Source organism: Ranitomeya imitator, chromosome 4, assembly GCF_032444005.1.
Source record: "Ranitomeya imitator isolate aRanImi1 chromosome 4, aRanImi1.pri, whole genome shotgun sequence".
NCBI lineage: Eukaryota > Metazoa > Chordata > Amphibia > Anura > Dendrobatidae > Ranitomeya > Ranitomeya imitator.
In genome coordinates this window covers 684,511,195-684,655,373 of record NC_091285.1, presented here as the reverse complement: position 1 = coordinate 684,655,373, position 144,179 = coordinate 684,511,195, and the positions used below count along the sequence as shown (strand labels likewise).

At 44.6% G+C, this 144,179-nt stretch overlaps 1 protein-coding gene and 1 long non-coding RNA gene across 2 annotated transcripts; both read right to left on the bottom strand.

Moving 5' to 3' along the window:
• Window positions 1-28,390: 28,390 nt before the first annotated feature.
• On the bottom strand, window positions 28,391-29,498 carry LOC138677352 (uncharacterized). The gene is made up of 2 exons (XR_011320878.1): window positions 29,190-29,498; window positions 28,391-28,906 (listed from the first exon to the last, which is right to left on the bottom strand). It is a non-coding gene; the product is annotated as an uncharacterized lncRNA (long non-coding RNA).
• Window positions 29,499-45,585: 16,087 nt separating this feature from the next.
• Window positions 45,586-140,439, bottom strand: KCNAB3 (potassium voltage-gated channel subfamily A regulatory beta subunit 3). The gene is made up of 14 exons (XM_069767409.1): window positions 139,624-140,439; window positions 118,713-118,756; window positions 110,903-110,940; window positions 110,694-110,773; window positions 104,563-104,607; window positions 100,792-100,836; window positions 100,344-100,387; window positions 79,170-79,256; window positions 63,438-63,523; window positions 62,946-63,066; window positions 62,752-62,846; window positions 60,391-60,511; window positions 60,060-60,148; window positions 45,586-49,378 (listed from the first exon to the last, which is right to left on the bottom strand). Exons 1-14 carry the CDS (start codon window positions 139,842-139,844, stop codon window positions 49,289-49,291), a joined length of 1,206 nt encoding a protein of 401 aa, XP_069623510.1. The 5' UTR covers window positions 139,845-140,439; the 3' UTR covers window positions 45,586-49,288.
• Window positions 140,440-144,179: the final 3,740 nt, after the last annotated feature.

The window sequence follows — 144,179 nt, the reverse complement described above, 5'->3', positions numbered from 1 at the left end:
GTCGAGTTAGCCAACTCCAGGGTGCCTCCAGTTTAGGAGCTTCCTATGTGGGCTGCGTGAACTGGTAGTCAAGGCTGGTTCTGTAGTGCCAGTAGGCCCAGCTCCCCCTGTAGGACTGTTGGGGTTCGGTAACTGCGGCTGCCTCGCGGCCTAGCTGTTCTCTCCTCTCCTGTGGGCCTTCGGGTCCACCACCTGGTTCCAGCACCGTCAGCTGGTTCCGGGCCGAGCCTTTGGCTAAGGTGCCTCCTCCTGGGTATCCGAGTTCCGCCAACGCCAGGCGGTCCTTGGTAGTGCTTTTAAGCGCGGGCACCTACAGCTTAGTAACCGGGTTCCAGCACCGTCAGCTGGTCCTCGGTCGTGCCATTGGCTCTTGCACACTGGGGCAACGCATCCGGGTTCCAGCACCGCCAGCTGGTTCTCGGCAGTGTTCTTGTCACAGGTACTCCCTCGTGCCAAGCCTGGTTTCAGCACCGTCAGCTGTTTCCGGGTTGTGTCAACTTCACTGAGACGCCTATGCTTGCCCCGTCGTGGGGCGGTCGAGTTAGCCAACTCCAGGGTGCCTCCAGTTTAGGAGCTTCCTATGTGGGCTGCGTGAACTGGTAGTCAAGGCTGGTTCTGTAGTGCCAGTAGGCCCAGCTCCCCCTGTAGGACTGTTGGGGTTCGGTAACTGCGGCTGCCTCGCGGCCTAGCTGTTCTCTCCTCTCCTGTGGGCCTTGGGGTCCACCACCTGGTTCCAGCACCGTCAGCTGGTTCCGGGCCGAGCCTTTGGCTTAGGTGCCTCCTCCTGGGTATCCGAGTTCCGCCAACGCCAGGCGGTCCTTGGTAGTGCTTTTAAGCGCGGGCACCTACAGCTTAGTAACCGGGTTCCAGCACCGTCAGCTGGTCCTCGGTCGTGCCATTGGCTCTTGCACACTGGGGCAACGCATCCGGGTTCCAGCACCGCCAGCTGGTTCTCGGCAGTGTTCTTGTCACAGGTACTCCCTCGTGCCAAGCCTGGTTTCAGCACCGTCAGCTGTTTCCGGGTTGTGTCAACTTCACTGAGACGCCTATGCTTGCCCCGTCGTGGGGCGGTCGAGTTAGCCAACTCCAGGGTGCCTCCAGTTTAGGAGCTTCCTATGTGGGCTGCGTGAACTGGTAGTCAAGGCTGGTTCTGTAGTGCCAGTAGGCCCAGCTCCCCCTGTAGGACTGTTGGGGTTCGGTAACTGCGGCTGCCTCGCGGCCTAGCTGTTCTCTCCTCTCCTGTGGGCCTTCGGGTCCACCACCTGGTTCCAGCACCGTCAGCTGGTTCCGGGCCGAGCCTTTGGCTAAGGTGCCTCCTCCTGGGTATCCGAGTTCCGCCAACGCCAGGCGGTCCTTGGTAGTGCTTTTAAGCGCGGGCACCTACAGCTTAGTAACCGGGTTCCAGCACCGTCAGCTGGTCCTCGGTCGTGCCATTGGCTCTTGCACACTGGGGCAACGCATCCGGGTTCCAGCACCGCCAGCTGGTTCTCGGCAGTGTTCTTGTCACAGGTACTCCCTCGTGCCAAGCCTGGTTTCAGCACCGTCAGCTGTTTCCGGGTTGTGTCAACTTCACTGAGACGCCTATGCTTGCCCCGTCGTGGGGCGGTCGAGTTAGCCAACTCCAGGGTGCCTCCAGTTTAGGAGCTTCCTATGTGGGCTGCGTGAACTGGTAGTCAAGGCTGGTTCTGTAGTGCCAGTAGGCCCAGCTCCCCCTGTAGGACTGTTGGGGTTCGGTAACTGCGGCTGCCTCGCGGCCTAGCTGTTCTCTCCTCTCCTGTGGGCCTTCGGGTCCACCACCTGGTTCCAGCACCGTCAGCTGGTTCCGGGCCGAGCCTTTGGCTAAGGTGCCTCCTCCTGGGTATCCGAGTTCCGCCAACGCCAGGCGGTCCTTGGTAGTGCTTTTAAGCGCGGGCACCTACAGCTTAGTAACCGGGTTCCAGCACCGTCAGCTGGTCCTCGGTCGTGCCATTGGCTCTTGCACACTGGGGCAACGCATCCGGGTTCCAGCACCGCCAGCTGGTTCTCGGCAGTGTTCTTGTCACAGGTACTCCCTCGTGCCAAGCCTGGTTTCAGCACCGTCAGCTGTTTCCGGGTTGTGTCAACTTCACTGAGACGCCTATGCTTGCCCCGTCGTGGGGCGGTCGAGTTAGCCAACTCCAGGGTGCCTCCAGTTTAGGAGCTTCCTATGTGGGCTGCGTGAACTGGTAGTCAAGGCTGGTTCTGTAGTGCCAGTAGGCCCAGCTCCCCCTGTAGGACTGTTGGGGTTCGGTAACTGCGGCTGCCTCGCGGCCTAGCTGTTCTCTCCTCTCCTGTGGGCCTTCGGGTCCACCACCTGGTTCCAGCACCGTCAGCTGGTTCTCGGCAGTGTCTTTTGCTCTTGTACCTTCTGCTCCCCATCCTGGTTCCAGTACCGTCAGCTGGTTCCGGGCAGAGCCTTTGGCTTAGGTGCCTCCTTCTGGGTATCCAAGTTCCACCAATGTCAGGTGGTCCTTGGTAGTGCTTTCAGGCACGGGTACCTCCTGCTTAGTAACCGGGTTCCAGTAACGTCAGCTGGTCCTTGGTAGTTCCATTGGCTCTTGGACATTCGGCTACCCATCCGGGTTCCAGTACCGTCAGCTGGTTCTCGGCAGTGTCTTTTGCTCTTGTACCTTCTGCTCCCCATCCTGGTTCCAGTAACGTCATCTGGTTCCGGGCAGAGCCTTTGGCTTAGGTGCCTCCTTCTGGGTATCCGAGTTCCGCCAACGTCAGGCGGTCCTTGGTAGTGCTTTTTAGCACGGGTACCTCCTGCTTAGTAACCGGGTTCCAGTAACGTCAGCTGGTCCTCGGTAGTTCCATAGGCTCTTGAACCTTCGGGTAGCCATCCGAGTTCCAGTTCCATCAGCTGGTTCTTGGCATTTTCTCAGCCTTCTTGTACCTTCTGCTACATTTCCAAGTTGAAGACCCTAACGTCGACAACCCGGAAGACCACCCCGATGACGACGACCCGGAAGACCACCCCGATGACGACGACGACGACGACGGCGGAGACGACGACGGCTGAGACGACGACGGCGGAGATGACGACACTGGAGACGAAGACCCTGGAGACGACAACATGGAAGACCGAGAAGCAGAAGAACAAGAGGCTGCAGAACAAAGAGCAGAAGAACATTAAGCATAAGACTTAATATCAGAGCAAAAGATATTATCTAAATTATATGCAGAAGAAGACTAAGCAGTGTATGGGGGTGAGTCCGTTCCTCCTCGTGGTGCCCCTGGATAAAGCCTGATGCTGCAGGCCAAACTGAACGCGGACAAATGTAACTTTTGTGACTGGCAGAACGGAAGGTGTAATCTTCCAACTTTTATAGATAACAACTACGGGAATGCCTGTCACAAATGAGAATATGATGAAGAAGTAGAATAGGAAGAATAATAACAGTGGAATAAAAAGAATATGTAGAATAGGAAGAATAATAATAGTTGAAGAAAATGAATATGAAGAATGTAATAAAAAAAAAAATAGGTAGAAGATGAAGAAGAAGATGAATAAGGTGAAGAAGTTGATGTCAAGGATGCTGATGATGATGAAGATGAAAGTGTGGGAAAAGAAAAAAAAAAAAAAGAAAAAAAAGAAGGGGAAGGGCGTGGAATAGTGAAACATCAATATCTGACAAAATAAAAAAAATTTACATACTCAATATCTTTTTCAATCCGAACTTCTTTAAAAAAAAAAAAAAAACATGCTATTCTATTTGATTGGACTAATCCTCATTGCCTTTAATGTCTCCGCCACCTCCCACATACATCCTACATTATTCTTAGTTGTTTTCCTTCAGGTAGAATGAACCTACAAGGAAAGAAAGGGTTTATTTTAATTCCGATATTTTGGTCCCATTGACTTGCATTGGGATCGGGTATCGGTATCGGCGATATCCGATATTTTTTGAATATCGGCCGATCCAAACCGATACCGATACTTTCCGATATCGGAAGGTATCGCTCAACACTACTCATTAATCATCTCCCTTCCTAGTGTTGTTGACTGCTCGTGAATGGTGGATGCATGTTATCTAGCACCCGACAGTGCTATCTGCCCACTAAGCACACATTGCAGTGCCCGTCTCTACGGCACCGTGCGCCATCTGTGCGCTCTCCTGACAACCGTCAGTATAGGGTGGGAATTCCGGCTTGAACTGAGTATCTGACTCGGGGCGACCTCAGACGCGGGCTCAAAAGCCACCAAGGGTCAGAGCTTGTTCAATCACCAGATTAGTGAGGGTGATTCTTAGGGATCCCACTCGTGTCTTGTAGCTGCACCTTGTGACTGCTAACAGGGTGCAGCGTATTGTGTGTCTCTGTGAAGCAACAGAGCTCGCTACCATTTCACATGGGGTGAAGTCTAGCCCACATCTGAGCTAAGTGTCCATCCGCCATTACATAGGAGCAGCCATCCCTGTGGACCCTGGGCTGCGAACCCACCTCGTATCAATTCCTTTATTATTTGGTGCGCTCCGCTAGCCCTAACAGTAATTATATACTGTATGTAAAGCTGTTGTAACCTGAGTTTATTATGTATGTAATTATATACAGTGTGTACAGCTGTTGTAACCTGGGTATATTATGTATATAATTATACACAGTACTAGATGGTGGCCCTATTCTAACGCATCGGGTATTCTAAAATACGTATGCATGTATGTACGTCGCGCTGTGAGTGGGGGTTAAATTCCGTGCCAATATCGCTGATTGGTCGCGCCCGGCCGATCAGCAAAGCGTGGTTCAAATCCTGCGCCAATTCGCGAACGGACTGCGCCTGTCGCTGATTGGTCACAACCGGCCAGGCACGACCAATCACCGAAGCGGTGTTTAAATCCCGCGCCGATATCGCTGATTGGTCGCGGCCGGCCTTAGCGAGACCGCTAAGTCATCTGGGTAATTTCATAATGCATCACTGGGAACGGACGCTGCCGGCCGCATCGCGAAGAGCGGGACAGCTTCAGTGGACGCCGGAAGGTGAGAATAGCATGATTTATTTTTTTTATTATTATTTTTAACATTAGATCTTTTTACTATTGATGCTGCACAGGCAGCATCAATAGTAAAAAGTTGGTTACACAGGGCTAATAGCAGCGTTAACAGACTGCGTTTTCACCGCGTTATGCCGCAGTATAACGCAGTCCGTTTAACGAACTGCTAAACCGCTATGGGGGCACTGACTGGGGAGCAGGGAGAGGGCGCTGTCTGGACGGAATAGGGAAGGGCGAATTTGCAGGTGATCTGTGCCCGTCGCTGATTGGCCGCGACCAATCAATGACGCGGAATTTCCGTTACAAACAGACGAAGTGACCCTTAGACGATTATATAGATAGATGTACAGCTGTTGTAATCTGAGTATATTATGTAGGTAATAATATACAGTATGTACAGCTATTATAAACTGAGTATATTATATATATAATTATATATGTACAGCTGTTATAACCAGAGTATATTATGCATGTAATTATATACGGTATGTAGAGCTGTTGTAACCAGAGTATATTATGTATGTAATTATATACAGTCTGCAGCTGTTGTAGCCTGAGTATATTATGTATGTAATTATATACAGTCTGCAGCTGTTATAACCAGAGTATATTATGCATGTAATTATATACAGTATGTAGAGCTGTTGTAACCTGAGTATATTATGTATGTAATTATATACAGTATGTAGAGCTATTGTAACCTGAGTATATTATGTATGTAATTATATACAGTATGTAGAGCTGTTATAACCAGAGTATATTATGTATGTAATTATATACAGTCTGCAGCTGTTGTAGCCTGAGTATATTATGTATGTAATTATATACAGTATGTACAACTGTTATAACTAGAGTATATTATGTATGTAATTATATACAGTATGTAGAGCTGTTGTAGCCTGAGTATATTATGTATGTAATTATATACAGTATGTACAACTGTTATAACCTGAGTATATTATGTATGTAATTATATACAGTATGTAGAGCTGTTTTAGCCTGAGTATATTATGTATGTAATTATATACAGTATGTACAACTGTTATAACCTGAGTATATTATGTATGTAATTATATACAGTATGTAGAGCTGTTGTAGCCTGAGTATATTATGTATGTAATTATATACAGTATGTACAACTGTTATAACCTGAGTATATTATGTATGTAATTATATACAGTATGTAGAGCTGTTGTAACCTGAGTATATTATGTATGTAATTATATACAGTATGTAGAGCTGTTGTAACCTGAGTATATTATGTATGTAATTATATACAGTATGTACAACTGTTATAACCAGAGCATATTATGTATGTAATTATATACAGTATGTACAACTGTTATAACCTGAGTATATTATGTATGTAATTATATACAGTATGTAGAGCTGTTGTAGCCTGAGTATATTATGTATGTAATTATATACAGTATGTACAGCTGTTGTAACCTGAGTATATTATGTAATTATATAAAGTATGTAGAGCTGTTGTAACCTGAGTATATTATGTATGTAATTATATACAGTATGTAGAGCTGTTGTAGCCTGAGTATATTATGTATGTAATTATATACAGTATGTACAGCTGTTGTAACCTGAGTATATTATGTATGTAATTATATACAGTATGTAGAGCTGTTGTAACCTGAGTATTTTACCCTTCGCCACGACAGCACCCACTTTGAGAGAGGGACCCGCCCATAGGAACAGGAAACCTACAGAGATAAAAAGGGCGGTCCCCCTCTCCTCCTCTGTTGGTTTCCTGTTCCTATCGGAAATCCCTGGAATACCTACAGATGGAGGTGGTTGGAGCACCTCCGCTTTTTTTCCTACCTGAGCCTATGCACCCGCCTGTGTGGTTCTCTCGGTGACAGCAGGGGCTGCGGCATCAGAAGCAGCGGCGGGGGAGCCACTGCATGCAGCCTCCCCCCTCGTCTGGGTACTGGCCGGCAGGTTCCGGGCGTGGAAGTCCGGCCTACGGAGGGAGCGTGTGCATGGGGCGCCGGTTCCGGATGTTCTAGGAGCGGCGCCGACCCTGAACGCGCAAGTAAGTCTGCGCTGCTTCATTGAACCGGAAGTAGTTGGAGCACTTCCGGTTCGCGGTGGGCGGCGCGCTGCTGAGGACCGCGCGATTCAAATGTGAAGCCGGGACGCAGAGCCGATGCTCAGTATGTCGTTCCCGGCAGATAACGAGCTTCCACTAGTAGTGGAACGCGACAGCGCTGATAAAAGCAGCGCTAAGAGTTCTAAATCTTCAGCAAAAAAGAGTGGTCGTTCCATGGATGGATCTGACACCCACAGAAGTAAGCAGAGGAGTGCGGATACAGCGCTACTCAGACCCCGCACAGCGTCTCCTCCTCCAAGACCGGTATGATAATGGAAATGAGAGCTTCACTGGCTGAGTGTTACTTTCCTCTACCTATAAGCTGATCCCTTCCTTCTCTGATCTCCCCTAGGCTAAGAAGACCATTAAGTCTAAACATAAAGAGTGTGCTCTATGCACGCAGCCCTTACCCGACACATATCCTAAAAGGCTGTGTCAGTCCTGTGTAAACCAAACCTTACAGGATGAGGCAGCTGTTACGGCCACCAGTATTAGAGCCATAATGCGGCAAGAAATACAGTCTCTGGGATCAGAGTCTTTAACCCCTTAGCGACCGCCGATACGCCTTTTAACGGCAGCCGCTAAGGGTACTTAAACCACAGCGCCGTTAATTAACGGCGCTGTGGAAAAAGTCCATAGCGCCCCCCAGAGGCCGATTTTCTCCGGGGACTCGGCTGCCGAGGGTAGCCGAGACCCCAGAGAACATGATTCGGGGGTTTTTTAACCCACCCCGCATTTGCGATCGCCGGTAATTAACCGTTTACCGGCGATCGCAAAAAAAAAAAGCGATCTCTTTTTAATTTCTCTGTCCTCCGATGTGATCGCACATCGGAGGACAGAGAAAAGGGGTCCCAGGTGGCCCCCCAATACTCACCTAGCTCCCCCGATGCTCCTCGTGTCTCCCGGTGGGCGCCGCCATCTTCAAAATGGCGGGCGCATGCGCAGTGCCCCCGCCGGCTGGCACCGGGAGAATCTTTGGGGTCTCGGCTGCCGGGGGTAGCCGAGACCCCAAAGAGCATGATCGGGGTCGGTTTTACCGACCCCTGTTTTGCGATCACCGGTAATTAACTGTTTACCGGCCACCGCAAAAAAAAAAAAAAAAAGTAAAGTGTAATTCTCTGTCCTCTGATGTGATCGCACATCAGAGGACAGAGAAATAGGGGGATTTGGGGACCCTAGCATACTCACCTAGGTCCCTGGATCCTCTTGCTGCTCCTCCTGGCCGCCGGCAGAAGAACATGGCGGACGCATGCCCAGTGCGCCCACCATCTATCTCCATCTGCCGGCCGGCAGGAGAACAGCAGTTGGGGCTAAAATTAGGGTTAGGGGTAGGGTTAGGGTTAGGGGTAGGGTTAGGGGTAGGGTTAGGGGTAGAGTTAGGGGTAGGGTTAGGGGTAGGGTTAGGGTTAGAGGTAGGGTTAGGGTTAGGGCTAGGGGTAGGGCTAGGGGTAGGGTTAGGGGTAGGGTTAGGGGTAGGGTTAGGGGTAGGGGTAGGGTTAGGGGTAGGGCTAGGATTAGGGCTAGGGCTAGGGTTAGGGTTGGGGCTAAATTTAGGGTTAGGGTTGGGGCTAAATTTAGGGTTAGGGTTGGGGCTAAACTTAGGGTTAGGCTTCTTTCACACTTACGTCGGTACGGGGCCGTCGCAATGCGTCGGCCCGACATACCGACGCACGTTGTGAAAATTGTGCACAACGTGGGCAGCAGCTGTAGTTTTTCAACGCATCCGCTGCCCAATCTATGTCCTGGGGAGGAGGGGGCGGAGTTACGGCCACGCATGCGCGGTCAGAAATGGCGGATGCGACGTACAAAAAAACATTTCATTGAACTTTTTTTGTGCCGACGCTCCGCCAAAACACAACTGATCCAGTGCACGACGGACGCGACGTGTGGCCATCCATCACGATCCGTCGGCAATACAAGTCTATGGGCAAAAAACGCATCCTGCGGGCACATTTGCAGGATCCGTTTCTTGTCCAAAACGACGGATTGCGACGGAATGCCAAACGACGCAAGTGTGAAAGTAGCCTTAGGGCTAGGGTTAGGGTTGGGGCTAAAGTTAGGGCTAGGGTTTGGGCTAAAGTTAGGGTTAGAGCTGGGATTAGGGTTAGGGTTTGGATTAGGGTTGGTATTAGGGTTAGGGTTGGCATTAGGGTTACGCTTGGGATTAGGGTTAGGTTTGGGATTAGGGTTAAGGTCAGGGTTGTGATTAGGGGTGTATTGGGATTAGGGTTAGGTTTGAGGTTAGGGTTGAGATTAGGATTAGGGGTGTGTTGGATTTAGGGTTTTGATTAGGGTTATGGTTAGGGTTGACATTAGGGTTGTTTTGGGGTAAGGGTTGTGATTATGGTTAGGGTTAATGATTAGGATTATGGATCAGGTTGGGATTAGGGTTAGGGGTGTGTTGGGGTCAGGGTTGGAGCTAGAATTGGGGGGTTTCCACTGTTTAGGTACATCAGGGGGTCTCCAAACACGACAGCCAATTTTGCGCTCAAAAAGTCAAATGGTGCTCCCTCCCTTCTGAGCTCTGCCGTGCGCCCAAACAGTGGGTTACCCCCACATATGGGGCATCAGCGTACTCGGGATAAATTGGACAACAACTTCTGGGGTCCAATTTCTCTTGTTACCCTTGTGAAAATAAAAACTTGGGGGCTACAAAATCTTTTTTGTGAAAAAAAAAAATATTTTTTATTTTCACGACTCTGCATTCTAAACTTCTGTGAAGCACTTGGGCATTCAAAGTTCTCACCACACATCTAGATAAGTTCCTTGGGGGGTCTAGTTTCCAAAATGGGGTCACTTGTGGGGGGTTACTACAGTTTAGGTACATCAGGGGCACTGCAATCGCAACATAATGCCCACAGACCATTCTATCAAAGTCTGCATTCCAAAAAGGCGCTCCTTCCCTTCCGAGCTCTGCCGTGCGCCCAAACAGTGGTTTACCCCCACATATGGTGCATCAGCATACTAGGGATAAATTGGACAACAACTATTGCAGTCCAATTTCTCCTGTTACCCTTGTGAAAATAAAAACTTGGGGGCTACAATATCTTTTTTGTGGAAAAAAAAAAAATATTTTTTATTTTCACGACTCTGCATTCTAAACTTCTGTGAAGCACTTGGGCATTCAAAGTTCTCACCACACATCTAGATAAGTTCCTTGGGGGGTCTAGTTTCCAAAATGGGGTCAATTGTGGGGGATTTCTACTGTTTAGGCACATCAGGGGCTCTCCAAACGCGACATGGCGTCCGATCTCAATTCCAGCCAATTCTACATTGAAAAAGTAAAACGGCACTCTTTCTCTTCCAAGCTCTGCGGTGCGCCCAAACAGTGGTTTACCCCCACATATTTGGTATCGACGTACTCAGGAGAAATTGCACAACAACTTTTGTGGTCTAATTTCTCCTGTTACCCTTGTGAAAATAAAAATTTGTGGGCAAAAATATCATTTTTGTAGAAAAAATGCGATTTTTTTTTTCACGGCTCTACGTTATAAACTTCTGTGAAGCACATGAGGGTTCAAAGTGCTCACCACACATCTAGATAAGTTCCTTAAGGGGTCTAGTTTCCAAAATGGTGTCACTTGTGGGGGGATTCCACTGTTTAGGCACATCAGGGGCTCTCCAAACGCGACATGGCGTCCAATCTCAATTCCAGCCAATTCTACATTGAAAAAGTAAAACGGCGCTCCTTCACTTCCAAGCTTTGCGGTGCGCCCAAACAGTGGTTTACCCTCACATATGGGGTATCGACGTATTCAGGAGAAATCGCACAACAACTTTTGTGGTCTAATTTCTCCTGTTACCCTTGTGAAAATAAGAATTTGTGGGCGAAAAGATCATTTTTGTGTAAACAAAAGCGATTTTTTATTTTCACGGCTCTACGTTATAAACTTCTGTGAAGCACTTGGGGGTTCAAAGTGCTCACCACACATCTAGATAAGTTCCTTAAGGGGTCTAGTTTCCAAAATGGTGTCACTTGTGGGGGGTTTCCACTGTTTAGGCACATCAGGGGCTCTCTAAATGTGACATGGTGTCCGATCTCAATTCCAGCCAATTCTGCATTGAAAAAGTCAAACGGCGCTCCTTCACTTCTAAGTTCTGCGGTGCGCCCTAACAGTGGTTTACCCCCACATATGGGGTATTGGCGTATTCAGGAGAAATTGCATAACAAAATTTATGGTTACATTTCTGTTTTTACACTTGTGAAAATAAAAAAAATGGTTCTGAATTAAGATGTTTGCAAAAAAAAGTTAAATGTTCATTTTTTCCTTCCACATTGTTTCAGTTCCTGTGAAGCACGTAAAGGGTTAATAAACTTCTTGAATGTGGTTTTGAGAACCTTGAGGGGTGTAGTTTTTAGAATGGTGTCACACCTCATTATTTTCTATCATATAGACCCCTCAAAATGACTTCAAATGTGATGTGGTCCCTAAAAAAAAATGGTGTTGTAAAAATGAGAAATTGCTGGTCAACTTTTAACCCTTATAACTCCCTAACAAAAAAAAATTTTGTTTCCAAAATTGTGCTGATGTAAAGTAGACATGTGGGAAATGTTATTTATTAACTATTTTTTGTGACATATCTCTCTGATTTAAGGGCATAAAAATACAAAGTTTGAAAATTGCAAAATTTTAAAAATTTTCGCCATATTTCCGTTTTTTTCATAAATAATCGCAAGTAATATCGAAGAAATGTTACCACTAACATGAAGTACAATATGTCATGAAAAAACAATCTCAGAATCAGCGGGATCCGTTGAAGCGTTCCAGAGTTATAACCTCATAAAGTGACAGTGGTCAGAATTGCAAAAATTGGCCGGGTCATTAACCCCTTCATGACCCAGCCTATTTTGACCTTAAAGACACTGCCGTTTTTTGCAATTCTGACCAGTGTCCCTTTATGAGGTAATAACTCAGGAACGCTTCAACGGATCCTAGCGGTTCTGAGATTGTTTTTTCGTGACATATTGTGCTTCATGTTAGTGGTAAATTTAGGTCAATAAATTCTGCGTTTATTTGTGATAAAAACGGAAATTTGGCGAAAATTTTGAAAATTTCGCAATTTTCACATTTTGAATTTTTATTCTGTTAAACCAGAGAGTTATGTGACACAAAATAGTTAATAAATAACATTTCCCACACGTCTACTTTACATCAGAACAATTTTGGAAACAAAAATTTTTTTTGTTAGGAAGTTATAAGGGTTAAAATTTGACCAGCGATTTCTCATTTTTACAACGAAATTTACAAAACCATTTTTTTTAGGGACCACCTCACATTTGAAGTCAGTTTGAGAGGTTTATATGGCTGAAAATACCCAAAAGTGACACCATTCTAAAAACTGCACCCCTCAAGGTACTCAAAACCACATTCAAAAAGTTTATTAACCCTTCAGGTACTTCACAGCAGCAGAAGCAACATGGAAGGAAAAAATGAACATTTAACTTTTTAGTCACAAAAATTATCTTTTAGCAAAAATTTTTTTATTTTCCCAATGGTAAAAGGAGAAACTGAACGAAAGTTGTTGTCCAATTTGTCCTGAGTACGCTGATACCTCATATGTGGGGGTAAACCACTGTTTGGGCGCACGGCAGGGCTTGGAAGGGAAGGAGCGCCATTTGACTTTTTGAATCAAAAATTGGCTCCACTCTTTAGCGGACACCATGTCACGTTTGGAGAGCCCCCGTGTGCCTAAAAATTGGAGCTCCCCCACAAGTGACCCCATTTTGGAAACTAAACGCCCCAAGGAACTTATCTAGATGCATAGTGAGCACTTTGAACCCCCAGGTGCTTCACAAATTGATCCGTAAAAATGAAAAAGTACTTTTTTTTTTCACAAAAAAATTCTTTTAGCCTCAATTTTTTCATTTTCACATGGGCAACAGGATAAAATGGATCCTAAAATGTGTTGGGCAATTAATCCTGAGTACGCCGATACCTCATATGTGGGGGTAAACCACTGTTTGGGCACATGGTAAGGCTCGGAAGGGAAGGAGCGCCATTTGACTTTTTGAATGAAAAATTATTTCCATCGTTAGCGGACACCATGTCGCGTTTGGAGAGCTCCTGTGTGCCTAAACATTGGCGCTCCCCCGCAAGTGACCCCATTTTGGAAACTAGACCCCCCAAGGAACTTATTTAGATGCCTAGTGAGCACTTTAAACCCTCAGGTGCTTCACAAATTGATCTGTAAAAATGAAAAAGTACTTTTTTTTCACAAAAAAATTCTTTTCGCCTCAATTTTTTCATTTTCACATGGGCAGTAGGATAAAATGGATCATAAAATTTGTTGGGCAATTTCTCCCGAGTACGCCGATACCTCATATGTGGGGGTAAACCACTGTTTGGGCACACGGCAGGGCTCGGAAGGGAAGGCGCGCCATTTGACTTTTTGAATGGAAAATTAGCTCCAATTGTTAGCGGACACCATGTCGCGTTTGGAGAGCCCCTGTGTGCCTATGCATTGGGGCTCCCCCACAAGTGACCCCATTTTGGAAACTAGACCCCCCAAGGAACTTATCTAGATGCATATTGAGCACTTTAAACCCCCAGGTGCTTCACAGAAGTTTATAACGCAGAGCCATGAAAATAAAAAATAATTTTTCTTTCCTCAAAAATGATTTTTTAGCCTTGAATTTCCTATTTTGCCAAGGATAATAGGAGAAATTGGACCCCAAATATTGTTGTCCAGTTTGTCCTGAGTACGCTGATACCCCATATGTGGGGGTAAACCACTGTTTGGGCGCACGGCAGGGCTCGGAAGGGATGGCACGCCATTTGGCTTTTTAAATGGAAAATTAGCTCCAATCATTAGCGGACACCATGTCACGTTTGGAGAGCCCCTGTGTGCCTAAACATTGGAGATCCCCCTGAAATGACCCCATTTTGGAAACTAGACCCCCAAAGGAACTAATCTAGATGTGTGGTGAGGACTTTGAACCCCCAAGTGCTTCACAGAAGTTTATAACGCAGAGCCATGAAAATAAAAAAAAAAAATTATTTTCTCAAAAATGATCTTTTAGCCTGCAATTTTTTTATTTTACAAAGGGTAACAGGAGAAATTTGACCCCAAAAGTTGTTGTCCAGTTTCTCCTGAGTACGCTGATACCCCATATGTGGGGGTAAACCACTGTTTGGGCACATGCCGGGGCTCGGAAGTGAAGTAGTGACATTTTGAAATGCAGACTTTGATGGAATGCTCTGTGGGCGTCACGTTGCGTTTGCAGAGCCCCTGATGTGGCTTAACAGTAGAAACCCCCCACAAGTGACCCCATTTTGGAAACTAGACCCCGAAAGGAACTTATCTAGATGTGTGGTGAGCACTTTGAACCCCCAAGTGCTTCATAGAAGTTTATAATGCAGAGCCGTGAAAATAATAAATACGTTTTCTTTCCTCAAAAATAATTATTTAGCCCAGAATTTTTTAATTTTCCCAAGGGTAACAGGAGAAATTTGACCCCAAAAGTTGTTGTCCAGTTTCTCCTGAGTACGGTGATACCCCATATGTGGGGGTAAACTACTGTTTGGGCACATGCCGGGGCTCGGAATTGAAGTAGTGACGTTTTGAAATGCAGACTTTGATGGAATGCTCTGCGGGCGTCACGTTGCGTTTGCAGAGCCCCTGATGTGGCTTAACAGTAGAAACCCCCCACAAGTGACCCCATTTTGGAAACTAGACCCCGAAAGGAACTTATCTAGATGTGTGGTGAGCACTTTGAACCCCCAAGTGCTTCATAGAAGTTTATAATGCAGAGCCGTGAAAATAATAAATACGTTTTCTTTCCTCAAAAATAATTATTTAGCCCAGAATTTTTTATTTTCCCAAGGGTAACAGGAGAAATTGGATCCCAAAAGTTGTTGTCCAGTTTCTCCTGAGTACGTTGATACCCCATATGTGGGGGTAAACCACTGTTTGGGCACATGCCGAGGCTCGGAAGTGAAGTAGTGACGTTTTGAAATGCAGACTTTGATGGAATGCTCTGTGGGCGTCACGTTGCGTTTGCAGAGCCCCTGATGTGGCTTAACAGTAGAAACCCCCCACAAGTGACCCCATTTTGGAAACTAGACCCCGAAAGGAACTTATCTAGATGTGTGGTGAGCACTTTGAACCCCCAAGTGCTTCACAGAAGTTTATAATGCAGAGCCGTGAAAATAATAAATACGTTTTCTTTCCTCAAAAATAATTATTTAGCCCAGAATTTTTTAATTTTCCCAAGGGTAACAGGAGAAATTTGACCCCAATATTTGTTGTCCAGTTTCTCCTGAGTACGGTGATACCCCATATGTGGGGGTAAACTACTGTTTGGGCACATGCCGGGGCTCGGAATTGAAGTAGTGACGTTTTGAAATGCAGACTTTGATGGAATGCTCTGCGGGCGTCACGTTGCGTTTGCAGAGCCCCTGATGTGCCTAAACAGTAGAAATTTCCCACAAGTGACCCCATTTTGGAAACTAGACCCCGAAAGGAACTTATCTAGATGTGTGGTGAGCACTTTGAACCCCCAAGTGCTTCATAGAAGTTTATAATGCAGAGCCGTGAAAATAATAAATACGTTTTCTTTCCTCAAAAATAATTATTTAGCCCAGAATTTTTTATTTTCCCAAGGGTTACAGGAGAAATTGGACCCCAAACGTTGTTGTCCAGTTTCTCCTGAGTACGCTGATACCCCATGTGTGGGGGTAAACCACTGTTTGGGCACACGTCGGGGCTCAGAAGGGAAGTAGTGACTTTTGAAATGCAGACTTTGATGGAATGGTCTGCGGGCGTCACATTGCGTTTGCAGAGCCCCTGGTGTGCCTAAACAGTAGAAACCCCCCACAAGTGACCCCATTTTAGAAACTAGACCCCCCAAGGAACTTATCTAGATATGTGGTGAGCACTTTGAACCCCCAAGTGCTTCACAGACGTTTACAACGCAGAGCCGTGAAAATAAAAAATCATTTTTCTTTCCTCAAAAATGATGTTTTAGCAAGCATTTCTTTATTTTCACAAGGGTAACAGGAGAAATTGGACCCCAGTAATTGTTGCGCAGTTTGTCCTGAGTATGCTGGTACCCCATATGTGGGGGTAAACCACTGTTTGGGTGCACGTCGGGGCTCGGAAGTGAGGGAGCACCATTTGACTTTTTGAATACAAGATTGGCTGGAATCAATGGTGGCGCCATGTTGCGTTTGGAGACCCCCTGATGTGCCTAAACAGTGGAAACCCCTCAATTCTAACTCCAACACACCCCTAACCCTTATCCCAACTGTAGCCGTAACCCTAATCACAACCCTAACCCCAACACCCGTAACCCCAACACACCCCTAACCACAACCCTAACCCTAATTCCAACCCTAACCCTAAGGCTATGTGCCAACGTTGCGGATTCGTATGAGATTTTTCAGCACCATTTTTGAAAAATCCGCGGGTAAAAGGCACTGCGTTTTACCTGCGGATTTACCGCGGATTTCCAGTGTTTTTTGTCCGGATTTCACCTGCGGATTCCTATTGAGGAACAGGTGTAAAACGCTGCGGAATCCGCACAAAGAATTGACATGCTGCGGAAAATACAACGCAGCGTTCCCGCGCGGTATTTTCCGCACCATGGGCACAGCGGATTTGGCTTTCCATATGTTTACATGGTACTGTAAACCTGATGGAACTCTGCTGCGGATCCGCAGCCAAATCCGCACCGTGTGCACATAGCCTAATTCTAAGGTATGTGCACACGCTGCGGAAAACGCTGCGGATCCGCAGCAGTTTCCCATGAGTTTACAGTTCAATGTAAACCTATGGGAAACAAAAATCGCTGTACACATGCTGCAGAAAAACTGCACGGAAACGCAGCGGTTTACATTCCGCAGCATGTCACTTCTTTCTGCGGATTCCGCAGCGGTTTTACAACTGCTCAAATAGAAAATCGCTGTTGTAAAACCGCATTGAAATGCGCAGAAAAAACATGGTAAATCCGCCATAAATCCGCAGCGGTTTAGCACTGCGGATTTATCAAATCCGCAGCGGAAAAATCCGCAGAGGACCAGAATACGTGTGCACCGAAACCCTAACCCTAACCCTACCCCTAACCCTAACCCTACCCCTAACCCTACCCCTAACCCTAACCCTACCCCTAACCCTAACCCTAGTTCTTACCCCAACCTTAGTGGGAAAAAATTTTTTTTATTTTTTTTATTGTCCCTACCTATGGGGGTGACAAAGGGGGGGGGGTCATTTACTTTTTTTTTTATTTTGATCACTGAGATATAACCTATCTCAGTGATCAAAATTCACTCTGGAACGAATCTGCCGGCCGGCAGATTCGGCGGGCGCACTGCACATGCGCCCGCCATTTTGGAAGATGGCGGCGCCCAGGAACGAAGACGGACGGTCCCCGGGAGGCCAGGTAAGTATAAGGGGGGGGGAGATCAGGGCACGGGGGGGGGGCGTCGGAGCACGGGGGGGTGGATCGGAACACGGGGGGGTGGATTGGAGCACGGAGTGGGGGATCGCTGTGCGGGCGGGTGGATCGGAGCACGGGGGGGAATCGCTGTGCGGGGGGGGGATCGCTGTGTGTGGGGGGGATCGGAGTGCGGGGGGGTTTGATTGGAGCACGGGGGGTGTGATTGGAGCACGGGGGGAGCGGGCAGGAGGACGGGGGAGCGGAGCACAGGACCGAGGGGAGCAGACCACAGATCGGGGGGCTGGGGGGGCGATCGGAGGAGTGGGGTGGGTGCACATTAGTGTGTCCAGCCATGGCCGATGATATTGCAGCATCGGCCATGGCTGGATTGTAATATTTCACCATTTTTTTAGGTGAAATATTACAAATCGCTCTGATTGGCAGTTTCACTTTCAACAGCCAATCAGAGCGATCGTAGCCACGAGGGGGTGAAGCCACCCCCCCTGGGCTAAACTACCACTCCCCCTGTCCCTGCAGATCGGGTGAAATGGGAGTTAACCCTTTCACCCGATCTGCAGGGACGCGATCTTTCCATGACGCATATGCTGTGTCATGGGTCGGAATGGCACCGACTTTCATGACGCAGCATATGCGTCAAAGGTCGGGAAGGGGTTAAGTACCAAATTGGCTCTGTCACTAAGGGGTTAAGAAAGCATGATAATAAACACCTGTCTCCTGACCCCAGTTCAGAATCTGAAGAGGGCTTAATTCATTCATCCAACACCTCAGGATCATCTCATAGTTCCTCTGAAGATGAAGGTGGAGCATGTTTTCCCGTTGAAAGCATTGACAACCTTATAAAATCCATTAGAAATACTATGGGGTGCCCAGACACTAAAGGAGCCAAATCTGCTGAAGATATTATGTTCGCAGGTCTGGGTCATAAAAAGAGACGAGCGTTTCCAGTAGTCTCTGCCATCAAGGACCTGGTAAAGAAAGAATGGGACGAACAGGGGAAGGGGTTTCTCCCGTCCTCTTCTAAGAGGCGTTACCCCTTTAGTGATGAGGACTTAGCAGTATGGTCCAAAGTCCCAAAAGTTGATGCAGCTGTGGCATCCACCTCGAAACAGTCATCTCTTCCTGTGGAGGATGCAGGAATCTTACTAGATCCCTTAGACCGCAAAACAGAGGCTCTCCTGAAAAGATCCTGGGAGACGAATACAGGAGCTTTCAAACCGGCCATATCAGGCACGTGCACAGCCAGGTCCCTATTAGTCTGGGTAGACCAGCTGGAGCAACAAGTAAAGAGCAAGGTCTCAAGAGATAAAATTCTCCAAGCTTTGCCACTGATTAAAAGTGCCACGGCATTCTTAGCTGACGCTTCAGCGGACTCCCTCCGTTTAGCAGCGAGGTCAGCAGGTCTGGTCAATGCAGCTCGGCGTGCCCTTTGGCTCAAAGGGTGGAAGGGAGATGCACAATCAAAGACCAGATTATGTTCAATCCCATGCCAGGGTGAGTTCTTGTTTGGGAAGGTCCTAGATGACCTACTTAACAAAGCAGGAGAGAGAAGGAGAGGCTTCCCTAAACAGTTTCTTCCTTCTTACAGGAGAGCGTTTAGAAGACAGCCATTTAATAGGAGGAGGCCGTATGAGCCACAAAAAGATCACTGGGAATCAAAAGACACCAAGCCGAAAGGTGGCTTATATAGTAACCCCGAAACATCTAGGTGGGGGCGATACTATCAGTAATGAAATCCCAGTTGGTGGCAGACTGAAGTTTTTTTTATCATAAATGGGAAGATATAACATCAAATCAGTGGATTCGCCGTCTAATAAAATCTGGACTAAGATTAGATTTCTGTAAATTACCACAGGATAACTTTGTATTAACATCATTAAAAGCGCCGGAACAGCAAAAAGCGCTTCAGTTAGAAATTCTGAGCCTTTTGGCTAAGAATGTTCTCATCGAAGTACCATACAGTCAGAAAGGGAGGGGATTTTATTCCCATTTATTTCTGGTTCCGAAACCAGATGGTACTTTTCATACTATAATTAATCTAAAGAAACTAAATTCTTTTTTGCATGAGCACACCTTTAAGATGGAGTCAATAAGATCAACCATAAAACTTTTGTTTCCTAGGGGCTTTATGGCAGGTCTGGATTTAAAGGATGCATATTACCATCTTCCAATCCATGCAGATCACCAACAATATCTCAGAGTGGCGGTAAACCTACAAGGTCGGGTCCGTCACTTCCAGTTTACGTCCATGCCATTCGGCCTTTCCATGGCTCCTCGAATTTTCACGAAGGTCATGCTAGAGGTGATGGCCTATCTACGTCATCAGGACACGCTGATTGTGCCCTATTTAGACGATTTCCTTATAATTGGTAATTCAGCATCTCAGTGTGAAGAACACTTGTCTAATACCATTTCATCGTTACAGGCTCTAGGCTGGATTGTAAACTTCAAAAAAATCAAGGCTGCATCCAGAAACTCTTCAGTCCTTCCTACTACTCTTGGACTCTGTAAGTCAAAAATGTCTCTTACCAGAAGCCAAAAAATCAACCATAATTTCAAAAGTCATTACAGCAAGATCTATTCCTCGTATGTCCCTTCGAGAGGCCATGTCTCTCTTTGGTTCACTCTCCTCCTGCATTCCTGCGGTTCAATGGGCCCAATACCATACTAGGGCTTTACAACACCAGATACTCCATGCCCAGTCATATTGCCAGGAGCATCTAAATACAAAAATTACCTTATCTAATGACGTGCTTCAATCACTTCTTTGGTGGTTGAATAAAGACCATTTGTCCAGAGGAGTCTCATGAACAATTAGGTCCTCTAAATTACTCACTACTGACGCAGGCCCAGAGGGATGGGGAGCCCATCTGGATCAAAATATAGCCCAAGGTCGCTGGAATTCTTTTGAGATTCAGCAGTCTTCCAACTGGAAAGAACTAAATGCAGTATATTATGCTTTGAAATTTTTTCTTCCCCAGCTTCGTGGTTCTTATGTCAAGATCCGATCGGACAACACAACTGTCGTCGCATATTTAAATCGGCAACGCGGAACGCGATCGGGAAGTCTGATGTGTTCAGCGGCAGAAATATTCGATCTAGCAGAACCCAATTTCCTTTCTCTCATGGCTGTCCATATCAGAGGAATAGAAAACTCAAGGGCCGACTTCCTAAGTCGTCACATGCTCCACCAGGGAGAATGGACCCTCAATCCTCGCATATTCAAAAACATAGTGGACATATGGGGTCTTCCACAGATAGATTTGTTTGCAACCAGGAGCAAAAGGCAGGTACCAATGTTTGCATCCCTGAATCTGGCAGATCGTCCAGATATAGTAGACTCACTCCAGTATCCTTGGAATTACGATCTGGCCTACGCTTTCCCACCAATGATGCTAATTACATTGGTGGTCAAGAAGATAAGAGAAGAAAAATCGAGGGTGATTCTGATAGCCCCATTTTGGCCGAAGAGGCCCTGGTTCTCCTGTCTTCGAGTGATGTCAGTTTGCGATCCATGGATTCTGCCAATGACACCAGACCTACTGTCTCAAGGTCCATTCTACCATCCACAAGTGAAGGGCCTCCACCTCACGGCGTGGAACTTGAGAGGCAGATATTAACTTTGAGAGGGTTCTCTCAAGAGCTAATTAACACACTACTGTTAAGCAGAAAAAAAATCTACAACTATAATATATAGTAGAATATGGAGAAAATTCCTTGACTTCTATATAAAACCTTTTTCCAGTAAGGTTCCTATTAAAGCCATCCTTGAATTTTTACAAAGAGGCCATGAGCTGGGGTTATCAGTTACTACTTTGAGAGTTCAAGTATCTGCCTTGGGAGCCCTTTATAGCGCTAATATTGCTGGTAATAGATGGATAAAAAGATTTATTAGAGCCTGTGAAAGATGTACACCAGTACATGTCCCACGTTTACCTCCCTGGGACTTGAATTTAGTCCTAGATGACTTAACGGGACCTCCCTTTGAGCCCTTGCATTCTATCCCTCTAAAAAATATTACATACAAGGTAGCTTTATTGATAGCCTTGACCTCTGCCAGAAGAGTGGGAGATATCCAAGCTCTTTCCATAGATCCTCCGTTCCTAATGACATATCAGGACAGAGTGGTTCTCAAACCCGATCCTTTATATCTCCCTAAAGTAGCTACAAAATACCATAGATCCCAAGAAATTTTTCTACCTTCCTTTTATGATAATCCAACAAATTCAGAGGAGGAGAAGCTACATATGTTGGATGTAAAAAGAGCGGTCCTGAGCTACATAGAGAGAACCCAGTCCTACAGACAGAGTAGGGCTCTGTTTGTATCTTTTCAGGGTCACCGAAAAGGCTACGGGGTCACAAAAGCTACCTTGTCTCAATGGATCAAAGATGCCATCTGTCTTGCATACTTGTCAAAAGGCAAAGATCCTCCAGAGGGAGTAAAGGCGCATTCAGCTCGAGCCGTATCATCCTCGTGGGCGGAGAATAAAGACATCTCCATCGAGCTCATATGTAAGGCCGCAACCTGGTCGTCGCCTTCAACTTTCTATAGACATTATAGGCTTGATCTGTCTCCTACATCTGACTTGGCTTTCGGGAGAGCCGTCCTTAGTACGGTAATCCCACCCAGGTGAAGGTTCTCTGAAAGTCTCTCGTTGTGGGTGCTGTCGTGGCGAAGGGTAAAAAGCCGGATTACTTACCGGTAATGCCCTTTTAATGAGCCACGACAGCACCCTGTCACTTCCCACCCTTGTAGATATGTATGTTTATTAATACTAAAACATTTGCATGGGTGATTATAGATATGATAAGATATACTTGTAATTAAGGATGTATACTAATTTAACAACGGTGGTTCCTCTCGTACTCTGAAAAACAACTGAGGAGGAGAGGGGGACCGCCCTTTTTGTCTCTGTAGGTTTCCTGTTCCTATGGGCGGGTCCCTCTCTCAAAGTGGGTGCTGTCGTGGCTCATTAAAAGGGCATTACCGGTACGTAATCCGGCTTATTATGTATGTAATTATATACAGTATGTACAGCTGTTGTAACCTGAGTATATTATGTATGTAATTATATACAGTATGTAGAGCTGTTGTAGCCTGAGTATATTATGTATGTAATTATATACAGTATGTAGAGCTGTTGTAACCTGAGTATATTATGTATGTAATTATATACAGTATGTACAGCTGTTATAAACTGAGTATATTGTATATATAATTATATATGTACAGCTGTTGTAACCTGAGTATATTATGTATGTAATTATATACAGTATGTAGAGCTGTTGTAACCTGAGTACATTATGTATGTAATTATATACAGTATGTAGAGCTGTTGTAACCTGAGTATATTATGTATGTAATTATATACAGTATGTACAGCTGTTATAAACTGAGTATATTGTATATATAATTATATATGTACAGCTGTTGTAACCTGAGTACATTATGTATGTAATTATATACAGTATGTAGAGCTGTTGTAACCTGAGTACATTATGTAATTATATACAGTATGCAGAGCTGTTGTAACCTGAGTACATTATGTATGTAATTATATACAGTATGTACAGCTGTTGTAGCCTGAGTATATTATGTATGTAATTATATACAGTATGTAGAGCTGTTGTAGCCTGAGTATATTATGTATGTAATTATATACAGTATGTACAGCTGTTATAAACTGAGTATATTGTATATATAATTATATATGTACAGCTGTTGTAACCTGAGTATATTATGTATGTAATTATATACAGTATGTAGAGCTGTTGTAGCCTGAGTATATTATGTATGTAATTATATACAGTATGTAGAGCTGTTGTAACCTGAGTATATTATGTATGTAATTATATAGTGTATGTAGAGCTGTTGTAACCTGAGTAGATTATGTATGTAATTATATACAGTATGTACAGCTGTTATAACCAGAGTATATTATGTATGTAATTATATACAGTATGTACAGCTGTTATAACCAGAGTATATTATGTATGTAATTATATACAGTATGTAGAGCTGTTGTAACCTGAGTATATTATGTATGTAATTATATACAGTATGTACAGCTGTTATAAACTGAGTATATTGTATATATAATTATATATGTACAGCTGTTGTAACCTGAGTACATTATGTATGTAATTATATACAGTATGTAGAGCTGTTGTAACCTGAGTACATTATGTAATTATATACAGTATGCAGAGCTGTTGTAACCTGAGTACATTATGTATGTAATTATATACAGTATGTACAGCTGTTGTAGCCTGAGTATATTATGTATGTAATTATATACAGTATGTAGAGCTGTTGTAGCCTGAGTATATTATGTATGTAATTATATACAGTATGTACAGCTGTTATAAACTGAGTATATTGTATATATAATTATATATGTACAGCTGTTGTAACCTGAGTATATTATGTATGTAATTATATACAGTATGTAGAGCTGTTGTAGCCTGAGTATATTATGTATGTAATTATATACAGTATGTAGAGCTGTTGTAACCTGAGTATATTATGTATGTAATTATATAGTGTATGTAGAGCTGTTGTAACCTGAGTATATTATGTATGTAATTATATACAGTATGTACAGCTGTTATAACCAGAGTATATTATGTATGTAATTATATACAGTATGTACAGCTGTTATAACCAGAGTATATTATGTATGTAATTATATACAGTATGTACAGCTGTTATAACCAGAGTATATTATGTATGTAATTATATACAGTATGTACAGCTGTTATAACCAGAGTATATTATGTATGTAATTATATACAGTATGTACAGCTGTTATAACCAGAGTATATTATGTATGTAATTATATACAGTATGTACAGCTGTTATAAACGGAGTATATTGTATATATAATTATATATGTACAGCTGTTGTAACCTGAGTATATTATGTATGTAACTATATACAGTATGTAGAGCTGTTGTAACCTGGGTATATTATGTATGTAATTAGAGTTGCACTGCTGGAATAATTGTCTGTACATATTTATACATGAGCTTACAGTCTGCAGTAATATGGGACAAGCTGGGATAACCTCTGGCACTGTAGTTACATTATACATTTTCCTTTGGACATGCTCAGTCCTGTCCTAGGTTTCAGCTTCTTGATAACATCTTTGGATGAGTGGAGTGCGGTACAGCCGGAGGCTTTGGAATGATTTGCTGATAAGTTTCACTCGACAGATCAAGTAGTTTCCAGAGAACTGTGGTTTCTGAATTTATTCCTCTTAGTTCTCACAAGTTAATGTTTCGTCATGGTTGAAAGTGTTGGCACCCTTGAAATTGTTCCAGAAAACAAAATATTTCTCCCAGAAAATTATTGCAATCACACGTTTATTTTGTGTGTATTGGAACAACACAAAAAAAAAATTGAGAAAAAATGCAAGTTAACATACCGTATTTTTCAGACTATAAGACGCACTGGACCATAAGGCGCACCACAAATTTCCAGAAGGAAAATAGGGGAAAAAATTAATCTGTCAAATGGAGGTCCGTCTTACTGTCCAAATTCAGAGTACCAGGGGTAGAGCGAGGTCACAGTGGGTGTTCGGCTGTCCGGCGACATTTCTCTTATCCTAGACTGGTGCGGCAGCGCTCTGTGGTGCGAGGGCTGCATCGGCATTTTGTGAAAGCCCGGAGGCCCCCGCTGATCCATTACTGTGATCTGATGGCCTCTGGGAAAATGGGCGCCAAGGGCGGCGCATGGTCAGATTGAGATCTTAGCAACGAGATCTCGGGAGACGAGATCTCGTTGCCGAGATCTCAATCTGAGCATGCCCCGCCCCGGTGGCCATTTTCCCAGAGGCCATCACATCACAAAAAATGGATGTGCAGGAGGGCAGCAGCGCAAGAAGATGGGAGGCACCGGACCCGGGCCTGCGACACCCATCGGACCAGACCCCCTGGTGAGTATAACTTATTTTTCAGGTCAGATCGGGGTTTATCTACAGCATTATAGAATGCCTTAGATAAGCCCTGAAAGGCAGTGGCCACATCCTATATCGGCCAAAACAGCTGACAGGTTCCCTTTAATATGTTATATACACGTCACTGCCCAGGATTAGATCGCACCACCACCTAATGGCGCCATTCTCAATGTCACAGCCCATACCTATCTCTATACACCTCGAATGGTCCGGCATGTCAGAAGAAGTTCAAGGTGGGAGTACGAAACTAAGGGGGGGGATCGGAAAAGCATGGAAACAAGAGTGGTGGAGGATCAGAAAAGTACAGAAGCTCTCTTTTCTGGCACATAATGGTTCTCATCTGGAGACCTCTCCCCCTTTATTATGTTCTACTGGGGTTTGTGGATGATGGCTGGTTTTTTGGAACAACCCCTTTAACCCACCATTAGATCCTGTCACACATGAAGGAGCTGGTAGACCCATCCGTTGTCACAGTGATAAAATTACATGTGAAAAAAGCTTTAATGAAATGTGACCATTTGTCATAGCGAGGCAGCCCGTCTTCATGTGATGGGGAACTCGGGGACTAAAATAACCACAAATTTTAGTAGAAATCCCCTAGAAAGAGAATTATTTTCACATTCTTTCAAAATATCCCAAGAAAGGGCTTTCTGTGACTGCCGCGAAGGTCCAGATCCCGATCTACTCCCTGAGGTGCTGGGGCTACCTGGCATATGTGGTCTCAGAGATTAGGCCATATCCGTGAAGGCACACATGGACAATACAGCTGGGAATGACTCATGACATCGGCTTCCCTCAGGCGGCTGCTGTACGGCGGTGGTCAGGAGCTGATGACCACGACTGAGACCTCTGAAGTGGTCAGGAGCTGATGGCCATGACTAAGAGACCTCTGAAGTGGTCAGGAGCTGATGGCCATGACTAAGAGACCTCTGAAGTGGACATCACGTCTCTTCAATTAGTGACTCTCGGGAAAATCCCTTTTAAAATGATGTGGTAAATCTGGACTTTCCAGAGAACCCACAGTCTGTCAGTAAAGGTACCTTCACACATAACGATTTCGTTGCTTTTTGTGACGTAGCAACGATATCGTTAACTAAATCGTTATGCGTGACAGCAACCAACCATCAGGCCCCTGCTGGGAGATCGTTGGGAATGATCAGGACCTTTTTTTGGTCGCTTATCACCCGCTGTCATCGCTGAATCGGCGTGTGTGACGCCGATCCAGCGATGTGTTCACTGGTAACCAGGGTAAACATCGGGTTACTAAGCGCAGGGCCGCACACAGACAGCTCTCTCCAGCGACCAACGATCAGGGGAATGACTTCGGCATCGTTGAAACTGTCTTCAACGATGCCAAAGTCCCCGGGTAACCAGGGTAAATATCGGGTTGCTAAGCGCAGGGCTGCACTTAGTAACCCGATATTTACCCTGGTTACCATTGTAAAAGTAAAAAAAAAAAAAAAAACAGTACATACTCACATTCCGATGTCTGTCACGTCCCCTGGCGTCAGCTTCCCTGCACTGACTGTGTCAGCACCGGCCGTAAAGCAGAGCACAGCGGTGACGTCTGCCTTACGGCCGGCGCTGACAGTCAGTGCGGGAAGCTGACGCCGGAGGACGTGACAGACATCGGAATGTATTTATTTTTTTAACTTTTACAATGGTAACCAGGGTAAATATCATGTTACTAAGCGCGGCCCTGCACTTAGTAACCCGATGTTTACCCTGGTTACCCGGGGACTTCGGCATCGTTGAAGACAGTTTCAACGATGCCGAAGTCGTTCCCCTGATCGTTGGTCGCTGGAGGGAGCTGTCTGTGTGACAGCTCCCCAGCGACCACACAACGACTTACCAACGATCACGGCCAGGTCGTATCGCTGGTCGTGATCGTTGGTAAGTCGTTTAGTGTAACGGTACCTTAAGACCTCCAGATATACCGATGCTGGACTATCAGACTCCTGGATATTGGAGCCAGGACTACAGAAATGTTGACTGTGCCACTAGAGATGAGAGACCCTCATCACAGGACCACCAGACATTGGAGTGTACCACTGACCACCACAGAATACATCTTCTCAGGTTTCTGGTTTACCTCAGATTTAACACTGCCTTCAGTTTTTCAGCTCTTGGGCGTCTTTACGAGAGAAACTGACCAGGAACTTGCTGCGTAAAGGAAATGCCCTTATGGACGGGTCAATAGAGTCAAGGGAGATGGTGAAAGCTCCATATCTGCCATAGTACAGGACACTGTGGTTGGTATATAGGTACTAAGCCTAGCACCGGTGCATAATTTGGAACAGGCCACCCTCCCCCGCAATCCTGTAATATACATCCTTCATGGTTTATATGTCCCTCATCCTAATATATACAACACACACAATGTATTAGGATGAGGGACTCACATACCAGGACGGAGGACATATATCACTATACGAGGATGAGGGACCTATAAACCATGGAGGACATATTACAGGATGCCGGGGGTTTGGGGCGTTCCAGATCATGAGCTGACGGCCATTGGACTGCAGTCCGTGCTTCACAAATATACCAGGATATATAGATATTGCCCTCTATCCTGGCCTCTGCACCACCGTCCACTTCACCTGAACGTGGGACCGAGGACACCCATCCAGTGGAAGCTTGTGCCGGCGTCGGTGCACCCTCTCCTGGATGTAGGTGCCAAGTCTAGCCCTGTAACGGAGGCACAACTCTATGCCCATATGTTTCTCACTGCCAAGAGAGGAAGTTTCGCCTGCGGGAAAAAACGCATCAAAAATGCAGTGTGTGAACATAGCCTTACGGGGTACTGTATGTACAGATGGTGGTCTTGGAGATCTCATGATCTAGAGGTGGAGACATGGTAGAACCAAGGTCTCGTGTGTGGTGGGGGTGCACATACTATGGAAGGACACCGACAACAATCACAGGTTATAAATACATTTATAAAAATTATATTGTCACAGCTTAGTAATAAATAGATATAAATAGCAAAGTGCATCATGGGAGCAGGGGCCGTAACATCCAGTAATGACCCCCAAGGTCTCGCCCCACCCCTGGTTACAGTCATAGGGGAGGTCATGTGCGCTCCCTGGCCAGCAGCAGGGGGCGCTGCCCTTACAGGGACCAGTCAGGACCCCCAGGGTCAGAGATGGCGGCCGGCTGCTGCAGTCGCAGTAAGGACGCGCGTCGTGGCCTGTGCCTCTTGTACGAGCCCAGAACATGGCAGTGAGAGGAGGGGTCCGGGAGAGGCCAGTGTGCTCTTCAGGGTCAGACTTAATCCCATCTTTTCCAGACAGTCCTCAGTAGGTGAAACCATCGGGATGTCCGCAGACAGCGCCCTCCACAGGTCCAGGAGGGGAACTGCAAGTCCCAACACGACATCACATGAAGTACGAGCACATCATCGCCATGTCCCGCAGGTCCTCATTGGCCACACAGCCTATAGGGGGAGAATTAAAGGGATAATTAAAGGTAAATTCCTACTCATCCTGAAAACGCTGATGTGACCCTTCTATCAGCCGCAGAGCCGCAATATGCCGTCACATTCCACGACGCTCGTGCATAGGACTGTCTAATCCATCGGAACATTCGCTAATCCAGCACCTAGCAGAGCACCATGCTGCTAAATCAACCTCCTGTCAATCACAGCCGAAGCCCCGCCCACACACTACAAAAGCATAACAGCAACCTGTCAATCAAGCCCATAACCCCGCCCCACTCACCTCTGCGGCGGGACCCCGCCCTCGACTTTCTGCACAGTCTCTTCAACCACTTCAACGGTCCCGTGACGTCATGGTCGCTAGGCAACAACGGAGAAGGCGCCCGGCAGTAGGGGCAGGTCACCTCGCTGCCTCTTACCGCCAGGTGATCGAGGCAGCTGGAGCAGATCACGTGCCGGCAGGCCGCCAATGAACGCCGCCTCCTCTCCTGGTCGTAGTCAAGGTAACAGATGCCGCACTCCTCCTCCGCGACGTTAGAAAGCGTTGACGACATTGCGTTTACGGCAGCTGCGGTGCAATGAATGAAATGATGGAGATGGCTGGCGGAGCGCGGGCTTTTATAGGGAAGGAAACTCCGCCTCCGCCGGAAACGAGTGACGTCATGACCAATCAGGAGACGGAGGTGTGGCTAGCTGCTGCTACTATCGTGTCCGGAATTTCAGAGTATTTCCCGGCCGCCTGAGCGCGCCGGCTGTGACCGGTGACGTCAGTGTTTACCTTGGCAACCTGCCAGCGGCGTGTCACTAGGGAGTGTGATGCGACGGTGAGGAGGCCGCGCAGTGATCGCTCCGGACTATTTATCTTCTAGATTCCGATCTCGCGCACACTCTATTGTTTGTTTCATTTTTCGGCCGTTAAAGGCGCGAGGTGAGCGACCGGACGGCGGCAGAGTAGTGTTCTGTCCAATGTTCCGGCTGCTAATGCCCGAAGACCCTGGGTCACTCACCCCTCCTGGGCTGGGCCTCCCCCACACCGGCCTCCGCCATACAGGTCTCCCCCACACCAGCCTCCCCCGCATCGGTCTCCTCCGCAAGGTCTCCCCCGCACAGGTCTCCCCCACATCAGTCTCCCCCACACTGGCCTCCCCCTAACAGGTCTCCCCCACATCAGTCTCCCCCGCACCGGCCTCCCCCAACAGGTCTCCCCTGCACAGGTCTCCTCCGCAAGTTCTCCCCCACACTGGCCTCCCCTAACAGGTCTTCCCCGCACAGGTCTCCCCCGCACCGCCCTCCTCCGCAAGGGCTCCCCCGCCCCGGCCTCCCCTAACAGGTCTCCTCCGCAAGTTCTCCCCCGCACAGGTCTCCCCCACACCAGCCTCCCCCGCACCGCCCTTCTCCGCAAGGGCTCCCCCGCCCCGGCCTCCCCTAACAGGTCTCCCCCGCACCGATCTCCCCCGCACCGCACTCCCCCCAACAGGTCTCCCCCCTAACAGGTCTCCCTGCACCGCCCTCCCCTGCACAGGTCTCCCCCACACCGGCTTCCACCTCACCAGCCTCCCCCGCATCGATCTCCCCTAACAGGTCTGCCCCGCACCGCCCTCCCCCGCACAGGTCTCCCCCACACCGGCCTCCCCCGCATCGATCTCCCCTGCACTGGCCTCACCTAACAGGTCTGCCCCGCACCGCCCTCCCCCGCACAGGTCTCCCCCACACCGGCCTCCCCCGCATCGATCTCCCCTGCACTGGCCTCCCCTAACAGGTCTGCCCCACACCGCCCTCCCCCCTAACAGGTCTCCCCCGCACCGCCCTCCCCCCTAACAGGTCTCCCCCGCACCGCCCTCCCCCCTAACAGGTCTCCCCCGCACCGCCCTCCCCCCTAACAGGTCTCCCCCGCACCGCCCTCCCCCCTAACAGGTCTCCCCCGCACCGCCCTCCCCCCTAACAGGTCACCCCCACACCCGTCTCCCCCACACCGGCCTCCCCCTAACAGGTCTCCCCCACATCAGTCTCCCCCGCACCGGCCTCCCCCAACAGGTCTCCCCTGCACAGGTCTCCTCCGCAAGTTCTCCCCCACACTGGCCTCCCCTAACAGGTCTTCCCCGCACAGGTCTCCCCCGCACCGCCCTCCTCCGCAAGGGCTCCCCCGCCCCGGCCTCCCCTAACAGGTCTCCCCCGCACCGATCTCCCCCGCACCGCACTCCCCCCAACAGGTCTCCCCCCTAACAGGTCTCCCTGCACCGCCCTCCCCTGCACAGGTCTCCCCCACACCGGCTTCCACCTCACCAGCCTCCCCCGCATCGATCTCCCCTAACAGGTCTGCCCCGCACCGCCCTCCCCCGCACAGGTCTCCCCCACACCGGCCTCCCCCGCATCGATCTCCCCTGCACTGGCCTCCCCTAACAGGTCTGCCCCACACCGCCCTCCCCCCTAACAGGTCTCCCCCGCACCGCCCTCCCCCCTAACAGGTCTCCCCCGCACCGCCCTCCCCCCTAACAGGTCTCCCCCGCACCGCCCTCCCCCCTAACAGGTCACCCCCACACCCGTCTCCCCCACACCGGCCTCCCCCTAACAGGTCTCCCCCACATCAGTCTCCCCCGCACCGGCCTCCCCCAACAGGTCTCCCCCGCACCGATCTCCCCCGCACCGCACTCCCCCCAACAGGTCTCCCCCCTAACAGGTCTCCCTGCACCGCCCTCCCCTGCACAGGTCTCCCCCACACCGGCTTCCACCTCACCAGCCTCCCCCGCATCGATCTCCCCTAACAGGTCTGCCCCGCACCGCCCTCCCCCGCACAGGTCTCCCCCACACCGGCCTCCCCCGCATCGATCTCCCCTGCACTGGCCTCACCTAACAGGTCTGCCCCGCACCGCCCTCCCCCGCACAGGTCTCCCCCACACCGGCCTCCCCCGCATCGATCTCCCCTGCACTGGCCTCCCCTAACAGGTCTGCCCCGCACCGCCCTCCCCCGCACAGGTCTCCCCCACACCGGCCTCCCCCGCATCGATCTCCCCTGCACTGGCCTCCCCTAACAGGTCTGCCCCACACCGCCCTCCCCCCTAACAGGTCTCCCCCGCACCGCCCTCCCCCCTAACAGGTCTCCCCCGCACCGCCCTCCCCCCTAACAGGTCTCCCCCGCACCGCCCTCCCCCCTAACAGGTCTCCCCCGCACCGCCCTCCCCCCTAACAGGTCTCCCCCGCACCGCCCTCCCCCCTAACAGGTCACCCCCACACCCGTCTCCCCCACACCGGCCTCCCCCTAACAGGTCTCCCCCACATCAGTCTCCCCCGCACCGGCCTCCCCCAACAGGTCTCCCCTGCACAGGTCTCCTCCGCAAGTTCTCCCCCACACTGGCCTCCCCTAACAGGTCTTCCCCGCACAGGTCTCCCCCGCACCGCCCTCCTCCGCAAGGGCTCCCCCGCCCCGGCCTCCCCTAACAGGTCTCCCCCGCACCGATCTCCCCCGCACCGCACTCCCCCCAACAGGTCTCCCCCCTAACAGGTCTCCCTGCACCGCCCTCCCCTGCACAGGTCTCCCCCACACCGGCTTCCACCTCACCAGCCTCCCCCGCATCGATCTCCCCTAACAGGTCTGCCCCGCACCGCCCTCCCCCGCACAGGTCTCCCCCACACCGGCCTCCCCCGCATCGATCTCCCCTGCACTGGCCTCCCCTAACAGGTCTGCCCCACACCGCCCTCCCCCCTAACAGGTCTCCCCCGCACCGCCCTCCCCCCTAACAGGTCTCCCCCGCACCGCCCTCCCCCCTAACAGGTCTCCCCCGCACCGCCCTCCCCCCTAACAGGTCACCCCCACACCCGTCTCCCCCACACCGGCCTCCCCCTAACAGGTCTCCCCCACATCAGTCTCCCCCGCACCGGCCTCCCCCAACAGGTCTCCCCTGCACAGGTCTCCTCCGCAAGTTCTCCCCCACACTGGCCTCCCCTAACAGGTCTTCCCCGCACAGGTCTCCCCCGCACCGCCCTCCTCCGCAAGGGCTCCCCCGCCCCGGCCTCCCCTAACAGGTCTCCCCCGCACCGATCTCCCCCGCACCGCACTCCCCCCAACAGGTCTCCCCCCTAACAGGTCTCCCTGCACCGCCCTCCCCTGCACAGGTCTCCCCCACACCGGCTTCCACCTCACCAGCCTCCCCCGCATCGATCTCCCCTAACAGGTCTGCCCCGCACCGCCCTCCCCCGCACAGGTCTCCCCCACACCGGCCTCCCCCGCATCGATCTCCCCTGCACTGGCCTCCCCTAACAGGTCTGCCCCACACCGCCCTCCCCCCTAACAGGTCTCCCCCGCACCGCCCTCCCCCCTAACAGGTCTCCCCCGCACCGCCCTCCCCCCTAACAGGTCTCCCCCGCACCGCCCTCCCCCCTAACAGGTCACCCCCACACCCGTCTCCCCCACACCGGCCTCCCCCTAACAGGTCTCCCCCACATCAGTCTCCCCCGCACCGGCCTCCCCCAACAGGTCTCCCCTGCACAGGTCTCCTCCGCAAGTTCTCCCCCACACTGGCCTCCCCTAACAGGTCTTCCCCGCACAGGTCTCCCCCGCACCGCCCTCCTCCGCAAGGGCTCCCCCGCCCCGGCCTCCCCTAACAGGTCTCCCCCGCACCGATCTCCCCCGCACCGCACTCCCCCCAACAGGTCTCCCCCCTAACAGGTCTCCCTGCACCGCCCTCCCCTGCACAGGTCTCCCCCACACCGGCTTCCACCTCACCAGCCTCCCCCGCATCGATCTCCCCTAACAGGTCTGCCCCGCACCGCCCTCCCCCGCACAGGTCTCCCCCACACCGGCCTCCCCCGCATCGATCTCCCCTGCACTGGCCTCCCCTAACAGGTCTGCCCCACACCGCCCTCCCCCCTAACAGGTCTCCCCCGCACCGCCCTCCCCCCTAACAGGTCTCCCCCGCACCGCCCTCCCCCCTAACAGGTCTCCCCCGCACCGCCCTCCCCCCTAACAGGTCACCCCCACACCCGTGTCCCCCACACCGGCCTCCCCCTAACAGGTCTCCCCCACATCAGTCTCCCCCGCACCGGCCTCCCCCAACAGGTCTCCCCTGCACAGGTCTCCTCCGCAAGTTCTCCCCCACACTGGCCTCCCCTAACAGGTCTTCCCCGCACAGGTCTCCCCCGCACCGCCCTCCTCCGCAAGGGCTCCCCCGCCCCGGCCTCCCCTAACAGGTCTCCCCCGCACCGATCTCCCCCGCACCGCACTCCCCCCAACAGGTCTCCCCCCTAACAGGTCTCCCTGCACCGCCCTCCCCTGCACAGGTCTCCCCCACACCGGCTTCCACCTCACCAGCCTCCCCCGCATCGATCTCCCCTAACAGGTCTGCCCCGCACCGCCCTCCCCCGCACAGGTCTCCCCCACACCGGCCTCCCCCGCATCGATCTCCCCTGCACTGGCCTCCCCTAACAGGTCTGCCCCACACCGCCCTCCCCCCTAACAGGTCTCCCCCGCACCGCCCTCCCCCCTAACAGGTCTCCCCCGCACCGCCCTCCCCCCTAACAGGTCTCCCCCGCACCGCCCTCCCCCCTAACAGGTCACCCCCACACCGGCCTCCCCCTAACAGGTCTCCCCCACATCAGTCTCCCCCGCACCGGCCTCCCCCAACAGGTCTCCCCTGCACAGGTCTCCTCCGCAAGTTCTCCCCCACACTGGCCTCCAGTAACAGGTCTTCCCCGCACAGGTCTCCCCCGCACCGCCCTCCTCCGCAAGGGCTCCCCCGCCCCGGCCTCCCCTAACAGGTCTCCCCCGCACCGATCTCCCCCGCACCGCACTCCCCCCAACAGGTCTCCCCCCTAACAGGTCTCCCTGCACCGCCCTCCCCTGCACAGGTCTCCCCCACACCGGCTTCCACCTCACCAGCCTCCCCCGCATCGATCTCCCCTAACAGGTCTGCCCCGCACCGCCCTCCCCCGCACAGGTCTCCCCCACACCGGCCTCCCCCGCATCGATCTCCCCTGCACTGGCCTCCCCTAACAGGTCTGCCCCACACCGCCCTCCCCCCTAACAGGTCTCCCCCCTAACAGGTCTCCCCCGCACCGCCCTCCCCCCTAACAGGTCTCCCCCGCACCGCCCTCCCCCCTAACAGGTCACCCCCACACCCGTCTCCCCCACACCGGCCTCCCCCTAACAGGTCTCCCCCACATCAGTCTCCCCCGCACCGGCCTCCCCCAACAGGTCTCCCCTGCACAGGTCTCCTCCGCAAGTTCTCCCCCACACTGGCCTCCCCTAACAGGTCTTCCCCGCACAGGTCTCCCCCGCACCGCCCTCCTCCGCAAGGGCTCCCCCGCCCCGGCCTCCCCTAACAGGTCTCCCCCGCACCGATCTCCCCCGCACCGCACTCCCCCCAACAGGTCTCCCCCCTAACAGGTCTCCCTGCACCGCCCTCCCCTGCACAGGTCTCCCCCACACCGGCTTCCACCTCACCAGCCTCCCCCGCATCGATCTCCCCTAACAGGTCTGCCCCGCACCACCCTCCCCCGCACAGGTCTCCCCCACACCGGCCTCCCCCGCATCGATCTCCCCTGCACTGGCCTCCCCTAACAGGTCTGCCCCACACCGCCCTCCCCCCTAACAGGTCTCCCCCGCACCGCCCTCCCCCCTAACAGGTCTCCCCCGCACCGCCCTCCCCCCTAACAGGTCTCCCCCGCACCGCCCTCCCCCCTAACAGGTCACCCCCACACCCGTCTCCCCCACACCGGCCTCCCCCTAACAGGTCTCCCCCACATCAGTCTCCCCCGCACCGGCCTCCCCCAACAGGTCTCCCCTGCACAGGTCTCCTCCGCAAGTTCTCCCCCACACTGGCCTCCCCTAACAGGTCTTCCCCGCACAGGTCTCCCCCGCACCGCCCTCCTCCGCAAGGGCTCCCCCGCCCCGGCCTCCCCTAACAGGTCTCCCCCGCACCGATCTCCCCCGCACCGCACTCCCCCCAACAGGTCTCCCCCCTAACAGGTCTCCCTGCACCGCCCTCCCCTGCACAGGTCTCCCCCACACCGGCTTCCACCTCACCAGCCTCCCCCGCATCGATCTCCCCTAACAGGTCTGCCCCGCACCGCCCTCCCCCGCACAGGTCTCCCCCACACCGGCCTCCCCCGCATCGATCTCCCCTGCACTGGCCTCCCCTAACAGGTCTGCCCCACACCGCCCTCCCCCCTAACAGGTCTCCCCCGCACCGCCCTCCCCCCTAACAGGTCTCCCCCGCACCGCCCTCCCCCCTAACAGGTCTCCCCCGCACCGCCCTCCCCCCTAACAGGTCACCCCCACACCCGTCTCCCCCACACCGGCCTCCCCCTAACAGGTCTCCCCCACATCAGTCTCCCCCGCACCGGCCTCCCCCAACAGGTCTCCCCTGCACAGGTCTCCTCCGCAAGTTCTCCCCCACACTGGCCTCCCCTAACAGGTCTTCCCCGCACAGGTCTCCCCCGCACCGCCCTCCTCCGCAAGGGCTCCCCCGCCCCGGCCTCCCCTAACAGGTCTCCCCCGCACCGATCTCCCCCGCACCGCACTCCCCCCAACAGGTCTCCCCCCTAACAGGTCTCCCTGCACCGCCCTCCCCTGCACAGGTCTCCCCCACACCGGCTTCCACCTCACCAGCCTCCCCCGCATCGATCTCCCCTAACAGGTCTGCCCCGCACCGCCCTCCCCCGCACAGGTCTCCCCCACACCGGCCTCCCCCGCATCGATCTCCCCTGCACTGGCCTCCCCTAACAGGTCTGCCCCACACCGCCCTCCCCCCTAACAGGTCTCCCCCGCACCGCCCTCCCCCCTAACAGGTCTCCCCCGCACCGCCCTCCCCCCTAACAGGTCTCCCCCGCACCGCCCTCCCCCCTAACAGGTCACCCCCACACCCGTCTCCCCCACACCGGCCTCCCCCTAACAGGTCTCCCCCACATCAGTCTCCCCCGCACCGGCCTCCCCCAACAGGTCTCCCCTGCACAGGTCTCCTCCGCAAGTTCTCCCCCACACTGGCCTCCCCTAACAGGTCTTCCCCGCACAGGTCTCCCCCGCACCGCCCTCCTCCGCAAGGGCTCCCCCGCCCCGGCCTCCCCTAACAGGTCTCCCCCGCACCGATCTCCCCCGCACCGCACTCCCCCCAACAGGTCTCCCCCCTAACAGGTCTCCCTGCACCGCCCTCCCCTGCACAGGTCTCCCCCACACCGGCTTCCACCTCACCAGCCTCCCCCGCATCGATCTCCCCTAACAGGTCTGCCCCGCACCGCCCTCCCCCGCACAGGTCTCCCCCACACCGGCCTCCCCCGCATCGATCTCCCCTGCACTGGCCTCCCCTAACAGGTCTGCCCCACACCGCCCTCCCCCCTAACAGGTCTCCCCCGCACCGCCCTCCCCCCTAACAGGTCTCCCCCGCACCGCCCTCCCCCCTAACAGGTCTCCCCCGCACCGCCCTCCCCCCTAACAGGTCACCCCCACACCCGTCCCCCACACCGGCCTCCCCCTAACAGGTCTCCCCCACATCAGTCTCCCCCGCACCGGCCTCCCCCAACAGGTCTCCCCTGCACAGGTCTCCTCCGCAAGTTCTCCCCCACACTGGCCTCCCCTAACAGGTCTTCCCCGCACAGGTCTCCCCCGCACCGCCCTCCTCCGCAAGGGCTCCCCCGCCCCGGCCTCCCCTAACAGGTCTCCCCCGCACCGATCTCCCCCGCACCGCACTCCCCCCAACAGGTCTCCCCCCTAACAGGTCTCCCTGCACCGCCCTCCCCTGCACAGGTCTCCCCCACACCGGCTTCCACCTCACCAGCCTCCCCCGCATCGATCTCCCCTAACAGGTCTGCCCCGCACCGCCCTCCCCCGCACAGGTCTCCCCCACACCGGCCTCCCCCGCATCGATCTCCCCTGCACTGGCCTCCCCTAACAGGTCTGCCCCACACCGCCCTCCCCCCTAACAGGTCTCCCCCGCACCGCCCTCCCCCCTAACAGGTCTCCCCCGCACCGCCCTCCCCCCTAACAGGTCTCCCCCGCACCGCCCTCCCCCCTAACAGGTCACCCCCACACCCGTCTCCCCCACACCGGCCTCCCCTAACAGGTCTCCCCCATACCGGCCTCCCCTAACAGGTCTCCCTCGCAACACCCTCCCCCTAACAGGTCCCCCCCCGCACCGGCCTCCCCTAACAGGTCACCCCCACATCGGCTTCCCCTTACAGGTCTCCCCGCACCGCCCTCTGCACAGGTCTCCCCCACACCAACCTGCACTGCCCTCCCCCGCACCGCCTTTCCCGCACAGGTCTCCGCATCAGCCTCCCCCGCACTGCCCTCCCTTGCATCGGTCTCCCCCGCACAGGTCTCCCCTGCACCGACCTCCCCCGCACCGATCTCCCCCACACAGGTCTCTCCCGCACCACCCTCCCCCGCACAGTTCTCCCCCGCACCGATATCCCCCACACAGGTCTCCTCCGCACCAGCCTCCCCGCGCACCGATCTCCCCCGCACCACTCTCCCCCGCACTGCCCTCTGTGACACTGTTGGGGATTTATTCAAAATTGAAGGCATACTGAACCAGCATGGCTACCACAGCATCTTGCAGCGACATGCTATTCCATCCGGTTTGCGTTTAGTCGGACCATCATTTATTTTTCAACAGCACAATGACCCCAAACACACCTCCAGGCTGTGTAAGGGTATGTTCACATGTTCCTGATTTCCATCCTTTTTTTTTCAGGACTATTTTTTAAAAAACTGCAGCTCTTGGCAGAAAACGCAGGTCCTTTTTTTGGTCCTTTTTTTGTCCTTTTTTGATGCGTTTTTTTATCCTTTTTTTGATCCTTTTTTTATGCAGTTTTCTATGCAGAGTCTGTGTGTTTTCTAGGAAGTTTTTTAGGGTTAAAATGGCTGAAAATACCCTAACCCTAACCCTACCCCTAACCCTATTCTAACCTTAGTGGAAAAAAAAAAAATTCTAAATTTTTTTTTATTGTCCCTACCTATGGGGGTGACAAAGGGGGGGGGGGGGTCATTTACTATTTTTTTTTATTTTGATCACTGAGATTATATCTCAGTGATCAAAATGCACTTTGGAACGAATCTGCCGGCCGGCAGATTCGGCGGGCGCACTGCGCATGCGCCCGCCATTTTGCAAGATGGCGGCGCCCAGGGAGAAGACGGCCGGACGGACACCGGGACGCCGGGTAAGTATAAGGGGGGGAGATTAGGGCACCGGGGGGGCATCAGAGCACTGGGGGGGGCATTGGAGCATCGGGGGGCGGGATCGGAGCACGGGGGGGCAGCCACACTCCGCCCACGCACTTCCGCCCACTTCCCCGCACTTCCTGCTGCAGCGGTTCTGCACCACAAACCGCAGTAAAACCCGCAGATATTTTTTTCATCTGCGGGTTTTACTGCGGGTTTGACCTCACAATGGAGGTCAATGGGTGCAGAACCGCTGCGGCTCCGAAAAAAGAAGTGACATGGTACTTCTTTTTTCCCGCAGCTATTCAGAGCGGCTTTTTTTTTTATTTTCCGCATTGTGGGCACAGCAGTTCCTGTTTTCCATAGGGTACAATGTAATGTACCCTGCATGGAAAACAGCTGCGGACCCGCAGCGGGAAAATCGCGGCAATTCCGCATGAAAAAAAGGATCGTGTGAACATGGCCTAAGGGCTATTTGACCAAGAAGGAGAGTGATGGAGTGCTACGCCAGATGACCTGGCCTCCACAGTCACCAGACCTGAACCCAATCGAGATGGTTTGTGGTGAGCTGGACCGCAGAGTGAAGGCAAAAGGGCCAACAAGTACTAAGCATCTCTGGGAACTCCTTCAAGATTGTTGGAAGACCATTCCCGGTGACTACCTCTTGAAGCTCATCAAGAGAATGCCAAGAGTGTGCAAAGCAGTCATCAAAGCAAAAGGTGGCTACTTTGAAGAACCTAGAATATAAGACATAATTTAAGTTGTTTCACACTTTTTTGTTAAGTATATAATTCCACATGTGTTAATTCATAGTTTTGATGCCCTCAGTGTGAACGTACAATTTTCATAGTCATGAAAATACAGAAAAATCTTTAAATGAGGTGTGTCCAAACTTTTGGTCTGTACTGTATGTGTACAATATACGTGCTTTAGAGAAACCCTGAGCAGAGACTTTTCCCCTCTCTATTCTGCCGTACCTCATACAATTTTGCGGTATTAACCCCTGTATTTTTTACACTTCCAGGCCAAATTATTTTTTTGAGTTGTGAAAATGTTTTTCCTGTCTTCTACTTTTTAAACCAGAGATTCATTTTATAATAAAATCCTCATTGTAGTCTGTAAAATACGGTAATTTTAGTGGTCTGAGTTAATTTTATATGCCTGGTAAAGTTTAGGGGTCTGGTCGGGGTCGGGGCTCAATTTCTTTTAGAGGTGAGTTCTGGAATCTGAATGAATTTCACTCGTCGGGGTCAGAGTTATTTTAAAGGTCTGGGCTCTGAGTAACGTGAAGGGTCTGGTCAGTGATCCAATTCATTTTATAAGTTGGTCAGGAGTTTGATTCATTTTAGGGGTCGGGATGAATTTATGGGTCTGGTCTGAGGTCTAATTCATTTTAGAAGCCTGATATGATACATTTTAGGGGTCTGGTCTGACGGCTAATTAATTTTAGGGTTTTGGTTTGAAATTAGGACGAAACTGTAACTGGTTGTGGTTGTCTCATCAAGAACATGTCTTTTCAGTGTAACTTTGTGAGCTGGATTCTGTAGAAAGTTCCTGAACCAGTTTTCCGGTTCATTCCTCCCTCGTAGACAGACGTGTGCCCAGTGAAAGCTGAGGGACAGACATTTACCCAAAACGGTTGCCCGCTCCACAGTTCTTGAAGCACAAGCCTGTATTATACGTGATTCCCGGTATATATCACATGACGGAATTTGTGAGATTATTCTCCTGGCATAATGGATCACTTTACGGGAAAACATTTCTTCACATTTCTGACAACCCTGCCGTCGGGCCAGAATCCGAAGCCTCTATTATTTGGCAGATAATTCCGTATCTGTCGAGATTTGTCTGGAGCTTTTGAGCTCCGTCTTAAAGCGCCGCTATAGGCTTCTCTAAATAATTGTAATCATATATACACCCTGGCTATACAGCAGCACAAGGGTTAATCAGCCAGCCGGTGTGTGGTGGGAAGGGTTAACCACATACCTATAAGAAAAGAAAGCAGCAACAGGAAGATGATATAATACAATGATGACTCACGCAGCAAAAACAAGAGAAAACGTGGGCAGGGTCGCTGGCCAAAGTCTGACTGACTGCGACACACCATATATAGCACGTACATATCCGTATCCTCGGGGCAGCCTTCATGGGGGTTTCCCACATACAAATGGTGGGGTGTGACCAAGTCAGCAAAGGTGGATGATTCAAATTGTAACTAGAGAGAAAGGAAACAAGTTCGGCCTTGTTACAAGAAAAAGAGCCAAAGTGCTGAAATGAAACAAGTCCAAGCCCGGAGGAGAGCGCCACGGATAGATGAAAGCAACCTCAGCACTAAAAAGATATATTTATAGACTGTAAAAGTGTCATCCAGGAAAGCAGTGGATATACCACGTGTGCAAGCAGTGACCACTCATATCTATAGCACCTCTAACTTTACTGAATGTACCACCCATGACAGTGGTGAATATACAACATGGGAGACTAGTGGCTGTGTCCTTCATGACAGTACTGAATAGACCACCTATGTGGGCAATAAATATACCACCAATAACAATAATAAATATACCACCTGTGACAGCAGTGAATATACCACATGTGACAGCTGTGAATATACCACCTGTGACATCAGTGAATATACCACATGTGACAGCAGTGAATATACCATCTGTGACAGCAGTGAATATACCACCTGTGACAGCAGTGAATATACCACCTGTGACAGCTGTGAATATACCACCTGTGACAGCTGTGAATATACCACCTGTGACAGCTGTGAATATACCACCTGTGACAGTAGTGAATATACCACCTGTGACAGCAGTGAATATACCACCTTTGACAGCTGTGAATATACCACCTGTGACAGCAGTGAATATACCAGCTGTGAATATACCACCTGTGACATCAGTGAATATACCACATGTGAGCAGTGAATATACCACCTGTGACAGCAGTGAATATACCACCTGTGACAGCAGTGAATATACCACCTGTGACAGCTGTGAATATACCACCTGTGACAGCTGTGAATATACCACCTGTGACAGCTGTGAATATACCACCTGTGACAGTAGTGAATATACCACCTGTGACAGCAGTGAATATACCTCCTGTGACAGCAGTGAATATACCACCTGTGAGAGCAGTGAATATACCACCTGTGACAGCAGTGAAAATACCATCTCTGACAGTAGTGAATATACCACCTGTGACAGCAGTGAATATACCACCTGTGACAGCAGCGAATATACCACCTGTGACAGCAGTGAATATACCACCTGTGACAGCAGTGAATATACCACCTGTGACAGCAGTGAATATGCCACCTGTAACAGCAGTGAATATACCACCTGTGACAGCAGTGAATATATCACCTGCGACAGCAGTGAATATACAATCTGTGACAGTAGTGAATATACCACCAGTGACCGTTGTGAATATACCACCTCTGACAGCAGTGAATATACCAACCGGGACCAGCTGTGACTATATCACCTGTGACAGCAGTGAATATACCACATATGACAATACTGAATATACCACCTGTGACAAAGGTGGTATATTCACTGCTGTCACTGGTGGTATATTCACAGCTGTCACAGGTGGTATATTCACTGGTGACAGCTGTGAATATACCACCAGTGACAGCAGTGAATATACCACCTGTGAGAGCAGTGAATATACCACCTGTGACAGCTATGAATATACCACCTGTGACAGCTGTGAATATACCACCTGTGAGAGCAGTGAATATACCACCTGTGACAGCAGTGAATATACCACCTGTGACAGCTGTGAATATACCACCTGTGAGAGCAGTGAATATACCACCTGTGACAGCAGTGAATATACCACATGTGACAGCAGTGAATATACCAACTGACAGCTGTGAATTTACCACCTGTGAGAGCAGTGAATATACCACCTGTGACAGCTGTGACTATACCACCTGTGACAGCTGTGAATATACCACCTGTGAGAGCAGTGAATATACCACCTGTGACAGCAGTGACTATACCACCTGTGACAGCTGTGACTATACCACCTGTGACAGCTGTGAATATACCACCTGTGAGAGCAGTGAATATACCACCTGTGACAGCAGTGACTATACCACCTGTGACACCAGTGAATATACCACCTGTGACAGCAGTGAATATACCACATGTGACAGCAGTGAATATACCAACTGTGACAGCTGTGAATTTACCACCTGTGAGAGCAGTGAATATACCACCTGTGACAGCTGTGAATATACCACCTGTGAGAGCAGTGAATATACCTCCTGTGACACCAGTGAATATACCACCTGTGAGAGCAGTGAATATACCACCTGTGAGAGCAGTGAATATACCACCTGTGACAGCTGTGAATATACCACCTGTGACAGCTGTGAATATACCACCTGTGACAGCTGTGAATATACCACCTATGACAGCAGTGAATATACCACCTGTGACAGTAGTGAATATACCACCTGTGACATCAGTGAATATACCAACTGACAGCTGTGAATATACCACCTGTGAGAGCTGTGAATATACCACCTGTGACATCAGTGAATATACCAACTGTGACAGCTGTGAATATACCACCTGTGAGAGCAGTGAATATACCACCTGTGACAGCAGTGAATATATCACCTGTGAGAGCAGTGAATATACCACCTGTGACAGCAGTGAATATACCACCTGTGACATCAGTGAATATACCACCTGTGACAGCAGTGAATATACCATCTGTGACAGCTGTGAATATACCACCTGTGACAGCAGTGAATATACCACCTGTGACAGCAGTGAATATACTACCTGTGACAGCAGTGAATATACCACCTGTGACAGCAGTGAATATACCACCTGTGACATCAGTCAATATACCACCTGTGACAGCTGTGAATATACCACATGTGACAGCATTGAATCTACCAACTGTGACAGCTGCCCCTGATGAAGGCAGATGCCGAAACGCGCGTCGGGGTCGGTTGCATCCTAGGGACTCTGCAGCGTGCATAAAGGTATTTATCTGGAGATTTCTTTTGGTAATTTCCTGTTAGGGCTACATATATTTACATGTGCGTTATCTCAGGTTATTGTATCATTCAGCAATTGTGCTGATTTTTTCTCTCTTCCCCCTTTTTTCTCCGCTATATTAAGCATATGCCCTTTAGTAATATGTATATATATTTTTTGCATACCTTGCACATGCCACTTTTTGCACGTATTTTTAATACCACTCTTTGGAGTGGCAGTATATTTGATATTTTTGTCTGTTAACTATTTTTAGCACATGTCCACTGCCGTCTTCTATTTTTTGAACTGGCAGTATATTCGGAATAATTTTCTATTAATTATTTTCAGCACATGCTCAATGCCGTCTCCTATTTTTATTGAACTTTATCAAATATATTGTAATTGAACATTCTGCAGCTTGTCTGTCCCTTCGGTGTGCCCCTCAAGTTCTGGTATTGTCCCCACCTTTTTTATTCTTATTCATTCTTTGTATTGATGTTAAATAAAAAACATTTCATTTGTTTTTGGCCGTATCTCGGGTGTTCTTCTCTGTTCACGTAAAAATAGCTGTAGACCATAATGTGTTTGTGTGCTATTCGTTAAAAAATTAGTAAACGTATTCTAAAAACACATATAAATAAGGCTTCGTCTTGACTAGGCTTGAGCGAAACGGATCGGACAAATTCAAAAGTCGCCGACTTTTGGCAAAGTCGGGTTTCATGAAACCTGACCCAATCCTAGTGTGGGATCGGCCATGCGGTCGGCGATCTTCGCGCCAAAGTCGCGTTTCATATGAGAGAGAGAGAGAGAGAAAAAAAAGATTTTCCATTGACTTTGCATTGGGTTTCGTGTTTCGGTCGATCCCTGACTTTTCGCCATAATCGGCTGATTTCACTTGACTCGACTTTTGAGATAGTCGGGTTTCGCGAAACCCGACTCGACCCTCATAAAGTAAAAGTCGCTCAACCCTAGTCTTGACCTTCGGAGCTAACCTGTCGCCAGGTGAGGCACAATGTCAGCAATTGTTAACCTTGACCCCGAGATAGTCACAAGTCATTAATGGTCACCTATGGCTATGGTCACAAGTTAAGCTCAGATCTCAAACTTGACAAATACTGATCTGTGACCGAGATGTGAAAATCAAGGTGAGAATTCCGACAGTAGACAAATGTGTGTAAAGGTCAGTAGTCAACTAGTAGGTAGCTATTTTACTGACCCACATTGGACTTTGGCCAATAAAAGTTGGCCAACCTATGACTTTTTTGTTCTCTATACCAGTCCATTACCCAGAACAAAAAGCCATTCAGAAGAGCAGCTCTAGGAGGACTTACTGTATGACAGCTTCTGTTGATAGAGCTACTACAGCCTCTCCTTAGCTTAATTTTTTTAGGGGTCATCAAAGCGGACAGTTCCGTTAAACAAGAAATAAACAAACTTTAAAGCTCATTTCAAGTTGAAGAAGCATACTACAACAGGTACTGGATATGCGAACCATTAACAGACGAGGACTCTTGACGAACAGTTTTTGGATTCTTAATTTATTATTATTAAGCAAGCTTGAGCAATGAGTTCTCAGCCTTTCAGTCACATAGTACAGTCATCCCCAAGCTTCCTTCTCATCCCAACAGATGCAGTCGATTCTTATTATTGTGCACAAAAATACATTATTGCTTCCTGCGCCATGTCTATGAACATCTATAAAATGTCAAAAATACGCCATATTGCCCAATAAGAAAAATGACTCATTGCCCTCTCTAGTCTCTGGCCTCTCACTATGGCCAACCTATAAATACTTTTCTACAGTGCAAGTCTATAGCTGATGGCATCTTGAAATGAGCCGCCTCCTCCCCTGCCGGCCATAGATGACACCACTTTCTTGACAGAAGGTTAATTTTCATAGATGTCATTGAAGGTGATGTCATCAAAGCCAAATAGCTTAAAATACTATGACCTCAGATGCCATGATTACGGTGATGGATACTCATTCATTTTGGGCAGAATATAAAGATATCTATGGTCACCTCTACTTGAACTAAAAACCATTCCACTTTTTGGGCTGGGTATTTGCCCTAAAATTTAAATATGGGCGCCTTATGTAATTGGAGATGTCTACCATTTACAAGAAATGGGGGTTCTTAGCAATGGTAACCTCAGTCGTCAAACCACCGGCAAACAGTCTGAAAAGGACCACAGCGCAAGAACAGTACATGGGCCCTTCGCAGTCTAATAACTCATCATAATGCACAATTACATTTCTTTGGAGATAGAAATGGGGCCCCCTTACTCTACGGCCCCTGTGCAACTCCACAGGTTGCACCAATGATATGTTCACCTCTACTTCAAACTATGAAAGTTGGGTTGTCCATGGACATAGAAGATGGTCTCCTCCCTTACGATATGAGATAAACTAGTGGTGGGCACCTCCAAACTGGACCTCTTGCTTGGGTAAAACTGAGACACCCATAAACCCCGGCTCAAACAACTGATGTCACCATTGCATGAGCTTCATTTCGACCGAAAAATTTCTCTGGATGAAATGAACCTCGTTAAATTACCTGACATATCTTATTTGCATAATTTGCAAATTTCGACAGCCATCTAGTGTTTCAAGTAGCGCGTATATCTACACATCTGCCACATTCCTTCTTGTCGTTTGGTTATCCCAGCTGCCATCTTGTGTTTCAAGTAGTGCATTATAAATGTGCTACATATTTTTGTAGAGTACGTCATGTGACAGTTCATATCTTATAAGTTGGAGAACTATCGGGTCAGGTTCATTTTTCATCTCCCGAAAGCCCTATAATACCGCTTGAATACAAAGATTTATTAACGGGTATTTACATCCGACTCCATGTTGGAGAATATTATTTTGCTCCTGTCACGCTAATTCGGTTCCAGAAAATACTATCAGTTTTGGTCACCTTGGTTTGGTTTTAGTTCATATACCTTCCGCTTGCATTTCATGCCAAATGCCTGTGGTTACATCATGCAAATGAGAGTCAATCTACAAGAGTTGCATCCTACTAGTGTGAAGATAGAGATGGACCCTGCTACTGTTCTAGGAGTCAAGGGTTAGGCATCTGTCAGGCGTGCATAGCGGGGCCGCATTTTACCGTCCATGTTATAGGTTAGTTCGGATCAGTAGATTTGCTGTTGTGTCAGAACGTGCCGCGATAAAATGCAGCCGCATTAAGGCCGCCCGATCGAGGCCTTAGAAGGGGCTATTGCTCGTTAGTATCAGTTCCATTCTTCGTATTGATGCACAGAGGTCTTCTATTAATGGACAAAGATAATCGTCTTGTGTTGCAATGACTGAGGTCATAGCATGCCCCAGGCACACAGCTGATTACCAATGAATGAGATGTACTGGTAATTCTACGACTAAGACATAATAATATAGAATAATAAGTACTGTGGCATTGATTCAAAGCCATTGGCACAGACTAAAAGGAATAGTACTCTTCCTGCTAAGTGCAAGGTGTCCTCACTTCTGCTCACACAATGTAATAGGGAGAGTGGGTAGACTTTTGCATATTTTACTAGGGCAGGATTGTATGAGCTATGAAACTGCTTCTCTCCCAGGTTATGAACTGGTCTTTCCATTCTTTAGGATGGCACAATCAGGAGGCAGATATGAGTCAGCCCCTAACACTGATACAGATAAGAGAAGCTATAGACCCCACACCTCCTCCCCCTGCAGGGTGCTACAGATAGGAGAAGCTATGAGTCTCCTCCTCCTGCAGGGTAATACAGATAGGAGGAGCTATGAGTCTCCTCCCCCTGTAGGGTGCTACAGATAGGAGAAGCTATGAGTCTCCTCCTCCTGCAGGGTGCTACTGATAGGAGAAGCTGTGAGTCTCCTCCCCCTGCAGGGTGATACAGATTTGAGGAGCTATGAGTCTCCTCCTCCTGCAGGGTGCTACAGATAGGAGGAGCTATGAGTCTCCTCCCCCTGCAGGGTGCTACAGATAGGAAAAGCTGTGTCTCCTCCCCTGCAGGGTGATACAGATATCTGGAGCTGAGTCTCCACCCCCTGCAGGGTGCTACAGATCGGAGGAGCTAGGAGTCTCCTCCCCTGCAGGGTGATACAGATTTGAGGAGCTATGAGTCTCCACTACTGCAGGGTGATACAGATAGGAGGAGCTATGAGTCTCCACCCACTGCTGGGTGCTACAGATAGAAACTGTGAGTCCACCCACTGCAGGGCGATACAGATAGGAGAATCTGTGAGTCTCCACCCACTGAAGGGCAATACAGATAGGAGGAGCTATGAGTCTCCACCCACTGCAGGGTGCTACAGATAGGAGAAGCTGTCAGTCTCCATCCCCTGCAGGGTGATCCAGATAAGTGGAGCTATGAGTCTCCTCCCCCTGCAGGGTGATCCAGATAAGTGGAGCTAAGAGTCTCCTCCCCCTGCAGGGTGATCCAGATAAGTGGAGCTATGAGTCTCCTCCCCCTGCAGGGTGATACAGATAGGAGGAGCTAAGAGTCTCCTCCTGCAGGGTGATCCAGATAAGTGGAGCTATGAGTCCCCACCCCCTGCAGGGTGATACAGATAGGAGGAGCTATGAGTCTCCTCCTCCTTCAGGGTGATACAGATAGGAGGAGCTATGAGTCTCCTCCTCCTGCAGGGTGATACAGATAGGAGGAGCTATGAGTCTCCTCCTCCTGCAGGGTGATACAGATAGGAGGAGCTATGAGTCTCCTCCTCCTGCAGGGTGATACAGATAGAAGGAGCTATGATTCTGCCACTCTCCCTTCAAGGTGATAAAGATGATAAAGGCAGAAGGAAGTTATGAGCCCACCCTCTCTTTGGGTAACACAGAAAGATGAAAGCTATGATCTCTGCAGAGTCACACAGAATAAAGAAGCTTTAAGAAATATTATGTAGAAAATACAGGAATAATAAATATGTGAACCATGAGTCAGTTCTCCTTGAAGTCATTTCCATGCTTATGACCTTTCTTCTTTGTACCAGTTCAGACTGTGTATCTCTGCCCCTTCCCTTGCAGGGTGACATGAAGTAATGCATGTATTGACCCCGTAGTACTAAGCAGGCAACTGGTTATCCTCCCGTTATTGCTGGCTAAATGTACTCCTCCCGCTCTCTCAGCACTGCCAGAGTGGGGGACCATGCACCAGGCGAGCGTAATTTCTTATGTCCTTTGTCCGCAATTTTTGGGGACACTAAGAGGTTTCCAGAATGCGGAGGGGAGATCCTCACGCACGGGAATCTTTCTTAATGTTGGGTTTGTTGCCCAGAATCTGGTCTATCTCCGTTATGAGCTGGGGTGTTATCTGAGACAGCACCTGAAAGTGAAAAAAATATGAAAGTGTTAAAGTTCCTTGGCATTTATACAAATCTATAAGTCATAGGAAGTTCTTGGATCTTCTCCAGAATCATTGTTTGCACATAATTGTACTTTCCAGTAGGACAGTTTGTTTTAGTCTTATTTACAAATGCGAAATCTATGGTCCCAAACTGTGTCAAAATCAGAACTCTCTGCTATTAAACAGTGTCAAGGGAGGTCATTTGTCAGGTTCTCTTGCCTATGAAGCAAGACATTTTAAAGAAAGTCTCAAATGTGTGCAAACTATCAAGAAAACCCTCCAAGCACTGCTAAATAGGCAAGCATACCAAAAGAGAAGATTGCTTTGATAACCTTCATCTGATTATTATTATTTATTTATATAGCACCATTGATTCCATGGTGCTGTACATAAGGATGGGTTACATACAAATTACAGATATCACTTACAGTAAACAAACTAACAATGACAGACTGATACAGAGGGGAGAGGACCCTGCCCTTGCGGGCTTACATTCTACAGGATGGTGGGGAAGGAGACAATAGGTTGGGGGTTGCAGGAGCTCCGGTGTTGGTGAGGAGGCAGTGGGGTCAGTGCAGGCTGTAGGCTTTCCTGAAGAGATGAGTTTTCAGGTTCCGTCTGAAGGATCTGAATGTGGTTGATAGTCGGACGTGTTGGGGCAAAGAATTCCAGAGGATTGGGGATATTCGGGAGAAGTCTTGGAGGCGGTTGGGTGAGGAGCGAATAAGTGTGGAGGAGAGAAAGAGGCCTTGGAAGGTACCGGAGATTACGTGAGGGAAGATATCGGGAGATTAGTTCAGAGATATATGGATATATAGATATATATATGGAGGAGACAGGCTATGGATGGCTTTGTAGGTTAGTATTAGTAATTTGAACTCGATACGTTGAGGGAATGGGAGCCAGTGAAGAGATTTGCATAGAGGGGAAGCAGAGGAGTAGCGAGGAGAGAGATGAATTAGTCGGGCAGCAGAGTTAAGAATGGACTGGAAAGGTGCAAGGGTGTTAGCAGGGAGGTCACAGAAAAGGATGTTGCTGTAGTCAAGGCGGGCGATGAGGGCATGCACAAGCATTTTAGTAGATTGACAGTTGAGGAAAGTACGGATTCGGAAGATAGGAGGCAACAGGAGGTGGAAAGAGCTTGCATAATGCGGTTTGAAGGACAGGGCAGAGTCAACAGTTACTCTGAGGCAGCGGACTTTCGGTACGGGGGAAAGCGTGATGTCGTTAATAGTGATAGATAGGTAAGGTAAGGAAGATCTATGAGATGGAGGAAAAATGATGAGTTCAGATTTGTCCACATTGAGTTTGAGGAGGCGAGAGGAGAAGGAGGATATGGCTGAGAGACACGCTGGGATTCTGGACAGCAGAAAGGTGATGTCTGGGCCAGAAAGGTAGATCTGAGTGTCATCAGCATAAAGGTGGTACTGGAATACATGAGACTTTATGTGTTGTCCCAGGCCAAGTGTATAGATTGAGAAGAGTAGGGGTCCTAGAACAGAGCCTTGGGGGACACCAACAGAGAGAGGGTGGGATGAGGAGGCAGTGTGGGAGTGTGAGACGCTGACTGTGGGGTTGGAAAGGTATGAGGAGATCCACGATAGGGCGAGGTCTTTGATGCCAAAGGAGGAGAGGATCTGTAGTAGGAGGCAGTGGTCAACTGTGTCGAAGGCAGAGGACCAGTCTAGAAGGAGGAGTATAGAGTATTGTCCGTTAGCTTTGGCTGTAAGTAGGTTGTTAGTAATTTTGGTCAGGGCTGTCTCGGTTGAGTGATGGGGGCGGAAACCAGATTGTAGATTGTCAAACAGCAAGTTAGATGAGAGGTGGGAGGAAAGCTCAGCGTGGATGTGCTTCTCCAGGAGTTTGGAAGCGAATGGGAGCAGCGATATTGGGCGATAGCTGGACATAGCAGTTGGATTGAGGGTTGGCTTTTTAAGGATAGGCGTGATTGTGGCATATTTAAAAGCAGAAGGGAAGGTGCCAGAAGTTAGTGATAGGTTGAAGAGGTGGGTTAGGGATGGGATAAGGGTGGTGGTGAGGTTGGGAAGGAGGTGGGATGGGATGGGGTCGAGCGCATAGGTGGTGAGGTGCAATTTGGAGAGGAGACAGTTAAGCCCCCTTTCAGTGATGTTGGATAGGGAGGTTATGGGGTTTCGGCATTGGTCTGGTATACAAAGGGGTTGTGGTGGTTGAACAATGAAGACTTGCCTTGTTTGGTCGATCTTATTTTTAAAGTGTGTGGTAAAGTCCTCAGCAGATATGAGGGAGGTAGGGAGGGGGCAGTGGGGGGCGGAGGAGGGAGTTAAAGGTTTTGAATAACTGTTTGGGGTTGTAGGTTAGGAAAGATACGTGGTTGTGAAGTAGGCCTGTTTAGCAGAGGTGAGAGCAGATTTAAAAGCGAGTGTTGCCTGATTGAAAGCAGTGAAGTCATCTTGCGAATGTGTTTTCTTCCAATGCCGCTCTGCAACCCTGGACACTTGCCGGAGCTTTTTACTGGTGTTATTATGCCAAGGTTGTCTATTGATACGTCGCACTCTGCCATGAACGAGAGGGGCAACAGTGTCAATAGCTGATGCGAGAGAGGCATTGTAGAAAGCAGTGACATTGTCTGTGTCATGGAGTGAGGATATGGATGCCAGTGGTAGGATAGAGTCAAAGAGCGTGTGGGTGTATAGGTGTGCAAGGTTTCTGCGGGGGTGCGCATGTTGCTGGACATGGGTGACAGGTGATTAGGACAGGGATGAGAAAGTGAGCAGATGGTGGTCGGATAGAGGAAGAGGAGAGGTGGTGAAGTTAGACGGGTGAAGACAAGGTCTATTGTATATCCATCTGTGTGGGTGGCTGTAAAGGACCACTGAGTAAGTCAAAAAGATGAAGTAAGGGACAAGTTTGGAGGCTGTTGACTGAAGGGTATCAGTGGGGATGTTGAAGTCACACATGATGATGGTGGGAATGTCAGCAGAGAGAAAGTGACAAAGCCAGGTGGAGAATTTGTCAATAAAGGCAGTGGCCGGGCCCGGAGGTCAGTATATGACAGCCATTTGGAAGTTGGAGGGAGAGTAGATGCGGACAGAGTGGACTTCAAAAGAGGGGAGGATAAGGGAGGGTAGAGGTGGGATTGGGTTAAAGGTGCAGTTTGAAAAAAGGAGAAGACCCACTCCTCATTGTAAAGTGCTGCAGAATATGTTGGCGCTATATAAATAAAAATTATTATTATTATTATTACTCCTCCACGATGTCTGTTGCCGGGGCGAAGGGTGTGGGTGGAATGGAGGCCGCCGTAACACAGCGCAGCAGGGGAGGCGGTGTCAGAGGGTGTTAGCCATGTTTCTGTGAGGCCAAGGAAGGCAAGATTGTGAGAGAGAAAAAGGTCATAGATCACATGAAGCTTATTGCAGATTGAGTGGGCATTCCAGAGTGCTCCAGAGAGAGGGAGCAGGGGGGTGGGCATCAGGGGCATGTGTTTTATGTTGGAAAGATTGCTATAGTTCATATTAGATAGAGAGCGGTAGGAGGGGGTAGTAATGGGAGGTGATGAGCTGTGGGGGTCCAGGGTTGGGAGATATGTCACCAGCAGTGAGGAGAAGCAGAGAAAGGGAGAGCAGGTGGGAGAAGGAGAGTGGCCGGCTTGTTTTGTGTTTTATTAGGACAGATTTAAGGTTGAGGAGCAAGTCAGCAGAGGAGGACAGGTGGGTAGATAAGAGGGAAGGGGAGATGATTATTTGGTTAGAGGGTGTTGGGGTTTGTGGATAGCTAAGGAGAGAGAGGATTAGTGGAGCAAACACTGTAAGGCCATATGTAAACATGATGGAGTAAGATGGTTAATACAAAAGCTATAAGAAGTTCTTATTCAGCAGACATACCCAAAAGAGACAGATACACAGTGTGGGGTCCTGACTCCTGCCGTGACTAACTGCTGTCTGATACAGTTTTGGTTGCAGCAAAGATCCCAGTGGATGCAAAAGTCAAAAATAATCATTGACCACCAATTGTGGTAAAATCCTCCTCAGGGAGACTAGTCCCTTGAGGTCAATAGCAGAACTATCTTCTGGTAGCTTTTATTTCTTAGTGCCTTTAGGAGAAAAACAATCTGGTATCTAGTCAAAGCAGTGTTGATCTGCATGAATATTTAGCTCATCGTTCCTGATGGCTAGTACTACAATTGTGTGCTGATAGATTTTATTGATCAGTATTCGATGAGAGGAAAGGTTAGTGTATACTCAAATCGCCCAACTTTCTTCCAAAATATCATGAGATAGCATAATCAAAAAAATTCAGGCATATACTGTAGAGGTAAATAATATATGTGGCAACTCATGTGAATGTTTGGAGATTTGGTAATACCCCAGTCTTCAAGTAAAATTAGAAAATATTGATATTAGGCTACGTTCACATTAGCGTTTTGCGTGTTTGCGTCGGATTTGCGTCGGGTGACGCAGCGGCGACGCATGCGTCATGCGCCCCTATATTTAACATGGGGGACGCATGCATTTTTGTGTGCTGCGTTGTGCGACGCATGCGTTTTTTTGCCGCAAGCGTCGGGCCAAGAAAACGCAACAAGTTGCATTTTTCTTGCGTCCAAATTTCGGCAAAAAACGACGCATGCGTCGCAAAACGCAGCGTTTTTGCGTGCGTTTTGGTGCGTTTTTATTTGCGTTGTGCGTTGCATCGCCGACGCAGCGGCGCACAACGCAAATGTGAACGTAGCCTAAGATGGTGAAAAGTCTACCACTGGCCATCAAGGAATTGGTGGTTCCTGAGAAGCAAAGTTTTGAAACTTCCAAGTTTCAGCAGCTTTTTGCGAATGAGACAAGAAAAAATTTTTTTCTTTATCTTCTATTTAGCATCTGAGCTCGGTCCATTTTTTTTCATGAACGCATTTGCCAATTTTGATCCGACCCTAGGATCAGTATCGAATATATCTGTTCAATATTGCGTGGACCATTTGGTCCACACAAAAAAACAAATCAAACATGAAAACCATGGTTAGAACTCATACACGACAAAAGGACATCTGAATGAGCCCTTAGAGTAAAACACTAAAATTGGTTAAAATGGGACTTGTGTATATCAAAGCCAATTAATGACATCATGTTGAATGATTTAAAGCTCAAAGAAAGTTTGGGACTTAGGCTTCTGTAATTGCTTTAAAAACTGGTAAGAGTAGCTTACTTTGAAGGAGAACAACTAAAGCATGTACAGAATTGATACTACTCGAACCCCTGGCAAAAAAAAGTGGGATCACCATAATTGGAGCATGGTTACCCAGTTCTTTTTACCTTGTAACAAATACATTAACCCCTTTCTGCCATTAGACGTACTATTGCGTCCATGTGGGGTGGGCTTTACTTCCCAAGGACGCAATAGTACGTCATATGCGATCGGCAGCGCTCACGGGGGGAGCGCCGCCGATCGCGGCCGGGTGTCAGCTGTTTATCGCAGCTGACATCCGGCACTATGTGCCAGGAGCGGTCACGGACCGCCCCCGGCACATTAACCCCCGGCACACCGCGATCAAAGATGATCGCGATGTGCCGGCGGTACAGGGAAGCACCGCGCAGGGAGGGGGCTCCCTGCGGGCTTCCCTGAGCCCCCCGCAGCAACGCGATGTGATCGCGTTGCTGCGAGGGTCTCCTCACCTCCCTCCCTCCCTGCTCCAGGCCCGGATCCAAGATGGCCGCGGATCCGGGTCCTGCAGGGAGGGAGGTGGCTTCACAGAGCCTGCTCAGAGCAGGCACTGTGAAGCAGCCTGCACTCCTATCAGATCAGTGATCTGACAGAGTGCTGTGCAAACTGTCAGATCACTGATCTGTGATGTCCCCCCCTGGGACAAAGTAAAAAAGTAAAAAAAAAAAATTTCAAATGTGTAAAAAAAATAAAAAAAAATATTCCAAAATAATGAAAAAAAAAAAAATATTATTCCCATAAATACATTTCTTTATCTAAATAAAAAAAAAAAAACAATAAAAGTACACATATTTAGTATCGCCGCGTCCGTAACGGCCCGACCTATAAAACTGGCCCACTAGTTAACCCCTTCAGTAAACACCGTAAGAAAAAAAAAAAAAAAACGAGGCAAAAAACAACGCTTTATTATCATACCGCCAAACAAAAAGTGGAATAACACGCGATCAAAAAGACAGATATAACTAACCATGGTACCGCTGAAAGCGTCATCTTGTTCCGCAAAAAACGAGCCGCCATACAGCATCATCAGCAAAAAAATAAAAAAGTTGTAGTCCTGAGAATAAAGTGATGCAAAAATAATTATTTTTTCTATAAAATAGTTTTTATCGTATAAAAGCGCCAAAACATAAAAAAAGATATAAATGAGGTATCGCTGTAATCGTACTGACCCGAAGAATAAAACTGCTTCATCAATTTTACCAAACGCGGAACGGTATAAACGCCTCCCCCAAAAGAAATTCATGAATAGCTGGTTTTTGGTCATTCTGCCTCACAAAAATCGGAATAAAAAGCGATCAAAAAATGTCACGTGCCCGAAAATGTTACCAATAAAAACATCAACTCGTCCCGCAAAAAACAAGACCTCACATGACTCTGTGGACCAAAATATAGAAAAACTATAGCTCTCAAAATGTGGTAACGCAAAAAATATTTTTTGCAATAAAAAGCGTCTTTCAGTGTGTGACGGCTGCCAATCATAAAAATCCGCTAAAAAACCCGCTATAAAAGTAAATCAAACCCCCCTTCATCACCCCCTTAGTTAGGGAAAAATTTAAAAAATGTATTTATTTCCATTTTCCCATTAGGGCTAGGGTTAGAGTTAGGGCTAGGGTTAGGGCTAGGGCTCGGGTTAGGGCTAGGGTTAGGGTTAGGTTTAGGGCTAGGGTTAGGGTTAGGGCTAGGGTTAGGGCTAGGGTTAGGGTTAGGGCTAGGGTTAGGGTTAGGGCTAGGGTTAGGGCTAGGGTTAGGGTTAGGGCTAGGGCTAGGGTTAGGGTTAGGGCTAGGGCTAGGGCTACAGTTTGGGTTGGGGCTAAAGTTACAGTTAGGGTTTAGATTACATTTACGGTTGGGAATAGGGTTGGGATTAGGGTTAGGGGTGTGTCAGGGTTAGAGGTGTGGTTAGGGTTACTGTTGGGATTAGGGTTAGGGATGTGTTTGGATTAGGGTTTCAGTTATAATTGGGGGGTTTCCACTGTTTAGGCACATCAGGGGCTCTCCAAACGCGACATGGCGTCCGATCTCAATTCCAGCCAATTCTGCGTTGAAAAAGTAAAACAGTGCTTCTTCCCTTCCGAGCTCTCCTGTGTGCCCAAACAGGGGTTTACCCCAACATATCGGGTATCAGCGTACTCAGGACAAATAGGACAACAACTTTTGGGGTCCAATTTCTCCTGTTACCCTTGGGAAAATACAAAACTCGGGGCTAAAACATATTTTTTGTGGGAAAAAAAAAGATTTTTTATTTTCACGGCTCTGCGTTATAAACTGTAGTGAAACACTTGGGGGTTCAAAGTTCTCACAACACATCTAGATTAGTTCCCTGGGGGGTCTAGTTTCCAATATGGGGTCACTTGTGGGGGGTTTCTACTGTTTAGGTACATTAGGGGTTCTGCAAACGCAATGTGACGTCTGCAGACCATTCCATCTAAGTCTGCATTCCAAATGGCGCTCCTTCCCTTCCGAGCTCTGCCATGCGCTCAAACGGTGGTTTCCCCCAACATACGGGGTATCAGCGTACTCAGGACAAATTGGACAACAACTTTTGGGGTCGAATTTCTCCTCTTACCCTCGGGAAAATACAAAACTGGGGGCTAAAAAATAATTTTGGGGGGAAAGATTTTTTTTTTTAATTTTCACGGCTCTGCGTTACAAACTGTAGTGAAACACTTGGGGGTTCAAAGCTATCACAACACATCTAGATGAGTTCCTTATGGGGTCTAGTTTCCAAAATGGTGTCACTTGTGGGAGGTTTCTACTGTTTAGGTACATTAGGGGCTCTGCAAATGCAATGTGACACCTGCAGACCATTCCATCTAAGTCCTCATTCCAAATGGAGCTCCTTCCCTTCTGAGCCCTCCCATGCGCCCAAACAGTGGTTCCCCCCCACATATGGGGTATCAGCGCACTCAGGACAAATTGGACAACAAATTGTGGGGTCGAATTTCTCCTGTTACCCTCGGGAAAATACAAAACTGGGGGCTAAAAAATAATTTTTGTGGGAAAAAATTTTTGTTTTATTTTTACGGCTCTCCATTATAAACTTCTGTGAAGCCCTTGGTGGGTCAAAGCGCTCAGCACACATCTAGATAAGTTCCTAAGGGGGTCTTCTTTCCAAAATGGTGTCACTTGTGGGGGGTTTCTACTGTTTAGGTACATTAGGGGCTCTGCAAACGCAATGTGACACCTGCAGACCATTCCATCTAAGTCTGCATTCAAATGGCACTCCTTCCCTTCTGAGCCCTCCCATGTGCCCAAACAGTGGTTCCCCCCACATATGGTGTATCATCGCACTCAGGACAAATTGGGCAACAAATTTTGGGGTCCAATTTCTCCTGTTACCCTCAGGAAAATACAAAACTGGGGGCTAAAAAAATAATTTTTGTGGGAAAAAAATTTTGTTTTATTTTTACGGCTCTGCATTATAAACTTCTGTGAAGCACTTGGTGGGTCAAAGTGCTCACCACACCTCTAGATAAGTTCCTTAGGGGGTCTACTTTCCAAAATGGTGTCATTTGTGGGGGGTTTCAATGTTTAGGCACATCAGGGGCTCTTCAAACGCAACATGGCGTCCCATCTCAATTCCTGTCAATTTTGCTTTGAAAAGTCAAACGGCGCTCCTTCCCTTCCGAGCTCTCCCATCCACCCAAACAGTGGTTTACCCCCACATATGGGGTATCAGCGTACTCAGGACAAATTGTACAACAACTTTTGGGGTCCAATTTCTTCTCTTACCCTTGGGAAAATAAAAAATTGGGGGCAAAAAGATAATTTTTGTGAAAAAATATGATTTTTTATTTTTACGGTTCTACATTATAAACTTCTGTGAAGCACTTGGTGGGTCAAAGTGCTCACCACACCTCTAGATAAGTTCCTTAGGGGGTCTACTTTCCAAAATGGTGTCACTTGTGGGGGGTTTCAATGTTTAGGCACATCAGTGGCTCTTCAAACGCAACATGAGGTCCCATCTCAATTCCTGTCAATTTTGCATTGAAAAGTCAAACGGCGCTCCTTCCCTTCCGAGCTCTCCCATCCGCCCAAACAGTGGTTTACCCCCACATATGGGCTATCAGCGTACTCAGGACAAATTGTACAACAACTTTTGGGGTCCAATTTCTTCTCTTACCCTTGGGAAAATAAAAAATTGGGGGCGAAAAGATAATTTTTGTGAAAAAATATGATTTTTTATTTTTACGGTTCTACATTATAAACTTCTGTGAAGAACTTGTTGGGTCAAAGTGCTCACCACACCTCTAGATAAGTTCCTTAGGGGGTCTACTTTCCAAAATGGTGTCACTTGTGGGGGGTTTCAATGTTTAGCCACATCAGGGGCTCTCCAAACGAAACATGGCGTCCCATCTCAATTCCAGTCAATTTTGCATTGAAAGTCAAATGGCACTCCTTCGCTTCCGAGCTCTGCCATGCGCCCAAACAGTGGTTTACCCCCACATGTGGGGTATTGGCATACTCAGGACAAATTGTACAACAATGTTTGGGGTCCATTTTCTCCTGTTACCCTTGGTAAAATAAAACAAATTGGAGCTGAATTAAATTTTTTGTGAAAAAAAGTTAAATGTTCATTTTTATTTAAACATTCAAAAAATTCCTGTGAAGCACCAGAAGGGTTAATAAACTTCTTGAATATGGTTTTGAGCACCTTGAGGGGTGTAGTTTTTAGAATGGTGTCACACTTGGGTATTTTCTATCATATAGACCCCTCAAAATGACTTCAAATGAGATGTGGTCCCTAAAATAAAATGGTGTTGTAGAAATGAGAAATTGCTGGTCAACTTTTAACCCTTATAATTCCCTAACAAAAAAAAATTTTGTTTCCAAAATTGTGCTGATGTAAAGTAGACATGTGGGAAATGTTATTTATTAAGTATTTTGTGTGACATATCTCTGTGATTTAATTGCATAAAAATTCAAAGTTGGAAAATTGCGAAATTTTCATAATTTTCGCCAAATTTCCGTTTTTTTCACAAATAAACGCAGGTACTATCAAATAATTTTTACCATTGTCATGAAGTACAATATGTCACGAGAAAACAATGTCAGAATCACCAGGATCCATTGAAGCGTTCCAGAGTTATAACCTCATAAAGGGACAGTGGTCAGAATTGTAAAAATTGGCCCGGTCATTAACGTGCAAACCACCCTTGGGGGTAAAGGGGTTAATCACATACGTGGCTCAAAAGAATGTTTCCTTAATATCTGAAGAATTTGGCTTCATGAACCATACCTTGAATACAGTAAATTAATTTTACATATTTTATCGAATAACAGTAAGTAGTTGATCAATTTTAAGGAAAAAATATTGGAACCCTCTTGTAAGTGCTAATATTTTTGTTAGTGGTTGTAAATTCTGAAATAGGTCACAGTATTTATTATAGAGAGATCTTCTGGAGGACCTCTCTCGTGGTAAAGTTGAAGAAGTGCAGTTTAAGTTAACAAGTCAATCAACATAGAATCTCACCTGGATGGAACCCAAATTCTCAATAAGTTGATCACAGTTGGAGACCCCCAGAAGTACAGAACTCACTCCCTCGCTGCGCAGGCACCATGCTGGAACAAGAGCAGGTTTCGACTCGTTAAAACACATTTTTAAGAAAGTCGGAGTAAAAATGCTTAATAGTCCAGTCTGCTGTAGTCATTTTTTTTTGTGTCAAATATTCTTTTATATTTAATATGTACACATTTCTCATCTTTATAGCCAATCTCAAAAAATTGTAATTAGTTCTCTGAGTTGCTGTTAGGTCATCAGGCAATTCAATTCTTTAGCTTCACGTGAAGGTTTGATGTCGTACCTATCGCCAGCTGGGTGACTGTGCAGTTGAGGCGCTCAGCTATGGGATGAAGATCCTTCACTTTGATGTGCTGCTTTTTCCCTTCATCACTCACAGCTTTCTCTTTTAGCCAGTGATATCCCTGCAAAAAAAAAAAGTCATGGCGCATTAAGACAATTTCATGAACTTTATCTTCCAATGTTTATGCACTGTCCAAATCCAAATGGACTTACGTAGAAAAAAGAGGAATATACACAATTCACATCCTACTTGTGTAAAAGTGAAGAGCCACCACAAAAAGTGGATGCCGGTCTATTACTTAAAAGGGTTATTTCAAACAGTTACAATTTAGAAGGTTATAAAAAAAACTCAAGCTGCTAGTCTCAACTTCGTGCTTTTGTGAAATCCCGGCATCAGAAAGAGTCAGAACCAGACTCATCAGTTAACCATAGCAAAAAAAAAAGCATATTCTGGAAGACCTAATACATCTATGCATTACCATGGCGAGTCCATTGATATAAAGTGGCTTGCACAAGTATTCACCCCCTTGGGCTTTTTACCTATTTTGTTAAATTACAAACTGGGTTTATGTGTTTAAATGTTTTTGTAATTTGATTTGTGTGTGATGCATCTAATAGTCTAAGCAGTAAATAGTCTAAGTTAGTGAAGTGAGAAAAATATAGGCATAAATTCAATTTATGGTACCAAATAGCTAAAAATTTATGTAGCAGTAAGGCAAACTGGGAAGAGGAAGAGCGCACAATAGGGCTTTAAATGTTAAAACAACAACAAAAATTTGTTTTTTGTCCTGATGAAGAGGTCCTGCGTTGACCTGAAAACTCGTTGACTTTGTAAACCTGTTAAAATAAAGTGTCTAAGGAAAATATTCGTGGAATTCTATTATCAGCAGCGCATCCAGTGACACTTCACCCGGATATGTTCTAAAAAGTGACATGTGATATATATTCACCCCTTTTGATATGAAGCCCCTAAAAATTTCTGGTGCAAGCAATTACCTTCATAAGTCACATGATTAGTAAAAGGAAGTCTCCAGTATATACACACTTTTCTAAAAGGCCACAGATGCTGCAACACCATTAACAAGAGGCATCACTAACCAAACAACACCATGAAGACCAAGTAGATCTTCATACAATAATAATTAAGAACAAGGAGATCTCCAAACAACACCATGAAGACCAAAGAGATCTTCAAACAATAATATTAAGACCAAGGACATCTCCAAACAACACCATGAAGACCAAGGAGATCTCCAAACAATAATATTAAGACCAAGGAGATCTTCGAACAACACCATAAAGACCAAGGAGATCTCCAAACAAGTCAGGGACAAAGTTCTTGAGAAGTACAACTCAGGGTTGAATTATAAAAAATTTCCCAATCTCTAATGATTTCCTGGAGCACCATCACATCCATTATCATCAAATGAAAAGAACATGTTACCACAACAAACCTGCCGAGGGAGGGCACTCAGCCCGGGCAAGGAAGGAATTAATCAGATAGCACAGAGACCAAAGGTAACCCTGAAGGAGCTGAAGAGTTCCCAAGCAGAGACTGGAGTATCTGTCCATATAACCACAATAAGCCGTACACTCTTTATGGAAGAGTGGGCAGAAAAAAGCCTTTACTTACACACAAAAATTGTAAGGGTGACTCCCCAAATGTATGGAGGAAGGTGCTGTGGTCAGATGAGACCAAAATTGAACTTTTTTTTCCACCAAGTTAAATGCTATGTCTGGCGCCAAACCAACACAGCTCACCTTCCAAGAATACCATCCCCACAGTGAAACATTGTGGTGGCCATGAACATTTTTTTTGTATTTTGAAGTGAACAGCAAATAGGACAAAATAACTGAAAACTTCAGTGTGCATAACTATTCACCCCACTATAGGCAGTACTTTTGTAGAGCATCATTTTTGCAGCAATTACAGCTTCAAGTCGCTTTGGATAAGTCTCTATGAGCTTTCTACATCTTGCCATTGGGATTGTTGCCCATTCCTCAAGGCAAACCTGCTCCAGCTCATTCAAGTTAGATGGTTTCTTCTGATGAACTGCAATCTTCAAGTCTTACCACAGATTCTCATTTGGACTAAGGTGGGCTTTGACTAAGCCATTTCAAAACATTTACATGTGACATGAACTGGTGCAAACCCTCAAAAAAAACAGTGAAATCCCAGGTTGTGAAGTATCAAAACACAAAAAATGCCCAGGGGTAAATACGTTTGCAAGTCACTGTAACCTGCAACTGATTCCCGAGGGTCTCAACAGCCATACACCTTGAGATTTTCTGTATCATGGAAAACTGACAATAATGGCCAACTACTTTAAATCTACATATGTATATGGTGTCATGGTATTACTTTGAAGGAAGCTCTGGATTTTTCAGGGATGGTGTCAGCATATTTCCCAGTTATCAGGCCACATGCCAATGGAGACCAGGTCATAGAGCCAACACCTGTGCAAAAAAAAAATGAGGATGCCAAGAATCAGTAAAGTTGTAGAACAAGTGAATCGGATGTCATCTGCATGATGTTTACCCTATCGAAACACTCACCAATTTTATGATACAGTTCGGGGAGCTGAGTCTCTACTTTTTCACGCTGGAAGAGATGGTACTCGGCTTGTTCACACACTGGAGGGATGAGGTTAAACTGACGAGCTACAGAATAGGCCTCCTATCAACACAAAGGTAATTGTAATTAGGAATGAATAGTAACACTCGCCTTCCAATTTTCAAGGAACACTTCACCAAGACATGAAAAATTTCCCATCCCTTCAAGGTTTTGAACATTTGATTGCCTTGTGAAGCATTGTACCACTTCCATTGATTGATCTCAGTAGTGTGTGGCGTTGGTGGATCTTGAAACTGAGACTCTTCGAGCTACTTTCTCTTCTAAGCTTATAAACCATTGTCATTAGCGGAGACACCCCATTATATATGGAAAAGTTGACCTGGTCACAAACCCCGTTGGCTTTCTATAGAGCAGACTGACTCAGGAATCACTAACAATGTGCTTAATTAGTGTAGTTTATATGTTTCACGTACCATAATTTCCATTGCACTCCAGCGAGAAGTGCCCCAGTACATCGCCATCCCCTGGTTAATCACAAAGGTCATGGCCCGTACAATCTCTGTTCAGAGAAGAAGAGAACATATTGTAAATTGGTATCATCTCAGAGCTGAGCTTGTCATGTAAGTCCTTCTACACCCATTGTACCTGCACGTTACAGAGCTATACCGAATGATAAAATGTTTCTGCTACATCGAACAAGCCAAAGCCCGCTACGCCTTTGCAAGAAAATATGGACAAATTGATGGTCATCACGCTGTACATGCTGGGAGAAGACAGATTGTACTCCCTGGATTTACCCAGATTTATACATCCATCATACACTGGAACGAAGCAATGTTCATAAACTAGAGGGTTCTCATTTAGCTCAATTTAACAGTATCGTCTGCGACAGTTTCCTTCTCTCCCACCTCCTTGCTAGAAATCTTTTATATTCCTGCAGATATATTCAGTTAAATATAGATTTCTCTATTTTTAGTCCGTCGTTCCCATGTCCATCTGCAGAGGGACCTGCATACGCGACACACCGAGGAGATGCTGGTTGCTGAGGTCATCATATATTTAGTGGTGGGGGAAGGGCACTGGAGGAAGAATTCAACCCAAGCTAGACAGAGGAGCACAGGAGATAGATAAGAGGGAACATGAGGATAGAGCATGGGAAGTCTATAAAGACAGGTGCATACGGGAGAGGGGCGACTGGTGATGCGAAACGACCGGAAGTGCCAAGTGTATGTACAGAGACGAATGAGGGAGAATTTAGTGTTTGTGTGGACAAGGCAGTACAGTCTCTGCCACATGCACCCATGCAGGCACACATACACACTGTAAGTAGGCTTACAATGCAGAAATATGTACATACATACCCACACTATACAAACATAAAGCCTACATATCTTTACACACGGAAACAACATTTTTGCTAACCATCTCATAAAGTAAGAAAAATCCCACAATCATGGAAATAACTTGAAACTGACAAAAAGTAATTTTTAGGTTAAATTTGCTCAATATCAACTAATGAGAACCAGACGTTACTTTTGCATTTTGGTTCAACGGAAAAAAAAAACTAATGAAACAGGCCTGGACAAAAATGATGGTTCCCTTAACTTAATATTTTGTTGCACAACCTTTTAAGGAGATCACTGCAAACAACTTCTGCATCTTTCCTCAGGTATCTTGGCCCCCTCATTAAGAGCAAACTGCTCTACCTGCCTCAGGTTTGAAGAGTGCCTTCTCCAGACTGAAGGTCTCAGCTTCTTCCACAGATATTCAATAGGATTTAGAGAAAGCCTCATAGAAGCCACATCAACAGAGCCCAATGCTTCGCCCTTAGCCATTTTTGGGTATTTTTAGGTGTATTTTTTTTTAATCCTGTTGGAGGACTCATGACCTGCAACTCAGACCGAGCATTCTGACACTGGGTAGAAGTCTAGAGATTTTATTGTAACCTCACAGATTCAAGACTTTCTGTGACCGGGGGTGAACCTAGCCTCTCTGCTGCCTGAGGCGAACTGCAAAACGGCGCCCCCCCCATGTAGTAAAATCAGTACAAGTCCGACTCCCAGCAATGTGTGTGTCCCAGCCGGTCAGGAGACTGGGCACCTCTGCACCTCAGCCCGGGTAAGTAACAGTCACCTGCCGGGCATGCCGCACATTAGGTTGTTGTGACACTGCACTGTCAGCAAGTGTCAGAGCAGGGATTACAGGGAGAGTTGGCACCACGTGTTCTGACTGCCGCTCTGCTGCCCCCTGTGTTTAAGGATGCTCTGCCGCCTGAGGCAAATTATTCAACTTGCTTCATGATAGCAGCACCCCTGCCTGTGACAGATGGAGCAGTAGGTATAATGCTCTTTTCTTTAAATGTTTCATTTTCACATCTGTGAATATAGCGCTGATGTGACATCAAAAACGCTCCATTTTTGTCTCATCTGTCCAAGGGACATTTTCCCTCAAGCTTTGTGGCTTGTCAATATGCATTTTGTGTGATGTACCTTGACATTGAAGTTCACCTCTAATATTTTTGGAAGATTTTCTGGGCTCTTTGGTTATCACTCATATTATCCATCTCTTCAATTTGTCATCAATTTTCCTCTTGCAGCCACGTCCAGGAAGGTTGGCTACAGTCCCATAGACCTTAAACCTCTGAATATGTTCAGCCTTAGTAACAGGAACATCACACTGTTTGGACTGTTTAGAGATGGTCTTGTGGCCTAAACCTTTAACATATTTGTCTATAATTTTCTTTCTAATCTCCTTAAAGACATCTTTTCCCTTAGCTTTTTTGATACCAAACAGCACAGTGACTACTTTTCATCCTGAAAATAGACAGACTTACTGATTATAAGGTTGTAGACACCTGTTATTCTAATTAGAGAACACAACTTAGTTTCATATATCTCTGTTGTCAAAATATTTTAAATCTTTTCATCATTTTTATTCAGCCCATTTTTATTAGTTTTTTTTTGGGGGGGAACCGCAATTCAAAAGTAATGTCTGATTTTTATTACTTGACATATAAGTACATTTTACAAGGGTACCAACAATTTTGCCTGTGTGTACACTCCCCATTCATGCACCAACACTATACATTTATTTAGATAATTCATACATTATATACAGTATAGATACAGTACAGACCAAAAGTTTGGACACACCTCATTTAAAGATTTTTCAGTATTTTCATGACTATGAAAATTGTACATTCACACTGAAGGCATCAAAACATGAATTAACACATGTGGAATTATATAATTAACAAAAAACTGTGAAACAACTGAAAATATGTCTTATAGTCTAGGTTCTTCAAAGTAGCCACCTTTTGCTTTGATGGCTGCTTTGCACACTCTTGGCATTCTCTTGATGAGCTTGAAGAGGTAGTCACCGGGAATGGTTTACACTTCACAGGTGTGCCCTGTCAGGTTTAATAAGTGGGATTTCTTGCCTTATAAATGGGGTTGGGACCATCAGTTGTGTTGTGCAGAAGTCTGGTGGATACACAGCTGATAGTCCTACTGAATAGGTTGTTAGAATTTGTATTATGGCAAGAAAAAAGCAGCTAAGTAAAGAAAAACGAGTGGCCATCATTACTTTAAGAAATGAAGGTCAGTCAGTCCGAAAAATTGGGAAAACTTTGAAAGTGTCTCCAAGTGCACTGCCAAAAACCATCAGGCGCTACAAAGAAACTGGCTCACATGAGGACCGTCTCAGAAAAGGAAGACCAAGAGTCACCTCTGCTTCTGAGGATAAGTTTATCCGAGTCACCAGACTCAGAAATCGCAGGTTAACAAAAGCTCAGATTAGAGACCAGGTCAATGCCACACAGAGTTCTAGCAGCAGACACATCTCTACAACAACTGTTAAGAGGAGACTTTGTGCAGCAGGCCTTCATGGTAAAATAGCTGCTAGGTAACCACTGCTAAGGACCGGCAACAAGCAGAAGAGACTTGTTTGGGCTAAAGAACACAAGGAATGGACATTAGACCAGTGGAAATCTGTGCTTTGGTCTGATGAGTCCAAATTTGAGATCTTTGGTTTCAACCACCGTGTCTTTGTGCGATGCAGAAAAGGTGAACGGATGGACTCTACATGCCTGGTTCCCACCGTGAAGCATGGAGGAGGAGGTGTGATGGTGTGGGGGTGCTTTGCTGGTGACACTGTTGGGGATTTATTCAAAATTGAAGGCATACTGAACCAGCATGGCTACTACAGCATCTTGCAGCGACATGCTATTCCATCCGGTTTGCATTTAGTTTTACCATCATTTATTTTTCAACAGGACAATGACCCCAAACACACCTCCAGGCTGTGTAAGGGCTATTTGACCAAGAAGGAGAGTGATGGGGTGCTACGCCAGATGACCTGGCCTCCACAGTCACCAGACCTGAACCCAATCGAGATGGTTTGGGGTGAGCTGGACCGCAGAGTGAAGGCAAAAGGGCCAACAAGAGCTAAGCAACTCTGGGAACTCCTTCAAGATTGTTTGAAGACCATTTCCGATGGTTAAGTCTTGAAGCTCATCAAGAGAATGCCAAGAGTGTGCAAAGCAGTCCTCAAAAGTTGGCTACTTTGAAGAACCTAGAATTTAAGACATAATGTCAGTTGTTTCACACTTTTTTGTTAAGTATATAATTCCACATGTGTTAGTTCATAGTTTTGATGCCTTCAGTGTGAATGTACAATTTTCATAGTCATGAAAATACAGAGAAATCTTTAAAGGAGAAGGTGTGTCCAAACTTTTGGTCTGTACTGTATATATATATATATATATATATATATATACATAATACATATGCTGTTCACTCACACCATACATACAGTGATATGAAAAAGCTTGGGCACCCCTATCAATCTTAAGCTTAATGTTTTCTAAAAATTGTTTTTTTTTTGGCAACAGCTATTTCCGTTTCATATATCTAATAACTGTTGGACACAGTAATGTTTCTGCCTTGAAATTAGGTTTATTATACTAACAGAAAATGTGCAATCTGCATTCAAACAAAATTTGACAGGTGCATAAGTATGGGCACCCTTATCATTTTCTTGTTTTAAATACTCCAGCTACTTTTTACTGACTTACTAAAGCACTTTTTTTGTTTTTCGAACCTCACTGAGCTTTGAACTTCATAGCCAGGTGTATGCAATCATGAGAAAAGCTACTTAAAGTGGCCACTTGCAAGTTGTTCTCGTGTTTGAATCTCCTCTGAAGAGTGGCATCATGGGCTCCTCAAAACAACTGTCTAATGATCTGAAAACAAAGATTATTAAACATAGTTGTTCAGGGGAAGGATACAAAAAGCTGTCTCAGAGATTTAACCTGTCAATTTCCACTGTGAGGAACATAGTAAGGAAATGGAAGAACACAGGTACAGTTCTTGTTAAGGCCAGAAGTGGCAGGCCAAGAAAAACATCAGAAAGGCAGAGAAGAAGAATGGTGAGATCAGTCAAGGACAATCCTCAGACCACCTCCAGAGAGCTGCAGCATCAACTTGCTGCAGATGGTGTCACTGTGTATCGGTCAACTATACAACACACTTTGCACAAGGAGAAACTGTATGGGATAGTGATGCGAAAGAAGCCGTTTCTGCAAGCACACCACAAACAGAGTCGGCTGAATAATATTGCACGCCCCACTTTTCAGTTTTGAATTTCCACAAAAATGTAAAATAACCAATACATTTCGTTCAACTTCACAATTGTGTTCCACTTGTTGTTGATTCTTCACCAAAAATTTACATTTGGTATCTTTATGTTTGAAGCCTGATATGTGGGAAAAGGTTGAAAAGTTCCAGGGGGGTGAATACTTTCACAAGGCACTGTATATACAGTGCTGAGGAAAAGTGCGTTCTTCCATGAGTCACCTATGTGGTTTTGGTGGAATTATTGTAAGCTGTTCCAAGTTTTCTTCAATTTTCTTCATATGTAACGCATCTGTCTCTACTAGGCTGGGCTTGGCTCCCTTCCATTATATGGCTGTCGCCCTTTGCTGTGCTCCCCATCACGTTTTACAAGTTGTCCAGCGTGTTTCAGTGACATTACCTTCCTAAGTCTCTTACGGAACAGTTAGTGTTGTGAATTCTGTGGCCAAGCTTCCTCCTGTGGTCGTGAGTGGTACTGCTGCTGGTTCTGTCTATGAGCTTCCTTTGGTGGATGAGAGTGGTACTGCGGCTTCTGAGTTTCCTTCCTCAGGTGATGAGGTTAAGTCGTTAGGTGCTGCTCTATTTAACTCCACCTGGTGCTTTGATGCTGGCCTCCAGTCAATGTTCTAGTATTGGTCTTGCTTCCTCCTGGATCGTTCCTGTGGCCTGTTTATTCCTGCATAAGCTAAGTTCTGCTTGTGTTATTTTTGTTTGCTATATTTTCTGTCCAGCTTGCTATATTGGTTTTTCTTGCTTGCTGGAAGCTCTGAGACGCAGAGGGAGCACCTCCGTACCGTTAGTCGGTGCGGAGGGTCTTTTTGCCCCTCTGCGTGGTTGTTTGTAGGTTTTTGTGTTGACCGCAAAGCTATCTTTCCTATCCTCGGTCTGTTCAGTATGTCGGGCCTCACTTTGCTAAATCTATTTCATCTCTGTGTTTGTATTTCATCTTTACTCACAGTCATTATATGTGGGGGGCTGCCTTTTCCTTTGGGGAATTTCTCTGAGGCAAGGTAGGCTTATTTTTCTATCTTCAGGGCTAGTTAGTTTCTCAGGCTGTGCCGAGTTGCATAGGGAACGTTAGGCGCAATCCACGGCTACCTCTAGTGTGGTGTGTTAGGATTAGGGATTGCGGTCAGCAGAGTTTCCACGTCTCAGAGCTCGTCCTATGTTTTTGGTAATTGTCAGGTCACTTGGTGTGCTCTGAACTTCAATGTCCATTGTGGTTCTGAATTACCTGTTCACAACAGTACTGGAGGCCCAAAGTACTAATGCTTCTCAATAGAGGGAAAAGAGGAGTTCTGAGACCATTTTTTTTTCTTTGCACTGTGTTCTGTCTTTCTTTTCCCCTTTACATCAGGGTGGTTCAGAACACAGGTGTGGACATGGACATTCAGGGTCTGTCCTCTTTAATGGATAATCTCACTATAAGAGTACAGAACATTCAAGATTTAGTGGTTCAGAATCCTATGTTAGAACCTAAAATTCCTATTCCTGAGTTATTTTCTGGAGATAGAGCTAAGTTTTTGAATTTTAAAAATAATTGTAAACTATTTCTGGCTTTGAAACCCCGCTCCTCTGGTGACCCAGTTCAACAAGTGAAAATCATTATTTCTTTATTACGTGGCGACCCTCAAGACTGGGCATTTTCCCTTGCGCCAGGAGATCCTGCATTATGTAATATTGATGCGTTTTTTCTGGCGCTCGGATTGCTGTACGACGAACCTAATTCAGTGGATCAGGCAGAGAAAAATTTGCTGGCTCTGTGTCAGGGTCAGGATGAGATAGAGATTTATTGTCAGAAGTTCAGAAAGTGGTCCGTGCTCACTCAATGGAATGAATGTGCGCTGGCAGCTATTTTCAGAAAGGGTCTCTCTGAAGCCCTTAAGGATGTCATGGTGGGATTTCCTATGCCTGCTGATCTGAATGAGTCTATGTCTTTGGCCATTCAGATTGGTTGACGCTTGCGTGAGCGTAAATCTGTGCACCATTTGGCGGTATTATCTGAGCATAAACCTGAGCCTATGCAGTGCGATAGGACTTTGACCAGAGCTGAAAGGCAAGAACACAGACGTCAGAATGGGCTGTGTTTCTACTGTGGTGATTCCACTCATGCTATCTCCGATTGTCCTAAGCACACTAAGTGGTTCGCTAGGTCCGCCACCATTAGTACGGTACAGTCGAAATTTCTTTTGTCCGTTACTTTGATCTGCTCTTTGTCTTCCTATTCTGTCATGGCATTTGTGGATTCAGGCGCTGCCCTGAATTTGATGGACTTGGAGTTTGCTAGGCGCTGTGGGTTTGTCTTGGAGCCCTTGCAGTGTCTTATTCCATTGAGAGGAATTGATGCTACGCCTTTGGCCAAGAATAAGTCTCAGTATTGGACCCAGCTGACCATGTGCATGGCTCCTGCGCACCAGGAGGATATTCGCTTTCTGGTGTTGCATAATCTGCATGATGTGGTCGTGTTGGGGTTGCCATGGCTACAAGTCCATAACCCAGTATTAGATTGGAAATCAATGTCTGTGTCCAGCTGGGGTTGTCAGGGGGTACATGGTGATGTTCCATTTCTGTCTATCTCATCATCCACCCCTTCTGAGGTCCCAGAGTTCTTGTCTGATTACCGGGATGTATTCGATGAGCCCAAGTCCAATGCCCTACCTCCGCATAGGGATTGTGATTGTGCTATCGATTTGATTCCTGGTAGTAAGTTTCCTAAGGGTCGACTGTTTAATTTATCTGTACCTGAGCACGCCACTATGCGGAGTTACGTGAAGGAGTCTTTGGAGAAGGGTCATATTCGCCCGTCATCGTCGCCATTGGGAGCGGGGTTCTTTTTTGTGGCCAAGAAGGATGGTTCGCTGAGACCTTGTATTGATTACCGCCTTCTAAATAAAATTACGGTCAAATTTCAGTACCCCTTGCCGCTGCTGTCTGATTTGTTTGCTCGGATTAAGGGGGCTAGTTGGTCCACCAAGATAGATCTTCGTGGTGCGTATAATCTTGTGCGTATTAAACGGGGCGATGAATGGAAAACAGCATTTAATACGCCCGAAGGCCATTTTGAGTACCTGGTTATGCCATTCGGGCTTTCTAATGCTCCATCAGTGTTTCAGTCCTTTATGCATGACATCTTCCGAGAGTACCTGGATAAATTCCTGATTGTATACTTGGATGATATTTTGGTCTTCTCGGATGATTGGGAGTCTCATGTGAAGCAGGTCAGAATGGTGTTCCAGGTCCTGCGTGCTAATTCTTTGTTTGTGAAGGGGTCAAAGTGTCTCTTTGGTGTTCAGAAGGTTTCATTTTTGGGGTTCATTTTTTCTCCTTCTACTATCGAGATGGACCCTGTTAAAGTTCAGGCCATTTTTGATTGGACTCAGCCAACATCCCTGAAGAGTCTGCAGAAGTTCCTGGGCTTTGCTAATTTTTATCGTCGCTTCATCAATAAATTTTCTAGTATTGCTAAACCGTTGACTGATTTAACCAAGAAGGGTGCTGATGTGGTCAATTGGTCTTCTGCTGCTGTGGAAGCTTTTCAGGAGTTGAAGCATCGTTTTTCTTCTGCCCCTGTGTTGTGCCAACCAGATGTTTCGCTTCCGTTCCAGGTCGAGGTTGATGCTTCTGAAATTGGAGCAGGGGCTGTTTTGTCGCAGAGAAGTTCTGATTGCTCGGTGATGAAACCATGCGCCTTCTTTACCAGGAATTTTTTGCCTGCTGAGCGAAATTATGATGTTGGCAATCGAGAGTTGCTAGCCATGAAGTGGGCATTCGAGGAGTGGCGTCATTGGCTTGAAGGAGCTAAGCATCGCGTGGTGGTCTTGACTGATCACAAAAACTTGACTTATCTCGAGTCTGCCAAATGGTTGAATCCTAGACACGCTCGTTGGTCGCTGTTTTTCTCCCGTTTTGACTTTGTGGTTTCGTACCTTCCGGGCTCTAAAAATGTGAAGGCGGATGCCCTGTCTAGGAGTTTTGTGCCCGATTCTCCGGGTTTGTCTGAGCCGGCGGGTATTCTCAAAGAGGGGGTAATTTTGTCTGCCATCTCCCCTGATTTGCGGGGGGTGCTGCAAAAATTTCAGGCTAATAGACCTGACCGTTGCCCAGCGGAGAAACTGTTTGTCCCTGATAGGTGGACGAATAAAGTTATCTCTGAGGTTCATTGTTCGGTGTTGGCTGGTCATCCTGGAATCTTTGGTACCAGAGATTTGGTGGCTAGATCCTTTTGGTGGCCGTCTCTGTCGCGGGATGTGCGTTCTTTTGTGCAGTCCTGTGGGATTTGTGCTCGGGCTAAGCCCTGCTGTTCTCGTGCCAGTGGGTTGCTTTTGCCCTTGCCGGTCCCGAAGAGGCCTTGGACACATATCTCTATGGATTTTATTTCGGATCTCCCCGTCTCTCAAAGAATGTCGGTCATTTGGGTGGTTTGTGATCGCTTCTCTAAGATGGTCCATTTGGTGCCCTTGTCTAAATTGCCTTCCTCCTCTGATTTGGTGCCATTGTTTTTTCAGCATGTGGTTCGTTTGCATGGCATTCCAGAGAACATCGTTTCTGATAGAGGTTCCCAGTTTGTTTCGAGGTTTTGGCGAGCCTTTTGTGCTAGGATGGGCATTGATTTGTCTTTTTCCTCGGCTTTCCATCCTCAGACAAATGGCCAGACTGAACGAACCAATCAGACCTTGGAAACATATCTGAGATGTTTTGTTTCTGCTGATCAGGATGATTGGGTGTCCTTTTTGCCTTTGGCTGAGTTCGCCCTTAATAATCGGGCCAACTCGGCTACTTTGGTTTCGCCGTTTTTCTGCAATTCTGGGTTCCACCCTCGTTTCTCTTCAGGGCAGGTTGAGTCTTCGGACTGTCCTGGTGTGGATACTGTGGTGGATAGGTTGCAGCAGATTTGGACTCATGTAGTGGACAATTTGACTTTGTCCCAGGAGAAGGCTCAACGTTTCGCTAACTGCAGGCGCTGTGTGGGTCCCCGACTTCGTGTTGGGGATTTGGTTTGGTTGTCATCTCGTTATGTTCCTATGAAGGTTTCCTCTCCTAAATATAAGCCTCGTTTCATTGGTCCATATAGGATTTCTGAGGTTCTTAATCCTGTGTCTTTTTGTTTGACTCTTCCGGCTTCTTTTTCCATCCATAACGTGTTCCATAGGTCATTGTTGCGGAGATACGTGGCACCTGTGGTTCCAACTATTGATCCTCCTGCTCCGGTTTTGGTTGAAGGGGAATTGGAGTATATTGTGGAGAAGATTTTGGATTCTCGTGTTTCGAGACGGAAACTCCAGTATCTGGTTAAGTGGAAAGGTTATGGTCAGGAAGATAATTCCTGGGTCTTTGCCTCTGATGTCCATGCTGCCGATCTGGTTCGTGCCTTTCATATGGCTCATCCTGGTCGGCCTGGGGGCTCTGGTGAGGGTTCGGTGACCCCTCCTCAAGGGGGGGTACTGTTGTGAATTCTGTGGCCAAGCTCCCTCCTGTGGTCGTGAGTGGTACTGTTGCTGGTTCTGTCTATGTGCTTCCTTTGGTGGATGAGAGTGGTACTGCGGCTTCTGAGTTTCCTTCCTCAGGTGATGAGGTTAAGTCGTTAGGTGCTGCTCTATTTAACTCCACCTGGTGCTTTGATCCTGGAATCCAGTCAATGTTCTAGTATTGGTCTTGCTTCCTCCTGGATCGTTCCTGTGGCCTGTTTATTCCTGCATAAGGTAAGTTCTGCTTGTGTTATTTTTGTTTGCTATATTTTCTGTCCAGCTTGCTATATTGGTTTTTCTTGCTTGCTGGAAGCTCTGAGACGCAGAGGGAGCACCTCCGTACCGTTAGTCGGTGCGGAGGGTCTTTTTGCCCCTCTGCGTGGTTGTTTGTAGGTTTTTGTGTTGACCGCAAAGCTATCTTTCCTATCCTCGGTCTGTTCAGTAAGTCGGGCCTCACTTTGCTAAATCTATTTCATCTCTGTGTTTGTATTTCATCTTTACTCACAGTCATTATATGTGGGGGGCTGCCTTTTCCTTTGGGGAATTTCTCTGAGGCAAGGTAGGCTTATTTTTCTATCTTCAGGGCTAGTTAGTTTCTCAGGCTGTGCCGAGTTGCATAGGGAACGTTAGGCGCAATCCACGGCTACCTCTAGTGTGGTGTGTTAGGATTAGGGATTGCGGTCAGCAGAGTTTCCACGTCTCAGAGCTCGTCCTATGTTTTTGGTAATTGTCAGGTCACTTGGTGTGCTCTGAACTTCAATGTCCATTGTGGTTCTGAATTACCTGTTCACAACAAGTTAGAGACAAACCTATGTCTTGGTATTGAGACTCTAAAGTTCAGTAGTTGTTTGCAGTGCTCCACCATCCATTCACAATATGAAGTCATCTTGCAATATTCCTGTGATTCCTGCATACCTTCAGTACTGCTGGTTAATTCCCTGCTAGCAACCTTTTGGATTAACCCATCCGTCACAGAAAGCATAACAAACTGTTATTAGACTCTGTTCATATTGTGGATTAATCTTTGCAAAACTCCCGCAGTTCCTTTGTCTTCCAATGTATGCTGTTTCGGAATTGTAATTTCCTCATTCATCTGATCTCCTGGTTCTGTGGTTTCCAGTGTGTCCAGGTCCTCGCTGTTCCACATGCCCTCCAGCCAAGGTGTATGTGTCCTCCTTGATTTCTGGCTTCATGAGTCTACCTCCCCAGAGGTGCCTAACTCCTGGCACTACATGAAGTTCTATCAATTGCCTACTTATCAGGATAAATTTTCCATAGCATAAAGGACATTTAAGGTAAAGCTCTATGAAATATGACAGCAAAAAACTCAGTATCTAGGTATGAAATCAGTGAAATATAGAGGTAAAGGTGGTAAAGGGACAAGTAAAGGATTCTTGAAACTCTACGTTTGCTCAACTTTATGGAACTAAGCTGAGTTCCCTATTAAGAGGTCAGATTTTCTTCTATGAATATTCATATACAAAGAGTATAGTAATAATCTTAGATGACTACATTCAAGTAGTTCAAGCTTTTAAAGGGTAATTAAACTAACTTAGTAATGCCCCTTCCGAATACTCCATCAACATGGAAATGGGGCTAGAGTTCCTCATAGATTACTGGACGTTTGGAGCACCTTTCTTCTCTTAATTGAGCCACGAGGCAAGTTGACGACCGGTGGACTGTCTAGTAACTCCTACAGAAGGCCACATGATCCCTCATATTGTCACAGCTTTAAATTCTTAATAAATTCCCTCTTTACTAGAGAGAGAAGATGAATTGTATTTGAAATCAATAAGATAAAATGCTTTTGTCTACAGTCTGCTGACAGCTGCCAAGGATTATCGATCTCCTGATGTCAATGAACGTACAGACAAAAACTAACGATAATAAAACTAACCCAACCAACCCATAAAACAATGGTGATTGTATAGTAGATATAAACCACTATATATCAGGATAAAATCATTGTAAAATGGAGCAAAGAAAACAGTTATTAGCTGTTTATTAACTAAGCTTGAGAAAGTATTCATCCAACTTGGTATTTTTCGAGTTTTGCTACGTCACAACCCGGAATTTCTGTTGTTTTCTTTTTGAGGGTTTGCATCAGTTTGTGTAAAGAACAAGTCTACAACTGTGAACATTTGGTTTTCTTTTTATCGTGAAGCAACCAACAATTAAGACAAAATAACTTAAAAATGCAGTGTGCATCTCGACCTTGTTCCCTGACCTAGAGGGTGAGGTGTTGGAGGCTCAAGGGGGACAGCAAAAAGTTTTATGCTACTCTGCTATGCTTCTTGCATCATGTGTTCAATTCAACATGAACATTTTGATGAAACTTCCTCTTTAAGTAGCTAATCATTGAACAAAATTTTCATATAAGTGCTTAGTATCATAAGAAACACTCCGATTTTTTTTCCTTCATACTGCCAGAGGACACCGAACTTCATCAAGTTATTGGTGATCTTATAGGTCTATGCACAATGTGGACTCTTTATGGATAGTGGGAGTCGGAAAATGATAGAGGGGCTTACTTACTATCTCTATGGAGTTTTGGAATTGGGAACAGAGAATATTGACAACTACAGATAATGGAGGTGAAAAAGGGATACGGTGATGGAGAAAAAGGGGAGAGACAGTGTTTAATATAATATGGAGATCTGAAAGGCTACAGAAAGAATAAAAAGTTTTTGACAGAGTGACCTAATATTCACGATCTTTAATTTTTTAAGTTCAGTTCCTGCTGATAGTGCTCATCGCAGAGGTGGGCTATTTTCCAATTTTTACTTTTGATACCTTGCCAGTTTAACAGCTACGTAATTTCTATTTAAAGGGGATCTGTCAGTAGCATCAACTCTCCTAGGCCATCTGTACGGGCTTGTAGGTCTTAGGAAAATCAAACATAATGATATCTTTGTATCTGCGATCTTTGATATTTGATATCTTTGTATCGAGTTCTTGTTCCAGAAAAATCCACATGAGCTGTTACGATCTGTAGGCTGGGCATAGATCTCCCCGAGAATCTGCTTCCAGAGCTTATTTTAAGTAGCGTTGAGCAAATATGTTCGGAATCGGTCGCCGAATCTGAATTTGCCATATTCGTGCCATATTGGTACCCTATTCATACCGAATTTATGCTCGATGAACAGTTCTGCACATATTCGTTAATTTCTACTCCCATTGAGTCTAATGACGTTTGGCTGTGTTCGGCAAATATTGCAAAAACAATATTCACCGCCGATTGTAATCTGAACAAAATTTTGAAGAATTCATTCAACTCTAATTTTACATCAAAGGGTGAATTACCAATTTGAGACATGTAATAACTAACACTTTGCTCTCATAATCACAGGCAGCCCTTCGGTGAGATCAGAACTAAGAAAGGACAGCATAAGTGAAGTCTGTCTCCTTGTAAACACATTTGCAACTGCAGTTGTCCTTTCATAGTGCTTCAGGTTTCATCTGCCAGGCTGCAATTTTGGGATAGGTGTGTACAGCAGAGCGGACAGCACTGTGAGGAGACAACTGCAAATGTGCTTGTGCTTGTAATGAGACAAAGTTCAACTCTGCTGTACTGTGTTGGTTATAATCAGGCAGAGCTCTGCAGCAGAGATCTAAAGAAACAAGAACACACACATCCGCACCGCTAATGTGTCAAACCCACCGACCGTATACAACTAACGGTCTGGCACCTGTGACTGTAGTTCGGCTGTATATATCCTCCACACAAAGCTTCAGGGGTGCAGCTTCCAGGAATGCATAAGAAGTCCAATGAAAAAATAGAAAAAAATATGGGAGCGCACTTACCCTGGTGTGGTACACATCACTTTATTGGGACATAAAAAACGAACAGCAGGGAGGGGCGGGATCAGCCACGGACAACGGCCGTTTCGTGCTAAATGGCACTTCAACGGGTCCTCTGCAGCAGAGATGACAGCTCTATGAGAGGAGAACTGCTGCTGCAAAATGTTTGTAATGAGACAAAGTTCAACTCTGCTGTACTGTGTTGGTTATAATCAGGCAGAACTCTGCAGCAGAGATGATAGCTCTATGAGAGGAGAACTGCTGCTGCAAAATGTTTGTAATGAGACAAAGTTCAACTCTGCTGTACTGTGTTGGTTATAATCAGGCAGAGCTCTGCAGCAGAGATGATAGCTCTATGAGAGGAGAACTGCTGCTGCAAAATGTTTGTAATGAGACAAAGTTCAACTCTGCTGTACTGTGTTGGTTATAATCAGGCAGAGCTTTGCGGCAGAGATGACAGCTCTATGAGAGGAGAACTGCTGCTGCAAAATGTTTGTAATGAGACAAAGTTCAACTCTGCTGTACTGTGTTGGTTATAATCAGGCAGAGCTTTGCGGCAGAGATGACAGCTCTATGAGAGGAGAACTGCTGCTGCAAAATGTTTGTAATGAGACAAAGTTCAACTCTGCTGTACTGTGTTGGTTATAATCAGGCAGAGCTTTGCGGCAGAGATGACAGCTCTATGAGAGGAGAACTGCTGCTGCAAAATGTTTGTAATGAGACAAAGTTCAACTCTGCTGTACTGTGTTGGTTATAATCAGGCAGAGCTCTGCAGCAGAGATGATAGCTCTATGAGAGGACAGCTGCTGCTGCAAAATGTTTGTAATGAGACAAAGTTCACTTCTGCTGGGCTGTGTTAGTTCTGATCTCACTGCAGAGCTGAGTGTGATTATGAAAGCAAAGTATCAGTCATTATTTGGTTCACACTGGTAATGCCCCCTTTCATTTTCAATAATCTCTGGAGGCACATTGTCATTCAGATCCATGTCCGGCCTATAGATCTTACAGCTCGTTTACATATAAGAAAAACGTGGATTTCTCTTAAATAAGACATCGGATTGCAGCTATCAAAGTATCATTTTATTCAACTTTCTATGACCTGCATGCCCATATAAACAGCTTAGAAGGGTTGATCCTACTCACAGATTCCCTTTAAAACCTGCCTACATATCCCTAAATAATCCCCTGATCTGAAAATTATCCTCAATATTATTGGATATAAGCATCAAAAATGTACTAAATGGCACAGAAGAAGGAAACATAGTAAACAAGAAGAAAGGAGGACGCAGAACAAAGATGAATGTACCTTCCATCGGACTATTGGCATCCATACGATTCGCAAATACAATATCGACATATTCCAGCTGCAGCCGTTCTAGAGACCCCCGGAGACCTGGTGGGCAGTGAAGATCAATTAAAGATGTTTAGAAGGTAGAGACAGAAAAGAGCAATTCGAAACGACGAAATGAGCGGCGGCGTTAATAGAACAGTTCTCATTAAAAGTTTCCCAATTATAGATTCTTCTGTCATTGAGATTGGACCTACGAAGACAAAATCCTCAAAGGACAGTCTCCTACTCTTTAAATGAGACATCAGACTCGGGGAGGTCAAGATGGGAATCCCAGAGAGACCTAAGAAGACAGTTAGCCTTTAAACTCCTCTCGATCCTTCACATCCTCCAAACTCAAGTCCTAAGGGCATGTTAGTTAATATCATAAAAGGGAACACTTATCAGAAAAAGAAAAGGTTCACATTTGTCTGATCCTTGATCAAGATGCAAATCAACTAGAAAAAGGAATTAGACCTGTATATTTTCACTCTGAGGTTGTTTGAGAGATTACTACATGTTTAAGGACAGAAGCAAATTTGAAGGGTAAGGCATTCAATTACTTTTCAAGTAATCTTCCACTTTTTAATGATAGGAAAATCTAGCAAGGATCTGGTCTTCACAGGTGATTTGAATAAAAGGAAAATATATTTAGAATATAACTTTCAATTAAAAGGAATAAAGTCAAGATACAAAGGAAATCCATATATTGGATCCCCATGACAGTCTGCAAGTCAAAATTTTGGCTTACAGCCATGGAGTTTCTACGTGTGCCCAGAACAATGAATGTTGTTCTTCAGTAATAATTAGACAATATATAAGCATAATTATAAGTAATTCTTAAGTTTCAAGACTAATTGTGTTACTAAAGACTTTGAGGGTGTCTCGTTTCTGTAAGTACATCTTATATATAGAACAACATCTTACAGAATGTTCTGAAAATGTCCGCAGGCTCAGCATTGGCTTCTTCTAGATGAAACAAAACATGAATTTATAGAGCTGATATATTGCAGGCATATAACTAGTAATATAAAATATTGGCAAATTATGGATTATTAATTAATAGCTTTGTTCATTATGTTCCTTATCATTAATGTATTCTAATGTGCCAACAAAACATCAGAAGTGGGGCTCAACAATTTCTAATAATAAGTGGGCAATGACTTACATGGGCCAATATGATTGTAAATCTAAAGCAGTTTTTTTTTTCAGCACCATGGTGTTAGGGGTCGAGTTCCTGCCTCTGCACATCGGGAATCTCGAGCCATCTCCGCTGCAGTCTCCCATTCTTCTCCTGCCGCAGTGGAGTCTGCTCAGCGGAGGCGAAGGTCCCAGCGTCATGCTCAGTCTGACACTGTGCGAAGGCTTACTGCTGTCCTTCCAGCTTCTGCCATTGTGGCCAGTACTGGTCAGCAGCGAGCAGACGTCTTTGGGACTAAGACCTACTTTTCCCCTTCTGAGCATGCCCAGGGTAAGATCTGTCATTGGAGATCAAGGGTCACATGCTCAGGTACTGCAGCAAATCCTATTGGTCCTCGAGGAAGGTCCTGAAGGTGTTCAACGTATGTGGCAGTCTCTCATTGGTCCTTCTAGGAAGGTCCTGTACTTGCTGCAGCTATAAGAGGTGCGCATGACCGCACGGCCATGCACTAGTGTCAATTTATGTACGAGCTCAGCGCCAGTGTGGTCATATTTGTGTGTATTCAGGGACTCAGCTGAAATAAGCCCCTAGAATGCTGGCACCTCCGGCGAGGAGTTTCATGTTTGCATTTGATTGCATGACCACCATCTGCTCTACTAAGTCGCTGTGTTCCTCTGTGAGCCAAACAGGGCACAGCGTTATCCTTGCTAACTGACTCTGTGAAGTAACAGAGTCTGTTTATAATACTAAATAGTACCGCCATATCTAGCTGCAGGTGCTTTCCTGCACGGTGGATCCCGGGTTGCGAACGCACCAACTTCGCCTAATAAATACATATATTCGGTGCGTTCCGCCAACCCTAACACATGGTTGATCTAGATGTTTGAGGCAAAGTTATGTTACTGTAAAAGCCCAGGTCTTAGTTCCTAAGGAAGACCAAAGACTGTACTTATGCTTAAGAGGATAGCAGAAGCATAAATCACCACTTAGGAGTTACAATCTACAGATTCTTCACTGGAGCTCAAAATCTTCAATCTCCTGCAACTATTGATAATTAGGAGAACATCTATAAAATCAAGGTTCGGAAGACTCAAACAAGAAACAAAAAAGTTCCAATGCATTAATGTTCACTGGCAAGCTTTTAGTTTCATGAATAGTCATGCATCTATCTTGGATTCGCACCAATGTTATCTTTTGACAGGTCTCATGGAATACATTATACAGTACAGACCAAAAGTTTGGACACACCTTCTCATTTAAAGATTTTTCTGTATTTTCATGACTATGAAAATTGTAATATCACACTGAAGGCATCAAAATTATGAATTAACACATGTGGAATTATATACTTAACAAAAAAAGTGTGAAACAACTGAAAATATGTCTTATGTTCTAGATTCTTCAAAGTAGCCACCTTTTACTTTGATGACTGCTTTGCACACTCTTGGCATTCTGTTGATGAGCTTCAAGAGGTAGTCACCGGAAATGGTCTTTCAACAATCTTGAAGGAGTTCCCAGAGATGCTTAGCACTTGTTGGCCCTTTTGCCTTCACTCTGTGGTCCAGCTCACCCCAAACCATCTCGATTGGGATCAGGTCTGGTGACTGTGGAGGCCAGGTCATCTAGCGTAGCACCCCATCACTCTCCCTTTTGGTCAAATAGCCCTTACACAACCTGCAGGTGTGTTTGGGGTCATTGTTCTGTTGAAAAATAAATGATGGTCCAACTAAACGCAAACCGGATGGAATAGCATGCCGCTGCATGATGCTGTGGTAGCCATGCTGGTTCAGTATGCCTTCAATTTTGAATAAATTCCCAACAGTGTCAGCAGCAAAGCACCCCCACACCATCACACCTCCTCCTCCATGCTTCATGGTGGGAACCAGGCATGTAAAGTCCATCCGTTCACCTTTTCTGTATCACACAAAGACACGGTGGTTGGAACCAAAGATCTCAAATTTGGACTCTTCAGACCAAAGCACAGTTTTCCACTGGTCTAATGTCCATTCCTTGTGTTCTTTAGCCCAAACAAGTCTCTTCTGCTTGTTGCCGGTCCTTAGCAGTGGTTTCCTAGCAGCTATTTTACCATGAAGGCTGCTGCATAAAGTCTCCTCTTAACAGTCGTTGTAGAGATGTGTCTGCTGCTAGAACTCTGTGTGGCACTGACCTGGTCTCTAATCTCAGCTGCTGTTTGTCATGATCCAGTCCTTAGTTTGTATTCAGCTGTCTTGTCTCTGGACTGGTCATGTGGGATTTAATCCCTTCTGCCTCACTCTGAAGCTGGCTGGGCTATTTAAGTCATCTGCAGCCTGTGGGCCAGTGTCAGCTATAGTTCATGCTGCACGGCTTGAGCACCTGACCTGTATACTTGTACTAGTGTTCCTTTTGCCTCTGACTGCCTGTACACATTAATGACTTGTTCTGACCTCTGGCTTGTACCCCAACTTCGTCTCACGTCTCACGTTTTGGTTACCATGTTCCCGGTAGGCTCTGATTTCTAGTTTGTCCCGGACTATTCCTATGACTCCCCCTGTGTACTGCGCTGACCTCTCTGAGTATGACCTTGGCTTGTCTGACTTCTCTTTCATTACATGTGGCACCTGTGTTGTTGTTCAGTGTTACTGCGCTGTGTGTACAACCTCTTTTCCTTAACCAGCACCCCATGGTGGAGGTTGCACTATACTGCACTGCAGCAGCACATTACACGGTTAACCTGCGATTTCTGAGGCTGGTGAGTTGGATAAACTTATCCTCAGAAGCAGTGTTCTTTAGCCCAAACAAGTCTCTTCTGCTTGTTGCCTGTCCTTAGCAGTGGTTTCCTTGCAGCCATTTTACCATGAAGGCCTGCTGCACAAAGTCTCCTCTTAACAGTTGTTGTAGAGATGTGTCTGCTGCTAGAACTCTGTGTGTCATTGACCTGGTCTCTAATCTGAGCTGCAGTTAACCTCCGATTTCTGAGGCTGGTGACTCGGATAAACTTATCCTCAGAAGCAAAGGTGACTCTTGGTCTTCCTTTCCTAGGGCGGTCCTCATGTGAGCCAGTTTCTTTGTAGCGCTTGATGGTTTTTGCCACTGCACTTGGGGACACTTTCAAAGTTTTCCCAATTTTTCGGACTGACTGACCTTCGTTTCTTAAAGTAATGATGGCCACTCGTTTTTCTTTACTTAGCTGCTTTTTTCTTGCCATAATACAAATTCTAACAGTCTATTCAGTAGGACTATCAGCTGTGTATACACCAGACTTCTGCACAACACAACTCATGGTCCCAACACCATTTATAAGGCAAAAAATCCCACTTATTAAACCTGACAGGGCACACCTGTGAAGTGAAAACCATTCCCAGTGACTACCTCTTGAGAATGCCAAGAGTGTGCAAAGCAGTCATCAAAGCAAAAGGTGGCTACTTGGAAGAACCTAGAATATAAGACATATTTTCAGTTGTTTCACACTTTTTTGTTAAGTATATAATTCCACATTTGTTAATTCATAGTTTTGATGCCTTCAGTGTGAATGTACAATTTTCATAGTCATGAAAATATAGAAAAATCTTTAAATGAGAAGGTGTGTCCAAACTTTTGGTCTGTACTATACATCATGGGCAGGAAAAATGTTAGAGGACATCAAGTTCAGATATATTCAAGCAATCCACCCAAACTTATTAAAGAGTTTGTCTCACAAAGAAAACCACCACCTATATGGACATATCCTGTTTAGTGTAGCTTAAAAAAAGAGTTGTTCTGTTCAATCTAACTCGCTGGGGCATTCCTTAGAAAAATCATAGAATCATAGAATGTTGGAAGCGACCTCCAGGGTCATTGTGTCCAACCCCCTGCTCAATGCAGGATTAAATAAACCATCTCAGATGTCTATCCAGCCTCTGTTTGAAGACTTCCATTGAAGGAGAACTCACCACCTCTCGTGGCAGACTGTTTCACTCAATGATCACCTTCCCCAAATAAGCTATATTCAAGAAATACAGGGAAGAGCAACATTGTAAGTGTTGTCATCTCATGATTATCCAACCCCTCTATAATGTTTTAAGCTGTCCTTACCATCCAGGTAGGGTAAGTAATTACTGCCTACCTCAATAGACACAGATATGCTGACTCATATTGTATCCGATAGCGTTTTACAATTGATTTATTTTCCATATGTCCCCCCTTCCCCCCGGAAAGGAACAACGTTTTTTCTCTTTGCTCGGGGAGGAGCTTTCTCCAGATCTCAGAATTATCTCCTGAGTTAAGCACTTTCTTATAAGCTGCTATTAGAAGATGGTGAACTGAATTGATAATTGCACACATTCATGGCTCGTAAAATTGCTTGTCACTTTTCCAGCTGATTCAGCTGTTGTCCTCCTAAATTAACTAATTATATTAAAATGCATCTTTACTGTGCCAAAATAACCTATCATCATACTTAAATTAAAGATTTAATTGGCAAATTTATGCTAGAATTATATAAGAAATATAATATTGTCCTTTAGAGACAAAAAATCTTTTAAAACACTGTTTCTATGTGCAATAATATAATACCACTATAAATGTCTCCATCCTGTCTCCTGTTTCGAACATCTCAGTTGACTGTTCGAGGTCTCCTGAACATCTTCTGATTTCCTGCATTTTCCAGTATCCCAGATATTTGTGTCCTGCATGCCTCACCCATTTGCTGTACAGATGCCCATTACTTGTGTGCCCACACGGACCTTGGGCTTGGGGGATCCCACTTACCTGGTGAGCCTAACTGTCACGGTATATATATCGACTCAGCGGCGGACGGCACAACACGCGCAACGGAATGGTATAGGGGAGAGGAAGGCCCTACCGATAGGGAATGAGGTCACCTCCTGCTCAAACCTGAGCCTGTCCCTGCACTCCTCTAACACCCTAATTGGGTCCTTCCCACCACTATCAGGAATCTTGTCCCTCACTGCCACCTAACACTGCCCTGGCTAGTGCACTGGCCGACAAAGGGCGCAAGCCTCACCACTGCAAATAGTACAACACAGGAGATAATGACAAACATGAGAAAGACAAGGTGAAAACACCAAACTTAGCTTAATTGCCTTCTCTACCAGCGAGGGAAAACTAGCATTAACCCCTGCTGGCCTGAAAGGAAAAAAGCTACATTTTGAACATAGTGGAACCAGAGCTGCCATAAATCCAAAAATGGATCGGGGCAGTACCGCCGTTTCAATGAGGGGCCTCTGGACCTTCAACACTGGACCTCACCAGAAACGATATATGGGGAGGATGCCTCGATACACTAGGGTTCACCTCTGCAGTCACCTGATCCTCAGGTTTACAGCAAATGCAGCCTGATGGAGATGGCAATAACATAGGCTTCATAGGCGCAACAAATCTCCAGAGTGCTGACCTGTGGAATATGTTGTGTACGTGCATCACTGGGGGTAACTGCAGCTGAAAAGTCCCCGGGCTGAGAATGGCCGACACTTGATATGGCTCGATCACCTAAGAACTCAGGTACCAATTTCATATTTCCACCTGATGTTTTTGGTGGACACCCACACATATTCATTCACACACAGGTCCGGACCTGAACATTTCCATGCATGCATTTGCCAAAGGATGGTGAACTCTTTGAAGAACCGACAACAGAGGTGTCCCCCTGTGTCACCAAACTCTTACCCTCACTACACACAGAGGGAAACACCACCCTCCTTCTACAAGGGCTCTGAGACTCCGGGTTTACTTGTGAGGGTGGAGTCTTGCCCCTACTCCCTTGCAGAACCTCAGCTGCTCCCACCGGAAAAGAAAAGTTGGAGAAGGACGGCAGAGATCATAGCTCCCAGGCAGGAGTCCTTACAAGACTGGTCCCCACTGACTTCTTCCCTGGACCACCAATTTATGACCGGGTTGCGTCTCTTCAGCCAGGGAAGACCTAGAATGATAGGAGTTGGCATACCCTCCAAGACGTAGCACGACAGGGACTCCTCATGAAGAGTCCCTATACGCAGGTTAATCTCTACCACTTGGGTCACCCTCCCCAGGCTGAGTGGGACAGAGTCAATTGCCTGAACACTAATGGGTCTCACCAGCATCCTACCTATCAGACCTTGGGTCTGAACAAAGCGAGAATCCACCAAACTGACTCCAGCTCGAGTATCCACAAGTACCAGTATCGTCTCATTAACCCCACCAACCACTTCTGCAGGAATGGTACACTGAGATGAAAAGATGGAGGAAATACACATAACTTGGTCATCTCCCTCCTCACGACCAGGGGGACGTGGCTTTTGAGATGGTGTACATACTTTGATGCGACATGGTCAGACATTGATGTAATGACGCGTAAGACCACAGTAGAAACATGCCCCATCCCAAGAAGAGACTCCTCCCACCTGCATGGGGTCATCCGTCTGCACCAGTGTGTCCTCCTCCCTAGAAATAACAACAGGGGGCAGATTCGGTGTATGTCTCTCCCTGAGACGTCTATCCACCTGGATAGCAAGGGCCATGGCAACTTCCAACAACCCAGGAGTAGCATACTGCACCACAGTATCCTGTAACCTAGCTGACAGAAATGACTAAGAGCAGGGTTGTTCCACTGCATGTCAGTGGCACATGTCCTAAATTCTGAGCAGTACTCCTCAGCCAGCCGGCCCCCTTACTTGATTTTTCAGAGTCTATACTCCAGGGAGACGCCATTAGGATCCCCATACAGCAGCACCAATGCCGCAAAAAACTTGTCCACCGACCGCAAAGATGGTGAATCGGTCTGCAGGGAGAAGGCCAAAGATTGGGGATTACCCTTGAGAAGGGAGACTATAATCCCCACATGCTGTTTCTCATTCCCTGAAGAACAAGGGCGGAGCCTGAAATATAGTTTACAGGCCTCCCTAAAAACATGTATCTCTCCCTCCAGAAAACCTGTCAAAAAGAAATATCTTGGGTTCCGATTGAGCCTGCACATGAGCAGAGAGCCAGAACCCCGATAACTGCTGGAGCTGCTGCACCACCTGACACAGCAGCCTTTTAATCTCATCTGTGAGGGTCTGGATCAGCTGAGCAAAAGCCTATGCTTGAGCCATCTGTTCACCGGAATAAAGTACTGGTCGGTGATAATGTCACATTATGTATATCGACCCAGCAGGTGGTCGGTCAGAGGATGGCACAACACACACAACGGGATGGTATAGGAGAGAGGAAGGCCCTACCGATAGGGAATAAAGGCTGATCACCTCCTGATCAAACTTGAGCCTGTGCCTGCACTCCCCTAACACCATAAGTGGGTCCTTCCCCCCCACTGCCATCAGAAACTTTGTCCTTCACTGCCACCTAACACTGCCCTGGCTAGTACACTGGTCAGCAAGGGCAATAGGCTCACCACTGCAAATAGTACAACACAGGAGACAGTAACAAACATGAGAAAGACAAGGTGAAAACACCAAACTTAGATTAACTGCCTTCTCTGCTGCAATCACCCCACAACAGAAGAAAGGCACCCAGACCACAAACTGCACGAAACCAGCAGATTCACTACTGTAACCAGAGACATACTCACTCCAGGCTTGGTCAACATAGATTGCTTTATCACCGACAGTCAGCTGATGCGTTAGGTGACCATTTGAAGGATGGTGGCAGTGGTCACCACCCACATCAGCTGACCCAGCAATTCTGCAATTTCAGTACATAGCCAGCAAGACAAAACTGACATTAACCCCTGCTGACCTAAAAGGAAAAAAGCTACACTTTAAACACAGTGGAACCAGAGTTGCATGAATCCAAAAATGGATCGTGACACTAACATAATATACTATGAAGTACAGGAATATAACTGCTACAATACCATCATCTGCCTACAAGAATATAACTACTATAATACTGCTCCTATGTACAAGAATATAACTACTATAATACTGCCCCCTATGTACAAGAATATAACTACTATAATACTGCCCCCTATGTACAAGAATATAACTACTATAATACTGCCCCTATGTACAAGAATATAACTACTATAATACTGCCCCTATGTACAAGAATATAACTACTATAATACTGCCCCTATGTACAAGAATATAACTACTCTAATACTGCTCCTATATACAAGATTATAACTACTATAATACTGCCCTATGTACGAGAATATAACTACTATAATGCTGCTCCTATGTACAAGAATATAACTACTATAATACTGCTCCCTATGTACAAGAATATAACTACTATAATACTGCCCCTATGTACAAGAATATAACTACTATAATACTGCTGCTATGTACAAGAATATAACTACTATAATACTGCCCCTATGTACAAGAATATAACTACTATAATACTGCTGCTATGTACAAGAATATAACTACTATAATACTGCCCTATGTACGAGAATATAACTACTATAATACTGCCCCTATGTACAAGAATATAACTACTATAATACTGCTCCTATGTACAAGAATATAACTACTATAATACTACTGCTATGTACAAGAATATGACTACTATAATACTGCTCCTGTGTACAAGAATATAACTACTATAATACTGCCCCTATGTACAAGAATATAACTACTATAATACTGCTCCTATGTACAAGAATATAACTACTATAATACTGCTCCTATGTACAAGAATGTAACTACTATAATACTGATCCCTATGTACAAGAATATAACTACTATAATACTGCTCCTATGTACAAGAATATAACTATGATAATACTGCTTCTATGTATAAGATTATAACTACTATAATACTGCCCCTATGTACAATAATATAACTTCTATAATACTGCTCCTATATACAATAACATAACTACTATAATACTGCTCCTTTTTGTACAAGAATATAACTACTATAATACTGCCTCTATGTACACGAATATAACTACTATAATACTGCCCCTATGTACAAGAATATAACTACTATAATACTGCTCCTATGTACAAGAATATAACAACTATAATACTGCTCCTATATGCAATAACATAACTACTATAATACTGCTCCTATGTACAAGAATATAAGTACTATAATACTGCTCCTATGTACAAGAATATAACTACTATAATACTGTTCCTATGTACAATAATATAACTATTATAATACTGCTCCTATGTACAAGAATATAACTACTATAATACTGCTCCTATGTACAAGAATATAAGTACTATAATACTGCTCCTATGTACAAGAATATAACTACTATAATACTGCTCCTATGTACAAGAATATAACTACTATAATACTGCTCCTATGTACAAGAATATAACTCCTATAATACTGTCCCCTATGTACAAGAATATAACTACTATAATACTGCTCCTATGTACAAGAATATAACTACTATAATACTGCCCCCTATGTACAAGAATATAACTACTATAATACTGCCCATATGTACAAGAATATAACTACTATAATACTGCTCCTATGTACAAGAATGTAACTACTATAATACTGATCCCTATGTATAAGAATATAACTACTATAATACTGCTCCTATGTACAAGAATATAACTATGATAATACTGCTTCTATGTATAACATTATAACTACTATAATACTGCCCCTATGTACAATAATATAACTTCTATAATACTGCTCCTATATACAATAACATAACTACTATAATACTGCTCCTATGTACAAGAATATAACTACTATAATACTGCCTCTATGTACAAGAATATAACTACTATAATTCTGCTCCTATGTACAAGAATGTAACTACTATAATACTGATCCCTATGTACAAGAATATAACTACTATAATACTGCTCCTATGTACAAGAATATAACTATGATAATACTGCTTCTATGTATAAGATTATAACTACTATAATACTGCCCCTATGTACAATAATATAACTTCTATAATACTGCTCCTATATACAATAACAAAACTACTATAATACTGCTCCTATGTACAAGAATATAACTACTATAATACTGCCTCTATGTACAAGAATATAACTACTATAATACTGCCCCTATGTACAAGAATATAACTACTATAATACTGCTCCTATGTACAAGAATATAACAACTATAATACTGCTCCTATATACAATAACATAACTACTATAATACTGCTCCTATGTACAAGAATATAACTACTATAATACTGCTCCCTATGTACAAGAATATAACTACTATAATACTGCTCCTATTTACAATGAATATAACTACTATAATACTGCCCCTATGTACAAGAATATAACTACTATAATACTGCTGCTGTGTACAAGAATATAACTACTATAATACTGCCCTATGTACGAGAATTTAACTACTATAATGCTGCTCCTATGTACAAGAATATAACTAATATAATACTGCTCCCTATGTACAAGAATATAACTACTATAATACTGCCCCTATGTACAAGAATATAACTACTATAATACTGCTGCTATGTGCAAGAATATAACTACTATAATACTGCCCCTATGTACAAGAATATAACTACTATAATACTGCTCCTATGTACAAGAATATAACTACTATAATACTACTGCTATGTACAAGTATATGACTACTATAATACTGCTCCTATGTACAAGAATATAACTACTATAATACTACCCCTATGTACAAGAATATAACTACTATAATACTGCTCCTATGTACAAGAATATAGCTACTATAATACTGCTCCTATGTACAAGAATATAACTACTATAATACTGCTCCTATGTACAAGAATATAACTATGATAATACTGCTTCTATGTATAAGATTATAACTACTATAATACTGCCCCTATGTACAATAATATAACTTCTATAATACTGCCCCTATATACAATAACATAACTACTATAATACTGCTCCTATGTACAAGAATATAACTACTATAATACTGCCTCTATGTACAAGAATATAACTACTATAATACTGCTCCAATGTACAAGAATATAACTACTATAATACTGCTCCTATATACAATAACATAACTACTATAATACTGCTCCTATGTACAAGAATATAAGTACTATAATACTGCTCCTATGTACAAGAATATAACTACTATAATACTGCTCCTATGGACAAGAATATAACTACTATAATACTGCTCCTATGTACAAGAATATAACTACTATAATACTGCTCCTATGTACAATAATATAAGTACTATAATACTGCTCCTATGTACAAGAATATAACTACTATAATACTGCTCCTATGTACAGGAATATAACTACTATAATACTGCTCCTATGTACAAGAATATAACTCCTATAATACTGTCCCCTATGTACAAGAATATAACTACTATAATACTGCTCCTATGTACAAGAATATAACTACTATAATACTGCCCCCTATGTACAAGAATATAACTACTATAATACTGCCCCCTATGTACAAGAATATAACTACTATAATACTGCCCCTATGTACAAGAATATAACTACTATAATACTGCCCCCATGTACAAGAATATAACTACTATAACACTGCCCCTATGTACAAGAATATAACTACTATAATACTGCTCCTGTGTACAAGAATATAACTACTATAATACTGCCCCCTATGTACAAGAATATAACTACTATAATACTGCCCCTATGTACAAGAATATAACTACTATAATACTGCTCCTATGTACAAGAATATAACTACTATAATACTGCCCCTATGTACAAGAATATAACTACTATAATACTGCCCCTATGTACAAGAATATAACTACTATAATACTGCCCCTATGTACAAGAATATAACTACTATAATACTGCTCCTATGTACAAGAATATAACTACTATAATACTGCCCCTATGTACAATAATATAACTACTATAATACTGCCCCTATGTACAAGAATATAACTACTATAATACTGCCCCATGTACAAGAATATAACTACTATAATACTGCTCCTATGTACAAGAATATAACTACTATAATACTGCCCCCTATGTACAAGAATATAACTACTATAATACTGCTCCTATGTACAAGAATATAACTACTATAATACTGCTCCTATGTACAATGAATATAACTACTATAATACTGCCCCTATGTACAAGAATATAACTACTATAATACTGCTGCTGTGTACAAGAATATAACTACTATAATACTGCCCCTATGTACGAGAATATAACTACTATAATGCTGCTCCTATGTACAAGAATATAACTACTATAATACTGCTCCCTATGTGCAAGAATATAACTACTATAATACTGCCCTTATGTACAAGAATATAACTACTATAATACTGCTGCTATGTACAAGAATATAACTACTATAATACTGCCCCTATGTGCAAGAATATAACTACTATAATACTGCTCCGATGTACAAGAATATAACTACTATAATACTACTGCTATGTACAAGAATATGACTACTATAATACTGCTCCTATGTACAAGAATATAACTACTATAATACTGCCCCTATAAACAACCACAGAAATAATGGTGGAAACGTCCACAATTAACTTAAAGTAGAAACAACTTTATTGATAAAAGATATACATACAAGGGTATAGGATAGGGACAAGACTGAAACAGGCAGCACAACCATATCACCACAATACCAGCAAGAGCCCACACTTAGGGGTAAAAATCGGTCACAGGCACAAGTGTGCAGCACAGTAAAATAGAGACATTAGCGTGACCTACCAAGTGTACAGACCCGACACGTGTGGGCTCCCGCCCTCCCCGACGCGCGTTTCGGAAGTACGAGACTTCCTTCCTCAGGGGGCGTGCCGTGGAGAACAGCAGAGCGGTATAAGAGCACAAGAGACCGGATATGATCACGCCTGTACGACGCTGGAGATACATACCCCCGCCTACTTCCGTCGACGTCACCGCTGATGCAAGATCACATGGGGCCCCATGTGACCAAAACAACAAGCGGCGAGCAGCGACGGGCAAGGGGAGGGACCTGCACAGCATCACAGCAGACGGCGGCCATATTAACTATGGGGAATATGCCAGTGCCTCGCTGCAAGACGCAGCTTGGCACCGCAATGTATAAAGAAGTAGACCTCATAATAAAAAATGGACGACATTTATATGCAAAAAACAATAATGTAAACTTGATACACCCACATAAAGTTATAATATAAAAAAGAAAATAAAAAACAAAAATAATGAAAAAACTAAACACAAAATAAACCCCATAACACTATATAGTAAGATATACGCTCAAGCACCAATATATACTATATATCTACTACAGAGCAACAGTATAGTTACAAGATGAGAAGCAATGCAAAACTATGCAAAAGTACATAATCCTTCAACCACATAAAATAATCAAAGGCATGTCAATATTACAAATAGAACGAAATAGTACATAAATATACAAAAATATATACAATAATGCATATATAAAATTGCATGAAATGCACCACATCTTCATCTTGATAGCTCAGCAATCCATCACGGACACCGCAAAACATCAAGGACAACAGAATCACTAAAATAAAAGACACAATTAGTAAAACAGACTAAAAACACGGCAGTGAAAATGCAGTACCACCCGCATAATACATCAACAGGGGGAACCCAGGAAAGGAGCAAAAGAGAGACACTCATTTAAACCATTGGGATGAACAGTATTCAGAGCCCAAATCCATCTAGTCTCAAGCTGAGACAGACGTTTAGATAATCCGCCACCACGAATATTTATATTTAAGGATTCAATACCACGCACCTTCAAAAGAGCACCATCACAATCGTGGAACTCCTTGAAGTGGCGCGGTATTGTTTTCAGGGTGGAGGCGTCCGCGTGACCGACTGCCGCCTGAATACCCAATACGTGCTCACGAATTCTCACCTTAAGTTGACGTGTGGTTAACCCCACGTAAATAAGGTTACACGGGCACGTAGCGTAGCGTAGCCTACATTTTTGGATAAGTTTCCTATCAGAGGTGGGTGCGTTCCGTGTGGCCGATGTGTCGCCTGTCCCAATGTGGTGCGATGTGATGTGTTTGTTAACGCTGATGGTACTAAATCTTTCAATATTCGTCAGCGCATCACATGCACCACAAGATATGTCATTTACTACGCTACGTGCCCGTATAACCTTATTTACGTGGGGTTAACCACACGTCAACTTAAGGTGAGAATTCGTGAGCACGTATTGGGTATTCAGGCGGCAGTCGGTCACGCGGACGCCTCCACCCTGAAAACAATACCGCGCCACTTCAAGGAGTTCCACGATTGTGATGGTGCTCTTTTGAAGGTGCGTGGTATTGAATCCTTAAATATAAATATTCGTGGTGGCGGATTATCTAAACGTCTGTCTCAGCTTGAGACTAGATGGATTTGGGCTCTGAATACTGTTCATCCCAATGGTTTAAATGAGTGTCTCTCTTTTGCTCCTTTCCTGGGTTCCCCCTGTTGATGTATTATGCGGGTGGTACTGCATTTTCACTGCCGTGTTTTTAGTCTGTTTTACTAATTGTGTCTTTTATTTTAGTGATTCTGTTGTCCTTGATGTTTTGCGGTGTCCGTGATGGATTGCTGAGCTATCAAGATGAAGATGTGGTGCATTTCATGCAATTTTATATATGCATTATTGTATATATTTTTGTATATTTATGTACTATTTCGTTCTATTTGTAATATTGACATGCCTTTGATTATTTTATGTGGTTGAAGGATTATGTACTTTTGCATAGTTTTGCATTGCTTCTCATCTTGTAACTATACTGTTGCTCTGTAGTAGATATATAGTATATATTGGTGCTTGAGCGTATATCTTACTATATAGTGTTATGGGGTTTATTTTGTGTTTAGTTTTTTCATTATTTTTGTTTTTTATTTTCTTTTTTATATTATAACTTTATGTGGGTGTATCAAGTTTACATTATTGTTTTTTGCATATAAATGTCGTCCATTTTTTATTATGAGGTCTACTTCTTTATACATTGCGGTGCCGAGCTGCGTCTTGCAGCGAGGCACTGGCATATTCCCCATAGTTAATATGGCCGCCGTCTGCTGTGATGCTGTGCAGGTCCCTCCCCTTGCCCGTCGCTGCTCGCCGCTTGTTGTTTTGGTCACATGGGGCCCCATGTGATCTTGCATCAGCGGTGACGTCGACGGAAGTAGGCGGGGGTATGTATCTCCAGCGTCGTACAGGCGTGATCATATCCGGTCTCTTGTGCTCTTATACCGCTCTGCTGTTCTCCACGGCACGCCCCCTGAGGAAGGAAGTCTCGTACTTCCGAAACGCGCGTCGGGGAGGGCGGGAGCCCACACGTGTCGGGTCTATACACTTGGTAGGTCACGCTAATGTCTCTATTTTACTGTGCTGCACACTTGTGCCTGTGACCGATTTTTACCCCTAAGTGTGGGCTCTTGCTGGTATTGTGGTGATATGGTTGTGCTGCCTGTTTCAGTCTTGTCCCTATCCTATACCCTTGTATGTATATGTTTTATCAATAAAGTTGTTTCTACTTTAAGTTAATTATGGACGTTTCCACCATTATTTCTGTGGTTGTTTGTAGTAGCTTTTGGTGGGTCCCTATTGTCCTAGTATATGGGTGTGTAAGCCTCTTATCCACTACATTGGTAGTTACGCAGGTCTAATATGAGGTATTCCTCCCTTGGTGTGCGTTTATCTGTTTATTAATACTGCCCCTATGTACAAGAATATAACTACTATAATACTGCTCCTATGTACAAGAATATAGCTACTATAATACTGCTCCTATGTACAAGAATATAACTACTATAATACTGCTCCTATGTACAAGAATATAACTACTATAATACTGCTCCTATGTACAAGAATATAACTACTATAATACTGCTCCTATGTACAAGAATATAGCTACTATAATACTGCTTCTATGTATAAGATTATAACTACTATAATACTGCCCCTATGTACAATAATATAACTTCTATAATACTGCTCCTATATACAATAACATAACTACTATAATACTGCTCCTATGTACAAGAATATAACTACTATAATACTGCCTCTATGTACAAGAATATAACTACTATAATACTGCCCCTATGTACAAGAATATAACTACTATAATACTGCTCCTATATACAATAACATAACTACTATAATACTGCTCATATGTACAAGAATATAAGTACTATAATACTGCTCCTATGTACAAGAATATAACTACTATAATACTGCTCCTATGTACAAGAATATAACTCCTATAATACTGTCCCCTATGTACAAGAATATAACTACTATAATACTGCTCCTATGTACAAGAATATAACTACTATAATACTGCCCCCTATGTACAAGAATATAACTACTATAATACTGCCCCCTATGTACAAGAATATAACTACTATAATACTGCCCCTATGTACAAGAATATAACTACTATAATACTGCCCCCATGTACAAGAATATAACTACTATAACACTGCCCCTATGTACAAGAATATAACTACTATAATACTGCCCCCTATGTACAAGAATATAACTACTATAATACTGCCCCTATGTACAAGAATATAACTTCTATAATACTGCCCCGTATGTACAAGAATATAACTACTATAATACTGCCCCTATGTACAAGAATATAACTACTATAATACTGCTCCTATGTACAAGAATATAACTACTATAATACTGCCCCTATGTACAAGAATATAACTACTATAATACTGCCCTCTATGTACAAGAATATAACTACTATAATACTGCTCCTATGTACAAGAATATAACTACTATAATACTGCTCCTATGTACAAGAATATAACTACTATAATACTGCCCCCTATGTACAAGAATATAACTACTATAATACTGCCCCTATGTACAAGAATATAACTACTATAATACTGCCCCCATGTACAAGAATATAACTACTATAACACTGCCCCTATGTACAAGAATATAACTACTATAATACTGCCCCCTATGTACAAGAATATAACTACTATAATACTGCCCCTATGTACAAGAATATAACTACTATAATACTGCCCCCTATGTACAAGAATATAACTACTATAATACTGCCCCTATGTACAAGAATATAACTACTATAATACTGCCCCCTATGTACAAGAATATAACTACTATAATACTGCCCCTATGTACAAGAATATAACTACTATAATACTGCCCCTATGTACAAGAATATAACTACTATAATACTGCTCCTATGTACAAGAATATAACTACTATAATACTGCTCCTATGTACAAGAATATAACCACTATAATACTGCTCCTATGTACAAGAATATAACTACTATAATACTGCTCCTATGTACAAGAATATAACTACTATAATACTGCTCCTATATACAAGAATATAAGTACTATAATACTGCCCCTATGTACAAGAATATAACTACTATAATACTGCTCCTATGTACAAGAATATAACTACTATAATACTGCTCCTATGTACAAGAATATAACTACTATATTACTGCTCCTATGTACAAGAATATAACTACTATAATACTGCTCCTATGTACAAGAATATAACTACTATAATACTGCTCCTATATACAAGAATATAACTACTATAATACTGCCCCTATGTACAAGAATATAACTACTATAATACTTCTCCTATATACAAGAATATAACTACTATAATACTGCCCCTATGTACAAGAATATAACTACTATAATACTGCTCCTATATACAAGAATATAACTACTATAATACTGCCCCTATGTACAAGAATATAACTACTATAATACTGCTCCTATATACAAGAATATAACTACTATAATACTGCCCCCTGTGTACAAGAATATAACTACTATAATACTGCCCCCTGTGTACAAGAATATAACTACTATAATACTGCCCCTATATACAAGAATATAACTACTATAATACTGCCTCCTGTGTACAAGAATATAACTACTATAATACTGCTCCTATATACAAGAATATAACTACTATAATACTGCTCCTATATACAAGAATATAACTACTATAATACTGCCCCTATATACAAGAATATAACTACTATAATACTGCCACTATGTACAAGAATATAACTACTATAACACTGCCCCTATGTACAAGAATATAACTACTATAATACTGCCCCCTATGTACAAGAATATAACTACTATAATACTGCCTCTATGTACAAGAATATAACTACTATAATACTGCCCCTATGTACAAGAATATAACTACTATAATACTGCCCCTATGTACAAGAATATAACTACTATAATACTGCCCCCTATGTACAAGAATATAACTACTATAATACTGCCCCTATGTACAAGAATATAACTACTATAATACTGCCCCCTATGTACAAGAATATAACTACTATAATACTGCTCCTATGTACAAGAATATAACTACTATAATACTGCTCCTATGTACAAGAATATAACTACTATAATACTGCTCCTATGTACAAGAATATAACTACTATAATACTGCTCCTATGTACAAGAATATAACTACTATAATACTGCTCCTATATACAAGAATATAAGTACTATAATACTGCCCCTATGTACAAGAATATAACTACTATAATACTGCTCCTATGTACAAGAATATAACTACTATAATACTGCTCCTATGTACAAGAATATAACTACTATATTACTGCTCCTATGTACAAGAATATAACTACTATAATACTGCTCCTATGTACAAGAATATAACTACTATAATACTGCTCCTATATACAAGAATATAACTACTATAATACTGCCCCTATGTACAAGAATATAACTACTATAATACTGCTCCTATATACAAGAATATAACTACTATAATACTGCCCCTATGTACAAGAATATAACTACTATAATACTGCTCCTATATACAAGAATATAACTACTATAATACTGCTCCCTATGTACAAGAATATAACTACTATAATACTGCTCCCTATGTACAAGAATATAACTACTATAATACTGCCCCTATGTACAAGAATATAACTACTATAATACTGCCCCTATGTACAAGAATATAACTACTATAATACTGCTCCTATGTACAAGAATATAACTGCTATAATACTGCTCCTATGTACAAGAATATAACTACTATAATACTGCTCCCTATGTACAAGAATATAACTACTATAATACTGCTCCTATATACAAGAATATAACTACTATAATACTGCCCCCTGTGTACAAGAATATAACTACTATAATACTGCCCCCTGTGTACAAGAATATAACTACTATAATACTGCCCCTATATACAAGAATATAACTACTATAATACTGCCTCCTGTGTACAAGAATATAACTACTATAATACTGCTCCTATATACAAGAATATAACTACTATAATACTGCTCCTATATACAAGAATATAACTACTATAATACTGCCCCTATATACAAGAATATAACTACTATAATACTGCCACTATGTACAAGAATATAACTACTATAATACTGCCCCCTGTGTACAAGAATATAACTACTATAATACTGCCCCTATATACAAGAATATAACTACTATAATACTGCCCCTATGTACAAGAATATAACTACTATAATACTGCCCCCTATGTACAAGAATATAACTACTATAATACTGCTCCTATGTACAAGAATATAACTACTATAATACTGCTCCTATATACAAGAATATAACTACTATAATACTGCTTCTATGTACAAGAATATAACTACTATAATACTGCCCCTATGTACAAGAATATAACTACTATAATACTGCCCCCTATGTACAAGAATATAACTACTATAATACTGCCCCCTGTGTACAAGAATATAACTACTATAATACTGCCCCCTGTGTACAAGAATATAACTACTATAATACTGCCCCTATATACAAGAATATAACTACTATAATACTGCCCCTATGTACAAGAATATAACTACTATAATACTGCCCCTAGGTACAAGAATATAACTACTATAATACTGCCCCTATGTACAGGAATATAACTACTATAATACTGCCACTATGTACAAGAATATAACTACTATAATACTGCCCCCTATGTACAAGAATATAACTACTATAATACTGCCCCCTGTGTACAAGAATATAACTACTATAATACTGCCCCCTATGTGTAAGAAGTTGCAATGCTATTCACCTTCGATGATGTGTTTCCGGGACAAGCCCCTCTCTGTTTCTGCTCTGTAGAGAAAGGTTGAAAGAGGAAAAAGATAAAACTATTATTTCCATGAAATAAAATATAAGGTATACAAATTTTTATTATATTTTAATGAAGTCGTTTACTTATATAGAGACTAAACTGACTTGTATCTTAAAGTGACGGTATCACCTACATTATTTTAATACTTATATCCCCCTAATAATATAAGGTGGCGGCCGTATTTAATGAATTAATGTTTCGAGGTTTTCTTTACAGCTGCCCCTGGACAGGATCGGAGGCGCTGACTTCTATAGGAGTGCACTGTTGGCTCTGTTTCCTATGCCGAGGTCATTGGCAGCAGTTACGGGTTCCTCCTATCATTCTCGCCCCATAACAGCAGTTTACACTAATCTGTCCCGTCTGATCTGGCGTCTCGGACACTTACTGGCCGCCCCAGTAGATTTTGGTTGTAACCACATAACTTGAGCGTCTAAAAAAGAACAGAAAATAAATAGATGTGAGATAATATAATATATTACTTGGATTAATGGACCCTGATTCATCATTACTGTTTTCTTCAGTTTTCTGGAGTAATTTGCTGCTTTTTTAGTGACTTTATTATTTGCCCATTTTTCTTTATACACATTTTGTTTTTTTTTAGTTTTATTTTCCTCAACAACTTTGCATTTCCAGATGTTTTAAGACAAATTCATGAAATGCGACTTTTAACATCTTTTTTGACGCTTCTTATTGTATTCTTTCAGCTTGGAATAAGGTTTCTGGTGGGGTTTTCAATTTGGCACATTTTTGCAACTTTTTAAATGCTTGGTTAAAAAAAATGGCTTAAAGGGCATTTGTCACCAAGTTTTTGCTATGTAATCTGAGAGCAGTATGATGTTGGTGCAGAGACCCTGATTCCAGTGATGTGTCACTGTGTTTTGTGGTTTCAAAAACATCAGTGTTTTATTAACAGGAGATTATCACCAGAGGACTAGGTGACTCGTGTCTCCCAGTCCAGCTTCTCTGTGTAACTCCATCCCCACCACTGATTGGCAGCTTTCTGTCAATATAGAGTGTACACAGTAAGCTACCAATCAGTGGTGGGGGCGGAGTTATTCAAAGAAAGCTGCCAATCAGGGGTGTGGGCGGAGTTATTCAGAGAAAGATGATAATCAGTGGTGGGACTGAGTTATTCAGAGAATGGTGCCAATCTGTGGTGTGGGTGGAGCTATTCAGAGAAAGCTGCCAATCAGTGGTGTGGGTGGGGTTATGCAAAGCTGCCAATCAGTGATGTGGGTGGGGTTACACAAAGCTGCCAATCAGTGATGTGGGTGTGGTTAATCAAAGCTGCCAATCAATGGTGTGGGTGGGGTTATACAAAGCTGCCAATCAGTGGTGTGGGTGGGGTTATACAAAGCTGCCAATCAGTGATGTGGGTGGGGTTACACAAAGCTGCCAATCAGTGATGTGGGTGGGGTTACACAAAGCTGCCAATCAGTGTTGTGGGTGTGGTTAATCAAAGCTGCCAATCAATGGTGTGGGTGGGGTTATACAAAGCTGCCAATCAGTAATGTTGGTGAGGTTATACAAAGCTGCCAATCAGTGATGTGGGTGTGGTTATACAAAGCTGCCAATCAGTGATGTGGGTGGGGTTACACAAAGCTGCCAATCAGTGATGTGGGTGGGTTATACAAAGCTGCCAATCAGTGATGTGGGTGGGGTTATACAAAGTTGCCAATCAGTGATGTGGGTGGGGTTACACAAAGCTGCCAATCAGTGATGTGGGTGGGGTTACACAAAGCTGCCAATTAGTGATGTGGGTGGGGTTATACAAAGCTGCCACTCAGTGATGTGGGTGGGGTTATACAAAGCTGCCAATCAGTGATGTGGGTGGGGTTACACAAAGCTGCCAATCAGTGATGTGGGTGGGGTTACACAAAGCTGCCAATCAGTGATGTGGGTGGGGTTATACAAAGCTGCCAATTAGTGATGTGGGTGGGGTATACAAAGCTGCCAATTAGTGATGTGGGTGGGGTTATACAAAGCTGCCACTCAGTGATGTGGGTGGGGTTATACAAAGCTGCCAATCAGTGATGTGGGTGGGGTATACAAAGCTGCCAATCAGTGATGTGGGTGGGGTTACACAAAGCTGCCAATCAGTGATGTGGGTGGGGTTACACAAAGCTGCCAATCAGTGATGTGGGTGGGGTTATACAAAGCTGCCACTCAGTGATGTGGGTGGGGTTAAACAAAGCTGCCAATCAGTGATGTGGGTGGGGTTATACAAAGCTGCCACTCAGTGATGTGGGTGGGGTTAAACAAAGCTGCCAATCAGTGGTGTGGGCGGGGTTATACAAAGCTGCCACTCAGTGATGTGGGTGGGGTTATACAAAGCTGCCAATCACTGATGTGGGTGGGGTATACAAAGCTGCCAATCAGTGGTGTGGGCGGGGTTATACAAAGCTGCCAATCAATGATGTGGGTGGGGTTATACAAAGCTGCCAATCAGTGGTGTGGGTGGGATTATACAAAGCTGCCAATCAGTGATGTGGGTGGGGTTATACAAAGCTGCCAATCAGTGATGTGGGTGGGGTTACACAAAGCTGCCAATCAGTGATGTGGGTGGGGTTACACAAAGCTGCCAATCAGTGATGTGGGTGGGGTTATACAAAGCTGCCAATTAGTGATGTGGGTGGGGTATACAAAGCTGCCAATTAGTGATGTGGGTGGGGTTATACAAAGCTGCCACTCAGTGATGTGGGTGGGGTTATACAAAGCTGCCAATCAGTGATGTGGGTGGGGTATACAAAGCTGCCAATCAGTGATGTGGGTGGGGTTACACAAAGCTGCCAATCAGTGATGTGGGTGGGGTTACACAAAGCTGCCAATCAGTGATGTGGGTGGGGTTATACAAAGCTGCCACTCAGTGATGTGGGTGGGGTTAAACAAAGCTGCCAATCAGTGATGTGGGTGGGGTTATACAAAGCTGCCACTCAGTGATGTGGGTGGGGTTATACAAAGCTGCCAATCAGTGATGTGGGTGGGGTTATACAAAGCTGCCAATTAGTGATGTGGGTGGGGTATACAAAGCTGCCAATTAGTGATGTGGGTGGGGTTATACAAAGCTGCCACTCAGTGATGTGGGTGGGGTTAAACAAAGCTGCCAATCAGTGATGTGGGTGGGGTTATACAAAGCTGCCACTCAGTGATGTGGGTGGGGTTACACAAAGCTGCCAATCAGTGATGTGGGTGGGGTTATACAAAGCTGCCAATTAGTGATGTGGGTGGGGTATACAAAGCTGCCAATTAGTGATGTGGGTGGGGTTATACAAAGCTGCCACTCAGTGATGTGGGTGGGGTTATACAAAGCTGCCAATCAGTGATGTGGGTGGGGTATACAAAGCTGCCAATCAGTGATGTGGGTGGGGTTACACAAAGCTGCCAATCAGTGATGTGGGTGGGGTTACACAAAGCTGCCAATCAGTGATGTGGGTGGGGTTATACAAAGCTGCCACTCAGTGATGTGGGTGGGGTTAAACAAAGCTGCCAATCAGTGATGTGGGTGGGGTTATACAAAGCTGCCACTCAGTGATGTGGGTGGGGTTATACAAAGCTGCCAATCAGTGATGTGGGTGGGGTATACAAAGCTGCCAATCAGTGGTGTGGGCGGGGTTATACAAAGCTGCCAATCAATGATGTGGGTGGGGTTATACAAAGCTGCCAATCAGTGGTGTGGGTGGGATTATACAAAGCTGCCAATCAGTGATGTGGGTGGGGTTACACAAAGCTGCCAATCAGTGGTGTGGGTGGGATTATACAAAGCTGCCAATCAGTGATGTGGGTGGGGTTATACAAAGCTCAGCATTTTGAGCTCTGCCATATTTACAGCAGAGAAAACATTGATTGCAGCACAACTACTGCACCCAGTAAACTAAGTGATACATCACTGGAATCAGGGTCTCTGCCCCTACACCAGGCTGCTGTCAGATAAGGTAGCAAAAACCTGATGACAGATTCCCTTTAAATACAAAAATAAAGAGCATTTTTTATTTTGTGCCAAATTCATCACCTCTCCGCTCCATACTTCCCCCGTGTGAAGAATTTAGAGCAAAAACCATCAGCAAATACCAGAAATATGACTTCAAGAAATCGTAAATGATGTATCGGGCCTGTAGATATGAGGAGCATAGACAGGTAGAGAGATATGACTTCTTACCTCCATTCTTTCTTCTTAAGAATATTTCCCAGAGTCTTCTCTGCTCTGTTCAAAGATCAGACGATAAATTGTAATTACAGACACATAATCTTTCCCATCATAGGAAAAGCAGGAACATAAATCCCTCCTGCTGCCCTCCTCCTCTAGGCTTTACACCTGATACATCAGTCACTGTATTGCAGAACTTTCCCTGTAATCGAGACTTTCTCGCGAGACCTAGCATTGCCTTCTCCATACAGAATTGCACCCCATGGCTTCCGCCCTCATTTTGAGGATAGTGGACACGGCCCTATAAATTATATCCTTTGGTTGATCTCTGAGCCTCATCGAGCCATGGTCTTCATATCGTGCCCCGATGACTAGTAGGAGGCTAAATCCACTGGAGACAAGTTGCAATATTTCACTTTATTTCTATAGGATAAACTATCAGGGAAGGTATCGCTGTACTGTCAGTCATTAGGACCGGTTATTGGAGCAGCTTATTTGTTATCTTACTCTTCACTTTGTTGATTACTTTGTATGTGATACAAAACTTCCATTCATGACCTATGCAGAAGTGTGCAAAACGAGAGACCATCTACACTGTCACGATTCCTCTGCTCAGATTGTCTGGGACTCAGTGATGGACAGCTCTGTCATCCTATCCTGTGCTGGGTTGTGCTGGGCGGTCAGAGCTTTGATTGGCAGCTCGATTGACCTATCTGAGACTGGGATTGCCCTGCTAATTAGGGGAGCTGTCTGGCCCAGATCACTGCCAGAAAAAAAGCTTATGCTCACTGGTGTGTTTGTCTGATCTTTGTGCTGTAAATTCTGATCTTCAGCTGCTAACCTTTGAGCCATGTTCTGACTACTCATTTGTTATTGCCCCTTTGCATCTGATCTTCTGCTGCTGACCTTTGGATCGTGTCCTGACTACCTGTTTGTTATTGTCCCTTTGCTTCTGATATTCTGTTGCTGACCTTTGGACCGTCTTCTATCCGTTTGTTATTGCACATTTGCTTCTGATCTTCTGCTGCTGACCTTTGGACTGTGTTCTGACTATCTGTTTGTTATTGCCCCTTTGCTTCTGATCTTCTGCAGCTGACCTTTGGACCTTGTTCTGACTACCCGCTTGTTATTGCCCCTCTGCTTCTGATATTCTGCTGCTGACCTTTTGACCATGTTCTGACTATCCGTTTGTTATTGCCCTTTGCTTCTGATCTTCTGCTGCTCACCTTTGGACCATGTTCTAACTATCTGTTTGTTATTGCCCCTTTGCTTTTGATCTTCTGCGGCTGACCTTTGGCCCTTGTTCTGACTACCCGCTTGTTATTGCCCCTTTGCTTCTGATATTCTGCTTATGACCTTTGGACTATATTCTGACTACCGATTTGTTATTGCCCCTTTGCTTCTGATCTGGTGCTGTGCTGACCTTTGGACTGTGTTCTGACTACTCGTTTGTTATTGCCCTTTGGTTTATTCTCTATTTCTCTGGTATTCTGACCCTGGCATGTGACCTGACTTACGACTTCGTATTTTCCTTTGGTTTGCTACGTGCTCTTTTGGTATTCACACCTGCAATCAGGCACAGCACGTATCTCTGATGTGACTCAAGCACACGGAACTCTATTTTCCCATATGACTCCTGAGGAACCACATCATGGGGGGGGGAAACGCGTAGAGGTGAGACCTGAACACAGATAAGTGTATCAGGTTTTTTAACTGTTTATTGGTTTTTTCACCATTTGTGGACTTGTAACCAGGATATAGGCATGCACCAAGTTATACATGAGTATTTTGCCATTAGAATATAAAATTTACTTGAACTAGGCTAAATGTGCTATAAATACGCCTTTATCTATGTATATATATTTGGGGAGTGGAGGTGATACACCCCCCTCTACTTTGTGTAATAGTCGCAATTAAGTTTGGTGAGCCGTAAAGAATACCCTAGTTTTTTTCTGGTTTAAGTATTTTTAAATAGTCCTGGCTTCATCTATGGTCTGACCGAATTATAGAGGTCCGTGGCTACGGTTCACTAGTGTAGCCCCTGAGGCAACACCTGTTTATAGGATCCCCAATCTTTGTAGGGATTCAGTAAGGGTCAACAGGGACAGCCGCCGAGGAGTGGGGGCGCCATTTTTCGTTCAAGAGGGTGCCAACCTCCGCTGACAGGCAGGGACATCCGGTTAGGGACTCTGGAGTGTGTACTAGCCTTTAGAGCAGGTCAGATATATAAGTATATAGGGCTTTGTACGGTCAGACCAGCCCTTTGGGGCTGAGACACTTTTTTGGTGAATTACCACTTGGCATTGGTTTGGTGTGTGTATTATTTTTGGGCCCTAAGGTGTGGGCTATCTAGGGGTATCAATAGCAGTAGAGTATTCCCATATAAGTTTAGGGACTCATAGGGCTTATAGGGCTAGCCGTCGAGGAGCGGGGGCGCCATATTGCGTTCAAGAGGGTGCCAACCTCCGCAGACAGGCAGGGGGCATCTTAGGGACGTGTAGAACCTATACTCTATCCATTTGCTCCCACCCATTGCCCTCTATCCATCGGGCCAGGCTTTTATTGACCCTCTCCCACCAAAAGGGGTTTGGGTGTTGTGTTAGTTTTTAATCTTAGTTTTTGGAATAAAGTTATTGTTAATATTAGTTTTTGTCCTATATTTTGTGAATACTAATTTGGATAATCGAGTATTATACTTCTCCCCAATATAATATTTATTACCAGAAAGCAAAGGTAAAGTGCAAATGGAGCAAAATTCCATCTCCTAATGTCCATAAGATAATAATAGCAAACACATAGTTTAATAACAACGCTAGTGTGGTAATAATAACTCCAATATCAAATTATATAGCGGTATGGCAATGCAATGATGAAATGTTGGATGCCAAAAAACTTAGCTAAAGTGTGAGTGGAGAAAAGAACCAGCTCCTAGTGTCTATGATATAATGGTATTGCCGACATGCGAAAGCAGCGAAACCATAAATATAGAAAAATGTACTACCGATAGAGTAGCAAAGGTTCATACAACATTGAAGATGTATGATAAAAACCATGATGCAGGGCAGATAGCAAGGTCCATGCGTACAATCTGTAATGAAGAGGAAGAGAGAAACCCACGCGTTTTGCCACTGGCTTTGTGGCTTCCTCAGGGGTAATGCATTAGAGGTTGGACTTTAGGTCTACTATTGACATGTTGGGAATTGCATATGTAGCCTGTTGGCTGTTTTAACTGTTTTCAACTGTATGGGGTCTTTTTGTCCTGTTATGTGATTAATATACAGTGAATATTTGTATTGATGATCCTTTCTTTGGCATACTTCTTTTTCTTTTGCATAGTCCATTCTGATTTGGTATGCCTTAGGCTGATCCCTGTCAACAGGGCAGTGCTCTCTATGGATCATTGTATCAAAACTTCCATGCATCCTACCCCTCACCCCACAAAAAAATATTTAAAAGTTGTATGTACCATAAAGTGATACCAACCAATGAATATTAGCTTGACCCTATGGAGAAAGTTACGACTGTGAGAATCTTGCTCCTTAAAAAAGTTGAATGTGCACTAAAGTGGTACCAATGAAAAGTTACTCGACTCGATGGAGAAAGCTACGACTGTAAGACTCCTACTCCTCCCACCCAAAAAGAATTGGAGTAAAAAGTCGTATGTACCCTAAAGTGGTACTAATGAAAATTAACTCAACCATACGGAGAAAGTTACGACTGAGAATCCTGCTCCTCAACCCCAAGAAAAGGATTAAAAAGTTGTATGTACACTAAAGTGGTACCAATGAAAAGTTACTCGACCCGATGGAGAAAGCTATGACTGTAAGACTCCTACTCCGCCCCCTTCCCCCCAAAAAAGGAGTAAAAAGTCATATGTACCCTAAAGCAGTACCAATGAAAATTAACTCAACTATACGGAGAAAGTTGCGACTGAGAATCCTGCTCCTCCACCCCAAGAAAAGGATTAAAAAGTTGTATGTACACTAAAGTGGTACCAATGAAAAATTACTCGACCCGATGGAGAAAGCTACGACTGTAAGACTCCTACTCCTCCCTACCCAAAAAAATAGAAGTAAAAAGTCGTATGTACCCCAAAGTGGTACTAATGAAAATTAACTCAGCCATACGGAGAAAGTTACGACTGAGAATCCTGCTCCTCCACCCCAAGAAAAGGATTAAAAAGTTGTATGTACAGTACACTAAAGCGGTACCAATGAAAAGTTACTCGACCCGATGGAGAAAGCTACAACTGTGAGACTCCTGCTCCGCCCCTTTCCCCCCCAAAAAGGATTAATAAACAGTCTTATGTACCCTAAAGTGGTACTAATGAAAATTAGTTTGACCTAATGGAGAAGTTACGAGTGTGAGAATACGGCAACACAAACTATTTTTTAAAGTAGTCAAAATAACCACAATGAGATTTATCTGTATTTATTTTGACCCACAAAATTAAGGTAAAATGACACCTATACCGCACAGTAAAATAAAATGGTAAAATTTCTAGGGTTTTTTTTACCCACCTCTCAATAATAATAACAGAATTTAAGGATGTTGCATATTCTCTAAAATAGTGTGAATAAAAAATTACAACTTATCCTACAAAAAAATTGTTAAGCCGTTATATGACTACATCAACACAAGGCTTAAAAAAAATGCTAAAATAGCCACATACGTATAGTAGTTACAGGAAAATACACTACATAGCAGCTATACAGAAAAATTATGCATATTTATCGAGTCGTTTGAGTTTCTGGTGAAGCTCCCCTTACCATGACCTTCACACTTTTGTCCCTAGACCCAAGTGTATGTATAACACAGTTTCCTACAAGAGTCAAACATTTTCCCCGAGTATCTGATCCTTCAATAGCAATGAGATTGATTAAATGCAAATCGCCTGAACCCAGTCATCATTTAATATTAAACCATATAAAAATTCAATTTATGAGTCCGAGGCGATCCTGGCTTCAAAACATCTTGGCAAGTGCATCTGGCCGGAATACATAAGATCTTCATCATCTCATTTTCACAATCGTTCGTTAGCCTCGAGCAGAACCTAGACAAAGATCAGTCTAGTAGGAAGTCCCTGTTCTCTTTATATTGCCAAATGGGAGGTAAAGAATTGGCAACCGCCCTACAAATTTTGTCAATAATTATCAGCCTTTTGACAACCAGATCATTTGATATTAGATCTCCTTCAGAACAGGATTTACTATGGCCAAAGCTATTCCCGCATTGACGCCAACTACAAAATCAGGGAACGTGAGCTCCATCTCAATGCCTGTCCAAGCACATTATTAAATTGATGGTTCCGTAATCACAGAGTGAAACGATCACTCACCGACACGTATTTTAGTCTACATTGGCCAGTGAGGGTTTTTTTAAAACTCATTTCGATGACACCAGATGAAGAACAAATGATCTTTCTGGGAAACTTTCTTTCCAAACAGATTATATTTTGGCCTAGCGGATGAAAGTTTTTAACCATGGCCAACTTTTTTCTCGATGATGAAGATCTGTCATCAGTCAACTTAAATAATTATTGTTAAATTTCACCTGACAGGTGATTAATGTGGTTGAAATCGTCCATTTTGATCAACTTTAGGCTAGTGTATATGTATATGTATGTGGCCACCTTAAGAAGCGAGGCTTTTTCTTACAAGTCAGGACTTAAGAGAACTGATTCATGTGACCAATCTTGGGTTCTGCTAAATAGCTGTGTTCATGGACGGAAGGGTATTTTGCAGTAAGCTATTTTCTAAGCCAGTAGCCGTTATTACTGGACCTTCTTAGCCCTATCAGGGTGTTGTCTGCCTTAATATAAATAAGCCTGTCCTGATGGAAGCCCATAATGAATGGGTGATCCAATTCTCTAAAATTGGTGGCCCATCTTATTAGATCAACTGGGGTCCAACTCTTGGCATCCCTGCCAATCAGCTCAAATGAGCACTGTGCCCTCTTGTTTGCCCAGGTCTTTCATGCACAATGCCAAGCTTTTAGCAGTGTCTTTACTTGGTATTACAGCTTTGTCTCACGCACTTGAATGCATTTGTGTGGCTGAAATAATCTCCGAACAGCCTTTTAAACTGCTCCTCAAGCTCCTAAGTTTTTACTTTCCATCCACCCCTCCGCCAGCCTCTTCTTACCTGCCGGCCGCGTACACCTCAGCAGTGTCGAACAGATTAATGCCATGTTCATAGGCAACAGTCATGAGATTTTCTGCTACCTGGTGGAAAGTTAAACAGGTAGGGTCAGCAGCCCCATTCATTGTTCTCCAGACCCAACCATATGTCTCACACCGGCCCCATTTCCTCCCAGAGCTGATCTGTTCACCCTCTCCAGCTGCATTCCTTACCTCATCTGAAATCTGAGATCCAAATGTTACCCAGGTTCCTACAGAAAGAGGGTGAGAGGAATGGTTAGTGATCATATGGGGACAACCAAGTTTGTCAACACATATGCAAGATAGTATCCAAAAAGTTCCACAGTAGCTTCCATATCAAACTGTATTGTGTAGGTCCCTAAAAAACTTTGGACCAATCAATTTTTCATTTTTGTGCATTCTTTTTTTTCTTTTTCATAACTTTTTTATTTTTCCAATGACATAGCCATAGTAGAGCTTTTTTTGCAGGAAATTGACACCATTCATTTAACCACATAATGTGCCAAATGAGGCTACTTTCACACTAGCGTTTTCTGCAATCCGTCACAATGCGTCACTTTGCAGAAAAAACACAACCTGCAAAAGTGCTTGAAGGATGCGTTTTTTCCCCATAGACTTGCATTGACTACGCATTTGCGACGGATTGCCACACGTCGCATCCGTCGAGTGACGGATGCGTCGTGCTTCTGCGGACCATCGGGAGCAAAAAACGCTACATGTAACGTTTTTTGCTCCTGACGGACCACTTTTTCCGACCGCGCATGCGCGGCCAGAACTCCGCCCCCACCTCCCCGCACCTTACAATGGGGCAGCGGATGCGCCGGAGAAATGCATCCGCTGCCTCCATTGTGCAATGCGCTAAACGCTAGTGTCGGAATCTCTCCCCGACACATTGCGACGGGGAGATTCCGACGCTAATGTGAAAGTAGCCTTAGGCTAGATTCCCACAATGAGTTTTTTGGTGAGTTTTTTACACTGCCTATTTTTTTTAAAAATCCAAGCAACCTATTTTACTTAACGGGTGCAGATGATTAAAAATGAGCTTATCACTGTCGGGGCGAGTCAAATTTGTCTCAAGCTTTACAAAAAAGTTTAGATTCGCCCTGATTCTGTTTGACATTTTGCTGCATTATAGACAACTGGGAAGGAGTTAAAAAATACTTCTACTCATCTAGTCCTCACCTGGCTCGGCTTCAGTCATCTTCTTTTGTCCAGTAACCAGTGCAGATTTTTCAAAGGCATCTTCGGCTCCTCACCCATTGCAGCATCACAAAGTCAATGGGACTTGTCTTTTCTGAAGTGGGAACAGGCATGGAAGATGCCTTCGAAGGGATTGCACCAGTGACTGGACCTAAGAAGAAAACCGAACTGCAGCAGGTCTGTGGCAAATTCAACAAATCCGCTCATCTCTATTCATGATCTATTTTGTAATAGCCTCTTTTGTCATTGAGGGTAGGGTCACACATGGTGGATAATGCGGGTATAATTTACACAAAATGTTTATTGATCCAGTTGAAAGCCGCCGCAACATCCATGCTGACCTTAACTTGTGACCTTATATGAAGAGTAAAATATAGCTTAATACGGAATAAGCAATAATTAAACAATCTACAAAAAAGCTCACATCTGGCCCCGAGACTAAATTGTAACACATGGAGGCAGATTTATCACTAGTGACAGCAAGATACGGGGCAACGTGAAAATGCCATTAGCACTTCTGTGATTTTTACATGTAGTTTTGATATCTGGCAAATGCTGGGTGTAGATGAGGTTTTCAATTCACTACATCCTAGGGAAAGAAATGACGAAGCAGCTGGAATATGACTAGTAGTAGTCATAGTAGAAATTAGAAATTATTTTCAATCTTCGAATTTGGCCTTTTTATCGTAAATAAACCATTATTCTTTTCGGATAGGGAGGGGGTTGCTCCCTGCCGAGAATCTCATCAATCATCCATTGAGCCACTATGCTAATGGTTGACGTTAAAATCTTGTAGTCAGCAAAACAGAAACGATGAAGCTTTATGGAGCAGAGTTCTTTAGTCCTCAGGCGTTAATGTTAATCCCTGGGTTGAGCATAATGTTGGAGAACATCACAAAGAGGGTATGTTGACTAATTGTGGAGCTCCGCATATCATTAAGAAGACCCTCATAATAGGTTTTTATTACTATTGTATTTTTTTTATATAAGCATTGTGCCATCATGAAGGGTGCGTGTAGCTTGTGGTTTATATGATGCTGGAGGAGAGGGTAGAATCAGCTCAAATAAAGGTAGTCATGCACTTGATGACGGTGATGGCTGAATGCTCGTTTTCCCATCAGCTTACCCTTCTGACCCCTCTGCCCACATGATCACATGCCTCTGCTATGTGCGCATGTGTTCTCATAAGTAGAGGCAAATGGGCCAACACCAAACACATCTATGGTGACAGCTTGTATCACATGAGAACAACCTGTCCAATACATCTTTATATTGACAGCTACTGTCAAGTAAGAGTAAGCTATATTGGAGAAAAACAGAAAGAGAAGACGGTGCTTTGTGAAATAGTTTAATATTCTTGATGTAATTACAGCCATTAGAGATGAGCTGAACTATTCGTGGTGGATCGGGTTCAAGTCAAATTTCCTGAAATTCGTGGTTCCTCACAAATTTGATCACTTTGAGATTTGATTCTCAAAATAAAAATGCCGGACCTCCATTTTGATGAATCACTTAGGACTGGCAAAAAAAAAAACCTTTGCCATATTCCCGGTCGCTTAACTCTAGGCCAGGACTTCCGTTGGCGATTAGGACTTGGTGGGTTACTGCGCACTGTCACGTTGTGTGCCGCAACCTTACAACATGCAGTAACCGGGCAGGAAGTCCTGGCTTACAGTGAAGAGGATGGAGATCGAAAAGAAGAGAACTGGAAGCCAGGCAGTGAGCAGGGCGGCAGATGGAGAGGTCAGAGGTGAGGTATTTGCCTTTTATGTCTTTTGCTTCTTACATTTATTATGCTTTGAGGTCTAGAGAAATCCCAGATCATAACAATGAACATTCAGTTTGAAATTTGGGCATAAAACCCCAAACAATTTGCTCATTGATACCCTCTACAATTCAATGAATATTTTTTTTTTACTTGGAGTTTTAATTACACATTTTGGAGAGCAGTTCCCCATTGTCAGACTGTCTGCCTAAAGGTATGTACTCCCCGAAACGTGTCACTGAAATTCCAAATAAAGGATATTTTACTCTTCAATTAATCTTCCATCTGCCCTTCAACACCGACATCTCATCTGGGTATCCAGCTGCACCTTCAGGGTGTTTTCTCCTCCATACCAAAGTACAACAGTATAGCCAACTAGCATGGTAACGAAAATAGAAATCAGAAATCTGTACCACTAGTAGCACCAAGACCTAAACGGCCTATCACCAAACGCATACCAACTACGCAAAGGAAAAAGATGATTCACGGCCAAAGTATTAGCAAAAAATGTATAAACTTTATTAATATAAAAAATACACAAGTGTATGGGAAGTGATATGAAAACATGGCGCCACAAAGCTGGACGCTGCAGAAAAAGCAACCGGAGGCACGTACACAGAGAAGACAGTCCACATAATATACTAATCACATACTGCCTATCATAATAAAAGCCGAATTGCACTAAACCAGGAAAAAACCTAAAACATAACAATAATAAATACGGCTATATGTGGCAGAAACCCATTGGAGTGGGAAATCAGATTATCGGCGGTGATACCTACAGGCTACAGTCCCAGGGATACTAATAAATAGTACAGAGTAGAAGTATAAGTGTACCGGGACCTAGCACTGCCTATCAATACAATAATAGTTACATCAATGATACGACCAATAGCAAATATCACCGAATAGTACCCACCGCAATGTGGACTGAGGTTCCTGGGGACGTGCCTCCGCCCCAACGCACGTTTCGGTGCTCACACCTTCGTCAGGGGGCAGATACTGGACGTGAACAACGGATTTAAGAAGAGACGACCCCGGAAGTGTAAGACGGCGTGAACCGGAAATGACCGCACAGCGTCATGGCAACCACAACGCCGGCACACACCGGGAATAGCCGAAGGACGCCGAAGAGCACAGGGGCCCCATGTGATCCAGAGCGTCCAACGACCGACCCGGACATGCGCAGGCGCACTATCACCAGACAGCCTGCACGGAGTAGACAGCCACAATAGGTAATACAGCACTTTGCGATCTGAGGACTTAGTAAGTGAAACAACTCTGGGCACAGTACATATCGGAGCACACATAAATAGTGCAAAACAGCAAATGACAGTGCTATAGACCGGACATATATATACATGAAATGCACCAAAAATAAATAGGAGTCATTTTAATAGCAAATACAAATAGCTGCCACCGAGATCGCGTACCCAAGAATAGAAACTGAATAAATGGAAGAAACGAACATACAGTCTAATAGACCCAACACAGACATCAGTAGGGAAGATCACAAGTAATCAAAGCTGCCTACATACCCAGTAAATCTTACATATATTATAAGTCTAGATGCCCCAGACAACTCCCTCCCCCACATATCAATGGAACACCACCAAAGCATAATAAATCCACCAATGCGATACATATAGGGAAGAAGTCCATGCAGATCCTCATATTGAAGGCATCCTAATCACGGGGATGATTTCCTTTGCTGGTAGGCAAGACTTGATCCAGGGGATAGGACTGCTCAGGGCAGAAACAAATCCATACGGAGTCAGCTAGTACTAAAAGAAAATAACAGCGGTTAAAAACAAAAATTAAAAACAATACTAAAAAGCAGCGACCACACCATGACGCCACCTCAGCAACACCAATGACTATAGGAAAGGGGCATAACTGATGTTATCATTAAGACCTGCCGGCTGGACCGTGTTGAGCGTCCAAATCCACCGTGACTCAACACGGGCCAGCGGCCCGGTGGCAGCTATTTGTATTTGCTATTAAAATGACTCCTATTTATTTTTGGTGCATTTCATGTATATATATGTCCGGTCTATAGCACTGTCATTTGCTGTTTTGCACTATTTATGTGTGCCCCGATATGTACTGTGCCCAGAGTTGTTTCACTTACTAAGTCCTCAGATCGCAAAGTGCTGTATTACCTATTGTGGCTGTCTACTCCGTGCAGGCTGTCTGGTGATAGTGCGCCTGCGCATGTCCGGGTCGGTCGTTGGACGCTCTGGATCACATGGGGCCCCTGTGCTCTTCGGCGTCCTTCGGCTATTCCCGGTGTGTGCCGGCGTTGTGGTTGCCATGACGCTGTGCGGTCATTTCCGGTTCACGCCGTCTTACACTTCCGGGGTCGTCTCTTCTTAAATCCGTTGTTCACGTCCAGTATCTGCCCCCTGACGAAGGTGTGAGCACCGAAACGCGCGTTGGGGCGGAGGCACGTCCCCAGGAACCTCAGTCCACATTGCGGTGGGTACTATTCGGTGATATTTGCTATTGGTCGTATCATTGATGTAACTATTATTGTATTGATAGGCAGTGCTAGGTCCCGGTACACTTATACTTCTACTCTGTACTATTTATTAGTATCCCTGGGACTGTAGCCTGTAGGTATCACCGCCGATAATCTGATTTCCCACTCCAATGGGTTTCTGCCACATATAGCCGTATTTATTATTGTTATGTTTTAGGTTTTTTCCTGGTTTAGTGCAATTTGGCTTTTATTATGATAGGCAGTATGTGATTAGTATATTATGTGGACTGTCTTCTCTGTGTACGTGCCTCCGGTTGCTTTTTCTGCAGCGTCCAGCTTTGTGGCGCCATGTTTTCATATCACTTCCCATACACTTGTGTATTTTTTATATTAATAAAGTTTATACATTTTTTGCTAATACTTTGGCCGTGAATCATCTTTTTCCTTTGCGTACAAAGTACAACAGGCAAGAGTAGGTCACATGAGAAGGATGGCCAGTCCAACGTTCATCCAATAATCGTTTTTTTGTGTAAGGACAGGCTAAAATCTTTCAACTATAATAGCAAACAGCGGAAAGGAGAAACATCCTTGAGTATCATGCTCTCCAGGAAAGAAAGGATCAGTGGGCATCCTTGTCTGGAGTCAAATTTCTGCAATAAGGTACGCAATGTCTGGTAAGGATTTAGACGGCCGGCTGTTGCCACACGCGTTTCACCCCAGCTTCACCCATTTTGGCAGAGCTGGCAGGAACCGACTTGAAAATGGCAAAATTCACAATACATTTGCACAACTTCACATTTTTTGAATTTTTTTTTGCGATTTTCAAAATATTTTATGCCAGGACACTGGTGGGTGCAGAACACTTTGAAAACCAAATTGCAAAAATAGTTTTCAGGCTCAAAAACAAGCAATAAAAAATAGAAATTTTATTGATGATTATATTAAAACAATTTTATCATCATACCAATAAATAGATACATAAAAACATAAAAAAAGACAAAGAGAAAAGGGTTCAAGTGACACCTAGTGTCACGTCCAAAGGCGGTTGGATTAATCAATAGGGCATAATTAAACTACATGCATATGAGTATACCAATGATAAGAAAGAGAAAACATACCAGCGCCTATAATCAATAAAAATAATCATAAATCGTAGAACCTGGCACTGAATAAGACTTATAGTGGACAGACTGCAACTCAGAATAACATCAAAAACCACAAGAACAAAAGCAGTCAAAAGGTCCAGTTATATGCAAATTATCAAAAAATCTTTATTAGAAATATAGGTGAACAGACAGCAGGGAATGGATTCCCTATGATAGCCTCAACACATATAGAAAGGGCACAGGTAGGTGTGCAACAGAGTATCCGATGCAAGGTATAATATACCACCCATTAAGGACACATATAACAGTCAAGTGACATGAATCACCATGAAGCATAGATACTTGGATGATACATACCCGTAGCTGGAAATAATGGTCACTGCGCACTCCCTATCGCGCCCACCCCGACGCGCGTTTCGGCGGATGCCTTTCTCAGAAAACATCCGCCGAAACGTGCGTCGGGGTGGGCGCGATAGGGAGTGCGCAGTGACCATTATTTCCAGCTACGGATATGTACCATCCAAGTATCTATGCTTCATGGTGATTCATGTCACTTGACTGTTATATGTGTCCTTAATGGGTGGTATATTATACCTTGCATCGGATACTCTGTTGCACACCTACCTGTGCCCTTTCTATATGTGTTGAGGCAATCATGGGGAATCCATTCCCTGCTGTCTGTTGACCTATATTTCTAATAATGATTTTTTGATAATTTGCATATAACTGGACCTTTTGACTGCTTTTGTTCTTGTGGTTTTTGATGCATATGAGTATGTGCAAAATGGCAAAATGAGCAGCAAATTAATGGTCATAAATATGTTAAATAACGCTTATAAGGCTACTAACTGCAAAAATTCATGAGGGCCTCATATCCAATATAACAATATAAACTAGCAAGTGCATAGTATATATAGGCACCTAAATGACAATCATATAAAAATAAGCCAAACCGTTACAATAATAATTTACCAAAAACGGCCTAATAAAGTCAGATTGCGATGCAATCCAGACCCCTTAAAGTGCATGAAGATAGTAAGAATAGCAGTGATGAAAATAAAGGTACACATAATAGACCAACCTTAAAGACGGACAGGGAAAACAACCCCAACGTGCGTTTCGCTGTTGTGCTTCCTCAGGGGGGCAAAAACAAGCTAGTAAAAAGAAAATAATTTTCCCAGGGTGTCAACCCTTGTTAGGAAGACAAAGAAAAAAGGGAATGCGGTCTAAGTGGAGAGTAATGTGGACCTCACAACAGGGGACCCAGCCACTAGGCGAGCTCCTATTGGATTTGTGCATCCAAGTAATGTTGAAGCAGCGTGTACAGCTCTACTCTACTATCGGGAGTTGAAGAAGAGGAGAATGTCTGCAGCGGATTCACTATGAGGGAACCTACTCCTCAGGTCTAGATTATATTCCTAGAGTAACACACAAAATTTACACACTTACCCAATCCCAAACAGGAGACTCGTAATCCAGACTTTCCTAGATTCCTGGTGAAAGATAAGAAGATTTTCAGGAAACATAGAAATAAAATGGATAGATAGATAGATAGATAGATAGATAGATAGATAGATAGATAGATAGATAACACAAAACAGATAGATAAGCAACAATTTTCATGTTAACATGGGTGCAAACCTCCCAAGGTTATCACTACAACCTCTTGTATACAAAGCCAAAAAATTAAATTCAGCGCTCCAAAGTCTAAGAGTCAGTTGGTGAGAAAATTGATTTTAATCGGCACATGCAATGTTTTTGCTCAAAATAGCAGATCCTTTCCCAATCCCTTTTTGGATGTAGATAGATAGATAAATACAGCGGCTTGCAAAAGTATTCACCCCTTTGCTTTTTACCTATTTTGTTTTATTACAACTTGTGCTTAAATGTTTTTGTAATCTGATTTGTGTGTGATGAATCAGCACTAATTAGTTTAAGTTGGTGAAGTGAGAAAAATATAGGCATAAATTAAATTTATAGGATCAAATAACTAAAACTTGGCCTGTGCATATGTATTCACCCATTTTGCTATGAAGCCCCTAAACAATTTCTGGTGTAACGAATTCCCTTCGTAAGTCGCATGCTTAGTGACAGGACGTCCACCTGTGTGCAATCTCAATGTCACATGTCTGTCAGTATATACACTTTATCTGTTCTGAAAGGCTACAGAGGCTGCAAGACCACTAACAAAAGGCACCACTAACCAAACACCATGAAGACCAAGGAGATCTCCAAGCAACACCACGAAGACCAAGAAGATCTCCAAACAACACCATGAAAACCAAGGAGATCTCCAAACAACACCATGAAAACCAAGGAGATCTCCAAACAACACCATGAAGACCAATGAGATATCCAAACAACAACATGAAGACCAGAGAGATCTTCAAACAACACCATGACTACCAAGGTGATCTCCAAACAAGTCAGAGACAACGTTATTGAGAAGTACAAGTCAGGGTTGGGTTATAAAAAAATGTCCCAATCTCGTATTTTTTCCCCGGAGTATCATCAAATCATTATCGTTAAATGGAAAGAACATGGTACAACCCCAAACCTGCCAAGAGATGGCAGCCCACCAAAACTCTCAGCCTGGGCAAGGAGGGCATTAATCAGAAAGGCAGAGAGAACAAAGGTAACCCTTAAGGATCTGCAAAGTTCCCAAGCAGAGACTGTAGTATCTGTCCATATAACCACAGTATGCCGTACAATCTATAGAGGTGGCTTTTATGGAAAAGTGGGCGGAAAAAAGCCTTTACTTACACAAAAAATTCTAAGGCTCGTTTTGATTATGTCAAAAGACATGTGGGAGACTCCTCAAATGTATGGAGGTGCTGTGGTCAGATGAGACCAAAATTTGACTTTTTGGCCACCAAGGTAAACCCTATGTCTGCCACCAAATCAACACAACTCATTACCCCAAGAACACCATCTGCTTGAGCAATACCTGAAGGTGCTAGAGCAATTTCACCTTCAGGAATGGGCAAAAATCCCAATGGCAAGATGTGGAAAGCTCATAGAGACTCATCCAAAGTGACTTGCAGATATAACTGCTGCAAAAGGAAGTTGTGACTTTAGGGGGGGTGAATAGTTATACACACTGAAGTTTTCAGTCATTTTGTCCTATTTGTTTTTTTGCTTTACAATAAAATGAAAACCAAATGTTCACAGTAGTAGGCATGGTCTTTACATGAACTGATGCAAACTAGTGATGAGCGAGTGTGCTCGTTACTCGAGATTTCCGGGCATGCTCGGGTGTTCTCAGAGTATCTCGGGCATGCTTGTGGATTATTTGTTTGTGTGCCCGCAGCCGCATAATTTGCGGCTGCTAGACAGCCTGAATACATGTGGGGATTTCCTAACAAACAGGCAATCCCTGCATGTGTTCAGGCTGTCTAGCAGCCGCAAATCATTCAGCTGAGGGGACACAAACATAATCTATGAGCACGCCCAAGATACTCGGAGAACACCCAAGCATGCTCAGAAAACTTGAGTAATGAGCACACTCGCTCATCACTAATGCAAACCCTAAAAAAATGCAAACCATAAAGAACCGTAAAAAATAGCAAAAGTCCAGTTTTTGAGGCAGCAGAGCCACTGTAGATAGATCGATAGATAGATAGGTCTTGGTCTTACAGTTGATTGTTTCTTCTGTTGCCCGCAGTGGATAGATCTAATTTGCTTTATATGAATGATTGGCTTGTAGATTTTCAATCGGCAGCAGGAGACCAGTAATAATAAATTCCCACTGTTAGATATTAATCACACTCTGTAGTAGCCGCCTGGGTTTCTTAGAAAGTCACGGGGAATAGCAATTTTTGGCTGTAACATTGATAGTCTCATGCCTCCTGTGATAAGGAATTACTCTTTCTGCAGGTGCTATAATATTTCTGGACCCTTGTTCTTCTCATTTTCATGACCTTCTACAATAACGATACCAGACTGATAATTCATCATGACTAGATCAATTTAAAATATGATCCATGTTTAATACTTTTACCAAATTAAATTCATCCCATAAAATATTCAACGACTGCATTTTACGTTACTTATTTATTTAGTGCTCGCTGTCATAACTCATCTGTTTATTGTGCGCCAGCCTGGTGAAATATTTAGGTCTACTAGCTAGAAATACACCATCGAAAAGCATACGGCTTCCTCTCGTCACAGCACACATTTCAAAACTTTATAATGTTGATATGGCTTTTAAGAAGGACCTGTCACCAAGTCAAAGTCAAGCTCCTTCCCATCAGTACCTGCAGTAGGAAAAACATATTGTCACTCCTGTTTCTCGGTGAGTATCCTTTTAACAGACCTGCCAACACCGTTAGTTCGACGTGTTTCATAAGTGGCAGTCCATTTTATATAGTCCATTTCCATTGTCGTAATAGGTCAAAAATGGAGTTGAAAGAAGGTTCTTCTCCACTCTGTTGCATTTTAGATAATGGTGGCCTAGCTCTGGAAGACCCAATGTAAAAGTCAACTTTTTAAGCAGTTTAAAAGTGGCCCCTTTTCTTTACCAGGGGCACAGATGCACTTTGCTGACCTTGCTCTGTATCTACAGACCCCGAGTAAGTTAAAATTGCTTCTTAGCTGCCCAACACCAAAGCCACAGGCACTAGTAGCCCCATACCTTTGTCCATGGCCCATCGATGTCAGTGGATGCCATGAGAAAATATTGGGGGTTACAGAAAGGACTTGCAGTTTTTCCAACCTCTGCTTGGTTCCGTCCTCACAACAACAAGAAATAGATTGGCCAAAAATGGAAATAACCAAGGAAAAGCAAGCAGATCATCAATAATATCCAGACTGAAAAACATCCAGATGTGTAGACCGAAAAATGACTCTTTGGACAACACAAGGACCAATCGTTGGAATAATGAAAAAAATATCCACTTTTCTTCATATGCCCTACCACCAAAAATGGTGAGAGTGTTGGGAAGCATTTTTTGCTTCTGGACGTAGACAATGAAAATTTTTACTTAATATTGCCATACTAGTCTTCTTTGGAAGTAAAAACAATCCTTGCAAGTACCATCTATAGGAGGTAGCTGTCATGCAGCTGCAGTGCAGTACAGCGCAACCTCCACCAGGGGGAGCCTGGTACGGAAGCCAGACTGCACACACAGAGCAACTGAACTGACGCCACCTAGTGGCGAGAGCGAGGTCAGGAAAATCAAGTCAGAGCACAACAGTTCAAAAGGATTTAGACAGAATGGATAGTCAGGACATAGCAAGGGATCAGTAAACCAGGACGGGCAAAATACGGTACAATAGGGACAAACTGAAACGGAGTCAAAAAGCCAAGCCAAGAGATCAGAACCAGGGAGTCAAGCAGATATACAGACAAACAAAGAGACACTGGGAAAGGGCAGGCAGGGGGAGATAACAGACACAGGACAACTCTGGGTTCACAGTAGGACAAATCAATGGCTTCCAGAGTCAGGTTCACACGCCAAAGACAGAGCTATAGCTGGCACCACCCTCTGGATACCTGGAATCTAAATAGCAAACCCGAGCCCAGAATGAGGCAGATCAAAGTTAACGCTTGACATGATCCACCCAGAGAAAGAGCAGACAAGACTAAACTCCAGAACGGATCATGACAGTAGCTACCCTCAAGGGCACATTGTGTTTTAACCTATGGTCAGCGAAGACACAGGAACGGAGGATTGTGGATATTGCGTTTTCTAATTATGCCAACACATTTGGAAGTATATTTATTTTATTTACTCACTTATGTAGCACCATATATTCCTCAGCACTTTACAGACATTATCGGCAATATCCCCATTGGGTTTCACAATCTAGATTCCCTATCAGTATGTCTTTAGAATGTGGGAGGAAAGTGGAGAACCAGGAGGAAACCCACACAAACACGGGAAGAACATACAAACTTTGCAGATGCTGTCCTTTGTTGGATTAGAAACAAAAACCCCAGAGCTGCAAAGCTGAAGTGCTAACCACTGAGCAACTGTGTACTAACTACTGAGCCACCGTGCTGCATCTTCATCAGGGTTAATGTCCTAATGAAGAAGTGTGTATACTTCGAAATGCATTGACATAATAAAAAAAATGCAAATCGATTTGTGTGGACCTGGATTTACCATTTCAACTACCAGCAGAGTGGAATATCCACAATTCGCCCTTCCTGTGTCTTCTCTAGTCTGATTACTCTTGGACCTGCAGCAGTTTTAGTGTTGCGTGAACACAACCTCACCAGGTTAGCATAACCTTTTTAAATATCTAATTGTTAATTGTATAAGACCCTATTGCGCTTTTTTTTCCTGCTTCCTAGTTATCTTTTAACCTAACGTTAGTGGCTCCGTCAGGCTTACATCTGCAGACCTGGAAAACAGGATTAGGATGATTGCACTGACGGCAGGGCCAGTTTCAGACAAAGTGGGGCCATGGGCAAAAGTTTAAAGAGGGACCCTAAATGCTTACACATCGCACCTTCATCAAATATTTTGGTTGTATTTACATGCGCTGAATTCAGGCCAATTGACAATATTGAAGTCGTTTTACCGGCTGAGGAAGAAGGATGGGAACAGAACAATCACTAGTAGATCAATCCACATACAGATCATGTAATCAGCAGCATATCTGCAAGTTTCACCGAGCCATGTGCTGCTGAAAATAATGATTTCTGCTCCGTCATAACCAATCCAATCACTCGATGAACAGGTAGCATTTTCCTCATTTAGCATAATACACTCCATGGTCATTCATAGAGTATAATGCTCCTCATAGTCCTCCATATTGTATAAAGCACCCCATAGTCCTCCATGTCGTGTAATGCATACTATAGTCCTCCATACCAGAGAGAAAGGAATTCCAGTGAGGAATTCCAGTGAGGCAGCAGGTATGTGAGAGATAAAATCCACAATTTTTTAGGTACTTTAAAGCAGTGGCAGTTCCTCCAGTAGCATAGCGACCTACACGTTTCAGCTTTCAAAGCCTTACTTTTCATTAGTCCTCCTTATAGTACAATGCAGCCCCATAGGAGTATAATGCAGCCCCCCATAAGAGTATAATGCAGCCCCATATAATATAATGCAGCCCCCACAGGAGTATGATGCAGCCCCCTTAGGAGTATAATGCAGCCACAAAGAATATAATGCAGCTCCCATAGGAGTATAATGCAGACCCCATAGGTGTATAATGCAGCCCCATATAATATAATGTAGCACAATAGGAGTTTAATGCAGTATGATAGAATGTAATGTAGCAGCATAGAAGCATAATGCAGCCCCCATAGAGTATGATGCAGCCCCGCAGGAGTATAATGCGGCCCTCACAAAGTACAAGACAGCCCCAGAGGAGTATAGTGCAGCCCCATGGGAGTATAATGCAACCCCCATAGAGTATAATGCAGCCCAATAAGGGTATAATACATAGTAACATAGTTAGTAAGGCCGAAAAAAGACATTTGTCCATCCAGTTCAGCCTATATTCCATCATAATAAATCCCCAGATCTACGTCCTTCTACAGAACCTAATAATTGTATGATACAATATTGTTCTGCTCCAGGAAGACATCCAGGCCTCTCTTGAACCCCTCGACTGAGTTCGCCATCACCACCTCCTCAGGCAAGCAATTCCAGATTCTCACTGCCCTAACAGTAAAGAATCCTCTTCTATGTTGGTGGAAAAACCTTCTCTCCTCCAGACGCAAAGAATGCCCCCTTGTGCCCGTCACCTTCCTTGGTATAAACAGATCCTCAGCGAGATATTTGTATTGTCCCCTTATATACTTATACATGGTTATTAGATCGCCCCTCAGTCGTCTTTTTTCTAGACTAAATAATCCTAATTTCGCTAATCTATCTGGGTATTGTAGTTCTCCCATCCCCTTTATTAATTTTGTTGCCTTCCTTTGTACTCTCTCTAGTTCCATTATATCCTTCCTGAGCACCGGTGCCCAAAACTGGACACAGTACTCCATGTGCGGTCTAACTAGGGATTTGTACAGAGGCAGTATAATGCTCTCATCATGTGTATCCAGACCTCTTTTAATGCACCCCATGATCCTGTTTGCCTTGGCAGCTGCTGCCTGGCACTGGCTGCTCCAGGTAAGTTTATCATTAACTAGGATCCCCAAGTCCTTCTCCCTGTCAGATTTACCCAGTGGTTTCCCATTCAGTGTGTAATGGTGATATTGATTCCTTCTTCCCATGTGTATAACCTTACATTTATCATTGTTAAACCTCATCTGCCACCTTTCAGCCCAAGTTTCCAACTTATCCAGATCCATCTGTAGCAGAATACTATCTTCTCTTGTATTAACTGCTTTACATAGTTTTGTATCATCTGCAAATATCGATATTTTACTGTGTAAACCTTCTACCAGATCATTAATGAATATGTTGAAGAGAACAGGTCCCAATACTGACCCCTGCGGTACCCCACTGGTCACAGCGACCCAGTTAGAGACTATACCATTTATAACCACCCTCTGCTTTCTATCACTAGGCCAGTTACTAACCCATTTACACATATTTTCCCCCAGACCAAGCATTCTCATTTTGTGTACCAACCTCTTGTGCGGCACGGTATCAAACGCTTTGGAAAAATCGAGATATACCACGTCCAATGACTCACCGTGGTCCAGCCTATAGCTTACCTCTTCATAAAAACTGATTAGATTGGTTTGACAGGAGCGATTTCTCATAAACCCATGCTGATATGGAGTTAAACAGTTATTCTCATTGAGATAATCCAGAATAGCATCCCTCAGAAACCCTTCAAATATTTTACCAACAATAGAGGTTAGACTTACTGGCCTATAATTTCCAGGTTCACTTTTAGAGCCATTTTTGAATATTGGCACCACATTTGCTATGCGCCAGTCCTGCGGAACAGACCCTGTCGCTATAGAGTCCCTAAAAATAAGAAATAATGGTTTATCTATTACATTACTTAGTTCCCTTAGTACTCGTGGGTGTATGCCATCCGGACTCGGAGATTTATCTATTTTGATCTTATTTAGCCGGTTTCGCACCTCTTCTTGGGTTAGATTGGTGACCCTTAATATAGGGTTTTCATTGTTTCTTGGGATTTCACCTAGCATTTCATTTTCCACCGTGAATACCGTGGAGAAGAAGGTGTTTAATATGTTAGCTTTTTCCTCGTCATCTACAACCATTCTTTCCTCACTATTTTTTAAGGGGCCTACATTTTGAGTTTTTATTCTTTTACTATTGATATAGTTGAAGAACAGTTTGGGATTAGTTTTAGTCTCCTTAGCAATGTGCTTCTCTGTTTCCTTTTTGGCAGCTTTAATTAGTTTTTTAGATAAAGTATTTTTCTCCCTATAGTTTTTTAGAGCTTCAATGGTGCCATCCTGCTTTAGTAGTGCAAATGCTTTCTTTTTACTGTTAATTGCCTGTCTTACTTCTTTGTTTAGCCACATTGGGTTTTTCCTATTTCTAGTCCTTTTATTCCCACAAGGTATAAACCGCTTACAGTGCATATTTAGGATGTTCTTAAACATTTTCCATTTATTATCTGTATTCTTATTTCTGAGGATATTGTCCCAGTCTACCAGATTAAGGGCATCTCTAAGCTGGTCAAACTTTGCCTTCCTAAAGTTCAGTGTTTTTGTGACTCCCTGACAAGTCCCCCTAGTGAAAGACAGGTGAAACTGTACAATATTGTGGTCGCTATTTCCTAGATGCCCGACCACCTGCAGATTTGTTATTCTGTCAGGTCTATTAGATAGTATTAGGTCTAAAAGTGCTGCTCCTCTGGTTGGATTCTGCACCAATTGTGAAAGATAATTTTTCTTGGTTATTAGCAGAAACCTGTTGCCTTTATGGGTTTCACAGGTTTCTGTTTCCCAGTTAATATCCGGGTAGTTAAAGTCCCCCATAACCAGGACCTCATTATGGGTTGCAGCTTCATCTATCTGCTTTAGAAGTAGACTTTCCATGGTTTCTGTTATATTTGGGGGTTTGTAACAGACCCCAATGAGAATTTTGTTACCATTTTTCCCTCCATGAATTTCGACCCATATGGACTCGACATCCTCATTTCCTTCGCTAATATCCTCCCTTAAAGTGGACTTTAGACAAGACTTTACACAGAGACAAACCCCTCCTCCTCTCCGATTTTTACGATCCTTTCTAAACAGACTGTAACCCTGTAAGTTAACTGCCCAGTCATAGCTTTCATCTAACCATGTCTCGGTTATTCCCACTATGTCAAAGTTACCTGTAGATATTTCTGCTTCTAGTTCTTCCATCTTGTTTGTCAGGCTTCTGGCGTTTGCGAGCATGCAGTTTAGAGGATTTTGTTTTGTTCCAATCTCCTTGCTGTGGATTTTTTTAGAAATGTTCTTACCTCCCTTCTGAGTATGTTTTCCTGGGTCTTCTTTGGTCGAGTCTAATGTTTTTCTTCCCGTCCCCTCTTCTTCTAGTTTAACGCCCTCCTGATGAGTGTAGCGAGTCTTCTGGCGAATGTGTGTTTCCCAGGTTTGTTGAGGTGTAGTCCATCTCTGGCGAGGAGTCCATCATACCAGTAATTCACACCGTGGTCCAGGAATCCAAATCCTTGTTGTCTGCACCATCGTCTTAGCCAGTTGTTTGCATCAAGGATCCTGTTCCATCTCCTGGTGCCATGCCCGTCTACTGGAAGGATAGAAGAAAAAACCACCTGTGCATCCAGTTCCTTTACTTTCTTCCCCAGCTCTTCAAAGTCTTTGCAGATTGTCGGTAGGTCCTTCCTTGCCGTGTCATTGGTGCCAACATGTATCAGAAGAAATGGGTGGACGTCCTTGGAGCTGAAGAGCTTTGGTATCCTATCGGTCACATCCTTGATCATCGCACCTGGAAGGCAGCATACTTCTCTTGCAGTTATGTCCGGTCTGCAGATGGCTGCTTCTGTGCCTCTCAGTAGTGAGTCTCCCACCACCACCACTCTTCGTTGCTTCTTGGCTGTACTTTTTGCTGTCACTTGTTGCTGTGTGCCCTTTTCTTTTTTGCTTGCTGGTATTGCTTCATCCTTAGGTGTGCCATCTTCATCCTCTACAAAGATTTGATATCGGTTCTTCAGTTGTGTGGTTGGTGATTTCTCCATGGTCTTCTTGCTTCTTTTGGTCACATGCTTCCCATACTATAATGCAGCTCCATAGGAGTATGCTTCCCATACTATAATGCAGCTCCATAGGAGTATGATGCAGCCCCATAGGAGCATAATGCAGCCCCCATAAAGTATAATGCAGTGCCATAGGAGTATGATGCAGCCCCCATAGGAGTATAATGTAGCCCCATGGGAGCATAATGCAGCCCACATAGGAGTATAATGCAGCCCCCATAGGAGTATAATGCAGCCCACCATAGAGTATAATGTAGCCCCATATAATATAATGCAGCCCCATAGAAGTATAAGGCAGCCCCCATAGGAGTATAATGCAGCCCCATATAATGCAGCCCTCAAAGGTGTATAATGCATCCCCCATGGGCGGATCCGTTTTTATCCGGATCCGTCCAAATAGTTGTTTCCGACGGACGGAGAAAACGTCCAGAGGAACATTTTTTTGTCCGGCGAAAAAAGCGCAGAGTGACGAAACATGTGAAACAGAGATGTGAAACGACGAATCCGGCCTTCAGATCTGGTTTCCCTAGCATTTTCCATTGAAATCATCCATTCTGGGTCTCTCTCTCTTTCATCCTGTACTAACTCCATTACTATGTCCTGTACTTCCTCCATCTTGAACCTTCTCTATACTATACTACCTCCTGTACCTCTTCCATCCTGTGTCTGCTCTATCCTATACTACATTATGTACCTCCTCCATCCTGTACTACCTCCTGTACCTCATCCATCTTGTACCGCTTCCATCCTGTCCTACCTCCATTACCTCCTCCATCCTGTTCTACCTATGAGGGGCATTCATTAAAGATTTCCACTGATCCACTTCTGTTTATCACAGGATGCTGAAACTGCATATGTGTAATGATATAAGAGTCTATAGGTTACGTGCGAATTTGCAACTCATAACTGATAATGGTCTTGATTTTATAGGTGCTGAAATAGTGTGATGTTTGATAATGGACATAGTGGAATACAAAGCAGTCATCAAGTTCCTTTACTTGAAAGGTCACACTCCGAAGGAGACGTTTGGTGAGATGAAAGAAGTTTATGGTGATGATTCCCCATCATATGATGTAGTCAAGAACTGGCATTGCCAATTCAAATGTGGTCGGACTTCAGTGCAAACAGCTTCAATTCCAGGGCGACCCCACTCTGCTATTGATGAACACACCATCCAACAAATGGAGGTCGCCATTTTAGTAAAATCGCCGCATAACCATTCTCCACCTAGCCCAAAATGTCAAGATTAGTATGGGGTCCATGGAAAAAATCATCCAAGACCATCTTCACATGCATAAAGTATCCACTCGCTGGGTTCCCCGTCTGCTCACACCTTTCCAAAAGCAGGAACGAGTCGAATGCTCTCAGGCTCTATTGATGATGTGCCATGGAAACCCGGAGGACTGTTTCAACAGACTTATCACACAGGATGAAAGCTGGGTCCATCACTATGATCCTGAGACTAAAGTCCAGTCAATGCAATGGAGGCATCATGACTCACCGCCTCTAAAGAAGGCACGTGCCAAACCCTCGGCAGGCAAGGTCATGCTCACAGTATTTGGGACCAGCACGAGTAGTATTGATGGATTTCCTAGCAAAGAGTACCATGATCACTGGGGCATAGTATGCTTCACTGCTGCGGAAACTGCGGGAGGCCATCAAAACCAAGAGACGTGGCATGCTCACCAAAGGTGTCTGCCTTGTGCAATACAATGCACCAGTTCACAACTCACATGTTGCCCAAATGGAAGCATGATCCTGTGGCTTTGAAAGTCTATCACATCCCCCTTATTCACCTGACCTCGCTCCATCGGACTTCCACCTGTTTTCAACAATTAAGTTACTTTTGAAGAGCAGGCATTTTTAGATGATGAGACTCTGATTTCCGAAGTCACGTTGTGGCTTTTGGAGCAACCTGTCGACTTCTACAAGCGAGGTTTTTACAGTTGCTTAAAGAGATGAGAGTATGTGTACCTAGGTGGCAACTATGTAAGGAAGGACTAATACCTGTGCCAAGTTTCATTGCTCTTAGTCCATAGGAAGTGGGTCAGGGGAAATCTTTAATGAACGCCAATCGTATTGTACCCCTCTATCCTGGACTATCTCCTGTATCTCCTCCATCCTGTATTACCTCCTGTAACATCTGCATCCCGTACTTCCTCCTGTATCTCCTTCATTCTGTACCTCCTCCATCTTGTGCTACCTCCTCCATTCTGTACTACCTCCTGTGCCTCCAGCATCCTGTACTACCTCCCATAACTCCTCCATCCTACACTACCTCCTTTGTATCTTCTATCCTGTACTGCCTCCTGTATGATTTGCATGCTGTACTACCTCCTGTAGCTCCTTCATACTGTACTATCTCCTGTACCTCCAACATCCTGTACTACCTCCCATAACTCCTCCATCCTACACTACCTCCTTTGTATCTTCTATCCTGTACTACCTCCTGTATGATTTACATGCTGTACTACCTCCTGTAACTCCTTCATACTGTACTATCTCCTGTACCTCCAACATCCTGTACTACCTCCCATAACTCCTCCATCCTACACTACCTCCTTTGTATCTTCTATCCTGTACTACCTCCTGTATGATTTACATGCTGTACTACCTCCTGTAGCTCCTTCATACTGTACTATCTCCTGTACCTCCAACATCCTGTACTACCTCCCATAACTCCTCCATCCTACACTACCTCCTTTGTATCTTCTATCCTGTACTACCTCCTGTATGATTTGCATGCTGTACTACCTCCTGTAGCTCCTTCATACTGTACTATCTCCTGTACCTCCAACATCCTGTACTACCTCCCATAACTCCTCCATCCTACACTACCTCCTTTGTCTCTTCTATCCTATACTACCTCCCGCACCATCTGCATGCTGTACTACCTCCTGTATCTCCTTCATCCTGTACCTCTTCCATCCTGTACTATCTCCTGCACCTCCAGCATCCTGTACTACCTCCTGTACCTTCTCCATCCTGCACTACCTCCTTTGCCTCTTCCATCGTGTAACATCTGCATCCTGTACTACCCCCGGTATCGCCTTCATCCTGTGCTACCCCCGGTATCGCCTTCATCCTGTACTACCCCCAGTATCGCCTTCATCCTGTACCTCCTCCATCCTGTACTACCTCCTGTGCTTGTGAGATAGTTTTGTTTCTTTGTGGATACACCTAATTTACATGTTTTCCCTATGCAGCATTGCAAAAAAGAGCAAGAAAGCAACCTCCAGCTCCGAAGACTTAGCAATAGGAACTTGTGAAATGAATAACTCACCAGCAAATATGTATATTACATACGGTAATCTATTCAGTTCCTTTCTGTTTCCAAAAGTCACAAGAAGTGTCGGCCATAAGCTCCTATAGTGAATGTAATCTATTTCTTCCAGACTCTGCCCAGTTCTCCATTATTGCGTTGCTTGCCGTTTCTTTGCTGCATTGTTTGGCAGGTTTTGACATTCAGGAGCCGTATGAACATAGATAGGTAACAATCTCGCGAACTGTTGTGATGGCTGCCACATCCTGTTGTGTCTTTTGGAAAACTTTGACAGGAGCAACCGTTCTACCTAAGAAAGGCTTTAACTAAATTTAAAAAAAAGTCCTAGCTAAAAAGGACAACCCAAGAGATTTCTACTTACTGGGGACTTTTGATTCCCGAAGGAAATGCTTTTTAAGGTCAATAAGCTAGAGTGTTGCGTATGCATCAAATCTGTTATCCAAGGCGCAGGCTTGGCTGCTAAGATTTGTGCAACCAGTTTTTTTTAAATAAGGGGGTCAATTACTTTTGTTCATGGGTAATAAGAGTTTTTGTTCCCTAGAGGGGTTGTCCATCTTTGTCTGCTGGAGCGCACTTCTGCCCACCTGCCTTTGAGCCTCTTGATAGCTGGAGGGGACTGTTCCTTCTTGACTGGTAGTTCGGACCTGTGGTATCATTGAGCTGCTTGGCCGAACTGTCCGCTTTCACATATTTTGTCTCTCTAGCATTGGAGGAACGCATCTGCACTGAAGCTGGCCAGATAAAGAGCTGACAATGCACTCCAGCGATCCGGTCAGTTCTTACAAGCTCTTTTCAGAAAAGCTTGTCAGCACTGCGCATGTTTTGCCGTTGCTGCTACGCAAGTAAACAGTAGACATAAAAATCACTCCATTCTTAAGAGCAATGAGGATTATTAATGACAAGTAAATTGATAGTTGCTTTTCTTTTCATTTTTTAACCATCAAAGAATAACCTTTTAAAGGATATATACACCTTAAACGAGTTCATTTTTGTCTAAAAGTACATTTTTTTCACATTTGTCAGAGGTCACAGGTACAAAAAGTCTACCTCGGACAGAGTCCGTCTGACGGATTCCAGAGGAACACTGACCTCCACCCATTAACATCTACACGGGGATCTGGTTTCACAAAGAGGTCCCCTGGATTGCTTTTACGGAAGGGCTGCAGTCAGGAAGAGTGAACCAGCAGGAATCGGCGCCGATCAGCGTCAAAGCCAAGAGGTGACCTCAGGAACAGAGGATTGGACGAATACACACCGAGGTCAAAGAGCGAGAATAATCAGAACAAACAGGAGCACAGCACAGAGGTATATACCAGGGTAGCAATGGTATTGACTGGCAGTGGGGGTCAAAAATTCAGGGGTTTCAATAGCAGACTGCTCTGCTCAGGAATGATAAACCCTAAACTTAAATTAACCCCATAGCTGCCTTCCAAAGCAGCACCAAATAGGACTGGTGCTGTCACGCATTGCAAGCAGTGAAAGAGTGCCGCTAAAAAAGCGGAAAAAGAGGAAACAGAGACAGAAATGAAATTTTGGAATATTTGACTTCTTCACCCTCTAGGTATCGCAGTACATCTACTGTAGAATGAGTTGTCACCTTAACGTTCAACTTCTATCTTTTCAGAAAACAGATTAGAAGATGGTTCAGGAGAAGAGAGATAAGGTTTACAAACTGATTCCAGAATCATCTCAATGACAGTATCACTGGTAGCTCATTTTGCAGTCTGCCATCCATTCTGATTGTGATTGACAGAGGCTGTAGGAGACAACGGGCTTTCTTTGTCATCTCTGCAGAGGTCATTGTGCAGGGAAGGGGTGGAGGCAGATTTGAACATCATCTATTGATTTTCATAGGATAGTTTTATGGTCTTTCTTTGTGATCTGTGCAGAGGTCATTAGGCAGGGATGGGGTAAAGGTCAGCTTACTTGAATTGGAAATTGTTGTGGGCATGCTTTTACCTTTCTGCAGGTCATTGTGCAATAAAGGGGAGAAGGTCAGCTTTAATAACGACCTACTTCTTTAGGAGAATAGTGTGGGCATGCTCTTACCTTTCCGAAGATCATTGTGCAGTAAAGGCTAGGTGGTCAGCTTTGATAATCACATACTTTTATGGGAGAGTGTTTTGGGCATGGTGTCCAGGAGTCATTGTGCAGTGAGGGAGAGGAGATCAACTTTGTCAAATATAGTGACGAGTAAAAGGGAAACAAAGTTTTGCACTTGTGACTTTCAGGCTCCAAATCTCACCATCCACTACTGCTTTGATCGTGAGGCCACCAGCATTTTATAGACAATCATCTTGACTATCTCATACATAAGTTTGATTTGCAAATATTTAGCATATGATTAGTGATGCAGATTCTTCTCATGTCCCTGCATTTGTTACTGTTTTGCTCCTGGTGGTGGAAAAATCTTTTTCTTCCTATATACTACAAAATAGAACCTGTTCTCACATTCTCTAATAGCTCAGTGTGTTAATAGTATGAGTTTCAAGTGAAAGGTCACTGATTTGAGTGGAGGAGCAGCAATGAAGATGATTTCCCAAGAAAAGAGAAACAGCATCATCCAACTCACCAATAGCGGTCTCTTGGCCAAGAAAATTGCCAAACTGCATCATGTGAGCGCCATGACAGCTGGAAAAATACGAAACTAAGTCACTCCATTCAAAAGCCAAGAGGTGGACGTACAGGCAAAATATCGGAGTCAACAAGTCGGCTCATGAAAAAGTCTATCAGTTTTTGAGCGACAAACACAGCAGTGAAGGTAGCTTGTATTTTTCGTAATAGACACAGACAATCATGAAAGAAAAAGCAAAGAGATGCACGTTATACAAGTCTGGAATGGTGACTCGAAAAAACGTAAAGAAGCCTCGACTTCAGTATCGTCATAATAATAAGTTTGGAAAAAAGTACGAGTTTGGAAAAAAGTACGAAAAGTGAATAGTAGAAGATTGAAAACGGGCGATTTGGAGCGATGAGAAGAAACTAGATAGACTAGCCTCTGATCGGTGCAAATGGGTCTGAAACAAGGCGAAAAGCGGCTATCAGATCGAGAAATTGAAGGCACTGTCAACTTTGGTGGAGGACGCCTGATGATATGGGATTGTTTCACAGCCAAAGACATTGGATACTTGATCATGATCGATGGTGGTCTCAATGCTGAGCTTTATGTGACTATCCTACAACACGAGTTACTTTGTACACTCGAGAAATATTGGGCATGAAAAGGACAACATAGTGTTCCAGCAGAAAAATGCATATGTCAAAATTGATGAAGAAATGGTTCAATGACAATAAAGTAGAGGTGCAATATTGGCTCCCACAGTCCCTAAACCTCAACCCAATCAATCACTTGTGGGTAGAGTTGAAGGAAAAACTGTATACATACCCAAGTGAGGCAACCAGTATGTGCCAACTTTGGGAATGTGTATAAGAGACCTGGGATCAGATTTCGGTCGAGATATGTCTGAATTTGATCAATAGCAGCCCAGAAGAAATCAGTCAGTGTAAGTTTCTTTTAGCAGTACAGGGGTTAATCTGCTCAGTTGAGAGTTCTGGAAGCTTTCCTGTGTTAAGGCTCTCATCTGTTCACTATTAGCCACTCTGTCTCCTATATAATCTGGGCCCTGGCTAGCACTCATTGTCAGAGGATAGCTTATGCTGCATGGCTAGAGGTTGTTGGTGGTTGTTGTTTGAGAAGGCGTTTGATGGATTTATCTGTGACTGTTTCGAGGTTTTGAGTGTGTGATAATTCCCTTTCTTCTCCTACTTTGGTTTAATCCCACCCTCCACTCCCTGGTGCATTCCTCTGTTGTCTGTGAGTGTATATTTGTATGATTGGTATTTTCCTTTATCCCTGATCGTATTACCTTGTTATTCTGGTTGGTGTATTATAGTACACTACTATTCCCCTCTTACCTGGGTCGGGAAAGGGTACAGACCGTTGGGCGGATTCAGGTGTTAAGGCAAGGTACTTGGCCCCGGCATCTTAACCATCAGAATTAATCTGGGGAACTGGGCGAGCAAGGGCACCCCTAGTGTTAGGGATAGGGAAGGATCATATGACACATATACTAAATAGTTGCAAGTCATCTTTATGTATGAGATAGCCAAGATGATTGTCTATAAAATGATGGCAGTCTCACGTTCAAAGCAGTAGTGGATAATGAGATATGGAGTCTGAAAGTCAAAAGTTCAAAACATTGTTACCCTTTTGATCGACACTGTAACTACTGCTACGAGAGAGTGTTGTGGGCATGCTGTTAGTTTTCCAGGAGTCATTGTGTAGTAAGGGAAAGGAGGTCAGTTTTAATTATCACCTACTTTTATGCAACACTATTGGGGGCATGCTGTTACCCTTCAGAAGGTCATTGTGCAGTGAGGGGAAGGAGGTCAGCTTTGAAAATCACCTAATTCTATGGGAGAGTGTTGTCGGCATGCTGTCATTTGTTCGGGAGTCATTGTGCAGTGAAGGACAAATACATACTTTATGAGAGAGTGTTGTGAGCATGCTTCTATTTGTTCAGAGGTCATTGTGCAGGGAAGGAGAGGTGGTTAGCTTTTATCATCACCTAGTGACTTCTACAGGAAAATGAAGAGGGAGTTGTGAGGCTCTTATGTGTTGTGTATGATATGGTTTATATACCAGTCTCTATACATTTATTCCATTTTTATGAATACATTAATAGCAAGTGTTCCCCAGAGACTGAATTACAACAATTCTGCAAAGATGAGTGGCCGAAATTCCCCCAGAGCGTTGTAAAAGACTCACTGCCAGTTATCGCAAATGTTTGATTGCAGTTGTTGCTGCTAAGGGCGGCCCAACCAGTTACCAGGTTTAGGGGGCAATCACTTTCTCACACACGACCCTGTAGGTTTGAATTTCTTTTTCCCTTAATAATAAAGACTTTCATTTAAAAACTAGTTCTAAGAGAAAAGGCGTGCACTCTGAGAGTGTGAAGCTGGTGCAGGCTGAACCTGGATTGGATCCAGACAACGCAAATTCGAAGAAAACAACCGCACTCAGAATATGAATTTGCGTCATAAACGTGAATTTTTAATAGGGAACATCACAGTGATTAATCAAGTGTTGAGGTAACGTTTCGACCCGTTGATGGGCCATTATCAAACCTCACTTTCAAATGGAGAGCAATGGAAGAAGAGGAGAACAAAGTCCGGGGCGGACACAGCGGCTCCACTGGAGAAAAGAAGAAAATACGATCCTTGCCATTACGGATCCTCGTATTTTCGTCTTTTCTCCAGTGGAGCCGCTGTGTCCGCCCTGGACTTTGTTCTCCTCTTCTTCCATTGCTCTCCACTTGAAACTGAGGTTTGATAAAGGCCCAAACAAGGGGTCGAAACGTTACCTCAACGCTTGATTAATCACTGTGGTGTTCCCTATTAAAAATTCACGTTTATGACGCAAATTCATGTTCTGAGTGCGGTTGTTTTCTTCGAATTTCATTTAAAAACTGCATCTTGTGTGTTATCTTTGTCTATTATTTAAATTTGTTTGGTAATCTGAAACATATAAGTGTGAAAAACATGCAATAGAATAGAAAATCAGGAAGTGGGACAAACACTTTTTCACAAAACTGTATGATGGATGAACAGAAATCGCTCCCCACTTATACACATGCACAGTTCAGCACCTCTGAAGGTGACTAATCTCACCTGAGGTCGGTCATTGAAATTCAACTTATGCGTATAAGGGTTGCCTAATGCAAAAGGAAAACAACAACCATGCATACAAAGTAATTCTACATAATGTATGCCCATCAAGATGTGCCCACACAGCAAATGTAGCCACATTGAAGTGCCATCCAAAAATTGTGACCGTTGAGTTACTGTGCCCGCTCAGTCAGTCTGCCCACACACCAGTTATACCTACTCAGCAAAATGTGCCCACATTGTCAGTTTTTCCTTTAAAGTTCTGTATACACCCGCAACTAAAATCTCAACGTGCAGATGCATCGCAGCAGTATCACAGTATATCTCAGCAGCATTCAGAAAAATCCCAAATTATGTGTCTTAGAAACAGCAACACCACACTTGGGCCTCCTTTGTTTTGGGGGCCTCCATCTGAATACTATTTTTCTGGGCTTCAGACGCAAGACTCAAATGAAGGAGGCTGAAGCATGATTTTTCTTAAGCGCTCAGGTATCTCAGCTGTGTCTTACAACTAACTCATATGGTGCATGAACTCGGTGTGAGCAGCTCGGGTGTATCTCCTAAGAACTCATGTAGCTCAGGAATAGCTTAAATGTATCGCAGGAGTAGCTTGGAACTACTGTAATTCTTGTGTAGGACAGGAAAGGCTCAGGAATATATCGGATGTGCCTAAGGTTTATATCAGAACTATTGTAGATCACAAATAGTTCTGGAGTATTTCTAGAAAAGCTCAGGTGTATTTATGGATTTGCTCAGGTATATCTCTGGAATGGCTCAGGTGTATCTCGTGAATAGCTCGGGAGGATCACTGGAATTAATTGGGAGGATCTCTTGAATGGATCGTGAGGATCTCTGAAATGGCTTGGGAGCATCTCTGAAATGGATCAGGAGGATCTCTCGATTGGATCAGAAGGATTTCTAGAATGGCTTGGAAGAATCCCTAGAATGGCTCTGGAAGATCTCTGGAATGGCTCAGGAGGATCTCTGGAATGTACCTAAGGTTTATATCAGAACTATTGTAGATCACAAATAGTTCTGGAGTATTTCTAGAAAATCTGAGGTGTATCTATGGATTTGCTCAGGTATATCTCTTGAATGACTCAGGTGTATCTCGGGAATAGCTCAGGAGGATCACTGGAATGAATTGGGAGGATCTCTTGAATGGCTCAGGAGGATCTCTGGAATGGCTCGGGAGGATCTCTGGAATGTCTCAGGGGATCTCTGGAATGTCTCAGGAGGATCTCTGGAATGGCTCGAGTGGATCTCTGGAATATCTCTAGTGTATCTCTTCAATGCTTCATGAGAATCTCTGGAATAGGTCAAGTGTATCTCTGGAATGGCTCAGGAGTATGTCTGGAATTGTTCAGATGTATCTTTGGAATGGCTCAGGTGAATCTCTGGAATGGCTCAGGAGGATCTCTGTAATGGCTCAGGTGAATCTCTGGAATGGGCCATGTGTATATTTGGAATGGTTCAGATCTATGGAGTAAATTAAGGGCATGTAATGGCTAACTCAGGAAAATCTCTTAAATGGCTCAGGTGCATCTCTGTGATAGCTTGGGTGCATCTCTATAATAGTTTAGGTGTATTTCTGGAGTCCTTCAAGATACATCAGGACTAGCTCAGTTGTATGTTAGGATGCTTTCACACCTGCTCTTTTGATAAAGATTGTGAAATCAAGCCTAGATCCAAGTTCTCTCTCTTTTTTAAATTCACTCCTAGTCTTTACTTAAATAGCTGCGTCCTAAGCGCACATATTAAGGTGTCCAGAAAAGCAACTCAGCTGTATCTCGGGAGTCAGGTGTATGTGAGGCCTAGCATAAGTGTCGGATCTAAGGCTAGTGGCCACACAAGACTTTGCCTGCTGTCTAATCCATAGCAATCCGTACCTCAATCACATACCAGTGTAAGAAGATCGGGATTACCTCCATCACTCTCCTATCAAATGTCCCAGTCACTTTTACAAGGATTTATGGGAGAAGAGCTGATGGGAACAGGACAGATGTGGCATCAGTGGGGTCACCTGAGACTGAGCATCGTCTGTCTACAATTGTATTATCAATCATTATCAGTCTAACCCAACGGGGGGGATTTTGGTGGCTCGAATGCCCACAACAAAACAGTGAATGTAAGGTTTGTACCCTTATAAGATAGATCAATAGATAGATAGATAGATGATTGATTGATAGATAGATAATTGATAGATAGAAGACAGATAATGTGATAGATAGATAGATAGATGATTGATTGATAGATAGATAGAAGACAGATAATGTGATAGAGATGGTCTCTGTGGATGTTGATTGCTCTTACCTGTATTTCATGCCAGTAGATTTACCGGTGGACTCCCGCAGGATGTGTGACAGAAGGGGGAGCACCTGATTAGGGTTTTTTGTCCCAAGCGGGGGTGTTCGTTGTTTTATTTGCCCCACATTTCCCCCACTTTGCCCAACAGAAGGGCGCGTGGGGCAAAGACGGTCCTCACTGGTCCTACTTCTTAACGTCTGTTCCGTGCAAGCAAAAGAAACTTGCATCTTGAGAGGCAAAGAGAAAACGAAAGATGGGAGATGGTATGAATTAAGGATGTCTACGGAGAAGCCAGGAGGTGAGATCCACACCTGTCCAGGGAAGGGTAGTGGCACTAGGTAGAGAGTTGTAGGTCAGAAAGGAGAAGGAAACAATGCAGGAGAAGTGGCATAGGAGTGGACAGGAGCTGACAGAGAGGCTGCTGAAGGGGAAAGATGTGTTTGGATACAGGAGAGGTATGGAGAGAGTGAGACAGAGGGGGATGGAGAAAACAAGGGAGGAGAGCTGAGGGGGATGGGACAAGGGGAAGACAAAAAAGTGAGTGGTCCAGGAGGAGATGTGCAGAGAGTCAGGAGGATGCTGTGTGAGGTTGGGTGGAGGAGAGTGTATGGTACAGGTACCAGGGGAGGGCAGATTGATGTGGGGCTGATGATTACAGAGGACTTGGGGAGATGATGGAAGTGTGGTGACGATGCCCTGTGTGCAGTGGTGGGACAGCTCTGCAGTTATCCAGGGGGCACACCGCACATCCCTCCCTGCTCCTCTCTCTCTTCCTCTCGCATCCTTCTCTGCACCGCTGCAGCTAATACGAGCTCCTCCTCCTCCTCCTCCTGACTCCACTCACACACTGGATACATAGACTTTATGTACACAATCCCACATAGTGCTAATAAGACACACACTAACCTGGCTGCAAATGGGATTGGGGGAAGGGGGCGATATTCCGCAACCTCTGTCTGAAGGCGATCGCAGCATAGAATTGTCTGCAGGGCTATGACAAAAGAGAGGTATAAGACAAGTGTCTGCCAGGAGAAGACTGAAGAGGTATGGTAATGCGCTGCAAAAGAAATGTAAACACCTGCGGTATACAGGTGGTGTAGTCAGTCAAGTAAGGGAAGGATAAAGTCCTTGATATTCCTTAGGTACCAGGTCAAGGTGGTGGTATAAACAGATATGTCCTTCAAGAACCTTCTGAGCCAAGTAGCTGGTAGGACACCAGGTAATAGCGGTATAGAATGTCATGTCCTTCAAGAACCATGTGATCTTAGTAGTTGGTAGGACAACATTAACATATCAGGTATGTCCTCCAAGACCCAAGTGAGCCGAGGAGGTGGTAAGACACCAGATATAAGGGCTAGATAGTTATGACCGCCAGAATGGGTAATAATACTCTAAAGCTGTGATGGTACCAGGCTGAAGAGGTGGGAAGACAAAACAGACGAACGCTATAAGCAGTTATAGCTTTGTAGATCTAGGTAAAAGAAGAATTTAGGACTTTGATGCTGGTATCAGGCTGACGAAGTGGTAATGCTCTATGTTCAAACGCTATAGACAGTTATGCCCTTAAAGAACCAGTTAAGGAGAATATTAGGACTCTAATCTTCTGCAGGTGCCAGTCCAAGGATGTGGTAATACATCAGATATGAGGAGTATAGACAGATATGATCTTCAAGAACCAAGTAAGACGAATATGTGGAAAGAAATCAGGTTGTGGGAGTACGGGGTAAAAGTTATGACCTCCGGGAGCTTATTAAGAGAGGGTGTTAAAACTCTGCAAGGATTAGGCAGAAGATAAGGTAAGACACCAGGTATGAAGGCTAGAGACAACTATAAAAAATTAGGTAAGAGAGGATATTAGCAGGTACTAGGTCAAAGAAGCGTTAAGACACAAGGTAAAAGAACTACAACTGATATGTCCTTCAAGCATCAAATTAGGGAGGATAATAAGATAAAAAAAACAAGGACGACTATTAAGAGTATGATACTAAGCAGGTACAAGACCGAGGAGGTGGGAAGACAACAGGTAATATGTGTAAGATAGTTATGATCTGCAAAAAAAAACAGTACGAAGGGGTGTTCTACAATTGTCAGTCCAAGGTGGTGGTAAAACTCAAGGTATGAAGCCTATAAACAGATGTGTCCTTCAAGTGAAAGGTAAGGAAGGATATCAAGAAAGACTCTGATGCTCAGCAGGCACCTGGTTGAGCACGTGATAAGACACCAAATAGTGTAAAATAGCTATGACCTGCAAAAAAAAAAAACAAGTATAAGAAGATGCTAAGACTCTGATGATCTGCCAGTGTCAGGTCGAATTGGTGGTAACACACCAGATATGAAGACTTGATACAAAGGTGCCCTTCAAGAATCAGGTAAGCGAGGCTGTCAATACTCTGCAGGCACCAGGTCAGGGAGCCTATCAGACACCAGGTAAGTTTTGTGAACAATTATCATTTGAAGGACAAAGGAGAAAAACAAATCTATTAAAATGCCAATAACACTGTTGCTTTGCAGGTTCTAGTTAGGAGGTATTAAGGATCATTTTGGGTAAGGAAAGGCTCTACTGGGCCCCTGGCCCTCAAGGGAGGCCAGCATGACGGGGTCACGGGGAATGGCAGAGCCTCAGGGTGGGCAAGGGCAAGTCAGGGTTAAATAGTTTGCTTGGGCTGTGTACTTTTGAATTTGGACAAAGGGGGGCAGGGTTTGGATGAGGCAGGGAGGAACAAGCGGGAGGAGCTTACTGAGGGGGTGATTTGGATAAGAAACCGACAATTTCACCTCAGCAACTGCCACGCTCACCTGCTGGTCCGGCGGTGGCTGAAGTCCCCACCCACCTTCCCTTTTTCTTGTTTCGAATTTGTTTAATCGCGTTTATTTTAAGGTTATGTTTTTGTTTAAGGGAAAGGAGAAATTTTTGTCATAGCAGTTAGGCGGGGGAGGGAGGTCCTCGAAGTTTGTGGAAAGAGGGGAATGGCGGATTCTAGGGGGGGGACCTCTAGTGGTCCTGGACTCCCCCGGAGTGGATTGCGAGTAGATGTGGTAGATCAGCCCGTGGAGGAGCTGATTAAAGGATTTGGTAATCGGTTGGTTTGGCCGGGTTGGTCATTATCTGCCTCCGAGCTGGTGCTTAGCGGCTGGAGGCAAGACTAAGCCTGGAGGCCAAGGTACACAATTTGAATTTCTGCAAGGTTATTTTTGAGGCTTCGAGGACCACCACTCCCTGGGGAGATATTGTTTACATGTTATATTTATGTTTAATAATAGGCTGCTGTGGCCATTTAATCCAAATCTGGTGTAATGTCGTTATTCAGGAGGGGATCTTACGATAAGGCAGTTTACGAGAGATCCGATGCAGTAAGTAATTAAGGTTAGGCATTTAAGTCAGTAAAGGCGGTCATGAGTCACGTGTACCCCTTACGTCATGGGGTGTTACACTGCTTCTATATAGGTTCTCCTCATAGAGATCTGCAGTCAGATGCAAGGCGTTGAGAAGGGATTAGATAATAATGCAGGGCAGGCAGATGTATATACAATACTGCTCTACAGGTTTGGGATTGGTATGCTTTGCAGGTACCAGGCATATGGCAGGAAGCAGAAGAATATCGATGGAAAATGCTTGGACAGAATGTACCGCAGAATGGTCCCGGTTGGAGAGGACCGATATCTCGTACTCGACCTTCTTCTGAGACCACAGTAACTCAAAATTATGGTCCAGGCCTCTGCCAGTGGAAGATTATATTATCTGTTCCAAAAGCAGCTTAGACTTGCTGGTAATTATAACAAAGCACCCGCATAGTCAGCTCATTTTTACACATCAGAAAAGATCACTGAATCAATCATAAATTAATTTCTACGAAGGTCAGAGACATTACACTTCGCAGAAAAGAGAAGGGTTAAATGAACAGAAGCCTCAGCAACTTAAGATCGAAAGTTTGTAGTAGGAGAGACATTGCGATGGTGGTGGAGGTTGCGGGCAAGAAAGGGAGCGAGATGGATGTGTGAAGAGATTTAATGCAGCACGCAGAGAACTGCAGCATAAAGCACTGCCACACCGAGAATTCTCTGACTCAGCATGTTGTGACGCAGGCTGAAAGAAAGAAGACGAAAATGAGACCCAACCAGAAAGAGAGGGAGAGCGTGAGAGGGACCAACAAAAAACAATCCTGAATCAAAAATACCGAGACCTATCCGGATTGCGAGACCTCACCCTAGAGAGGCATAGAGAGAAACAGAACAGACGGTAAGATATAAGGAACACCTCAACGAGATGGAAAATGACAGACCAAAACAGAGAGGATGGGACGGAACCAAGAAAAAGACAGTCCTTAGCAAAGAGGCCTCCAAACAAACACCAATCCTGGAACATTAACTCTATAAAATGAGGGAATCAGTAAGGCTGCCGTCACACTAGCAGTATTTGGTCAGTATTTTACATCAGTATTTGTAAGCCAAGTATTTGGTGATGGAACGTTCCTAGGAATGCTTGTTCCCAACTATCAGTTCTCCTACATAGACCAGCATAAAAGTCATCATCGGTAGCCACCAACCTGTGTAAACAGGTGATG

Bases quoted from the DNA above. Each gene is read 5' to 3' on its own strand.
- KCNAB3 (XM_069767409.1), bottom strand. From the start codon at position 139,844: ATGCAAGTTTCTTTTGCTTGCACGGAACAGACGTTAAGAAGTAGGACC. The intron at 63,524-79,169 runs GTACATTCATCT...TTCTCTGAACAG, and splicing joins TGCCAATAGTCCGATGGAAG to AGATTGTACGGGCCATGACC. The intron at 49,379-60,059 runs GTGAGATTCTAT...TTTCACTTTCAG, and splicing joins AGAATTTGGGTTCCATCCAG to GTGCTGTCTCAGATAACACC.